At 28.2% G+C, this 144,179-nt stretch overlaps 4 protein-coding genes across 5 annotated transcripts in view; 3 read left to right on the forward strand and 1 right to left on the reverse strand.

The window, feature by feature from the left end:
• Positions 1-15,794, forward strand: part of LOC101235976 (uncharacterized) — a 65,263-nt gene extending 49,469 nt beyond the window's left edge. Inside the window, exons 12-20 of one of the 2 annotated variants that reach the window (XR_010638683.1) lie at positions 9,436-9,595; positions 9,679-9,857; positions 10,498-10,816; positions 11,002-11,171; positions 11,899-12,076; positions 12,472-12,655; positions 12,750-12,824; positions 14,624-14,844; positions 15,514-15,794. Coding sequence is in view for 1 of the 2 variants with exons in the window: in XM_065798168.1 (XP_065654240.1) it covers positions 9,436-9,595; positions 9,679-9,857; positions 10,498-10,816; positions 11,002-11,171; positions 11,899-12,076; positions 12,472-12,627; positions 12,750-12,824; positions 14,624-14,844; positions 15,514-15,708 (1,653 nt within the window). In the remaining variant the exon portion in view is untranslated. The remainder of the gene's footprint in view (positions 1-9,435; positions 9,596-9,678; positions 9,858-10,497; positions 10,817-11,001; positions 11,172-11,898; positions 12,077-12,471; positions 12,656-12,749; positions 12,825-14,623; positions 14,845-15,513) is intronic. The other variant, XM_065798168.1, reaches the window with a different exon arrangement.
• A 9,239-nt stretch (positions 15,795-25,033) lies between these two features.
• LOC101235879 (uncharacterized) lies at positions 25,034-102,099 on the forward strand. Its single transcript, XM_065798170.1, has 16 exons — positions 25,034-25,232; positions 30,289-30,486; positions 45,307-45,544; positions 50,538-50,680; positions 56,298-56,567; positions 56,711-56,848; positions 56,988-58,949; positions 59,161-59,247; positions 63,359-63,574; positions 74,252-74,566; positions 75,482-75,556; positions 82,240-82,491; positions 89,463-89,702; positions 91,176-91,299; positions 91,474-97,502; positions 98,603-102,099. The coding sequence occupies exons 2-16, from the start codon at positions 30,432-30,434 to the stop codon at positions 101,566-101,568; spliced, it is 13,110 nt and encodes a 4,369-aa protein (XP_065654242.1). The 5' UTR covers positions 25,034-25,232; positions 30,289-30,431; the 3' UTR covers positions 101,569-102,099.
• Positions 70,973-73,274, reverse strand: LOC136080049 (E3 SUMO-protein ligase ZBED1-like). The gene is made up of 2 exons (XM_065796676.1): positions 71,731-73,274; positions 70,973-71,416 (listed from the first exon to the last, which is right to left on the reverse strand). The coding sequence occupies exons 1-2, from the start codon at positions 72,646-72,648 to the stop codon at positions 71,099-71,101; spliced, it is 1,236 nt and encodes a 411-aa protein (XP_065652748.1). The 5' UTR covers positions 72,649-73,274; the 3' UTR covers positions 70,973-71,098.
• On the forward strand, positions 76,891-79,821 carry LOC136080853 (uncharacterized). The gene is made up of 4 exons (XM_065798169.1): positions 76,891-77,192; positions 77,812-77,935; positions 78,086-78,187; positions 78,272-79,821. The coding sequence occupies exons 1-4, from the start codon at positions 76,950-76,952 to the stop codon at positions 79,762-79,764; spliced, it is 1,962 nt and encodes a 653-aa protein (XP_065654241.1). The 5' UTR covers positions 76,891-76,949; the 3' UTR covers positions 79,765-79,821.
• Positions 102,100-144,179: the final 42,080 nt, after the last annotated feature.

Here is a 144,179-nt window from a genome sequence, read left to right on the forward strand (position 1 = left end):
CGCTTTTGTTGAGCCAAAGCCATGATTTGACTTCGAGCAGAATCCCGGTAGACTTTCAAGCCAAAATGTTTTGCCAAATTGCTAGTCAAAATCTTGATTCCTTCACTGCTGAATAGGTTAAAGGGAACACCGTTTTGAAGAATCATCATGTTCATGGCTTTCTGGAAGTCCTCTTTCGAAATTGTGGTGGTAACTCTGTTGAGAAAGCAATCGATGGGTGCTTGTACTTTTCTCGTCTCACTAGTCGAACCCTGATTTCCTCAAAAAACAGATGAGGTGCGTTTCTTTTCCTTTTCGGCCTTCTCTTTCTTCAGTTTCTACTCTCTTGCCTCAACAATTTTTGTCAAAATTGTCGAATGTTTATTGACAAAATGGCGTTTCATGTTGGCGGTGGGTTTTTTTTCCGTTTCTCTTTTCCCTCGTACTGCATTTTGCATGTTGCACCGCAAAGTTTGCCAACTTTCTCCCCTACTCTAATGTCAACTTGACAAAAAAACACGTCGTCCTCTTTGCGATAAGCAAACCATTTCAGTTCATCATATAACCTCTCATCTTCTACGTTATCACTCATGATTGCAATTTACAAATAATAGAAATTGCGGAAAAATTCAAATATATATTCAACCTTATCTAAATATTGCAGGAAAAGAAAAGAAAAATGCAAGATTATTTTTGGGTCATTGAATAATTTTGAAATGAAAAAAAAAAATGACAGAAGAATTAATATGGCACTTCATTCATTTCACAAGAATAAGAATTTAAAAATACAATATAAGCAAATATATGGTGGCGGACATTTTTTGAGATGGCGTCTTAGAATAAACTTGTGAGTCATTTTATTGTATATGAAATGATTTGTTAGAGACTTGAAGAATTTTGAGTTTTAAGTTTCTTGAATGAAGTGCAGAGGTCGCCAAAAAAATTAAAAAAATAAAAAAATTTGTTCAGTTCAAAAAAATTTTTTACATTTTTTTTTTTTTACTTATATTTTATTTTTATTTTTTTTCTATTTATGGTATTATAATTTGTATTATAATTTTTATTGATTTATAACAATTCTATTTGTCTGTTATTTCTCTGTAATGTCTTTAAATTTTGATTATATATGTATATCCAGAGTTTTTAATTTGTAATTTTATCTTTTGAAAATGTAGTATGGTAACCACAAAACATGTCAAGATTAAAAAATATTGTGTTTTTCTTTAAAATATGTTCACAATTATTGCTATTGCGTTGCTCAAGAAATATATATATATTATATAAAAATATAATGTATATATATATATATATATATATATATATATATATATATATATATATATATATATATATATATATATATATATATATATATATATATATATGCAAATTAAATATAAATGTACAATTAGAAACGAAAAAAGAAAAAATTTATATTAATAATTATGTAACTTTAAGTTTTATGTCTAATAGCAATCATCAGCCATAAATTTCGAAATTAAAAATTAAATGTTAATATTAAAATTAGAATTACTGCGGCATAAGTTCTATTATCAATTCTATCCATGAAAACAAAGCTTGACGTAAATGATTTACATTTAATCTCTGGTATCAAATGAGGAAAAAAGAAATTTGTTTTTGTGCCTACTCTTTGAAATTATTTTGCTCCTTGTATTTATTAGGTTTTGTCCTTTGTATAATAACATTTGGTACTTCTCATTCAAACAGAGATTGCAAGTTTTTGACACTGGATTGTATGGTTTACATTGTTTAATAATTTTACCTTTTATTGAAGGTATTGAGTTTTTCTCTTTTAATTGCAATACTTCCTTAGATTACTCTGTATCATTTGTATTAAAAGATTTCAAATGGTTTGCATACCGAAGTTTAAAAGGTGTTTCACTGACTCCAAAATATACTTTTTCTTGTATTCTGGGTTGTTTGATTTAATGACGGCTTGATAAACAATGTTGCTAAACAAGTAGTGATTGTTCATTGGACATTTAGATTTGTCATTGTAATTGCACATTTTTTCTTGAATACTAGCATCCTTATATAAAATATTTTTATTGTAAAAATTTATAATGAGTTTCATGTTCGGCATGCAGGAATAACTTATTTTGATTGTGTTTATTAAATAATTTATGAAGCCTGTCGTTAACTGGAAGGTGTGTGTCAATTAAATTCAAAAAATGCTAGCCTATTTTTGTTATAACATTTACACTGAAAGGAGGATTGGACCAAATTATTTTGCATTTATGATTAATATGTGATGGTTTTATATTTGGATGGTAGGAAAGTTCATAATTGTTTCCAGATTTTTCAAAGCTTCTTGGTAAGAAAGAAGACTTTTTTAAAAATAGCAATAAACATCATTTGAAATAGCAAAAAACATCATTTGAAGATGCGGTTGACAATCTTAGTTCAATAGATCTAGGAATGCAATTTAGTATACTCGGTGGGTGATTAGTATGTATGTGACTAAGTATATTATCCAGTTTGCAGAAGGTTGAAATGAACCGTCGTTAAGGTTTAGTGTTAGATCAAGATAGTTAACTATTTTCAAATTGCAGTTAATAAAGATAGGTAGATTGTTACTTTTAAAAATTTTTACCGAGTGATTTTTTTATTTCCATTTTCTGATCGCTTTTGTTCCTAAACATAGCTAAACCATCATCTCGATATATACCAAAATTGTTTTTCTTATGAAACTTCAATAACTGATAAATGTTCCTACAAGTTTGCAAATCTCCGTGCCATCAAATGCCCCCATGATGACATTGGGGTAATTCCACATCAAATCACCCAGTCCATTGAACCATGTGTCTTCTTTTTGTGTTATATTTTGACACATTATTCCTAACTATAAAAAAATATTGTATGCAAAATTTCAGCTAAAAATGTTGAGCGCTTGACAAGATACTGCAATTTTAATATTAACCTGGTTTCCAAAAATGACCCGGTTTTCATAATATTCTGAAAAAACATTTTTCTTAAAAAAATAGGAAATAAAAATGGGAAAATTATGTAAATAAACATATATAATGTTTTTTTTGCTGAATTCAATAAATGTACTTAAAATGCTGAAATATAAAAGAAACATGCTTAAAAGTTAATAAAACAACTAGTTTCTATAAACCAACTTTGGGGCCCAATATCTCAAAACACCCCCGTCAATTTTTTTTTTTGCTGTTATTATTTTCAGCTGCTTATAATCTTACTAGGCACAAAAAATCTGGAAAAACTACTGAAACATATGAAACTTTAATTTCAAAGATGTGTTACTTTTTTAAGAAATTCCTAAACAATATTTGTAAATAAAATAAAAATAAGTTAATCGTAATTTAAAAAGTTACTTAAATGTACAAGATTTTTAACAGTATCAAAGATGTAAGTTATTTTGAATGTATTTGTAATAGTTCACAATATTGTTCCCATTTTACTTGTACTTCTTCTATTTCAGCATTTTCAAACACATAGTTTCTACCGGAACTAGAGCAAGCTTGTGGAACAGATAGGTTTTTCAATATGTTGGTTTTGGGAATAAAACAGTAGTCGTCTCTTTCAGGTCAGTTAAAACAGATTGATGGACCTTTTGGGTGAAGAAACTTAACTTTAGCATCAACTTCTAGGTTGGTTTCAGTTACAATGCTGATCCACCACTTACCATCATAGACTACAGCTACATAACCTCCTACATAACCTCAGTGTATTTACAGTGGCAGTATCAATTTGAAATATATCTTGTTTCTTTTTAAGATTGTGGATTATTGTATAATTAGTGTCCGTACTACACCTCTTTGCCCCAACCCTGTTATCTCCAAGATGTATAAATTGATGAAAGCTACGAGTACCAGATAGAGTTGTTACACCAGTGTACCTTTCTTTTTGCTCTTCATGTTGCAATTGTAAGTCCAATCCCTTTATGTAAATGAAGTTAACAAACTTGATTTTCTCAATACAAAATTCATACATAGCTTCTGATGTGAGAATTTGGTTTCTGTATGGTCGTCTTAAACTTTCTTGCGCTGTTAATCTTTTTACAGTACCAACAATCCCATCACATTGTGACTTTCCGTGGGATGTGGCAAAAAAGTTCCATATTCTCCAAAAATCTCATACAAATATTTGGTAAGGGGTTCTTTACCAGGACAATTATCACACTGTGAAAGCATGCATTCTTTGTTTTCTACTGAGCAAACGGTGTTCAAAAGTAAATCCTTATACTTTAGTCCAATATTTAAGGCATCTACTAGCAATATAGTATTTTGGTGATAAGAACTACTTCTCATCATGACTTGTGATTCATTTATCGTAACTACTTTGATAAGAACTAACACAAACAGAATGTTTTTCCACTTGCATCTGGCAAAATGCACCACTTTGGTCTAAGTGAAGCAAATTTTGAGTAACTTATTTGTATTTCTGGATTGTTTTCTTTGTATAATACATATAGTTTCTTTAAATTACGCAAAAGCAGTTTTTTTTGTTTATGGACGTTCTTGTGAATGCTAACATAATCTTTTTTTCCAGGCATAGTTCGACATAAATCACTCAAGTCATAAAAAAATTTAACAGAATCTTCTATTTCTTTGTGTAAGACTTTACCTTTATACAACGGAGAGATAGCTAGCAATCCTTTTTTATTAAAAATTTGTCTAGGCATTTTTGCTTGGTATTCTGTAACTGCTATTACAAAATATTGTAAAAGTTATTTTGTACTTTTAATATTGACCAACTTGGGGGTGCCAGTGTTAGAAGTTGAACAATAGTCCTTTTGTCAGAACATAGAATTTTTTCTTTTATCAAGCTCATAATTCCATCAAAGTTTTCAGCCTTCTTTTTCATGTTGTTTCATAACACAGTTTTGAGGGAACATTGAACAATGAACGTTACTTACCATTTTGTTGATGCGCACAACTTTTTGCTTTCCTTCTGACAGTATATGTTTTGATGACTTTGAATGAGATTTTAGAGGAGATATATTAAAATTTTTGAGTTCTTCATTGATCTCCTGTCTTTTTGATTTGAATGATGATATTAGAAAATACTCATCTTGTTCACCCTGACTTTGTTTCTCTTCTTTAAGATCTGCTTTTCTGGCAATCTTTTGCTGACAAGGTTTGCAAAGTGTCTTCCCAGGAGCAATATTCAAACTACTTCTCATCATGACTTGTGACTCATTTATTGTAACTACTTTGAGATTTTCTAAAAGTAATTGAATTGTATGAAGCTTATCTGCACAATTGTTTAAAACATTGTTTATGTTTTGGAAAATACAAATTAAAGAAGTATATATATATTAAAATATTTAAATTCTACTTCTACTTACTTTGTATTTTCTTTGTTTATGGAATGAACCACAGCATGCTTTCTGCCATATAGGATACATTTTCAAATATTTTGTAGTATGTCTTTCACATAATATTGTTAAGTTTGATAGTTCAATGTTACAGAATAATGATATAGTTATTTTTTCTTCATTGCTAAAAGTTTCAATAACATATAGTTGGCCTTTGCATGCATCTGATGTCATTAAGCCAATAGAACTCATCTTAAGATAAATTACTTAGTATCAATGTATTTCCTAAAAAAAAGAGAATTCTTCTTTCCTACTTAATTTTAAGTTCAAAAGAAAAAAATTTTTAATATAGAAGTAATTTAAATCTTTCAGAATCCCTCTGTTGTATAATTTTTTACACTGATAGATATTGTTAATTTTCTTTATATATATATATATATATATATATATATATATATATATATATATATATATATATATATATATATATATATATATATATATATATATATATATATATATATTATATTTATATATATATATATATATATATATATATTTATATATATATATATATATATATATATATATATATATATATATATATATATATATATATATATATATATATATATATATATATATATATATACAATCTATATATATATCAAATTGTTAATTTGTTAAAATTTAAATAAAATTTTACCAATGTTGTTCTATAACTGAACTTTTTATAAACTAGTTATTATAAACTTATACAAAACATAGTTGTCAAAATTTTTTGCTGTTAAGATCAAATTACTAAGTTATCATATAATTAAGAATTCCTTAAATATAACAAAATTGTTTTGTTTTTTTAAGGAGTCTATAAACCAAATTTTATATTTTACAGAACTCTATTGCAAGTTTTTAAAAATAATTTATCGAAAATTTTATATATCTTTGAAATTAAAGTTCCATATGTTTCAGTTGTTTTTCCAGTTAGATTTTTTGTGCCTAGTTAGATTGTAAGCAGCTGAAAATAATAAAAGTAAAAAAAAAAAAAATTTGACGGGGGTGTTTTGAGATATTGGGCCCCAAAGTTGGTTTATAGAAACTAGTTGTTTTATTAACTTTTAAGCATGTTTTTTTTATATTTCAGCATTTTAAGTACATTTATTGAATTCAGCATCAAAAAAACATTATATATGTTTATTTTCATAATTTTCCCATTTTTATTTCCTATTTTTTTAAGAAAAATGTTTTTTCAGAATGTTATGAAAACCGGGTCATTTTTGGAAACCAGGTCAATATTAAAGTTGCAGTATTTTGTCAACCACTCAACATTTTTAGCTGAAATTTTATGTGTTAACTTTACTTTTTAAGATGCAACCGCCAAAGAAGTTTTTAAAAAATTTGAAGACCCATGGTTCAAAATTTCCTAAATTTTGGGTGATTTGATGCGGAATTACCCATTGAATAAACCTCCTTTTTTTTAATCCAAGCTGTTCCATTGCTAAATAATAATGATTTTCTTGCATATTGTAAGAAATTTGTTGTTCTGCAAAATTTATTGCATTGTTTAGTAGATTTTTGTTAATTGATGGATAAAAGTCATTAATATCAAAGACTAAAAAACTTTAAAAATTTCTTTTCTTTAATGGTTTGAAACCAATGTATAGCATTTTGAGTGTTTTGCCATTCATCAAAGATTGTTTTTCAGCTTAGAAATAATATTTGATAAAATATTTTTTGAAATTTTTCCAACCTCATTTTTGGCAGCATTTTTAAGTCAAACAGTAGGTTTGTTTATGAAGTTTTCTTTGTGATCTTTTAGAGTTATGAAACAATCAGAAATACTGTTAATTTTGATATTATTATAGACATCATGGTTAATTAATATTTTTTTACCTTGTTTATTTTTTTGATTTTTCAATTGGTTGTCAGCCTTTTTATACATATTCGAGGTTTTGTCGTTTTTTTTCAAGTTTGGTTTTAACAGTTTATTAAATTGTTTTTGATTGATGACATTCCTTCTATTTATGGAGGACATTTGAAGGAGTTAATACCACATTTTACATTATTAGGTGAATCGTTTTGATCAGATTGTTGATAAAAAGTAACACTTTCCACCTCATTTATTTTATAAGTGTTTTGGTCTTTACTAGTAATTGCAATACAAATTATTTCTCAGATGTTATAGAAATATTTTTAATTGAGTATTGTAAGTTTAATTTCTCCATCTTGTGGTCAACTTTTTAAGTTTAATTTCTCCATCTTGTCAACTTTTTAAGTTTAATTTCTCCATCTCGTGGTCAACCATTTATATCATTTAATATAGTTTTGTGTTAAAATAATGCAACAATATAAAACTCTTATTGAAAGAAAAATGCTCAATGTTAACAAAACTTATTATTGTTGTACATAACTTTCAAAACAGAGCAATATATAATTAAAAACAAAAAAAAGAAAAAGACTTATGTTATGGAACTTTAAGTTTCATGCCTAATTGCAATCATCAGCTATAAAATACAAAATTAAAAATTAAACATTAATATTACAACTAAAATTATGTTGGCGTAAGTTCTAATAAATCCATGGAAACAAAGTTTGACATAAATAATGTGTTTAATTTATCTGTTTAATGAGGAAAGGAGGAATTTGTTTTTGTGCCTACACTTTGAAATTATTCCGCTTCTTGTATTTAGTAGGTTTTCTCCTTATAATAAAATTTGGTACTTCTCATTCAAACAGAGATTGCAAGTTTCTGATGCTGGATTGTATGCTTTGCATTGTTTAATAATTTTACCTTTTATTGAAGGTATTGAGTTTTTCTCTTTTAATTGACATACTTCCTTAGATAACTCTATCATTCCTATACCTAATTGTATTTAAAGATTTCAAATGGTTTGAATAATGAAGTTTAAAAGTTGTTTCACTGACTCCAAAATATACTTTTTCTTTGTTTTCTGTGTTGTTTGATTTAATGAAGAGTTTTATATTGTTATATTATTTTAATACAACACTATATTAAATGATATATAATAATAATAATAATAGTAATAATAATAGTAATAATAATAACAATAATAATAATGATAATAATAATAAACATTTGCTTAGATGAAGTCCAACCAAGTTGTTCTAGCTACAACAGTTTACATAAATTCTTGTGGCTTGAACAAAATAAAAACCAAATACTAACTATACTTTTTGAAGCTAAGAATTTTTCCTTTTTTAATCATTTTGATATTTTTAAATATGGTTTATAAATAATCATTTTAAAATAATTGCAGTAATATACTTAGATGAAATCTAGTTCATTTGATTTAAAATTTTTTATTTATTTCATCTAAGCAAATAGGTTAGGTCATAGGATTGTTCATGAATCATTTCTTTATATTTGGTAATCTTATTTTATGATTTAAATCCCTGACTTAGTTCAATAATGAGTTGTATGGTCTACATTATAGAATAAAAAGTTTTAATAAATAATCATTACTATTCTTTCAGTATACATTTTTTTGCACTTGTATGGGTTGGGCCTTTCTCACAATGTGATTTCTCCAAAATTTTCTTAACTAAATCTTCTTTTTTTTTATTTTTATTTTTTTTTACTTTTAACTATATCTTTTTGTTTTTTCTGAAACTACAAAGTCTCCACATGTTGATAATGCTACTAATCATCTGCATCTTTATGATCTACATGCCCTAATATTTTGTGATGCGCCCTATTTATGTGATCACCATCTAATCTATTTTTTGCAGACTCAAGACATCATTAACCTTAATTGTCTGTTTTTCAATATATCATAACACTCTGGAGCATGTTGTTTATAATATTTCTTTAATCTTTAATGATGCACTTTTAATGATGCTGTAAGAAGTAGAGGTAATTCTCTGAACTTGAACCAGGTACATTTTGTTTTTGCCCATGATGCCACCACCACCAGCTGATCTAATTGTATCTCTAAGATAAAAAAGTTCATGAACAATTCAAAATTCATCATTTTTGTACTCAAAACCAACCAATCAAATATTAGATGCGTCTTATTAAGTAATAATGATTGTTTATATCCTTATAAAAATTTTTTATTAAAAATAACTTTTATAAATAAATAAATGGTCCAATATTTATTGGGCTTTCTAATGTCATATTGGATTTACCTTTTAAGCATGAAGAGATTGTTGCAATGTTTGATCACACAAAGGAGACATTAGAAGAAATGAAAAGAACTATTAATGATAAAGAAAGAGAACTTTTTTCAGACTCACATGATATTGTTGAAAGTCAAAAGCTTATAGCAACAAATTGCTTTCAAAAATGTCCTAAAGGTAGTAATTTTTATTTTTATTATTATTATTATAGATTTTTAATTTACTCATAGTTGTTTTTTATTGTAAAAAATTATTACCAGTTTGTCAAAGTGGTTTTACTTTCAAAAAGAAATGCACCAAAGTTTTGCACAGATGGATATCATGTAGAAATTTTGAAGAATGCTACAGAAAGCGACCACAAATTGATTGTATTCTTGAATGTGAACAAAAAAAGTTTTTACAAAAAGGTTTTAACTTTGTGACAAGGAAAAGAGCACTGGTAAGAAAAAAATTAAATTATTGAAAACTTCATGTAATCAGTTTTATTTTGAAAAAATTTTTAGTATTAAATATTTAGAATAAATTTCTTTATTACTATGTCATAATAATTATTAATTTGAAACTAATACATTAACTAAATATATTATTATAATTTAGTATATAATTTTTTTCTTCTACTAATTTGTATATAATAATATGTATGTAATAATAGTTATACTGTATTGTATATAATAATTTGTATGTAATAATAGTTATACTGTATGTTAATAATGATACTTATTATTTGTTTATTTCTAAGCATTGTTATTCTATAAATATTCTTTAAATATTCTATAAATATTTTAGGAAAATTTTTCTGATTTTATTTTTGTAAAACAAAATGTTTTTTTTTTTTTTTCTATTTTATAAGAATTTTTTTTTTTTTTTTTCTATTTTATAATTTTTTTTTCTATTTTATCTTATTATAAATGATAATTCTGTTATCATTTTTTTTTACTTAAGACTTTTGTTTTTAATTCTATTAAAATCATTTATTTTAATTTTCTAAAAGTAAAAAAAGAAAAATTATTTAAAATTATTTAAAAATTTTAAAAATTGAATCTTAAAAGTTGTTTATTGTGTTGATTTTTTCTTTCAAGAAAAATTTCCTGGCTTTGAAATCTCAATGGAAAAATTTATTCCTCTATGAAAGCTTATTGCAAAAAATCCCATTAAAAATGGCTGAAGAACTTGTGTCTAGTGTTAGTACAGAGATGCATGTAGCAGATAAAGTTGTTGACTTGCTTACATTAACACCTAAAAATGATGTCTTCAAGTTCCAACATTTTTGCATTTGGGGTAATTTAGCTGAACTTAATGACTTTTGTGTTGCTTTTAACATGAGCATAACACTTTTCAAACAAGATATGTCTACGTCTGATACTCTCTGCATCAATGAAAAAGTATTTATCACTTTGGGTATGTATGACCATTCATATTGTATTTTGATACATTTAAATAACTGATATTTTTAATAAATGTTATTTTTATACATTTAAATAAAATATCTTTTATGGATGCAAAAATCCTGGTAACTTAATCTCAGTTACATTTGCTAAAAAATATCTTTTCAGGTGCTGATATGTAAAAAAATATATTTTTAGGTGCTGATGTGGTCAATAAGCAATATCCAGAAATTGTTGAAATGGAAAAAGTATTAGTTTCAAAAGAAAAAGATTTTGAAAAACTTAAACACGAAAAGATAAAAATTGACAAACTTCTTACAAACCTGAGAAGAAACTTTAACAACCAAGAAGTTACAGCTGATTTTATGGTATACTATGTTATATATTTAAGACTGGAAAACAGAGGGACAGAGCTGTGCATTTTTCCTTAGAACAAGACCCAAGCTGATTTAACATAAGTTGAACAAATCATGAATTCCATTTTGAATGTTACCATGGAAATTTTAACAAAACCATTTTATGAAAACATTCAAACTATGGGTGGGGTTCATTATTTTATGTGACCATTCAAACTATGGGTGGGGGTCATTGTTTTTTAATTACTTAAAGACATTAACTGATTAAGCATTATTTATCCATTTATTACCAGTTACTTTGGTATTGCAGCTGGTATCCATTTATTGTTGGCTTTAATGCTACCATTTCTCTTATCATATTTAACTCTTAATAAGAATTTTTTTCTTTTATTTCAAGCTTTCATTCCTGAAATTTATTATTTCTTTCCTGAAATTATTATTTTATTACTTATCTTGACAATGATTTAAATAAATTAAATTTAAATGATTGTAAATAATTTTTTACTCCATTGAACTTTAATACCAATTCAAGTATTTCGAGTCTTTTATTTAAAGCTTGATTATTTAAGGTCATTAGAAAAAAATTGCATATTAAATAGTTACAAATGTTGCTTTGATGCAAACATGTTTTTTTTTTGTTTTTTACAGCCATAATGTAAAATTATTCTATGAAGTGTTATATTTTTTTTAATAGATGTATAGCATGCTTTTGCTACAATTGCCAGTTATATTTTTTTAGGAGCATTATTATATCCCTAATTCAAATGAAGAGTACTTTAATAGAATTATCCGCAGCTCAGTTCCTGGATATTTGTTTCATCCTGATATTATATTCAGTTTATATGGGCCCAGAAAAGAATTTTCCACAAGTTACACATCCAACAGTAGCTTACATAGAAAAACAGTCAAGAAAAACTGTAAGTTAATTGAGCACTATACATTCAACAAATCAAGAGATGTTTAAAAATTATCAAGTTACAACATCTCCATAACCTAGAGACTTCATAGTTTTGAGCAACTGTTGTCATTGACAACACTCTTTAAGTCATTATTAATGTGTGTTTAAAATTAATTGTGTTTCAGCAGTAACAATAAATAGTATTTTTAAATTTTATTAAAATTTTATTATTTAATAAAAAAGATTAGTAATATTAAATTAGGTAATAAATTAAATAAATATAAATAATATTAAATAGTTTATTTAGTAATAGTTTATTCAGTATAAACTTATTTAGTAGTAATTTATTTAGCTATAAATTTTTTAGTTATAGTTTGTTTAGTAATCAGTTATAAATAATTTACTTAAATTTAGGTGATGACTACTGTTCATGTCTTACTCGAACCATACACATTTACAATGAAATTGCAAATGGTTTAAATACTGTTCTATCATCTGTAAAGCAAGAAAAAGATTATCACATTAGAACAAGAGATAAACTAAAAAAGATTTTCCATTCAAATATTTCTTGTATGTGTTTGTTAACATTAATTATGAGGTTATTTGTGCTTTAGTCTTTTTATATATTTTTATGACAAACTAATTTTTTAATAGAAATGTAAAATTAAGAAATAAGTTTTCATAACAAATAGGTTGCCCAGAATTTGCTAAAAAATCAAGCTATGAAACACAGAAGTTTTTAGATTTACAATCATCTTTGGACAGAAGTAAGTCGGTTTTTAATTTTTATTTGTCGCCAAATTTTTTTTTTAATTGACAAAAAAACAATCCAACTTTTACATTAACTTATTCTACAAATTAGATTTGTAAGGATCTTTGTTAGCAAATTTGAGTCTTGTTTGCTCAGCTAACATAAATTAACAGTCTCTAACATTAATTAGCATTAATTAGCAGTTTTCAACAGTTTCTAAAATATTTTTTTATTATTTTGTTTTGTATATGTCATGTATTATAGGTTTGCAGGGGCTATTCTAGACTGTTTTCAACAGCACCGACTGTATTTGTGCACTGTTCAGAAATAATAACTTTTTTTTTCTTCTGGCAAATATCGTTTTTTTTCGCAAAAAAATGACTACCATATGACAAATTTCCTTACGAAAAGGCACTGGCACAAGGGGTACCACCGCCCAAATTTTTTTTCTTAGAGTAGCCCCTGGTTTGTTATAAATTTTAAAGAAATATTCTTTAAAGTCTATTAAAATCAGTTTTTTATTGAATTAGCAGGTAATGAATTTAATAAATTTTATAGATAATAGTATAGAATTATGTGGGTTGTAGTTAGTAGAATTATGTGAGGTGTAGTTAGTAGAATTATATGGGGTGTATTTAGTAGAATTACATGTAGTGTAGTTAGTACAAATAAGTTTAACCTAAGCATAACATTCTTTGGCTTCTAAAATGCTTACTCAAATTTTTAAAGATTAATTACATAAAGTGTGAGGACATTATGTTAGGTATGAATTTTGAGAAAGGTCAGGGTGACCTCAGAGTTTGACTAATGTATAATAAATTCTTATTTAAAATCAGTTAAATTTATCAAATAACATTTGTTAATAAGAATTTTTAAAATTGTAACCAATTTTTTTATTTTTTATTTACATAAAAATATGCTTAGGTCAGGGTAATATGGGTCTGAGTTGGGTACTACTTAGTGATTATTTGGGGACGCCGGTGTTTTGAGTTAAACTTTTTTTTTTTAGAAGGAAGGGGGGGGGGCAATTTTGGTCTTGCAAAAACAAAAAAAATACCTTGTATGATTTATGATCAACTGAATTTAACTGGATTGTAATTGTCGTTTGCATTTAATTGGTTGCTTATCTATCTAACACCTTTTTTAAAAGGAAAAATTTGTAAAAAAGGTGTTAGTTAGACAAACTTCTTTTTTAAACATTCTTTTTAAACAACAGCACGCTGGAGCTTGCGTAGATTAGTTTTGTCCAAACCAGTATAATTTTGTAATAGTAGTGATGTATTCAGAACAGGCCTGAATACATCACTACTATTTTTGAGGTGGAGTTTATTGTCTTTGAGGTGGTGGCTAGTATTAATGATATAGAGGTTAGTGTCTTTTAGGTGGAGCCAAGTATCATTGAGGTGAAGGTTTGTATTTTTGAGGTGGAGGCTAGTATCATTGAGGTGGAGGTTAGTGTCTTTTAGGTAGAGGCTAGTATCATTAAGATTAAGGTTAGTATTTTTGAGGTAGAGGCTAGTACCTTTGAGGTGGAGGCTAGTATTATTAAGGTGGAGGTTAGTATCTTTTAGGTGGAGGCTAGTATCATTGACATATTGTCATTTTTTAGACTTTGTTGTTGTTTACTATGTTAGTTTAAAATCTATTAACTGTAATTTTTATGCAATAATTATAAATTCCTAATTCCTATTTAATTAATCTTTCTAACTCCTTTTTAATTAACCTTCCTTTTTGATTTTCACAAATCTTTTTTTCAATATTATATTTTATTGCAATTTTTGTTTTGTATTATTTTTTGTTTTGTACTTATTTCAGGCTATCGACATTGGTTGAATGTAACTTTCAAACAGCTTGTCGATTATGAAAAAAATGTTGTTCCTGACTATATCAGCCAAGTTTCTGATATTTTTCCAGATAGTGATCTCCAGTCTTTTCTTAATAAACTAAATCAACAGGCTAAGAGTAGTGTTAAAAGATCGGAAATTTCTGGAAGAACAAAAGTTATGGAAATTGATAATATTGATGAAATTAAGCTGGTATTTTATTTTATAGTTTTATCGTAAATTTTACAGTAATTGTTAAGGGTAATTCCACATCAAGTTAACAACGTTAAATTGAAATGTTAAATTTAATTAAGAAAAACGTTTTTTTTTTTTAATGTCACAAAAACCATGTCACTTTAAGAAACAAGGTCAATATTAAAATTGTCGTATCTCGTCAACTGCTCAACATTTTTTAGCTAAGGTTTTGCATGCAATGTTTTTTTATAAATAGTAATCATGTGTTGAAACATAAAACAAAAAAGAAAACACATGGTTTAAAGGACTGGGTGATTTGATGTGGAATTATACTTACGTGTCAAGTGTTTTAGAATAATAAGAGTCGCTCTTGTTGTTACAAATTAGTTAATGAACCACATAAATTAAATATAGAAAAGATAAAAAATACTGACAAAAAAAAACAACAGAAAAATGAAAAATAATGATAACACTATGGTAACATACAAAAATAAAAAGTTTGTATTAAAATAATATAAAGTAAATAATAATAATAATAGCATCATCAACTTTTTCATTTATATATATTATATATACATATATATATATATATATATATATATATATATATATATATATATATATATATATATATATATATATATATATATATATATATATATATATATATATATATTGTATGTTCAGGGTTTGGAAAAGTTATTGTTTTTAAATATAAGCACAAGTATCGATGAGAAAATTGCATTAATTCGCGAATTAAAGAAAAAACTTTTATTAGCCCGTACACTTGGCAAGTTATGCAAGGTTAGTAGGTTAACTTCACCAGTAAAACATAGTTGGAGTAGTTACAGCGGTGATTACGAAGATCCAGAGGAAAGATAAACAATGATAACAAAGTTTTATATGTGTTGTATATATATATGTGTGTAAAAACTAAAATGTGCAAATAATGTATAACAATAGTTTTATATCTTTTGATTTTTTTGAACTTATACATATTTTTAGTTTACGTTGGTTTATTTTAGAAATCAACTGCAATCTAAAAACATTTTAAAAAATCAGGTTTGGAGGCCAAAACAAAAAAATTTTAGTTTTTTTTTTAAATGAAGTTGATTGAGTTTGAATAAAGTTTTTCAGATCTTCTTTTGTTTAATTTCAGCTGAGTTTTTAAGTAACATTGACTTTAACAAGTCGACATGTTCAAACTTTAAGAGCCTGCTCTCTGCTCCTTCCACCTAATATGTCACTGCTACTTGATATACCTGTATATTAAACAAACTTAAACAACAAACGTGTTTTAAAGTTATTTTTCAACTCCTTAAAGTAAAATGGATTTTTTTTTCACCAAAACGCAAAAATCAATAGCTGGTTTTGCGTTAAGTTTATTTTTGTATAGAATAAGATGATACATGATGCACCGTAAAACATTTTGATCCATCATGAAACACAATGATGCGCCATGAAACACCATGATGCACTATGAAACACCGCAATTGTAGAAGTACCATAGAATTAATGGAAATCGCTTTAAAGCGTTGAAAACAGTAATAAACATCGCTGTTATTTGATGTTCACGACATTTTATTTTTCTGTTTGATGAATTCTTAAAATTCATCTAGGATCCAACATTTTTGATGGTTCAAAATTTAAGGAAATTTTTTCTTCTAAACAATTTCAATCCGGCACTCAAAAAAAGCGGAAAAAAAGTTTTAAAATAACTAACATTTTGTTCCGCAAATTTTTTTTTTTAATTATATTGAATAATAATTTAAAAAAATGTTAAAAAACTGCTTTATTGCTAATATTTTTTAAAACAGGGGTTTTTAACGAAAACATTTGCTCTATTTATTATAAATTTTGAATAAAAATCAATATTATTTTTAACACTAGCTAATAATTCCGCTTCTTTTAAATACTCGATTGACATGAAGTTCTAAAAGAGGTTGTTTTTTTTCACTAATATAAGAACCGGTCAAAGTTGTTGGGTTCTAGAGAAACTTCTAGAAATTATCTAAATCCAGAAATATTTTATTGTTTTCCTGTTATAACTAATTGAACACTAATTGTGTCTCAGGTATATATTTCTTTCAAACTTTTTTTTTTGCGTTAAAAAATCGCTTCCCACTAATCAATAGGCCTGGGAGCAGTGGGTATTAGGGGGTGGTAATTTGTGGGTAATTTTTAATTTTTCAATGACAAAGTTAATTTTAAGTAATGCTATTCAATGTGTAAGTACCATTATTTTGTTCACTACATTCCATAAACTCTTTAGTCCGTTAAACAAAATTCTTAATAAAATTTTATGAACTTATGCGGTTACTTAATTATTATTTAATTTATGTTAATTTATGTTTATACGTGTTACTTAAGAGCCGTTTTTTCTAAGAATCAGGCAAATTCCTGAAACTGTGGAAGTGACCTCCTCCAAATTGCTTGAATTTTTTATATATTGATCAGAATATAGAAAAAACCTGTTGGGGAAAAAAAAAATTTTCAAAAATGTTTCGTTCACTCGGAATCTGGGCTTAAATTTTTGAGATTTTTTTAAAAATTTTTAGAAATTTAGTTTTTGCCACCTTTGAACCCATTTTTTTGGCAAGGCAAAAAGTTGCACATAGCTTTTGTAGTTAATATCAGACGTAACCCAAAAGCTCTCTCCAAAAAATATAAAAAAGTTGCGTGACACTGTGCGGTTGGCTAATTATCATAGTTCAAAAGTACAAAATCAATCAGTTTTGTCAATTTTTAATCGGAGTTAATTCTAGCGGCGAAGTGTTGCACACAATTTTTCTTTTAGGATTTGAAATTATCAAAGGTATTGAGTCTAAAAATGCAAAGAAAGTTATGTGATACCTAAGGCCTATTAATATATTAAGGCTTGAAATTGGAAAAAAATGTTTTAGTATACTTACAAAATGAACCATTACGGCAGAGGCGCTTAGTTTTGTAAAAATGTAAACATATCCAACTGTCAATACAAAAAGGTCCTAACATAATAATAAAAAAAATTCGTGTGATTTTGTCACACGCATGATATAACATGAATTAAAAACTGAACAAAAATCTAACATCAAGATAACTATATTGCTAATTAAATAAAACATAAATCAAACATTTAAATGTTTTTCCATTTAAAAATTAGTTTTTCATTTATTAATAGACTCATTTACACACATTATCCACCACATCACACATAATTTCTACTCTGCTGCAGTAAGTTTCTCTAAGAATAATGATATGACTGTATTATAGTCTTCTTCGGATAATGAATAATCGCCACAACCACTGATTAGAAAAGGAGCATTTACTAAACAGATAATTTTATCAGTTTGGTTATTTATCTCCTCGGTAGTAACTGGCCAGCGAAAAGTATTCTTCTCTTGCCCGTTAATCATACAATTAACTCTGATCCCAGTTATAGATACCTAAAAGTATTAGCGCAACATTTAAAATAATATAATAAAGAGTTTATGATTTGTTTAATTTTGCTTACATTCAATAAAACTTGTAAAGTCTTATATAATGTCATTCTGAAATTATTTTTACATTTTATTTATATTCCTTTTATTTTAGAGCACTGTTTTGTAAAACAAAATAAAAACTTGAAACTAATATATACTTTGAATAATATTACCTCCACAATATATCCAATATTCCATTGTTTTTCATATGCAACAGCAACCCAATCATTCACTTTCCATACAAATTTCTTTTGCAAGATTGGCGATGTCTTCCTCATATTTATTATCATCTTCATTGTCTCCTGCCAGATTAAAGTCATCATTTTCGCCATAAACTTCTTTGTTATCGTTAACCTGACTATTTTCATTATTTTCTGTTGTCGGTTCTACCAGCTTACCTTTTCTTTTCAGGTTACTAAATCTATAACAATATCAATTGTACATATTTTTAAACATATGTAAACAAACACACAAAATTATAACTTTCACCTAAATTTTAATTTCATATTTGTAAAAGAACTATTTAACAGTCAGAAACATAATCTAATTTGCAAAAGTTTTGATAGCAACAATGCCTAGCTTGAAAATAAAGATCTTATCTGTTGGCTAGTTACATATTGATCAGGCGGAAGTTCTCTCCTCAGCTGCATATGAACCTGCTCAGGGCTCATTTTATTACCTGATTCTTCTCCACGAATAAAGTATTTATACAACAGTTCTTTCTGCTGATTTGAAAATCTAAAAGAACTTCGAACTGGTAATGCCAAACCTTGCAATAGAAAAATGTTCATGCAATGTGGTTTGTCTTTTACGGAAGCACTGTTAGAGGATGAAGAAATTGGCATATTTAGTTCTGAAGTAATTTTCATCTTATGAACAAACGAGTTGCGAACTTTATCCAATGATGTTAATGATTTCGGAACTGTATGAAGACCGGATAGCATGTGTTCTTCTAACTCAGCATCGCTTTCAAATGATAAAGTACAATTCATTTCAGTGCAAAATCTTAATGAATATAATTGCCTGTCACTTCTTTTCTGTTTTTCCTTATGTGACTTGTTACGCTTAATTGAATTATCTGTTTTGCTATATGGCAACAACAACTTAATCGAGGGTTGAATTTTAAGATTTCCATACTCTTGTTCAATTCCCTCACCGATATTGAAATAACGCCACATCTTCATACTTTTCTCACCAAACTCAAATGAGTGATAGTTGCTAATGTTCTTAATCTTTGGTCCAGTAACTACAGTTTTATCATTGCTAATTTGAGCAACTGCAACTTTTGCATCTTTAGCGCCAAAACTATAATGCATAGCCTTGTGTATATCTTCAGCAGTCAAAAGATTATTACCAGAGTCAACGTAACTCCTTAAAATTGTCTTTACAACTGCACTCTCCCTGTCACATTGATCTTTTCCACAACAGGGTTCATTATAACCATATCTCAGCAACTTTATATCTCTCTCTTTGCATACATTGTAGATTGCTTCAGCTGAAAGATTTCCCAGATAGCAGCCGGCATTATCAGATTTGGTAAACATTTTCTTGATATGCGGTTGATCAATTCTGAATTGGTCTAAAACTGCAGTGGCTAACGAAACAACATCACCTATTCCCTGATCACACCTATACATTGAAGTAAAGTAAACACGTTGGAATAACTTTCCTGCTATTTTTATGAAGAATATATCCACATGTAAACTCATTCCTTTCTTGCCAAAATACTCTCTTTGGCCCTCTCTGTATCGAACCGGCAGAATTTTTTGACAAAAATCTTTAAGCCAGAAAGCAGTTTCATCGTTTAATTGCTTAAAAGCTTCGATTTTTGCCTTTTTCTGTTGAGAATCTTTCATCAGGTGTTTTATGTAGTTGAATACATCCTTTACAGCAATTTCCAAATCATAAATAGAATCAGCATCGTCAGAATTTTGAATTGTTAGTTCTTTGATCATCTCGATAGCTTTGCACAAATCATAGCAATCGGCACATACCACTTCTGATATCTCTGTGTTGGATTGAAGATTTTTTTCAGATGGATCTGATAAGGCATGTTTTGAGCTATGAGAAGAAATGTTTGAGTCATTGACACTACAATTGGTTTGATAACTTGTTTTCAAATACCTTTTTCCTTTTTCAAGGGCAGCTTCGAGAGATTTAGAACTAAATCTTTGTGCCAATTTTTGTAATGTTTGAAAACCATTCATGCCTGAAGCAGTAACATCATCTAATCCAGCTAAGCTTTTTCGACTTGAAGGTTTTATTGCATGCAATACTTTCCACAAACTTGAATCAGATAATGGTATATAATTGTTTTCACTACAACTTTTTCGATAGAACATGATAGCGTGGCTATATTTTGTCGTCAGTATTGCATGCACTATCTTTTGTTCTTCACCGCTGTCGTATTTTAATTTGGTTATTCCATAAGCAACATCATGCAAAATACCGCTTGTAAATATAAAGTCTAAGAAATGTTCACACTTTGTTTGATCAAGACTAGATCGGACGAATACTTTCTTCTCTGGAAATGCCAACCCTTTATGAGATGCACGCCATTTTCTTGCTGTTTCTCTACGATGTTTGGTACACTCAAATGTGTTCATTATAAACTTTTTGGTATACTTGGTATGGTCTAATAATGAGAGGATAACTAACTTTCCCATGGAATCACTTTGCTCATATACTTTCTGAGCACGAATAATTTCAATTGGGAGAGGGCTATTTATTTCATCAACATTTTTACTGTTAAGAAAATCTATAAGTATTTCCTCTTGTCCAGGAGCAACAGCTTCCGCAAATTTTTTCTTTAATAAGTTTTCTAGGCGAACATACTTGCGTTTTAACTTATCTTTAGTAGTATCTTCCAGATATTCGAACTTCCTTTTTAATCTAAATTTTATTGGACTTGCATTAAGAACCTCAGTTACACTCTCACGGCTTCTTAGAGATTCGTCCAAAATCTCCTGTGAAACATTAATTTCACCGGGATCAAATTCTTCATCTGGAGTAGCAGGTGTCATATATGTTTGTTCTTGTTGTGTTTGTGTTTCTGTACATAAATTGGTGTTTTCGTTGACTCTAGATAAAGCAGTTTCTTGCTTTAAATGGGTAAAACACAGCATTGCACCAACTGAAAATACTTCATTGTATCGCTTTGACATTGATATGACAACATGTATTGGTGACGCCCTTAAAGCGGGAGATTTTTTTCCTTTTATATTTAGATGGTGAGGATGAAAGCATGTTTTTGGAGGACTCCATGCAATACCAAACGTGTACCGGTGAAAAGCACATATTTGTTCATCCTTTTCAAGATTTCATTTAAGTCTATTTGCAATAAGTCCATTTTCTTCCCAAATGTTATTATCGTTTAATCGCATGACCTAAAAACAATTTTTTAAACAATTATTAAGTGTGTCATTTAAAGCATTGTTTATAATCTGACTCTTCACGAAAAATGTTTACAAGTTTGAAATACATTGTTGTTATTATTAAAATACAATATTGCAAGAGTGTGATTAATTTAGTGATTATTTATTAAAAGAGTGAGGAATTAATTAAAAGAGCTATTTTTTTTTGTTTAAAGAACTTTGTCTCAAAATCTTATTGCAGAGAAGTTATAAAGTATGTAATTATAAAAGTTATATTACAGTCTGCGTAAATTTAAAATACATAATTACCTTTAAGTTGATGAGGTGTTTCTTAACATCAACATCTCCCAGCTGATGAATGTAGAACATTTTGTTTATAATTTTATGTTTTTTGAATGATCCACAATTTCCTTTTGAAAAGCAACAACAGTTTTCATAAAATTATTTGTTTTGTTTCATACTCAACTAAAAACAAGTTCTATTTATGCAGTACCTATTTCTCAATAGCAATGATAAAATATCTACTCTATTTATGCAAATTTTAAAGATCGTTAAAATAAAGTTAAGACATTTTTATGGTAAAGTAAACAACCGCCCACTAACTTGTTTCTCCACAATCGTGATATCAGCGATTCTTCTTCCATTCGATCACCACAAGTTATTTGGTTATGACGTAAATTTAAATAATTCACTTCTGATCATGTATTGTTTTTTATTATTATTTATTTCAATTGTTATGATTTCTATATCATAGTCAGAAACGCTTAAATTTTTTCTTAACATTACGTGCAATGTTTTGTGTAATGCTAAATGCTAATTTTGGATGATAGAAATTTTATTGTGAGCGAAAACCTCATCTGTGTGTCCAAAAAAATATCTCTTCGTACTTAATCATTTTTAACAATTTGTACCTTTATTTTTAACTTAATATCTAAAGATCACACGAATTCTTTTTATTATTATGTTAGGACCTTTTTGTATTGACAGTTGGATATGTTTACATTTTTACAAAACTAAGCGCCTCTGCCGTAATGGTTCATTTTGTAAGTATACTAAAACATTTTTTTCCAATTTCAAGCCTTAATATATTAATAGGCCTTAGGTATCACATAACTTTCTTTGCATTTTTAGACTCAATACCTTTGATAATTTCAAATCCTAAAAAAAAAATTGTGTGCAACACTTCGCTGCTAGAATTAACTCCGATTAAAAATTGACAAAACTGATTGATTTTGTACTTTTGAACTATGATAATTAGCCAACCGCACAGTGTCACGCAACTTTTTTATATTTTTTGGAGAGAGCTTTTGGGTTACGTCTGATATTAACTACAAAAGCTATGTGCAACTTTTTGCCTTGCCAAAAAAATGGGTTCAAAGGTGGCAAAAACTAAATTTCTAAAAATTTTTAAAAAAATCTCAAAAATTTAAGCCCAGATTCCGAGTGAACGAAACATTTTTGAAAATTTTTTTTTTCCCCAACAGGTTTTTTCTATATTCTGATCAATATATAAAAAATTCAAGCAATTTGGAGGAGGTCACTTCCATTGACTGCCTGATTCTTACAAAAAATGACTCTTAATAAAATATTTGTTTAGTTTTATTCTAGTGTATCGTAAAACATTATTTCCAGCAACTTCTTTTTAATATTTATATTAAAAATTGTTATAATAATTATATTAAAATAGTATAACAAAGTTAGTGATAATTTTGTAATAGTATTACAAAATTTATTATAATTAGTGAAACTAATTATAATAAATTTTGTATTATTTTTTATTTCCATTGTTTATTGGTGCTTAAAAATGAATTTGAAATAAAATATCGCCAGCTTTTTTGAAATTAGGTTGGAATCGTTGGGTAGATCATTTGAGGAATCGTTAACTTGTATATCTTTTAATTAAAATACTGCGTTTTTCTAAATTTTGTGTCATTTTGACATTTTTACGATGCTCATAATTTTATCTCAGTAACCGTGGAAGAGCATTTAACTAGGAAACTTACACCTCCTTTTTTACCATTGTCTCTTATCTGGCCAAAGTTGACCTTGCACCACTTTTTTCTAAGCTAGAACTTTGTCCACTGTGCCACGTTACTATTAATACCGTTCCATATGTTCTCGATTCAATTCAGTTATTGGGACTACGGGGTAACTATTCTAAAACTTTATTTTAATTTTCTCAAGCCAAGATTTTAAAAACCACGCAGTATGCTTCATGTTGTTGTTCTGTATTATAATCCAAGTAACAGATAAATTATCACCAATGTACGGCCAATATACACCAATATACACCAATGTACCAAATGTAAATTTCCATCAATTTTGATCGGCGCACCAATATAGCCGGGACAAAACTTGTCTAACCTTAATAAAACCCCCTTCACCATTTTTAGAGTATAGAAAGAGTTGTTTTCTTGCTTTAAAAGACGCCTTACATATACTTTCCTATCAGACTCGAAAGAATTAAGCTTAGATTCATCGTCCATAAAACGATGAATCTAAGTTTAATTCCTTTGAGTCTGATAGGAAAGTATATGTTAGGCGTCTTTTAAAGCCAGAAAATAAAAGTTGCTTCTTGAAAGCAATCTTTATTTCGCCTCCATAATACTGCTAGAAAAAATGCCAATAAAAGTTTATTATTGTTTTATTATCGTATTTATCCCCAAATAATAGTGCAAGTTCTAATTATTAAGTTATAAAAAAGCTATTAAAATTAAATACGTAGGAATTCACTTTAAAACATAATTAAAGAAAAATGTTATTATTACTACGATAACCTGTTTAATTAAAAATTTCAATGACCGATGACAAAAAGCATTGACTTTTAAACAAATTTCTAAATCTACACTGTCCTTAATATCGTAGAAAAAAAACAGACTTTTCAAATAATTCCATCGCGAAAAAGCGCAAATGGGGTGCTGCAACGAATTTACAATCAAATACAGTCAACTGAAAAGAATTATAAACAGATTATTAATGTTTTACATGTCCCAAATAAAAAATTTTTTTTGAAGAATTGCATCCCTCAACGTTAATCCCCTAAAAACCTATTCATTTTGTGAACAGCAAAATATATATATATATGTATATTAAAAACAAATTTATATAACTTTCAAATGAGGAAAAGTTTAATTATATATAAATAAATAATAAATAAAATGAAAATTTGCTATAATATGTTTACTTAATTAATTTAAAGAATTATTTATATAACCAACCATTATAAACAGTTATACATGACATCTAGATATGCTTGGATAGATCGATAATTTTATACCGAAATAAGCCTATTGCGCATGCCGCATGATTAATTAAAACAAAATGAAGGATGTCATTTTGACTTTGATTTTAATTGATTTAATTTAATAAATTATATAATAAATTTTTGAAAATAAATTTAATTTTTGAAACCATTTCATTAGTTACTTTTTAATTGTTTATTTTTTGTAGACTTTCATTAACAATATTCAGTGAGCATATTTAATATAATTAAACATATATGAGTTTAGTAAGTAACGCTGATCTTCTGAAAGCAATCATCCTCTAGTAATTGTTATTTAATTTAAAAAAGGTAAGCTATTATATCTCTTGTTGTAACTTTTACCTAATTAATGTATTAAATCAAAACTATTATATATATATATATATATATATATATATATATATATATATATATATATATATATATATATATATATATATATATATATATATATATATATATATATGTATATATATATATATATATATATATATATGAAAAAATATATTCGTTTATTGCACAGGCTAAATGTTAAAACATCTACATGACCCTCACAATTGAGCTGAAGATTAAAAATTTAATGCGGTAAAGATATAAATGCGTTACTGTAGATAAAGATCTGCACAAAAAAAAAAAAAAAAGCAGCGGCTAGGTGACCTTGATATTTTTTTTACATAATTTACAACTTAGAGATCGCACACTATTTTTGTTCATTCTAAGCATACACAATTCTCATTAAGCGGAACTCATATATATATATATATATATAATTAAACTTATATATATATATATATATATAAATATATATATATATATATATATATATATATATATATATTTTTATATATATATATATATATATATATATATATATATATATATATATATATATATATATATATACATTTATATATTGACCATGCTCATTAAGGATTACTATACTAACAAAGTCCTAAAGTTGCAAAGGTTTTAATTGCTTTTAGAATAAAAATAAGACATAGTAAAGAATTTTAATATTTTAGCAATTCTTTCCGTTATTTAAGTTCAAAAAAGTTGTAATTTTGTCGTTTAAAGGTTTGAGTTCATAAAATTGAAAAAATAACAAACAACTTTTTGTTGTTGCGTAAAACAAAGTAGTATTGTTTCAATAAAAAGTGATAACGAATCATTATATTCCAAAAATTATTTATTATTGTTAGGTTGGTATTTTTTTACTTAAATAATGGTATTCTTTTGAGCTAATTCAAAGTGCTCATATACAAAGTGGTCTGGGTAATATAAGTACTTTTGCTACTTTTTTAAAACTTCTGTGTTTTTAAGAAAAAATTTCGGCTGCCCAAATATCTAAGTGGTCACGAGTAGCGATTTCTATTTGCAAAAATTTTGGATCGAGCATAGATTTTTCGGAAAACATTTAATTTTTCGCTTAAGGTCCTCATAATACCCTAATCTACCGTGTATGTATATAACATTTTTACATTTACACACACATGCATATATATATATATATATATATATATATATATATATATATATATATATATATATATATATATATATATATATATATATATATATATATATATATATATATATATATATATAGTTCTATAGTTTGTTGGCTTTAGGAAGAGCGGAAGGAAAAAAGTGATTCTTACGCCAACACATACGTCACTTTTAATTACTTTTGACTTTCGTCCAACATTTCCGTGTTGGACGAAAGTAAAAACCATTAATTTAATTACAAATTAATCGTTTTTTAAAAAAACCACAAAAACGCAAATTTAATTGACCAGAATGTTTTTAAAAACATTCTGAATGTTTTTATAACATTTTGAATGTTTTTAACAATATAAACAATGTTTTTATTTTTATTTTTTTTAATAAAATGTTTTTATTTTTATTTTTTTTAATAAAATGTTTTTATTTTTATTTTTTTTAATAAAATGTTTTTATTTTTATTTTTATTACTGTAAATCATGCGCGGAGTGTTGCTACATCGACTATCTTATAGCCTGATTCGCAAGGGAGTGCTGCTACATCGACTGACAAATAGCCTGACTCGCAAGGGAGTGCTGCTACATCGACTGACAAATAGCCTGACTCGCAAGGGAGTGCTGCTACATCGACTGACAAATAGCCTGACCCGCAAGGGAGTGCTGCTACATCGACTGAGGGTTTGGTTGGGGCAGGCAGTCTATCATTATTAAAAAAAAAAAATTCCGGTCTTGCATTTTAATTTTTACTTTTTGTCAACAAAATATCGAAAAAACTTTCGGACAACATCTAAGGGTTCTATATATATATATATATGCATTAAAAAAGTATATATATATATATGCATTAAAAAAGTATATATATATATATATATATATATATATATATATATATATATATATATATATATATATATATATATATATATATATATATATATATATATATATATATATATATATATATATATAACGAAAATATCTTTTTACTTTAATACTTTTATTTCGATACGTCAATCACAAAAAAATTCACGCTTATGGTACTGTTTTAAATTTTATATTAAAAACAAAACAAAAATATAAAAAAAGGTTGCAGTCATTTAAATAGCAGTGAAATACCAGAAAATCGACAATAATAGTAACTTTATCTTGTGTTAACATCAAAAAGATTTAAAATAAGTATAATAGAATAATATCCACGATTAGCATTTTGTTACAAAATGGACAAAACAAAAGTTTGTAACAAAATCAACAGCATTGATTTCTTTCTTAGCGTATTGCGTGCCACTCTTGTTGAATAGCTTCCCATAATTGCATTTGTTGAATAGAGAATATATGGGTACTTTAGTACATATTAGATTCTATATAAAATGAGAATACAAAAGGCTGATAATAACCAGAAATAATTTATAATAGTATAAAATAGTTTAGGTTGTAGGTACATAAAACTGTATACACATGTAGTACTATAGTTCAAAATCAAAATAAAGACATTAAAATCCGAATAAATTTGTTCTATAAGGATGATCCATACAGAATTCTGATATCACTTTTTCTGGATCAAGTTGGTTTGCACAGTTTGAATAGATGTGTAACGTTGTCAAATTATTCAGCCTCTACTGTTTCATTGTCGTTCTCAGAAAAGTTTTGAGTCTTCTCATTGTTGAAAATGCTCGTTCACAAACAGCATTTGTTGCTGGAGTAAATAGAATCAGCTTGAGCGATTTGACAACTTCAGAAATAGAAGATAATTGAGAAAAGGAAAACTGTGTAAGATCTGAGACAACATCACTGACATACCTTGGAATTTCATCAAAGATTGTTCTGTATAGCCCAAGTTGCACATCTAGTAAGTCCGTGTCAATATCTGAGTATGTCTTCTTTATCCATGCTATGGTATCTGTGCCATCTTCAGAAAGCAAAAGTTTCTCCAGCTTTTCAAGTTGTTTCTGTCTTGCTTAATCAAAACGATATTTGATAGTGTCAACAGAAGAATCATTTACATTGTAGTATGTGGCACGATAGTACTGAATGGCTGTCTCAACATAATGATATGTGGTACTACAACCCTCCTCATACCGTGCTGGCATCTTCCTTTTTCTCGCAAGCTTAGGTTCCTCGAGGTCCGGGAAATCATTGGCATGCTTCTGAATTTTTTGCCACCACAAATTGAACCACTCTTGATTTCGCGTATCCATAAATGTTTTGACAGTCAACATTGCAATGTCCTTTCCTTCAGAAGCAGACATACGTGTTTGTTAAAGGGTTTTAGATAAGTTATCAGTAATCATAAAAATACGTAATCATAAAAACGTATCAGTAATCATAAAAAAATAAATCATATAAATAATATTTAATATTTTTATTATATAAATAGATATATAAATAATCTATCAAAATATATGTTTTTTTAATATAGATAGCTTGGCCTTTGGCTACCATTATATAGTCTAAATGCTAGGCATGATAGCATATAGTAGTTACCTTTTTTTTAATAGTGACATTTAAAAAATAAAAGTTAGTCAATATATAATATAATAGATACTTCAATTATATAATTATAATATATATAAAGAATAAAATCATTATTAGAAATTTTTTGCTTTAATATTTATATATATATAGGAATTTTATATTACCTAAGAACAATTAAATAAAATTTGATTATTCAATTCAACAAAACAATCTTGATTTATAAATAATAATTTCCATCATTAAGAAATTTATTATTTTTAGCTAATTTTGGAAGGACGCTGATAAAAAAATAGAACAACATAATCTTTTGAAATATAAATACTTCCGGACATATTAACAAATGTATTTTGGAATATATTCTTATAGTTATGTTGCCAAAACAAGAGACCGAATGGAATGGAAATTAACCTCGTCTAATATATCAATTATAATCTCTAAAATAATAATGTAAAGCGTTTCAAAAATTTAAGTTTAAAAACTTCTCGTTTTTGTTCAAATTTGAAACAGCGCAATTTTTAAGTAGATTATTTCCGTATTCGAAAATAAACGTATTTCGAATCGAATAATTTTTACCTTAGTGTGCATGTTAGGTTTTTTTTAGATAATCGGCTATTTGGCGCTATCAAAACAATGTTACTTATCGGTAAATATCTTGTTAATCAATTGTTAAAAAATTTAACCAAGACAAAAAGACCAAAAAAAAAGTTAATACAAATATATATATATATATATATATATATATATATATATATATATATATATATATATATATATATATATATATATATATATATATATTTAAATAGATATATTTTAAACAATTTTTTTTTAACAATTTAAAAAAAAAAATTTTTTTTCAGGGGCAATAATTTTTTAAAGGCACAACTAAAAAGGGCGCCATCATTTTTTTCTCGGGGGGCTCTGGCCCATCCGGGGCCAGATATAAAAAAATAATATTTAAAAAATGCCTTCACACACTTTATATTGCTTTATATAGTAAAATAATATTAAGTTAAAGAAGGTAGTTATAAAAAACAGTTTCACGGCTCTAGAATATTCAAATTTCAAAAATAACTATTGTTTTATAAAAGACATTGTTGTTGAAAGGAATTTTGCCGTACTCAAAAAAATATTTTTCGATATTAATAGGGAAGGTTTTTACTTAAAATAAACAGCAATAATAAATACTATTCTAAAGAATTTAATAAAAATTTAATCTTCAGATAAATTATGAGGGCCATTTTATTCAGTTTTAATGTCTCACTATGCAGTTTACTCTTTTATATTTATATCTCCTATTTATGTTTATATTTATATCTCCTATATATGTTCAGCAGTATATATAGATATAATATAGGTAAACATTTTTTATCATTAAGATTTATTTGTTTTAGAAACTCTAATAAAATATACCTTGGATGCAAAGAATTTTCAACAATAACCTTTAATCACTACATAAGCAAAAGTTTGCTTGTAGTTATAATTACCGCTCAGTATATTGGTTTACCGACTTTAGGTTGATCATGCTTATCAACAAATGATGACTGTTACTTCATTTATTTGTTTTATTGCCGTTTTTTCACCACTTCATGGTAAGCTTTTATGAAGCATGCTTTTCTTCTCAAAAATTTATATTCCAAACCTACCATATGAATAGTATACCAATAAATAATATTAGCTAAGTAGTTATAATTTTAAAAAGAAAAAGTGTATTTAAAAAGAAGTTGTTGTAGCAACAAAAAATTTTAATAGTTTAATAAACACTTCTTATCATGTGTTTTCCCTGCATGCAATCACTTCCAACCTGCATGCAACCACTTCCAACCTGCATGCAACCACTTCCAACCTGCATGCAACCACTTCCAACCTGCATGCAACCACTTCCAACTAGAAAATAATATAATTTAGTATCATTTTAAAGAGTTTTTTGTGTTTTTAAACTAAAAAGTTAAAAACAAAACAAACTTTACCTAAAGACTCAAATTAGCCACTAATATACATATATATATTAGGGTGGTAAAAACAACCTATTTTTAAAATATCTGCTGGCACCCCCTGAATGTGTTCTATATAATAAAATAATACTGGATTTAAAATTTTTTTAGGGTTTGCTACCAACCTTCGAACATTAAATAAGTCCCTAAAATTATAAAAAAAGAAAGTTTTTAATAATATATCGTGTTGGGTCTCAAACGAAGCGAAATTATATAAATTTCAAAAATAACCATCATTTTATAAAAAACATTGATAAAAAAAATTATTATCAAAAAATCTTTTAAATTCCCTATTTTTCTTTTTAGTTAAAAAACATAGGGGAAAGGGGGCTAAATAGTACCCCCTATGGAAAAAAATTAATAAAAATAAAACTAAATGTAAAAAAAAGTTTATTTTTAGATAGAAACAAACAATCATGATTTCAAGATTTAAATAATAAAATAAAGAGCACACTAATAAAAACTAAAAGTAAACAAGGTGGTACTAATTACCCACAAGAAGGTTTAAATAGTACCACTTGTGAGGCTAAAAAGTATCAAAGGGTATGAAGAAAAAAAAAGCTCAGCATTAATAATAAATAATAAATAAAACAATAACTGGTTCATTCTGCACTTGTAAAATATATTTATTGACATAATTCACATATATAATTATCATGTGACCCATTTTGAGACTCAGATGATGAGCATGCAACATGTACCCATGCTCCACAAATTAAACACTGGATCATATCCTCCTCAATGTCCTCATCACACATGAAGCAGTACCAACGCTGCCTATTGTTATCTTTAGAGGTTGGGGTAATTAGTACCACGATTTACCCCACCATCACAGAAACAATTTACCCGACTATGACTAAACATAGTTTTCTACTTCAGTGTTTTAATGGGCAAAGTGAATCGAAAAAAAACGTATTTAGTAATGAAGGAGAATGGATGGGCTAACACCATAAAAAAAATATAAATAAGTTACGTATATCCACGCCTGCAAGGTACGACTAGTAGGACAGTGTAATTATTACATCAAATAGTGTAAAAAAAGGGAAACAGACTTACCTCCTTTCTTTAACGTTCGATTCCGCCATTTTTTGGTCAGTACACATATTTCATCTGCTGGCTTGATTTTATCGTGTTTCCGCCAATTTCAACGAATCAGAAAAAGAACAATGACGCTAGTACGAATTGCACACTGGTACTAATTACCCCCCTTTCTCCTAATTTAATTATAAAATGATTCATATTGTTATATAAATTTGTATATAATTTCATTTGAGATCCAACAGGACATACTTTTGAAAAACTTTTTTTTTGATAATATTAGGGACCGATTTAATGTTCGAGGGTCCGTAACAACCCTTCAAAATATTTTTTATTGAAAATTTTTTTAATCCTGTATTATATTGCTATATAGAACCATTCAAGAGGTGCCTGCAGACATTTTTAACAAAAGTTGTTTTTAGAAGCACCCTAATAAATATGTATATATACATATATATATATATATATATATATATATATATATATATATATATATATATATATATATATATATATATATATATATATATATATATGTATATATATATATATATATGTATATATATATATATATATGTATATATATATATATATATATATACATACATATATACATATATATTACCAGTCTCAATTTATGTACGTGCAGTGTCAAAAAAAGGATTATTTGTAATGTTTTTTTAAGATTTATTATTTATTTTATTTAAATTTTAAGTCAATTAACAGTTAAGTCAGGAATAATGAACATAGATATCGTGAGTAATCAATTTTTGTAGGAGAGATTTCAAAGCATAGCCTGTTTTTTTTCAAAATAAAGAATTGCGCTCGTGAATAACTTTTGGATATATTTATTCTCTTCGTGAATCACCTTTGGATATATTTATTTTTTTCGTTTTGATAGGTTTTTTTTCAAATTATTTTTGATATAGTTTTTTTTTTTCTTAGAAGATTTAATAAGTCCTTTTGTAATCCGTAAACTTTGTAGACTTCATCGAAAACGCTTTGTCGTAGGCATTAAAGAACTCTTAGTAAAAAAAATTCATAGACTTTATTAGTATTTTTGCAATTATGGAGTTGTTTCCAGTTTACTGTGAGTAAATAATTTCAAAATCCCTTAATATTAAATTCAGTCATCTGCCTTTTTATTTAATTATTTTTTTATTTTTATTTACTTTGCTTTTTTTTCTTTTTTCCAAAAGTCAGATATAAAAAAAATTGAAAAGTGGTCGCCTATATCGCTTTTTATATTTCCGCTTTGAATTTGTTGCATGTTGTAAAAATGTTATTAACAATATTATCAATGAGCAATTCGATTTGAAGAGTTATACGAGTACGCTTGTTTTTTAAGGGAGAATGTTGTATTGAAAGAGAAAGAGTTAAAGAAACATTTTATATCGTCATCAGTTTTAACATTAAGAAGATTTAGGTTAAAGTCCCCCGTGATGTCGATTTGTTCATTTTTCACTTTTTTCGTTTATCGTTTTAAGTGTTTTTGAAAAGATATTTTATTTCTACATGGTGGTCTATACATAACAGTTATTAAAACGTTTTTTTTATTATGGTTTATTAATTCCATAAACAATGATTGATAATCCGCGTTTTGAATGCTGAGAATTTCTTTTTTTCTGAAAATGAATTGTTTCGTGAATAAAAATGCATACACCGCCACCAATGCCACCACCTTGAGATTGGTGGATTGCTTAATAACCTAGAATTTGAAAACTACTTTTTTTTATTTTTGCACCATGTTTCGATAAAGCATATTACCATAAACTCAGAATTTATATTATTTAGCATTGATTTAAAATTTTCAAAGTTTTTGAAAAGATTTTGACTTCATTTTAAAAATACGTAAGTCTAAATTTGTCATATGTGCCTTAAAGTATTCAACACCAACAGAAATTACGCACTTGGGTATATATACGAAAGTGCGTAATTTCTGTACATTTTACCATATATGGTAAAATTACTACCAACAGCAACATTTGTTAACGTATATTTTCATATATCGATGTTTAGAATAAAAGTTATTTTTAAAAATGTACTTTATGTAAGTTCTAATGTATAAAGTAATAAGTGTCGCATTATCTTTAACTAGGTTTGTCCTCAAATAACGGGAATTTATAAAGTTATACCAGTTCACATTGTATAGCATGTAAAAAAATAATAGTTCAATTAGTTTAATTTAATCTGCAGTAGCGTAGCTACTGTATAGCAAAAGTAGGCAAGGCATAAGGGCCCTTAGTGCTAGAGGCTTTTGTTGACAGCAGCCGATACGGGTCTATTTTTTAGGCAACTTGGCTGTATGAAGTTAGGTAGTTCCTGCCTAACTTAATAAATACATATAAAATTATTTATATAAATAAATATTATATATAATATATAATCATTTCATATATATATATGTACAGTCGAGCAATGTCTAGCATAGTAATAGATTCAACATTTCGTTATAATAACTTTTTCATTGTAATAACAAGTTAATAACTTATTACTTAAACTATGATGGACATTCATTGGAAAGAAAATAAAGTTATCAGTCTGTTGTAGGGGTTTTAAATAAATATCATTGTTTAGAAATTGAACTTTCAAAAGTATATGTTCTGTTAATGTTGCTTTTTATCAGAAAACAACTTTTATTTTTGTTATACAATCATAACTCAAAAATTGAAAGAAAAGAAAAGTTTTTTAAATTTGTATTTATATTTTTTGTCGTTCGGGGTCGATGTTATAAAAACTTTTTACCTGCGTAAAACGTAAAGTTTTTTCGCATCAAATTTTGTAGATATCTGTTAGCCAATCCCATAATTTTTTTTCAACAACCAATTTTTATGCGGAGTGGCTAATGAGTGGCGTAGAGGTCATATTTATATTTAAAAAAATTTTAATTTTTGTTTTTTCTTGATAGAAGTATTCGCGAAGTTACGTTTTTTGTGATTATCGACTAAATTTAGAGCAATTTCCAAGCATTGGCACGAATAGATTCTAATGTCAAATCCAGTTAATTTGTTTAACGATATTTTCTTTATGTGTTCCTGTACCAAAAAAAAAAATACTGTGCTTATTAATTTAAGAAATATGTTGTGCCTATATTTCACTGATTAAAATAGATAAATTAACACTTTGGCTCCTGTAAAGTGATTTTTTGTTGATCTTTGAGCTTTTTCCAGTCATACGACAAACCTTATAATTTTTTTACCTTAATTTGGTATTAAATGATATATTGTTTATAAATACTGCTACTGGAGTCTTGGATCTAGCAAATCCAAATCCAAAATGGTTTCTTTAAAAGATTGGGTAAAGAACTTTTGATCTTTTGTTGTAAACTAAGCTAGATCATAACGTATCAATGTGATTTAAAAATAAATATACATATTTTTTTCTGTAGTTATTTTAGGTGCTCCAAGAAGATCTAATAGTCGCACACATAGCACCGCAGAAGAGCATTTAACTTGAAGTTTATGCTTGCTTCATGTCGAAAAAAAGCCTAGAGTAGGCATCGAACCATAGATCAGAGAAGGATCCAGGATTTTTTAGTGTTTAAGATAGTTAACAAACATAGCACAAACTCCAAACATTTGTATGTTTATACTTATGTCAAATAATGATGCTTTGGAAGATATTGCAATGATTGGAAGCTGGGAACTAAAAAGCCATAAAATTTCAACACCCCTTCCCCAAACGTAAGAGCAGCACGTTGGTAAAGTAATTTTATTGTTATTTTTAACTAAGTTTATATTCATCGATAAATTTTAAGTTTCATAGTATTATCTCTTAGCGTTTATAAATTATGATCATAAAGTTTAAACACCCCTCAATTTCAGGGGTTAGAAATTTTATATGGTCATAATTTTTGAACGCTTAAAGATTGTAAAACAATACTTAAAATTTATCGATGAATATAAACTTAGTTAAGAATAACAAAAAGAATTTCATCAACTTGTTCCTCTCACGTTTGGGGCAGGGAGGATGAAAGTTTAGAGCTCTTTTGTTCCCAGCCTCCAATTATTGCAACTTTTTAAAAAGCATCATTATTTGACATAAGTATAAATATACAAATGTTTGGATTTTGTTCCATGTTAGCTATCTCAAACACCAAAAAATCCTGGATCCATCACTGCCACAGGTATCTTGTTTCTGAAGCAAATTTGCTTCAGAATTCAGCGTTTAAACGCTGCAAATGTGCAGTAAATATTTATATACAAATAAATTTTGAGCTTAAGACAAATACCTCAAAAAAAAAATGTAAAAAAAGAATTTTTAAATGTACTATTAAGCTCCTGAGTTTGCAGTATCGGATCAAAATTCAATTTAGTAGAATTATTCAATAACGAGAAATCGAGAAAGCAGTCGCCGTTGCTAGCTCCTTGAATCCACTCTTCTTCTTTTTAAATGGTTTTTTACAAGAATTCTTTATTTGAAGTAGCTTCTGAAGCTTCTCGCTCTAAATTATCTTGAATAAATTTTACTGTAAGCAAAGCAAAATTGACTTTTTTATTGCAAAATATATTTCTTAAAACAAGAAATACGTTTCTTGTTTTAAGAAATAAATATCGTAGCCTGCAATTTATTTTTAAAAACCAAAAAATATATTTTTTGTTTTAAGAAATAAATTTCTTAAACTATGCTCAATAGATTTACGATTTTGCTCAGAGTTGTAATTAGTTGTTAGCAACTTTAAAAGATTTTAAAAGTTTTGAAACTCATTGTATCCAAAAGGTCTGAGTCTCATCCATAGACATTTTTTCAAACTATAACCTAGAATATCAAAAATTAACTAGTAGTCTAGTGAAATATACAACTCAAGACCTAGTGGTTGGTCTTTGTTAACAAAAACTGTTTTCAGAAGGATTTCAGATTTGATTCTATCCGTTTATACATCTTTTCGGACAGTTAGCATATTTTGACCGAGACCACAAGATCGCGGTCAAAAGATGCTAACTCCAGCACAAAACACCTCTAAGATTTTACCATGATTTGAATTTCACCTCTGCAGCAGGCTCAATATACATCTGCCAATAGTCTTGTTGATCTTAAAAGTGTAAATTAAAAATAATGCAATGTAGATAAAATAAGGTTTAAAATGACACTACTAAGAAGTTATTACATGTATTTTTGACAGGATAAAATATAAGTTCTATTGATTTCATTTTTATTACATTTTTACTGATTTTAAGTTTGTCATCGAAAAAAAAAATTGGTTTTGCAAAACATGGTGTATAAGCAATTTGTTACTTCATGACACAAATTATTCTTAAATAATAAGCTAAAATATCAAAACTTATGAAATAAGGTTTTACTTTAAAATACTTAAAAGAAATACTTAAAAATGCAGAATCAGAAAAGTCGTTGTTTGAAAACCGCAATGCCCTGGAGAGAGAAATTTAGTCAGCCATTCTATTGATCACTTTTAGTATTTTATTACTTAGAATAAAAACCTGCCTGATTTTAAAGAAATACCACTTGAATTTCATGAAATTCAAGGGGCGTGAAACAGCTCCATTTTGTTAATTTTCACCTGAGGATCTAATTTTTTTTCGCAAGTTAAAATAATCTTCTTAAAAGTCTAAATGTAAATAATTTTAAAATTAGAAACTTATACATTTTGTTTTAGCAAAAAAGTATTTTAAAGTGAAGTAGTCTTATCTTTACTTTATTTTTAAACTTTTATGGTAACAAATAAATAAATACAAATAAATAATATAAATAGTTTATTCTCCAGCTTAACAGTTTTATTTACGGCTACGGCTATATGAAGCTCTCCGACATGATGGTAGCAGGTTAACAAGAATAATGGTCGGCCAGGAAACTTAGCTAATATTGTACAAACCCTTTTTAAAAAACTAGGGCTTGAAGTGGGTCAACTGCATGAGATAAATAGTATTTAACAAAATTGCTGTATGAGATAAAAAGCATTAAATTCTAATTGCTGTGTATTGGATCAACGCTATCGTGTTTAAAAACCACGTTTTTTTAATTTCATAACGAATTAATGCGTTTTCGGAATATTTTTCGACGGTAAACGTTTCGGATATGGGCCTGTAATTTTTTGAAAATATTTTATAACATTGACAAACATTGTTTAAGCCGGTAAATTTTGCCGCCGGTAGCATTTTAAGCCGATTTTAAAACATCGACCCCTGGAGTTACGGAGACCGTGCTAAACCCTATAAAAAATTTCTCAAACTAAGAATTATTTTCTCAGAATAAGTAAGTAAAATAAATCTTTCAAAAATATAAGAGAATTTGTTTTTAAGAACCTAAACCATTTTTGTTTTGAACCTAATTAAAAACAATAAAACTGGTTTTAAGAACCCGATAAGTTGCCGTTGAATTCCGTCTGAATTAAAAATAAATTTCGCATACTACCACGTGCTTTTTTGATGTTGTTGTGATTCTGTATAAGTATAACTATAATAAAAATAAATAATATAACTATAATATAATTTCCAATAACAGTTTGTTGAAGGTGTTAATAAATAACTCTAGAAAATGTGAAATATGTTTGCAAATACATTTAAAAAGGTAATTGTTTGAATGATATATATATATACATATATATATATATATATATATATATATATATATATATATATATATATATATATATATATATATATATATATATATATATATATATATATATATATATATATATACATATACATATATATATATATATATATATATATATATATATATATATATATATATATATATATATATATATATATATATATATATAAATCAGATTAAGTCAAATCAAATTTATTCTGCATAAAAGATCTTACATATATATACATACACACATACATACACACACATACATATACATATGTATACATATACACATATCCATATATACGCATATACATACATACATATACACATACACATATACATATACATATAAACACGTATACATACAACATACATACCCATATACACATACATAAATACATACACATACACACATATATACATACATACATATACACACATACACACGCACTCACATACACATATACATATGTACACACCTGTACACATATGTACACGCACTCACATACCTACATACATAAGTACACACACATATGCACGCGCATATACATACATACACATATACATCCTCACATATAGAATAATGTTATAATAATATTTATATCACATATAACAATACAAAAGCAATAATAATAATGACCCACAATAATTCCAACATTTTACAAACAGTATCTCTCCAAAAAAAAAGCATGAAGACGGGTTTTAAATTGTGTAATAGAGTTAAGTGATTTAAGGTGAAGAGGTAATTTATTCCAAGATTTTACGCATTGGTTTGTGATTGATTTATGACTGCACTTAACCGAAGAATGATTTGGGATAGATAATTTAAGGTTACTAGAAGGTCGAAGATAATAACAAGAACATTTTATAGTGGTAAGGAAGTTACAAAATGACGGAGGGGGGTTTACTTGCTTGCTATTCCAGATAAATAGACAATTTAATAAATGAACAAGATAACACAATTTCAAAATTTTGGGTAGAAAGTATAGGATATTAGAATCAAAACGATATTGTTGAAAGTATATTATTTTTAATGCCTTGTTTTTCCGAGTAGATATTCTTAAAAAAGATATTGTCTGGCTTATATATATATATATATATATATATATATATATATATATATATATATATATATATATATATATATATATATATATATATATATATATATATATATATATATATATATATATATATATATATATATATATATATATATATATATATATATATATATATATATATATATATATATATATATATATATATTAGGGCTGTTCATGTGAACACAGGAAAAAAAATTTTTCTCGGATTTGAATGCATATTTGTTTATTTTGTGCCATTTGACATAGTAATTGACTGTGGAAAAAATCTTTCCAATCAGATAATGTTTAGGGGGTGCTCAATGACCATAAAGTTTTACGAAAAACGTCAAAAACGTGTAAAAAGTTCCAAAGTTCCAAAAATTTCTAGAACCTGGTTAGTTAGATTTTTTCCACTGAAATATTGTCTGATTGCGTGCTCTATAGATTAATTAAAGTGCAGCAGATTAACTGTCATCAGGGCACCAGACTAAAAAATGTCTGCTAGTGTTTAAAACAACTGTGTTTATATCATTTTGTTAAAATTTGTATTCATAATTTTAATACTATTATTTAACTCAATTTAGAATTTGTTCAAACAGAATAAAAAGGTTTACAAGTATAAATATTATTTTCATTTGGAATTTCAGTTTGACAACAAATGTATTAATATTTTGATAGTACCTAACCTTAGTAACCTATTACAGAAAACTAGCATGGTAGTCTGATAGTCTGGTAGTGTATTGTTTGTTATTAAGTGCAGATAATAATAATTTCTAATTTGAAAATATTTATTTAATTTCTTTAGTAATAATTATTATAATATATTGCTGCAGCTGCATAAACCAACAACTGAATGATAAGTTTGTATAATATGGTATTGAGTTTTGATTTTCTCATAATATTTCAGTTATCATTGAAATGGCAGCATCATCTCGTGTTGCTATCTCTACACGACTTCAAACCAAAATCTTTTTAATTGGACAACCAGAGCCAAATCTTCCAGATAAAGTTCTTCCCTTAACATCTGATGTTTTAAAAACATTTTTTTATCATCTTAATTCAACCAAAAAGTCAGTGCCTGAAAGTCTTAAAACAACTGTTGATGAACTGATTATTATTTGGAATAAAGCCCGTATTCCGACAGCATTTCATCCGAATGTAGTCTTAAAGTTGAAAACTTTAGTCCAGGAATTTAAATTAATAAAAAAAAAAAAATCCAGGTTGTCAGATTCTCAGAAATCGAGAGAGAAATCATTTACAGACACCATTGGCCTACTTTTTGACATTGCCCACAAGGATGCTGAAACCATGATCAGAATTGAAGAAGATAAAGAATTTTTATTGGATCAGAGATGTCAGAGAAAAATGGTGATGTTTGGAGAGGACAAAGAACTTTCAAAATTAGAAGAAAGAAATGAAGCAAGGAAACAAGCAGAGAGAGAACGAAAGCTAAAAGAAGAGCAAAAACAATCTGGTGCGAGTGCAATAGTTCCTGTTATTGAACCTTTACATGACGAAAGTTATAGTGATGACAACGATAACGATGCTGTTGATAATGACAAAATGGTTGATAGAGATTTTGAGATAGAAATCCCTGTTTATTACAGACAACAAGTCAGTAAAGCAAGTTCTTCAGGGTCAGCTGAATCAAGTTTAGCAAGTACTCCAAAACGACAATGTATCTTAGATACAATTCTTGACTCGCCTGATGTTTCATCAACATTAGACAGAATTAATCTATCTGACACAAAATTTACTATACTAGCAGCAGCAATTGCAAGGGCTGGTGGACAGAACCTCGATGATGGATCATTGTCACGTTCTACAGTCCGTAGAAAACGAACCTATCATCGATCAAATATTGAAGCCACTGTTCGAACTGAATTCTGCGATTTGGACAAACCACCATTAATCGTCCACTGGGATGGCAAACTGATGATAGATCGTACAAATTCTGCAGCCCCTAAAGCAAATGTTGACCGGCTATCTGTAGGTGTGACAGGTGTCACAATGTTGACAAAATACTTGGAATAGCAAAACTATCAGCTGGAACTGGAGAAGCCCAAGCAAAAGCAGTTATTCATCTGCTTAATTTCTGGGACATAATTGGTGATGTTATTGGAATGAGTTTTGATACTACAGCCTCTAACACTGGCTCCAAAAATGGTGCATGTGTAGTTCTAGAGAAACATATAGGTAGAAATTTGTTATATTTCGCTTGCAGACACCATGTTCATGAGATCATAGTAGCAGGAGTGTTTGGATCACTATTTGGACCATCATCTGGTCCCAACATACCTCTTTTCCAGAGAAAAATTATCATTTCAAGATCCCTGGTGCTTATCACATGGCTCGCTGGATGGCCAAGGTTATTTATTGTTTTAAGATTTATTTATTTCGTGAAGAGTTCAAGTTGACCACAAAAGAGGAAAAAAATCTCTGTGAATTTTGCTTATTTGCTAGTCTGGTTTATGTAAAATCTTGGATATCATGCACAAATGCCAGCGATGCTCCAGTTAATGACTTGTTTCTGTTTCAGCAACTTAAGCAGTTTGCAGTTGTCAATAAAACGATTTCCGAAGCAGCAGTCAAGAACTTTCAAAACCATTTGTGGTACCTTTCACCAGAATTGGTCCCACTAGCTTTGTTTTCAAACAAACTTCAAACGGAAGAGAAGCGAATAATGATTTCCAACATGAAATTTCACAGTGAGAACTGGTCTGAAAGGTTGATCAAATTAAAGAACATTGAAAGTCTAGAGAAGAAATCTCTGGACATGCTGGTGACATCAGTTTCAGCAAGTGCGTTGCGGTCAATGAAGGTTGATATTGATTTTCTGTTCAACAACGATCCAGCTACCTGGAATGATTCCCCAGAATACCAAGAAGGAAAAAATTTAGTATATTCATTGAAAGTAGTAAATGATGCTGCCGAACGATCTGTGGCTTTAATGTCGATGTTTAATGAATCGATTACAAGGAATGAATCTGAAATGCAGAGGTTAATTCAGGTGGTTGAGGATCACAGAAAGCGAGTGCCAGATGCCAGAAAGTGTACTCTGAAGAGTTATAGTCCTCGCTAGCATTAACATTGCACGAACTATAACATTACGATAATTAAATGTTAATTGCTCATATGTTTTTTTGTTTATAATTCGTATTTTAATCAATGACAAAGAGTCAAAAATCCTAGTGTTTTATTTTGGAAAAATTCTGATATAACAAAAACCGCAGAACTTTAGTCGTATTGCAGTATTTTATTTCATTAATTTCTTTGCTAATAAACCAGTCTAAAGTGGATGTGGATTGTAATTTGTATTCAGAATTTAATATTTAGAGATAATTAAAACTGATCAAATCTGAAAAATCTAATTAACCGGGTTTTAAAAATTTGTGGAACTTTGTTACTTTTTCCATGTTTTTCACATTTTTCGTAAAACTTTATGGTCATTGAGCACCCCCTAAACATTATCTGATTGGAAAGATTTTTTGCACAGTTAATTACTATGTCAAATGGCACAAAATAAACAACTATGCAATCAAATCTGAAAAAAAAATTTTTTTTGGACAGCCCTAATATATATATATATATATATATATATATATATATATATATATATATATATATATATATATATATATATATATATATATATATATATATATATATAAAGCTAGGAATCCAAAGGAGTATGTATATTTATGGTTTTTGGAGAAATCCATTGCTAGACGAGGTTTTTTTGATAGGTTTGTAATAAAGCATCGGGCTTTCCAGGGGCTTTGTTACAAACCTATCAAAAAAAGATTTGAATAACATCATTTAAGAACCGAGTAATTTCACTATTAATAAAGTCCGCATTCAGATTGTGTTGTCGTAAAGATAACACAATCTGAATGCGAAGTTTATTAATAGTGAATCTACAAAATAAGTGAAAAATAGTGAAAAAACACAATCTGAAGATTGGAGTGAGTTGAGATGTGTTGATTCCAGGAATAAGTTCACATAGTTTACATTTCATGGAAGATAAGGCAAGTCAGAATTGGACTGGTTCACGTTTTCCTCCAAAATGAAGTGTCAGAGTTGAGTGTTTATTTGATAATCTTTACACAAATAATAAGAGGTGATACTAGATGTTTTACTACATTAAGTTTAGTTGAATAGAAGTGGTTTCCTATTATTAAGGTACTGTCATATTGGCCGATAATTTGTGTGGGTGAATTTTTCTGCAATAAAAAAAGGAATTATCTGCAAGAGAGATAGATTTCCTGATATTTGTGTTAAAGTTTAGGTTTTTCTCAGACATAAAATTTAGAGAAATGAATAATAGGTCAGAGCTTATGTTGATTAGGGTTTTAACTGGTACTCCATTAATTATTGCATTTATAAGGCCTGATTTTTGATTTATAGAGGCTAAGATTGTGGCTGTATGTGGGGCGTTATCTTGGTTGATGTCATTTATTGCACTCATAGTTTGTTGCTACACCCTTAATAGTTATTTTATATGGATGTTTTGGTTTTATGCTGTTGTTTTAATTTAGTTTGTTACTTAAGCAGACAGCTGCCCAGTGTCCTTTTTTTCCACAGGTATCGCACGTTGAGTTTCAAGCATTGCATTGAGACCTGTCATGTTGTTGACCCCCACACCAAATACAAGATAGGGAAAAAATTTTAGTGTGTTCAATTGCTAGTTCAATAGTTGTTGCTATAAGTAAAAGTTTTTCTAGTGAGTCATTTCATGATTCTAAAGGCGTTGATCAATAATCGGAGATGAAAGGCCAGCTGCAAATGCATCGCTTATTAACATTTCTTTATTTTCATTTGGGGTAATTAACATACTAATTAACATTTTTTATGTTCATCGTCAAAGTTTATTTGATTCTTGATAAGTTGGAAATATTTAGCACTACAGAACAAATAAGACATCTAATTTATCTGCAGCTATTGCTTTAGCTTTTAAGATATACATTTGTAGCATTTTTTTCCAATATAGATATTCTTTATCTGACGGTTCATCTTGAAGAGTTTTTTGGAATATTTTATGATCCATTGCGCTAATAAGATAATATAATAAAATTGTTGTATGCTTGATCAAGACTAATACAAGTAAGTTAGTAGTAAGGTTTTATATATTATCTAAAATATAAAGGAATACAATATACATAATATAAATATAATAACACAATGTTCAATAGCACAATATCACATATATATATATATATATATATATATATATATATATATATATATATATATATATATATATATATATATATATATATATATATATATATCAATTATGTTAGTGTATTCTACAAAAAGAGTGCTCAATCTTCTTAAAGAATATAGCAATAATAAATTAGTATAAACACTTATTTAATTTTCTTTAACAAGTTGTTTCACCATCAGTAGGTTCATCAGGAAGCTTCCTGAGAACCTACTGATGGTGAATCAATCTTTTTGAAAAAAATTAAAAAAGTAGTTTTACTAATTTATATATATATATATATATATATATATATATATATATATATATATATATATATATATATATATATATATATATATATGTATATATATATATGTATATATATACTAATTTATTTATATATATATTTATACTAATTTATATATATATATATATATATATATATATACATATATATATATATATATATATATATATATTTTTATATACTAAAATAAAAATGTATAATGTTACATATTTTTATTTTAGCTTCAAGTAATAGCAATAATAAGTCAATAAAGAAATTTGAAGAAAATTTTGACAACAATAAAATATCAAATGATGGTTTATTGCATGATATAAATATCAAATCAGTAGACTCTCCATACACCTCAGAGAGTAGTATATTAAAAAACTTTTTTACTCACAAAAATGCAGCTAAAATTACCACTAAAGGGTTTCAAAATTTACAAAACTTACAAGAGAAGTCACAGATATTAACACCAAGGTATGTACTTTTTACATGGTACAATTAATTTACAATATTTTATTATACATCTATAATAAATGATTAAAACTTTTATTATACATTAAACTTTATTATTTATATTTATTAATATTCTTCTTATTTTAATAATAAGTACTACCTTTACTGTTAATATAATAAATAATACCTTATATTAATATAGTTTATTATAATCAAGTTAAGAAGTAAGCAGATTAATTCTGGCCCTGCACCCCTTTTTCATCTATTAGGTTGGCATAGATGTAAACCTGTTGTACATTGTTTCCTGCCTAGGACGATGAATGCTGGATTTTCTTGACTCTGCTTATTGGTTTTTGCTTTTGCCTCATTAATACTTGCTACTTACTTCCTGTTATCTCCTAATGAGGGATGACTAAAATTATTGAGCTAATTGAGCTCTAATACTCATTTAAATGGTTCTGAAACCAGCTGGTAATAAGGTTTCCGAAACTCTGTGGTAGCTCTCAGAGCGGTTGATTCAATCATCAGTTGTAAAATGTTAGAGTGTTAACAGTGACTTTGAGTTAATGAGGCAGGACTTAGGTAACTGCATCGCTCTTTGACTTATTTACTCTAAGTAACAAAAAATATTAAACAGAAAATCACCACCACTTAATTGTTTAAATCCATTTTTTAAAAATATTCTTTGTCTTCGAAGTAACATCAGAATCTTATCTTTTGCAAAATTCACCAGATTCAATCTTTATGAAATTAATTTAAGTTTATCTTCAAAGTGTTGATAGTTATTATTCTTCGATTTGCAAAGATTCTAAATTTTCACATGCACATTAGTCACATGCTTGGCTTAAGCATATACTTTAGCATCAATTATCTGCCATGAAGTCAAGTTTAAATTTTCTGACTATTTTTTTAATGTGCTTCTGTTTAGTTCCTCTTCATTCAATCACCTTTTACTTAGTTCTTTATTGTTTTTTTCTTCTCAAGACTGCACTCTTTTTAGATATTATTTCTAATCTAATTTCTTGGCAAACCCTTTTTTTTTGTATCCCTTGGCCAATATTGTTGTTATTGGTTCTCTCAGCTAACATTGTTGTTAATCAACAAATTTCTAACATCTCATAACTTACTCGCTGAGAATCAATATGAATTTTGTTCTTTTTATTCTACAGCTGGCTTGCTAACTGTTGTAGCAAGAGGGTTCTATTGTGTATTAGATAAAGGCAAGGCTAGAACTATTGCTTTTGACATATCTAAAGCATTTGATTATGTTTGGCATGCTGGTCTTCGCCATAAGTTTGTTTCATATGGTGTATCTGGAGTAGTTTTTGAATTTGTTTTTTTCTTTTTAACTGCAGTATTAAAGTCATCCTTAAAAGCCAACATTCTTCACATTCTTCTTTATTTCCAGTAAAATTCAGATTTTAATTGTAATCTCGCTTATTTGTATACACTTGAGGCTTGCAGTGGCTTGTAAATTTATTTCCTACGAAACTCATTTATTCATTACAAATAACTACTGCAATATTGTTGACATTCACTACTGACCTCTCATGAAAACCACATACACAATCTATTGTAAATTTAGCATCTGCTAAGGTTGCTTCTCTTTAGGGTTGCAGAAAGAAAAGAATCGGAAGCAAAAATATGAAGTTTTCTTCTCATGTATTCGAATGCAATATCTGTTAAATGCATTTGATATCTGTTGACTACTTTTTTAATATTTAAACTTTCTTGAGCATTCAAATTTTAAATTTCTAATCCAATATTCATTAATTTGTTATAAGAATGTCATATCTAACTACTCATAATGACTTTCAATAGGAATAAAGTTTAACTACTTATAAGACTTTCTATGAAACAACATTTACATATTATAGATATTCAATAAACTTTTTTTGGAATTGGTTGCCAATGAAATATTAATCAAGAGTATTGCTTGTTAAAGTTTTTTATTTTATTTCTTGAATAATTTTTTGAAATTGATTGTTGAAGTGAATTGTGTTCAATAGTTTGTTTAAATAAACCTTGAAAATTTATTTGTATCAACAAAACATAAAGCTAAATAATTCTTTCGGTTAGTTTTAATTTTCCATTCAAAATTAAAGTCTCTTATTTTAACCCAACTAGATAAATTCTAAAAAAACATCAAAAATATGGGAACATTTTTACTATTTTCTAGCGGAAAATGTTAAGTAAGCAAATAAAAATTTGAAACAGCAATAGATCGATTGGTGCAATGATAAATCATATAAAAATGATTTATGGAATTATGCTAAGTAAGTCAAGTCATGAAAATGGTGAAATGGTGAGCCAGTGATGAAAAAACAAAAAAAATGTTTGGTTTCATGACTTATATAAATGTACCAAACATCTGCCAAAATATAAATCTTAGTCATTAAAGTTTACTCATAATACTTATTCATAAAGGTTATGAGAAAAAAAAAAGGCTTAACTAAGTACAACATTAGTTGAGAAGCTAAAGAGTAATGTTAATGTCAATATATATGCTAAAGAAAAAGAACCATGTAATCTTGGATTGATGAGAAATTTTTGGATCTTGTTCTACATTTGACTTTTCTTTTGAGAAAGATTTTGTTGCGCCAACTTGTGATGGTGCACCTATGATGATTAAGTATGGCAGAGAGCCCAGCAGTTAACCAGTTATGTTTCAACCATGGCATAGATTTATCTATTTGTGATACACTTTGAAAAAAAAAACAAATACTTAAATTGGAACATATATAAAATTATTTATACTGTGACAATAATAATCTAATATCCATTTACCCATTAGTAACATTTTTTTGGCGCATTTATTATTAGCTTAATTATTTTGTAATAAGCACAGTAAGTGAATATATATTGACTTATTTGATAAGCTATAAGTGAATCTATACAGACTAAGATGTTTAGCCATAGAGGCAGCACATACATCAACTGATTTATTTAGCCATTGGCGCAGTGATCATATATCCATCACCTTTTAAAACAATTAAATTAATTAAATTAAATTAATTTAAAAAAGTTTTTTAAAACAAAATTTTAACTACTTTAATAAGTTTAGTCAACTTTAACATTTTTTTATAATTATAATTTATTACTTTATGTTTCCAATAGCGTTGGCTATGGCTTTAATTAAATAAAATTATTTAATTGATAAAAATAAAATATTTTGCGCGCTTTTATTAATTAATCAACTAGTCTAGGTAGCATCTTCCGGTGAAACATTTTAATATCAATTTAATTTCAGAAAGGAAGTAAATAATTATTTTCTTCCCTTTAAAATCAATTTAAATAGCTCAATCAATATTTGAGATTCAGATTCTCTCAGTGGCGTGAGTAGCAAAGTCAAAAACCACTTGCAAAAATTCTTCCATTAAATATAAAATATTAAATACGGATTTAAAGTAGTACTGTTTAATATGGATGAAGATCCGTTATGACAAAAATATCACTTGGCAAATAAAAGAAAAAAAAAGTGGTGTTCATCAGTTGGTTTGCCTGCGCCACGAGGAAATGTACCTGAGGAAGAGAGCTACTATCAAGATAAGGAGTTTAGACAAGGAACAAAACAATTTGACTTGCTCAATCCAGCACAAATGATGGCATTTACAATTATCATGCTTGCAACTGAAATTTCTAATGGAGTTTCAAAACTTTTCTATCTTGATGGTCCAGGTGGATTAGGAAAAACATTTCTCTATATAATATTAATAGCATATTTCAGAGGCAGGGGAAAAAAAAATTGTTCTACATTTAACTACCACTGGAACCGCTGTGACATTAAAAAATATGATCATTATGATCTTCTTACAGAAGTTTATTTGTTTTTGTAAAATAATTGTAAAATAAATGTAAATAAGCAAAAAAATAATAATAATGATAATAATAAAAATGATAAGCTGCAGCAAACAATAAAATATCATTTGAAAGGGGTTGCAACCCTTTAGCTCTTTGCCAGTAGGCAATGAACTGTAGCAGCAATTCGGTACATTAACTGTAATACTAGTGCTGGCTACAGTGTTTGTCTAAATGATTTTTAAATTCCTTAAGATGGCAAGAGTCAATCACAGTTTGTGGGAGTGATTCCATCGGTTTACTACTCTGTTAGGGTAGAAATTGAGTCTAGTAGAAATAGCACACATGTTGTTATTGAGGTCAGAAGCATTAAAGAACTCTTTGTTTTGATGATGAGAGTGTCCTCTAGTTATTTGCACAGATGGATAGCCGATTTGTGGGTTAATCCAATAAATATTTTCTAAATTATTTATAAATTTGAAGTTGTAGATTAAATCACTTCGATTGCATCTTTCATGTAGTGAGGTAAGATGAAGGTGTGCTAATCTGGCTTCACTGGATAACGCTTTGAGAGCTATATATATATTTTAGAGTTCAACATTATTTCAAATAAATTTTACAAATGTTCAACAAGATGTAAAAATCATGCAGAGGAATAATTGTTAATAACAACTTTTGGAATAAAAATGATGTTTTAAAATTCCTCTGTGGTTCACAAGGCGATTTAGTTGCATAAAAGGATTGTTTTCAATGTTGAAAAAAGGAATAAATTATTTTTTATTCTTAAAAACCCAAATGCAAAATATACAATTAACATTTCAACATTGTTTTAATTTTGTTTTTGATTGAAAAGGTTTTGTGGTAGTTTAGTAAATTGCGATTGTTTAAAAAAGTTATTGTTTATAAATATGAAAAGAGTAGAAAATAAAAAAAAATTAGTTTAAAGATTTCAAAAATCACAAGATTTATGCATTTAGTAGTAATTAGTTTACGATATCTAACAATGGCAGGTTTTCAAAAAACTAAAAATTTGAAGACCAGAAGCATTTCCAGATATTATTTGATAAGAATTATAATACAGAATATATAAATACCATTCCAATCTTAATACACAATAAAAGATATATTCACATATACATTATTTATACATAGATTTATATGTATTCATGTGCTATTGTGCATTGTATATATGTACTATAAATTTACTTTAATTTAGATCTTGGAAACACGCTGGTAGATCAGTAAATCTCATTACTCGAGATGGAATTGATGGTCCTGATGGTAAGGAATCTGAAAGTCTTTTTCAAATTCCTGGAACTGCTGAAATTGTGCCTTTGCCACCAGCACCTCTGCCAATTGGTAATCATATGTATATATATATATATATATATATATATATATATATATATATATATATATATATATATATATATATATATATATATATATATATATATATAAATTATTGTTATTTTTGTTGTTTTTATCATTATTATAATATTATAATATTATTATCATGATTTTAATACTAAATTCTTTTTATTTTAACGATGATGATAATATTTTTAAATGATAAAAAAACAAAATGATATAAATATAATTTTGTTTTTTTGGCTTTTTTTAAAAGCCAAAAAAACAAAATTATATTTATATAAATATTAGTGCTGCTAGTTTAAATAAATATTTTTCTTTAAAAACTAAATTATTTAAACACTATTAAACACTATTACTATTTTTAAGCATCTATTTAAGGAAAATCATAATACAAAATGTTTTTTAGTATTTGGTTGGGCCGCCTTTTGCATCAATTAATGCTTGTATCCTTCTTGGCAGACTTTGAATGCAATTCTTTACATTTGTTTTTAATTCCTGATCATAATACCAGGCATTATCTAGTGCCTCAATGAGATTTTTTTTGTTGGTTATAGTTTCATGACCAATCATCCGCATTGAAAGTTCCAAGGCGTTCTCTTTTGGATTTAAGTTGGGAGAATTGCCAGGCAATGGTAAAAAAGTAACATCTTTTGATTTTAAATATCTTGTCACTGATTTAGCTTTATGGCATTGGGCAGAATCATGCATAAAGATGCATTTAGATGGATCAGAAAACCAATTATATAACTGAGAAATTAATTTGGTAGCTAATACTTTTTTATATTTATCCAGGTTCATCATCCCTTTAACTATATAAAGAAGACCACTGCCATTACCACTTATAACTGACCACACAATCACTTATAGAGGGTGTTTTACTGTCTCCATAACACAGTCCGGGTTATATTTATCGTCTTTCCTTCGTCTAACAAAAGAAGACTTATCCATTAATATTTAAAATTGGGACTCATCTGAGAAACACACCTGAAAACAAATAAAAATAATAAAATAAATACTCATAAAAATGTTTTAATCAGTGATGCTGTTGCAATTAACAACTAAATAAGTATTTCTTTACATTTTCCCAATCTTCAGCAGACATATGTAGGTGTTGTTTTGCCCAAGTGAGACATTTTAACTTCATAGCTGGTGTAGGTTTAGGTTTCCTCGCAGGTCTGTAGCATTTAAACCCAGTTCTGCTATTCGACGTCTTGTAGTTCTGTAAGAAATCTTGATACCGGCTTCTTTTAGTAACTGCTTTTATACTTTTTCTTCGGCTTTTAACACAAATGTTACGAATTGCCTGTTCATCTCTTGGGGTAGTGATGCGTGGTCTACCACATTTTCCATTTCTGGCACTATTGTGCAAATATCAATTTTGCCACAAATATGTAAAAAAGCACATTTCGCATGTTTTTGCATATTCTAGCTTATCAATTCTAAAAATTGCCACAATTATTTATAAATGTTACAGCTTCATAAAAAAACATAGAAAACTATTATTGATACTAAAATCTCAAAGAACGTAAGAGTAGAAGCAAATTTATTCATTTAAAATTCATATTTAATTGCATTTTTTGTGAAAAGACAAACTGTAACTAATAATTTGGCCGCCACTGTATATTGTAAATGTTTAACTTGGTTCGAAATCTAACTAATGTATATATATATATATATAATATGTATATATATATATATATATATATATATATATATATATATATATATATATATATATATATATTATATATATATATATATATATATATATATATATATATATATATATATATATATATACATATTACATATATATATATATATATTTATATGCAAATTAGTAGAAAAACAATTATGAAATTATTGAGTCTTATTAATTAAATAATATTTAATTAATAAGACTCATTGTTTCTGATAAGTCCTTATTGATGAAACACTGTGTAAAATGTAAAAAACTTTGATAACTTTCTACTCATTTCAAAATACTAATAATCGCTCCACCCTTAGTATGCATATTTAAAATTTGTAATGTATTGAGAAAAATTAATTTTCCTTGAACAAAACATGTTTTGAACATATTTGGTTAGGAAATAACTTTTTAAAATTATGTGGCAGTCTAAAGATAAGTCACTAAGTGATGATCTTCGTTTTGAACAAAAATTAGGCAACAATGAAAATACTCTCTCGCTTTCTATTGAGGTTGGTTGTATGCAAGTTAAAGCATCAAGCAGCTTTTTTAAATTATTTGTAATATTTCCAGTATTCTCATACAATTGAAATTCTCTTTTGAGGTCTTTGTTAGAATCTTTAGTTATAAACTTTGATAGTTACTCTTTAACTAGGTCAATTGTTACTTCAGCTGTACTTCAATGAATTTTAACCAGCCCTAGATTCATAAATAACTTATTAAAATGAATATTGATATTCAAATATCACCGATTGTGTAGACTTGTCCATTTATCAAATGTTAGACTAAATTTTCCACTTTTTTCTTTATGTGATTTTATTTTAACAATAAATTCCTTTTTTGCTATAACACAATATTCATGAATTAGTTTCATCACATTGTTTTTATCTTTTGGAGGATGATATTGTTTTTCACTTAATGCTTGACGAATGAACTCACTTTTGCATATTATGTGAATTGAAAATACATCAACGGTTGCAAATCTGGCTACTATCTCTGCTAAGGACTGTTTCTTAGTAAAAATTGTGAGAGACTTACTTGTTTTTTGATTTAGGGATTGTCTCACAGTTACTTGAACCAGCCTTTTTTTTTTAATATATTCTGAATCACTCCCAACAAGACTGCAAGCAACCACTATTAAGTTGTGAATTACTAGAAAAAAAGAATAGAGTTATAGAGCAAGAAAACGGTTGACAGAAGACTTAAAAAGTTGAGGATTATATGAATGACGAAAACATGAAGATAGGAGAGAGTTCCAATGGGTTGAAGTGCGGGGAAAAAAACTAGATGAATAAAATGTTTTTAGCGCATGCAGGGGCAGATACAGTAAAAGTATGAGACTTTGCTGAATGACAAGTGATAAAGCGAGAAAATGAATTTTAGTTGTGAAAATTAGAAATAATAGCTCCTTTGAGCAGTGACCATGATAGTATTTGTAGAAAAGAGAAAGAGAAGAAACTTTACGACAATGGGAAAGAGGCTCAAGCTTAGCAGATAGAGTAGGTCCAACTAAGTTTACAATTTATTTTTGGACTTTGTCTAGAAAAAAAGAGCATAATTAGAAGAACCAGTCAGAATATGACAACAGTATTCAGAGGCGAATAAGAGATTTGTAGAGGTAAAGAATGGAATAGAGAGAAAATGGCGAGCATCATAAAGAGAAGCAATCTTAGCAGATGCTAATTTACCAATCAATTGAATATATGGTTTCCATGAAAGGTCAGTAGTAAATGATAATCCAAAAAGATGTTATAAAGAGGACTCAGTGAGAGGGTTGCCATTCATTAATATGAGAATGTCAATAGTGCTGCTATAGTTGCTTGCAGTAAAAACTGAGTTTTGTTGAAGTTAAAATTCACAAACCACTGTGAGCCCCAGTCTGTTACAGAAGTGATGGGCTGCCTGTTCTAAGTGATCAAAAAAAGAAGACTTTTTGTCAAGATAGGAGTATAAAGTTGATTCATCAGCAAAAAGAGCTTCTTTAGATGTAAGGGTGTCAGGAAGATCATAAATGTAGATAGTAAATAAAACAGGACCAAGGATAGAACCTTGAGGTACTCCAGAAATTACAGGAAATAAAGAAGAGTGTTGGGTTTTGAGGATGACTTTAGCGGTTAGAAAGAAATGATTTGACAATCTCAAAAACTTTTCCAAATTCCATATGAAACAAGCTTATGACGAAGACCAGCATGCCAAACTTTGCAGAGCGCCTTAGATATATCAATATATGTATATATATATATATATATATATATATATATATATATATATATATATATATATATATATATATATATATATATATATATATATATATATATATATATATATATATATATATATATATATATATAATATATATATATATATATATATATATATATATATATATATATATATATATATATATATATAGGATTAACTCTTACTTCCAATCTTTCTTGGAAACCATATATCAAATCGGTTGCAAAATTTTCTTGGAAACCATATATCAAATCGGTTGAGGATGACTTTAGCGGTTAGAAAGAAATGATTTGACAATCTCAAAAACTTTTCCAAATTCCATATGAAACAAGCTTATGACGAAGACCAGCATGCCAAACTTTGCAGAGCGCCTTAGATATATCAATATATATATATATATATATATATATATATATATATATATATATATATATATATATATATATATATATATATATATATATATATATATATATATATATATATATATATATATATATATATATATATATATATATATATATATATATATATAGGATTAACTCTTACTTCCAATCTTTCTTGGAAACCATATATCAAATCGGTTGCAAAATTTTCTTGGAAACCATATATCAAATCGGTTGAGGATGACTTTAGCGGTTAGAAAGAAATGATTTGACAATCTCAAAAACTTTTCCAAATTCCATATGAAACAAGCTTATGACGAAGACCAGCATGCCAAACTTTGCAGAGCGCCTTAGATATATCAATATATGTATATATATATATATATATATATATATATATATATATATATATATATATATATATATATATATATATATATATATATATATATATATATATATATATATATATATATATATATATAGGATTAACTCTTACTTCCAATCTTTCTTGGAAACCATATATCAAATCGGTTGCAAAATTAGCATCTGCTAAGGTTGCATCTCTTTATCGAGCTCGCCACTTTCTTACTCTGGATTCTATTCTCTACCTCTATAAATCTCAAATCCGGCCTTGTATGGAATACTGTTGCCATATCTGGGGCGGATCTTCTAATGATGCCCTTTCTCTTTTAGACAAGGTGCAAAAACGCATTGTAAACATAGTTGGACCTGCTCTTGCAGCCAACCTTCAACCATTATTACATCGTCGTAATGTTGCTTCTCTTTCTCTTTTCTACAAATACTATAATGGGCACTGCTCGAAAGAGCTAACGTCTCTTGTGCCATCTACTAAAATTCATTCTCGTGTTACTCGTCATTCAATTAAGTGTCATCCTTTTTCTGTGGCTGTTCCTAAGTGCTCCAAAAACGCTTATTCGTCTAGTTTTTTTCCTCGAACATCAGCTCTTTGGAATTCGCTTCCTTCATCTTGCTTTCCTGATTCATATAATTTGCAATCTTTTAAATCGTCCGTCAATCGTTATCTTGCTCTACAATCTTCATCTTTTCTCTTACAGTAACTTCCAACTTTAATTAGTGGCTGCTTGCAGCCTTGTTGGAAGCGAAGATGTTTAAAAAAAAAAAAAAAAAAAATATATATATATATAATATAAATTCATATAAAATCATATTATATAAGTATATATTCTAAACATTTTGGTGAAATTAAGTTTGAAATGTCTGTATATACAAATTTTTAATTATAAGTTATAAAAAATTTTAGTTATACGACCAGCACCTCTTATACAACCCTCTGGAATATTAAACTATCCTGATATCATTGTAAGTAATAATCTTGTCAAAACTGAAACTTTACCTGCAAATAATGTCAGACTAAAATCACTTGAAGATAGTGTTCAATCATTAATCAATAAAGTTGATAGTGGCGTGCTTGACCACTCTGGAATTGATGAAATAAATATATTGATTGATGTAATGAATACATTGAAGTCTAAAATAGACCTTTTGGATCAAAGTTTTGAACAAAATGGAGGTTTTTTTTTTATACTATACTTTTTGCATTTTTTAATTTATATTATGACTTTGTAAATGATTCTGTAGTTATTTTTTCTTGTTTTGTTAACTTCACTTATATTGATTTTATAAAAACATTCATTTGCTTTATAATTTTTTTAGGTGGTATTTTAGATGGTTCAATTAATGAAGCAAAGCAGCAACAAACCAATGAATATGCAGACTACACAAACAGTTTACTTATTTCAGAAATGAACAGATTTGAAACAGTTATTAGGATTCTTTCTAAAAAAATTGATGGTGAATAATTTATAGTTCTAAGTTTTAAAAAATTCTAAAATTTATATACCTATTTATTTAATTTACTTTTTTATGTTTATATTTATTTTTTCATAACTTGAAAGAAACTACTTTTTTTCAAATTTTTATTTGTTTATAGACTTACAGTTAGAAATTGAAAACAGACCAAATGAAAATGACACATCCACTTTGGTGAGAAAAATAACGTCATCCATTGCAAGTCTTCAAAATATGATTGTGAATATCTCTTCAAAGATTGATGGCAAAACAAATATAACAAAGGTTTTAAAGTTAGAAAAGTTCCAGGATACTGGGGGTCTTGTTTTACCTGTTAAAAATCTCAATGATTCAGTCTCATTTTTTGGTGTTAAACAAAATTCTTCAAACATTCAAAAAGTTAATTCCAAATTTGATACTCAAATTGGAAATGTGACAAAACAATTAAAAGATATCCGTTTGGAAGATTCATTTAGATTATTGGCAGCAAAAGTTCAAAGTCTAGAGGCAAACTTTTCTATTTTTCAAAAACAAGGAAAATCAAAAAATGTAAATCAAACTGAAAAAATAATTTTGGCTGACAAGCAAAAAAATCTAACAGAAAAAGCAACAGCCTTAAACAAAAACATTTCATTGCTTACAGATACTGCTAAAAAACTACATGAAATACCTCTTTTTATGTCTACTTCACCAAATTTAATTAGTTCCTCATTGGTTGTGCCTCAACAAACCAGGCAAACTGTTAATTCAAAATATTATCAACCTAATTTTGTTCGTAATCTTTTTGATGTTAAGTTGTTAAAATTATTAAAGAAGTTATTAAAAAGTCAAGCAGATTCTTTAAACAAAGTTAAAGTCATTACTACACCAAAGTTAAACAGTGCAAGCGCATCACAGCTAAACACTACTCCAGTATCACAGCTTGACACTCAAAGTAATTTAATAAAAAACACATCTTTAATGGAAGCAGATAAAAGTGAACTTCCATCAAGTTCATATTTATTTAATCAAGTTTATCCATTTGTGTCATCAAGCTTATATAATGATACTTTAAACCAGTTGATCTCTAGTCTTGCTCAACTAAAAACTGATCCAGTAATTAACATTTCTTCTACAAAGGTTTCAAATACTTTAGTAGGCCTAAAATTAGGGTTAAACATTTTAAAAACACTTTCTATGGCTGCACCGTCATGTTTAAATGTCTTATTACCAAGTTTAGCCACAGCTTCACCAGTAAAAATTAAGCAGCTAGTCAAGCAGTGGTCTCTATGTAGTAATGGTATTAGTGAAGTAAATACAAGATTGGATCCATTGGATTGTAAAGATTTGGTTCCTTCTTGTATTCATAGCTTTTTGAATAATTCAATAAAAATGGCTAACAAAGAAAGTCTTCAATTGCAAAACAAGTTTGAACATGATTGTAAAGATTTAAAAGAATGTAGTGACTATCATTTAACTTTGTTGAAGGTTATAAAACGAAATGTTGATCAATTTACAGAAACAGCTAATGAAAAGGGACAAGGAAGCATTCTAAATGCCTCAAACAGTTCAATAGATGGAGCTGAAAACAGTTCAATAGATGGATTAAAACCAATATCATTAGATCAAAATCATTCTGATAAATCCAAAAATGAGAGTATTGATTCACGATTTTTGGAAATAAATAATAAAAATGATTATTCTGTTTTCGGCAGTTCACTAACTCGTCAAAATTCTACAGAGAGTTTAATAGAAAGAATCAGTCGTATAAAGGAGGAATTAAAAAAACAGTTTACATCTCCTGAATCGTCCGGAGATGGAGAGCATTCTCAAAGTGGGAAAGAGAAAAGTTTTGTTATACGTCCAATAAGTTTATTTAAACAAGCAAATAGAACATTAGACATCTCATCTTTAAACTCATTAGGTATTGAAAGTCCATCAACAACAATACCTATAGCTTCAATTGGGCCTCTGAATTCTTTAAAATCTAGTGACACTTCCATTGATCAAAGTTCTTATGTAGATAGTTTGATTCGTGCTATTCCAAATCACAAAAATGAGACACTTTACTCTAAGGTTGTTTCAGAATCTCAAGATGTTCATGGACAAAAGTCAAAGTTACCAGGTTTGTATCTATATAAATGTTGTGTTATATATGTATATGTATACACACATAGTGTATACATATACATAAACAAGTATGTTACACAATAACTTATATTATGTAGTAACATATGCTTTACAATAATTGTGTGGATATAATAAAAATATATATATTGTATATGTAACTAATAGTTTTCCAGTTTTACATATTAAAAGATATTCTTTTATTTTAGATTTGCAATCACCTGATTTACATAATCTTTTAGTAGATGTATTAAACTCTAAGATTGGTATCAATACTATTTCTCCAAAAGTTGATGGTAATTGCTTTGTATTATAATACATATTGCTTTGTATGAATTAGTTTACAAAAAATAAATTAAATTAATTTATCAATGGCCACACTGACATCAAATGATACCTACTACACTGACATGTCAAGTAAACATGAAAAAATAAAAAATTTTGATTCCAATATCACTCATTTTTTACTAAAAATAAAAAAAATCATTTTCACAAGTTTTTTCACATATGTTTTTTATAAAACATATATGATTTTTAAAACTTTTATCTAATTTTGCTTTTATTGAGTACCAGGTTGACCTATTTTTGAAGAACTTTCTTTTATATATATATTAGAGACCCTTTAAATGTTCTCTAAAAATATTTTTTATTCAAAAAATTTTAAATCTAGTGTTATTTTATTATAAATAACACATTTATAACTCAGACAAGGCAATTATTAAAAAATTATTTTTAAGTTTATAAACTTCATTTTTATGCTGTTAGATGTAACATATTTATTTTTATATAATATAGTTAACATTTTATAAACTTTCATATAATTTTGCTACATTTGAGACCCAGCATGGAACACTTATGAAGAACTTTTTTTTTTAATAATATTAGGACCTTGTTATTATAATATTATAATATTAGGACCTTGTTCAAGGGTCTTGGGGAACCTCAACCATATTTTTTTCAAAAAATTTTTAAAACCAGTGTTTTTTATCATATAGAACACATTAAGGAAGTGGCGACATATATTTTTCTAAAATGTTGTTTTTTAAGACACCTTAATATATATAAATATATATATGTATATATATATATATATATATATATATATATATATATATATATATATATATATATATATATATATATATATATATATATATGTATATATATATATATATATATATATATATGTATATATATATATATATTAGGATGTGACAGCTACTCCAACTGTGTCGTATGATGCTGTTCATAATTTTGGTATTGTATTTAGGCATAAAAATAACATATAAATAGTTTTTTTTGAAAATTCATTCACAATTGAATAAGCACTGGCAAGTTTAAAATACTAAATTTAGCCAAAAAATCTTTTTTTCTCTTTGTGTTACAATCTAATACTATGGTGAGGCTCAAAAAAAGTGGGTTTCTTTTATTAAATTTGCTTTTACTAAATACAGCCATATAGAGTGCAAGATGATAGGAAAAAGTTTCTTTACTGGGTGTAACAAGGTAAAATATTCCCAAATAAAATCGTTTTCCAGGACTAGAAACCATAATTTCTCTTTTTGTGCACAAAATGGCTTTTGCTGGTTTGAAATCTGTTGTCTATGAGATTCTACTATTTAGATAACATTTTAACAGTGCTTTTCATTCTTAGCTTACACCTAGAAAGGCAAGTGCACACCTTCACACCATGCCCTGCTGTCTCATTTACCACCTTAAGTTTGTCGACAACCAATTTCATGTTTTAATAATCTTTCTTGTTAACCCAATCATGTGCTAGAATATGGAGGAATTTATAGGGCATACTAAAAATGCTTAAAAATTTAAATGAATCTAGGCCAATTAGGTCAACTAGAGAACCATATTCCATTGTATTATATTCATTTTCTAATCCTTTTATAATCATATTCTATTGTAGGAGAACAATAAAAATTCACATTACACATAAACTAGTAAACTTTAAAGAAGACTTAGTGCAACAAAAAATTTTTTTTTTTAAATAAGTTTTATAATAGCAATAAAATGGTTTCACCCACAATCCCAACATATTGGATAAAAATGATTTAAAAAAAATGAAAACTTTGCAAGGTCAGAGCTGCCACAAATTTTGCACAATCTTCATGAAACTTCACAGGGATGCTTCTTATATGCAACATTAAAATTATGAACAGCCATCTACGATAAAAATCAAATTTTCTTGGGGGCAGCCGTTACACCGTAATATATATATATTTTTTTAATTATATTATATTATATAATATATATATATATATATATATATATATATATATATATATATATATATATATATATATATATATATATATATATATATATATATATATATATATATATATATGTATATATATATATATATATACATATATATATATATATATATATATATATATATATATATATATATATATATATATACATATATATATATAATATATATATATATATACATATATATATATATATATATACATATATATATATATATATATACATATATATATATATATATATATATATATATATATATATATATATATATATATATATATATATATATATATATATAATTTTTAATTAAAAAAAAAAAAAAGAAAAAACCTTTTCAGATTATCTATTTGACATTTATCTTTTTAGTTTATTTTTAAAGGTTTAAATTGTACCACATTATTCATATAAATTAATGATTATTTAGTAAAAAATTTTATTATATATAACTCAAAATAAATTCTATTATAATAGTATATAAATATATATAATATATAGTATAATAATAACAACAAACAAAAACAATAATAATGTATATAAATAATATATAATATAATCATAACAAGATAGATATATAAATTAAGACAATTTTTAATCAATTATAATTAATTTAAGTTAAATACAAATTCAAAATAAAAAAAGTCAAGATATTAAATATAAAGAAATTATATAAAACTTAAAAAACAAAACACTGAAGGTATAACACCATTGAAAAATAGTGCAAAACCTGATAATTTTGTGATTTAGCTTTTGAATTTAAATTTTGTCAATGTATATATATATTATATAATATAATATAATATAATATAATATTATATATATATATATATATATATATATATATATATATATATATATATATATATATATATATATATATATATATATATATATATATATATGATTTCAGTATTAATAAGAAAACATCAAACAATATGAATTCTCTTAATACAAATAATAATTTATTTTGAGAAATTTTCACTGGGTTATGGATACCAGCATCATCAGCTCGTAAAATATTACAACATTTTTGAACGTTAAAAAACAGTTTAATAAAAAAAAAGTTTTTAATGAAAATGGGTACACCGAAAACCAACTAAAAAGTATTGCAAATCAAATTAGGAAAAAACGCTACGTAAAGAACAATAGAATTCAATCCGAAAACAATGCTTTCCCAACAGTATCATTATCGTGGATACCTTCACTATCACCAAAGTTAAGGAAAATATTTAGAAAAGTTGGCTATAGAGTAGTTTTTAAATCAAATCCTAATTTAAGAACAATATTAACATGTAAAAACAAATCTAGATTGCCCCTAAATAGCCAGCCTGGTACATACTTAGTTGAATGCAATTGCTCGAAAAAATATGTAGGAGAAACAAAATTACAAATTAAAACAAGAATTCAACAACACCAAAAAATTTAAATGATGGCAAACATCATCAGTCAGCAATTGCAACACATAGCAAGTTTTGCTCTGAAAAAATAAATTGGGAGAAAATTAAAACTCTTAAAGTTGAAACAAAAAAATTCGACCGTAAAGTACAAGAAGCACTCGAAATACAGAGGCACCAATGTTTCCCATCGAATGGCGGAATAAATCTTGATAATGGGCAATTTGTTAAAACTAAATTTTGGACTCCATTTTTTATATTCTTGCGTAACGAAAAAAGAAGCCATTCAACTGCTGACGTCAGTTAAAATTTTTTTTTATTAAACTGTTTTTTAACGTTCAAAAATGTTGTAATATTTTACGAGCTGATGATGCTGGTATCCATAACCCAGTGAAAATTTCTCAAAATAAATTATTATTTGTATTAAGAGAATTCATATTGTTTGATGTTTTCTTATTAATATATATATATATATATATATATATATATATATATATATATATATATATATATATATATATATATATATATATATTTATATATATATATATATATATATATATATATATATATATATATATATATATATATATATATATATATATATATATTTATATATACTTAACAATATCTGTTATGTTCACATTGATATATGTTAGTGCATTGGTGTGTTGCTACATATAACACATTTGTAATTTTGTTACAATTGTTTTATAAATCTTTTTAGATATTGCAAAACTTCCTGATATAAAATCGACTGCTGAAGATGCGCTTGCTAAATTCAAAGAAAATAAATACAAAAATCAGATAGAAGAGTTACAAAGGTACCTCAGTATTATTACTAAGCAAGATCTTAATGTGGTTCCAAAGCTAGATCTTTCCAAAAACATTGTTGCACCTGAAATGCATTTGCAAAATGTGGGTGAAAGAGTGCCTGGGCTTAGTAAGTCTTTTTTATTTTAATACAAAAAGTTTAAAGTTTGTTTTTCTTTAATAACTTAAAAAAATAAATTTCAATAATAAATATTTCTTTATAAATTATTATTTTTATTTCAAAAATATAAACAAGTTAATAATAACTTTTTCAGATAGTTTGATATTTATGTAATCAAGTTTAATTAGAAGAATTTTTGTTTCCATGGTTCCACATTTGTGTGGTTTGAAAGAATTTCCATAATGTCATATTCTTATTTAAGTATATATTATGAAAGAAATTTTTTACAATCTGATGCCCTTCCTGGCATCAACATGTTTTGCAGATGAGGAGTATTAATATTGTGATACTGCGGGAACTAAGAACTGTGATACTGTGTATACTAGGAAGATTTATGTTCTTCTCTGGTTTCCCTTACCATCTGGTTTTATATATGTTTTAAATATTATTATTTTAATTTTATATATATACATTAAGGTGTTTCAAAAAAAAGTCATGTCTGAAAAAAAAAAGAGCCCTAGTTTATCATCTGCCCAGACCATGATTTAGTACTTAGGATTTTTTTATTTTTTATTTTTGAAAATCCTAAGGGTCTCTCCATGGGGTAAAAGGGGTAATTTTTTAGCGTTTTATATCATTTTTAAAACAGTTTGGAGGAAGTCTTAACATTAAAATTTTTAATTTTTTTGTTTGTTTGTTTGTAAAGACCTATTTAATATAAATAAAATGGCCTCAATTCTCTAACAAAAAAAAAACTTCTAAAAACTGTTTTTAAAAATCCTTAGTTTAGGGTTTTTTGGATTTTATAAAACCCATAAATATTAAACTATATTTTTTGGAAATTCATATTAGTAGGTTTATTTTCGATTAAGTTTTCGATGCAGTACTATATTAAACTCACTTGTATTCAGCTACAGGGTTTATTCTAGGAAATAATAAAAAGAGAGGGCCTGGGAATGAATAATAAGGGAATGATTAAATATTTTTTGTAATGAAATATTCAAAACCAAGTGGTTTTTTCTGAAACTGAAAAAAAAAAAATTTTTAAAACTACAAAAAACTTCAAATCCAAAGTAAAATTTGTTTTAAATTGAAATACAGTAATCCTAGTAAATTTATGATCATCTTTATGACAGCTATCTATTAAAAACAGAGCAATTTTTCAAATTAAAAACAGATTAAAAGTTTGTTTAACAAAAAAATATAAAATAAAAAAGTAGATTTCTGCTAGCAGCATTTTCATAATCGATTTTTTTCTCGGCTTTTTCTGTTTTTCTTGTAATCATTTGTAAAGAGAAGGGTGTCCTGACTTTTCTCCTCAGAATATGCTCTGTTTATTAGGTCTTGAACTTATTATACAGCCCTCTCAGAGCAGTCATTAACAACATTAAGTCCAAAAATATGTTGCTCTAAATTCTAAAAAGATAAAAGATAAAAATCATTGAATTTTTAAAATTCTGATGGTGTTTTCATCCATTGAGCTTCTGCTTTTTCATGTCTAAGCATATCAAAAACTAGCCACAACTTGTCTGTTATTAATGGAGCAAAACTAGGAAGCTCATCTTTACTGAATTAGGACTTTTTAATATAGCTCGGTCCATTATTTTGTGTCCTAAAGGGAAATTTTCATTTGGACATCTTTGTAAACTATACAGTTTCTTGGCCATATCACCGCATTCCCTACATTCTTCATCTGTTAGGGCAAAAACTACCAAAATGGGATCCAAATACCAAGTATGTCTGAGAATAGAGCTCGCAACAGCTTGGGAGCCAAGTAAATTCCATTCCTCAAACCTTTTCATTTGCCAGTAAGCTTTCATATCCTAATAAATAGTATTAATAAACATTTTGAATCGTTTTAATCAATAACAAGCTTTCTAACCTCTCAATAAGATATTAAAAGACCATATACCTGTGCTGGTGCTAAAGAACTTAACTCTGCTTTTAGAAACCACTCTGTATAGAAAAGAGAAATGAACAAAACCTATTTTCTTCTTTCATTATTTCTTCTTTTTCTTTGTTAGTTAGGTTTGGGATTTCATTCATTAAAAGATACAATTTTAAATAGTATAAATCTTTTCCCATGAATCTTGAATGGTGAACTGGTCCCGGTAAATGAAGTTTAAACCTATTTGATGATAGAACCATTAAAGTAAGTTCAGTTAGCTCATGGTATTCTTTTCTAACATTTCCATCCTAATAAATTTTTAATATATTTTTAATTTATTACAATTGTTTCTTTTAGATATTTAGAATAAATAGACATAAACGATATCAAAATTATAATAGCACCTTTTGAAAGATCTTTAAATTGATCACATTAGTACAAAATTGAATAGCAGCTAATTTTTGAATATACATCCATGTTCCAGGTGGTATTATTATTCTTTTCAGCTCCTTAGTTTCAGTATCTATATACATTTCCAATTTTTTTTAGAAATTCAAATAGTTTGTTTTCTGGACCAGAAGTCTCGCTGCTAGGGTAAATCTTCCAAAAATGAGTTATGTTATATTATATTTTCCCATCAATCTTTACCAAAACTGCAATTCTATCTTTTTTTAATTGCTTTCCTTCCGTCAATTTTTTTACTATTTTTCCATCAAAGTGTATGGTCATTAGTGAGTCTGATGATACTACACTGTTTTTAATATATTCCCTTATTTCTGTTGCTCCGGCAGATATTATGTTCTCTGCAGCTCTATAAGATGTGGATTTAGAGCACTTGAAGTTTGCTACAGAACCACCAGCCATGACAATAACACTTCTAATCAAAGCTGTATGTTGGTGGGGTGTTATACCCTCTTCCACTGCTGTATGAGAGGTAGAGTGAAGTATATTTTTAGGAAGAAGAACAGAATTTTGAGTATTAGGAATCTCGTTAAAATCAATATCTGTTTCCTGGCCTAAATTGTTGCTAGTGTAACTAGAAGAACTTAGATAATCATTTTTATCTAACTCTGCAGATAGCTCTTTTTCTAAATTTATTTGCTTCTTTTATTTCTTCCTACTGAATACTCATATCTTTTATCTTTTCCTCCAAGACTTTCTTTCCTTTCCCTAAAGCTGGTCTTTTAAGAATATCTTCTACCTTGTCTTTCACTTTTCTCATTTTATCTTTTAATATTTCTTCAAATATAACATGAGGATGTTCTCCAATCCAAAATACTTTATTCATTTATTCTTCAAATAAATGTCTTTTTTTTACTTCAGCAAGATCTGTTCTTTTTCTTTTATCTTTTAATTTCACCCACTCCTTTAACAATTTCTCAACTTTATTCCTTTAAAAAATAATATTTGCTTGTATAAAGGAGTATGGATTAAACTGATTTAGAGTTCAATGATAAAACTTACCTTAACTTTTGTATTGTAAGCACTTTAAATCCACCATGTATCCAAGGATCCATTAGTTTAGATAGTATGCAGCAGTCAGACTTATCAACTGGGCAGTTAGGTATGAAAGAGAAACTTTTGTTTGGACAACCTACTAAGCACTTTACTTTTGCTTTACATTTTGATTTTCGTAAAAAAAGATAATATTGAATTACCTCTTTAGCAGTTGCAAATTTCTTTGCTGGAAGTTTTATGATAAATTTTTTAACTAAAAATATTTCATCCAATATATTACTTTTAACTTTTTTTTTCAGTACCATTTAAATAATTTTTTTATTTTTAATCTGAAAAACGAAGTTTTATATAACATATATTTCAATGAAACATATTATTTACTGAAAGGATTTAAAATTTTTTTAAAAAAAATATATAAATAAGTACAGCGTAAAAATATTTGTTTTTGTTATATATTTATGGATTTTGGTGTTTTTTAAAACAGTTTTTAAAATTTTTTTTTTTTTTTGAGAATAGAGCTTGTTTTATTTAGATTAACTAGGTCTTTACAAACAGAAATATGAAGAAAAAAATTGAAAATTTTAATGTTAAGACTTCCTCCAATCTCTTTTAAAAATGGTTCAAAACGCTATAAAAATTGCCCCTTTTACCCCCTGGAAGGACCCTTAGGATTTTCAAAAATAAAAAATAAAAAAAATCTCAAGTACTAAATCATGGTCTGGGCAGATGATAAGCTAGGGCTCTTTTTTTTTTTCAAACATGACTTTTTTTTGAAACACCCTAATATACATATATTTAATTTTTTTGATTTTTGATGCTTTTTACCTCCCCAAGGCCAAGAGGACTACACTTAAGTTAAGGAGGTTACTATATTGTGGTTACAATCCTCTCTCAACTCTTTAACTCCAAATCACAATGATATAAGTTTAAATATATATAAAGATTAGATTTGAACACTTTTAAGGAATTCTTTTTATAATAGTGTAAGCATTAGGATGTCCCAAAAATACATCTTTTTTTTGGTTACAAAAGGTTCAAAACATATCCTGGTAACCTTGATATAAATATCCTGGTAACCTGGTTATATAACTTAAGTAATGAAAACGCTTAATTTTAGATTCCCATTGATGGTAGATTTCCATTTTTCATTGATAATAGATTTCCATTTTTCATAGATGTAGATTTCCATTTTTCTTCAAAATGTCTGATTTTTAAATTATTAAACATAATCTGAAGGAAATTTTTTTTTTCAAAATGTCTTTCACTTGATTTAAATTTTAAAAAATGTTTACAATTTATCTAAATTATTTTCTAGTCTACACTTTTTCTATTATCTTTAACAACCATTTTGTTGCTGCATTGTCAATTGTCAGGAAATCTTGAACTACATAAGAACTTTCAAAACATTTATGAACTAAATATTTGAAAAAATTTTTTTGAAAAACTTGAAGCTGGGATAAGGATCTACAAATCTTCACTCCAAAACAATTTATCTTATATATTAGGATCGATTGTGAAAAAGTCTATACTAGCTGTTTTTCCCAACAATCTCATATAAATGAGTGTTCTTGTCACTTCTCTTATCAGTTAGTTGAAGCACCAATAAATAAATCTCATCTGTCATAAATCTAGTTTCATGACAATCAGGGGATTGATGGAGGAAGAAATTTGGTACTTAATTACCTAGATAGAAAAAACTGAGTTCACAAAATCTTATGTAGTCTGTTCTTACCATGGTAAAATTTTTTTGATCAATGGCTTTTCTTAGTCTTTTTTACAACTTCCTTAGCAATTCGAAGTTTGAAAGAATTGTTTTCTAAAATGTTGCAATTAAATCTGTCTAATAAGTTAATAACTTCATAACATACTTGAAAATTTTCAAGACAATATTTTAATATTTCCAATCAGTCGTTTTTTAGTTTTAGCTTTTCCTGTAAGTACAAAATGTCTCACATATATGTGCTGACAATATAAAAGCTATATAATAACCCAACAACATACAAGTTGAATTCCTCCATGTTTTTGTTCACCAGAATCCAACTTATTACTCTAATGCTCACCAGAATTCAACTTTGTTTAACCATTACTTTATGTTCACCAGAATTCAACTTATTACTCTAAACACTGGTGCAATTCATTGCGCCAGTGTTTGCACCAGTGTTTGGAGCAGTTGTATTAGTTGTATGCAAACAGGAATATTATTATTTTCAATTTCAAAATCTCTCAGTACCTTTTTTTATTTGTTTTTCCCATCTTTGACTTTTGATAAATTTTTGTGGAACACTCAAAATATCATTTTAATCATCATCAGGACATCATGACATAGATGTGTCATGATGTCCATCATTGTCATGACATCATTTTCGGAGCACTCTTAGCAGAGAAATCTTTTTCGTTTTAACAAGATCCCATTCATTACATTCATTCATTACACATCTTGCTATCAAAGTAAAAAACGAGTTTCTTACATATTAAAACATTTTCGTGGCTTTTTCTAATTTCTTTACCTTTGTTTTGTTAAGAAATGTCTTTCTGTGGGTTTTTCTCTTTTCCTCATTTTGACAAAAAATGTTTTCTGAATTATACTCATAAGAATAACTGAAAAACACCTTCAGACACCTTCAGCTGCATGACCCTTGACACTAAGAAGAAATCTTGTAGTCACTTCACTTGCCACTTTTATTAGTTTGCAGCTCAACATATTTTTTTTTAATGGTAATGGTACAAATGGTTTTTTATTTTCATCAGTGGATACATTAAAAAGCAATCATTAGATGAATTTGAATGAAAAAATTTTTTGTCCATTTCAGATCAGAAAAATAATGATTTTTAAATAAATTTTGAACCTCTGTTTCAAGTTTTTTGTGTCAGACTCGTTCCTACATTCAATTTTCTTTTGGTAAATCAACATATTCTGTTATAGCCATTTTTGACTTAAGTGTATTAAGAAATCTTGCAGTTCTGTTGTGTCTGTTTTGATTTTCATTACAACATTTTTGCAATCTATATCAAAAAGTTCATTTGAAGTTTTTAGTCATTTTCAAGAATTCTTCTCATTAAAAGAAAGATTTTTGTTTAGATCATTAAAAGAAAGATTTTTATTTAATTCAATAAAAGAAAGATTTTCGTTTAATTCATTAAAAGAAAGATTTTTGTTTAATTAATTAAAAGAAAGATTTTTGTTTAATTCATATTTAATGATTTGTTTATTGTTTATTTCCATATTGCTATTTATTTAATTATCTAGTCAGGGCTCAACATCAAACATCTAAAATCTAAACTTTAAAAAGCCATAGTTTTTATTGTTATATTACTTTAACATTTAGAAATTAAAATTAAAATTTTTAATTTAAAATTGTTTTAATAGTATTAAATTAAAAATGTTTTACATATTAAACAAATGTATTAGGGTGTTCAAAAAATCACTCAAGGTGGTATTCTCTGTTATATTTTATATATTCTCTGTAATAGTATTAAAAAATCATACTTGTATATTATAAATTCAAAAGAAATAAGTAAGAGGGAGGTGAAAATCTTCAATTTATGTAAAAGACCAAACTTTAAAATCCATAAATGTCTGTTTTTACATTTAACACTTCTAAGGTTCTTTAAACCCTTTTATTTGGTAAATTGCTAATTTTTATATAACTTATAATTTTTATAAACCGGTGTTTATTTCTAACCCAAGTGATTTTTCAAGACAAATCTGTGTAATATTGCAGTAGTGAAGACATGCATTCATTTTTTAGAGTTATTATTGATAAAACATTGTGTAAAATAAAAAAATTATTTCAAAAAGTGATTACTATTAACTTATAAATGTAGATAAATTTATATATATATATATATATATAAATATATGTAAATATATATATATATAAATATATATATATATATATATATATATATATATATATATATATATATATTATGGCTTGCATGCGATTAAAATTTTTAATCGCAATAAATCGCGCGATTAAATTTTTTAATCATAATTAATCGCACGAATAATCGAACACTATAATTTAAATAGATAAAAGAAACAAACAGGAAAAGTTTTTAAAATCATTTGATCTATTTACATGCAAATGATAAAACATCATAAAAAAGTTCTAATTATAGTTTATACTGTTTCTAATACAACAAATAAAAATAAAATATTTGAAAAACTTGAAATAAAAAATTTCTTAAAGCCAGTCTTTTAAACATAATAACATGTTCAATGAATCTGGCAGCAGAGATGATCTGTGCTTGTCTGCAATAAATCCAGCAGTTGAAAACAGTCTTTCGCATGGAACTGTAGTCGCTGGAACTGACAAATATTTCTTCGCAATTGTTGCTAATCGAGGATATGAACCTTGATGTAGCTTCCACCACTGAAGAGGATCTGAATCCATTTTGGCGCAGGGTTCTTTTCGATACCGACTCACTTCATCTTCACTTGGGAAATCAACTTCATCCAGATCTGGTAGATTGAATACCATTTTAAGATTTTTTGCTGATGCCTGTTGCAAAATAATTATTCAAATATTACCATATAGATAATATTTAACTATTTCAATTAATACTATAGTACTCATAGAATTTATCTATAAAAAAGGTTATTTTGATAAATGCAATTTTGAATCCATTATTATGCCATTAGATTTATTCAATTAAAAAAACCCATCAAATTTATTACTACAAAATGCTCACCTCTTTTGGTTCTTGTTCTATTGATACTGGTCTGAGGTCTGGAAAAAACCCATCAAATTTATTACTACAAAAATGTCTGAGGTCTGGAAAAAACCCATCAAATTTATTACTACAAAATGCTCACCTCTTTTGGTTCTTGTTCTATTGATACTGGTCTGAGGTCTGGAACAGATTCAAGAAGCTTCGATAATCTCTGCCAGACATTTGATCTTTCATTTGAAGCTATAAACGATAAATTTTTAAATCTTGAATCTAATGCTGACGAGATTTGCAACCAACTATCATTCGAAAAATCATTAAATCTGCGCTCCATTTCATTTACAAATTTTTCTTTAAATAGCGCGATGTAACGAGGATCATCATCTTGAATAATCATTTCACATGATAAGTGGCATATAATTGGTAAAACCACTGAACTAGATACGTATTTATTACCACCTAACAATTCAGAAGCCACTTTGCATGGTTGCAAAACATCAGCAATTTTTTCCATTTTTTCCCACTCTCTTTCTGTCAAAGTCTGAAAGTGATGGTTTTGCTCATCAAGTGTTACTGTGATGGCTTTTTTATGTTTCAACATACGTCTCAGCATATCATACATGCTATTCCACCTTGTAACAACATCCTGAATTAGATTTTCTTGTGGCAGGTCGAGGTCAATCTGACTTTCATGTAATTCCATATTATTTGCTGGACTATGTTTAAAATGTCCAACAATTCTGTGACATTTAGCTAGTGTTATGTCAAATGCAGTCTCCTCAATGGCAGATTTTATAATTAGCTGAACGGTATGTGCGAAACATGGAAGATGTTTGAAGGGAAAACTTGATACAGCCTTTACAATGTTTCTACCGTTATCAGTACCAATAGAAAATATTTTTTCAAATAATCCCCATTCATCTGCAATATTTCTGATGTGGGTTGAAACATTGTCACTTGTGTGTCGGTCCAATGTTTGATGAACACCTAAGGCAAATGAGTTCAACATCCAGTTGTTATCTATTAAATGACATGTTAAACCAAGATAACTGACATTACCCATTGAAGACTAATGATCACAGGTAATTGCTATACTAGTAACCATGTTTATAAGGTCTATTTTTTTTTTCTTCTCATCTTCATAGAGTGTTTGCATTTTTATTTTAATTGTGTTTTGACAGGGAAGATTGTAACTGTAGTCGGACGTTGCTGTTCGAATGACATTCGTCAAACCTGGATCTGTAACAATGTTGAGTGGTCGACAGCTACTTGCAACCCAGCAAACAATGGCTTCTGTAATTTCCTTTGATTTATTTGCAGAAATTTGTTTATTTACGCCCTTTTGTGATTTAATACTGTCCTCAATTGTAAGTTGTTTTGACGAACTCGCGATTTTGCTTTGATTTTTACTAGTAGTTGCGAAGAACACGTGTTTACTGTTCAAATGATACTGAAGCGTTGTAAGACTTCGGTGATATGCAAATTCTTTGGAACAATATTTACAGATAACCAATTTTTTTGACTTGTCTTTAAAAATAAAGGCTCCGTTGAGGATAGATTGATTGCCGTTTGAACCCATAATTTAAATTATTAACAAATAAAGTTCATCAGGATAAGATATTAAAAATTTGGAAATTTAATAAATTTATTGACAAAACAACAACGCGATCAAAACAATTTTGAAAACAAAAAGTATAAGGTAAGAGAGACATAATTGAGACAAATAAAACAAAATGGCATCATCACAGGAGTAAACATTGATTAGAAATAAGAAAGTGGTATAGAAATTTCTTTATTGCTCAATAATTATTTTTTGATGCTAACCAAAATTAGCATTGCCAAAAAAATTTATGATCTAATCTAATTGCCAAAAAAATTTATGAGTTAGAAAATTTGATCTGCGTTAATTTTTTTAACTTGCGTTAAATTATTAGCGCTTTAATGCGTTTTTAACGCGTTAACTTTGCAAGCCCTAATATATATATATATATATATATATATATATATATATATATATATATATATATACAAACATCTTTGTGTATTTAGTATTACATAAGATGTCATTGATGATATCATTCGAAATTGGGCAGTTCACTAGTGGGTCGAAGGTTCCCTCTTAAAACTGGTAATACAGAGAAAAAAAACTTCTAAAACTTGTGAAAAGGCCCCTAAATTTGCTGGACTCCCTCCTTATTGTGAGTGTGGAGTAGCCTAGTCATGGCACTGTTCCTGGGGCATAAAAGCGTATATCAACTGAGTGTTAGTGTAGGTATTATCTGATCTATTAAGTTCATTGATCTAAATATGCAAAGATAACAATGTACATAATACGTATATCCTTATCCTTATTTAGATCAGTATGGTATTTAGGTATGCAAAGATAATTAAAAAGAAGTTTTTTTTGCCAAATGTTCTTCATATTTAGATAATACCAACCTAAACCCCTGATATATCTATGTATGTGTGTATGTATACATATATATATATATATAAACATATGATAAATATATATATATATATATATATATATATTTATATTTATATTTATATCTAGTATCAATTATTACTTTAAGAAATTATTTCTAAATTGAAGTATACAATTATACTAATTAAAATGTTTTAAATCTAATTTATGTTTTAAACTTTTTTATTTTTTATATTAGGCCATATTGAATCTGAAAATCGTGCTAGTTATAGCCGACATAATGGAGAGCTAGAAGATTCCAAAGAATATAGACATCATCACAAATGGGAAGTTGATCCATCACTTTTGTATGAAAAATATGGTCAGTTCCACAATCATCAAAAAAATCGCTATCGTCATCATCATGAACATTCGGATTATAACTATGATGAAGGAGCTGGTAATGATGATGGTAGTGATGATGATGAAACTGAAACTGAAGTTAGTCAGAGTAACTTAGATGATGTTGAGTCTAATCATGGTATTGAGGCAGAAAATCATCGTCATAAAAATTGTAAATTTTTTTTTAATTTTTTTAATTTTTTTACAGTTTTTAAAATAATTAAATAAATAATTAATTAATGAATAAAGACATTATTTATATACATTAAAGCTTATTATTTTCTTATAGATTAAGTATAAGTTATAAATCTTTAAGTTCAAGGGGCTATTACAGCTAAAGACAATTTTTATTTTTTTAATACAAAGAGTTGATACGCTAAGTTTTTTAACACAAAGAGTTGTTGCCCTAAGTTGTTAATAAAAAGAGTTGTTGCCCTAAGTTGCTATAATAATATTTAACATTCAACTAAAAAAAATTCTTGATTGGCGGGGCAAAAGTAACACAGCTGCATTTTTTGTCGCGACCCTCTTTTGTTTCTATTCCTAACTATAAATTACAAACCAAACTTTTTCCAAAACACAGCAATTGTACTTGTTATTTCATAAGCAATGTTCCAGGTTTGATCCTTACTAGATCTCATGTAGTACCTCGCAAACTTGCTTCTCCAAGCAGTGGTCTTGTTTTTCCAAGCAGTAGTCTTGCTTCTCCACACTGTGGTCTTCTTTGTCAAGGCTTTTGCTACAGAGTTAGATGGTTAAGAGATAGCTGCAGCAACAATTTAATAAAAAAAAAAAAAAAAAAAAGTTAATAATAAAAATATTAAGCAATAAATGACTTTAAACACAATTAAATGTTTAAATCTACTAAATTTGAAAAAATTAAAAAAAATATTTTATTTTTACTTTTTACACGCTCGATATTGTTTATGATATTCATACATATATTGATTGCTCGATATTGTTTATGATATTCATACATATATTGATTGCTCGATATTGTTTATGATATTCATACATATATTGATTGCTCGATATTGCTTTAGATATTCATACATATATTGATTGTTATTGGTTTTTGTTTTTTTAGATCATGATCACAACAATCACAATAAAAATCATTTTTTTGAAGCTGAACGAAGGAAAATCAATCATCATGTTTATGGTATATTTCAGATTAGAGTTTATTGTTAAATAATAAAAAGTTACATGTAAAAGAAATTTTTTAATATTATTTTTTGATTTCTTAGATAACCATTAAACTAATAAATATAAAATAAACAATATAAAATTTAGTTTCCTATTTATAAAAAGTTACAAATAAGTCTAAAACAATAAATTGATGAAAAAGATTTATTTTAACTTATGTATTGACTTTTTTTTTTTATAAACAAATATATATATATATTTTTCACAAGCAGAAATTTATGTTTAAAACATCATAAATTTTGAGATAATTATGTAGTTTGTTTTGAAATTTTTGAAATTACTTGTTCCTTCACCTAAAATCTTTTTTTTAGGTGCACAAGACTAGACTAGGTTTAAAGACTAGATTTAGGTGCACACTAGGATTTAGGTGCACATTTAAAATATTTATTCATGTAGAACAAAGTATTATATTCCTAAATGTGCAATAGTATATGATACAAAAAGTAGTATAATTATATTAGTTAGCAATTATAAATAAATAATAATATGCATACATTACTATTATTATGAATACAAATAAAAAATGAAGAATATTCTAAGATAAAATCATTTGGATTTTCTTGTTGTCAAGTGAGATAAAATTCTTTGGATTTTGTTGTTGTCAAGAGAGAGAACATTCGACGGAATTTCTTGCAGCATAAAATATAAAGTTTTATAATATTTTATAATAAAATATTTTATAATGAAATTTGGTCTTTAATTACTAATTCTATAATATTATTAAATATTATAGAATATGTAATTCTATAAAATAATATTTTACATTATTATTTAACACATTACTGTTATTATATTATTTATTTTTATTACTGCTACAGTGGTATTCATAAATTTAGATGCACTCATTTTTTTGCATATATGTAACTTAAAATAAAAATAAAATAAAAGTGCTACCGCTATGTTTGATATATAATTTAATAGAGGAAGTGAAACTCTATTATAGAGGAAGAAACTCTATTATAGAGTACCTTAATTTTTTTTACAGGATGTTTATTACTCATTCTATACCAATTAACACAAAAAAGTTAATTGATAAGCTTGATTTTATTTTATTCATAAATTTAGATGCACAATCAAAAAAGTCTTATATCTTGTTAATTGATAGTTAATTAGTAGTTCACTGTGGACCAGAGTGACCGCCAGGTTAAGTTGTTCCCCAGGTCTGATTTTTCTTTTTCAATAGTTGGGTATACATTAGTAGACACCATTTATGACATTAAAAACTTCTGAGTGATTAGACAAAGTCAAAAAAAATTTGCTCAAAAATATTTATTTTTAGCCATAAAAATCTTAATAAATTAGGTGAAAACTCGGTTGAAAGTCCGCGCAATTATTAAATTGTATATACAATGGCGGACTGTTTACATAAAACGTGTGCTGTTTGTCTTACACAGTTCGGGAAAAAGTCATCTAAAATTCAAAAGATCACTCCAGCAATTGAAACAAAGATAAAAACTTTCGTCTGGAGTCAGTATAGTTTAGATGTAACCAACTATCCCAAGGTTATTTGTAACAATTGCCACAGAAACCTCTATGATCTCGACAAGAACAAGGTGGAGTACCTAGGGAACTGGATAGTGAAGATATCCAAGGTAAAATTCATGTTAATCTGTTTTTTTATGTATAATAATTATTATTAATTTCTAGTTAATACTTTGTTATATTTACAATCACACAGTTTCTTAACTAAAAATATAGAACAGATTTTTTTTTTAATACATGTTATTACAACATTTACTTAGTACATGTTATTAATACATATACATGTATTAAAAAATAATACATGTGTTATTAAAAAAACTTTCAGTTTTTCTATTGTATGCGTAGACTTAAAATGTATATAACTTTATATATTATATATACAGCACGATAAGTATATGTATATACATATACTTAGTTTAAGTATGACATGCATGGAAGTATTTGAGTATAATATGTATGTATGTAGACTACATACATACTACATACATACTACATATATACTACATTGTAGTATATAAATATTAGTTATACAAAACATGTATATAAGGTTGTATAAGATAAACAACTAATTACTATTTATTTATTAACTATTTATTTACTGTTTACAGTGTAAGCTTAAAATTTAATTATATAGTATATATAGTTAAACTTACATAGTGTATAGTAAAATACCATTTAGTATGCTAAAATAATATCACTTACTGATCAATATTTTTTCCATTATTTTAGATTGATAGATTGCATCTTAGAAGATCATCAAATATCAAAGACATTGTTGATGAAATCAGTGCTTCTAATGATTCTGAACATGCAAAGTCTTCCAGACTATGTTCAACATGCTTTGGCTTTGTAGGTTAGAATTTTATTATTATTGTTGTTTTATTTTTTCATATATATAATGCTTCATATATATAATGCTTCACATAACAAAATTTATTGTACTTAATAAAATATTTAGTTAATTAAAAATTTTGTTCATTTGTTTTCAAACAAAAATATTTAGTGCAAGGAGTGGCTCATATCTGTACAGAGAGCAGAGCTGTGAACAATCTCATTGAAGCGGCAGAACAGCTTGGACCTAAATATTTAGAACGGGTAGCCTCAGGCAAGTATATTAAGCTGTTCTTTAATATAAATACATATTTAAAATTCCAAATAATAAACATATTTTATTTATATATGTTGCCAGGTATACTTAAGCACAAGATGGAAGCTGAAAATATTTGTAGAGGACAGAAGTTTCAGTTGGCTACTCAAGGGTCTCCTTTGAACATTGTGGTTGGAACTCCTGACAAAAAAACTGACCGAATTGAGCTGAAACAGGTGTCCTTTGGTACTGTTATGGAGTTGGTTAAATCTCTTGAGCTTTCAAAAAATCAAACAAAGAATTTTTGTTCCAAATATAGATCTAGTATGGGAACTCAAACCTGTATTGAAGCGAACATCTTTGAAAAAATTGAAGCTCTCCATAACCGTATAGATGAATTTTACACTTCTAAAGAAGTAGGTTTTATGGATGGAGAAGAAGCCATTACTAGAACATTGGTTCATGTAAAAGATACATCTACATTTATACAGCACATCATTACAGAAAGAGGAATAGATCCACATGACTCCATATTGAGAATAGCTATGGATTCAGGTCAGGGATTCCTTAAAGTTACTGTAAATGTGTTTAATCCCCTGGAAAAAACTTCTTCAGATTCAGAGCTAGATGATGCTGGAGTAAAAAGATCCTTTCTTATAGCAATTGTTGAGGGGGTTTCTGAAGCTAACGATAATCTTTGGAAGCTTATTGAGCCCCTGAATTTAAACGATGTAAAGTTTTACGTTGCATTTGATCTAAAATGTGCAAATTCAGTGTTTGGAATTAGTAGTCATGCTGGGAAATACAGTTGTTTATATTGTGAGGGATCCTGCACTCTTGAGCCTGGAATTAAACGAACACTTAGGTCATTGGATGATCATTATAACAACTTTACCCTTGACGGAAAGAAGAAGTCAAAAATGTCATACTTTAAAAATGTTACAAATCCAAGACTTTTGTACAAAGAGGAAGATCCTGAAACTCTTCTCGAAGAGTTGGTTCCTGTTCCTGAGCTCCATGTTCTAATGGGAATAGTAAATAAACTTGCAGTACTTCTAGTTAGTGTATGGCCTTTGTTTGAGAAGTGGTTACAATCAAACTACATCATGTTTCGAGGATACCAAGGCATAGGGCTTGACGGAAACAATGCAAGCAAGTTCCTGAAGTTGGTGGATATACTTGAAAGAGATATTATAAACAATGGAAAATATGACTTACTACCAATAGTAAACTGTGTTAGAAAGTTTAAATGCCTTCAAGCAGAAGCATTTGGTATGGTAGCAGGGGATAACATCAGCACTGCTGTTCTGGAGTTTAAAAAGTCCTATGCAGATTTGATTGAATACGTGCATGCCACATTTGAGGGTATCAAGCTCAGTGTTACATGGAAAGTTCACATAGCAGTATGTCATATACTTCCTTTTCTTCATTCTACTGACTGCGGCCTAGGAGTTTACTGTGAGCAAACAGGAGAAGCTATTCATCATGAATTCAAAAAAACATGGAATAGATACAAACGAAGAGTTAACCATATAGATTATGCAAAACGACTAAAATCCAGTGTTGTCGAGTTTGCATCAAAAAACATTAAATAAACTGAATAATTATATAATTTAATTTAATGTTTATAATTTCAAGTATATATTGTAAAGTATATTATATATAGATTTAGACTTATATTATAACTAGTTAACATAAAGCTTTTTTACTTTGTGCTTTTATTTGTATAGGATAAGTTACACCTATTTTTTATTTTTTTTTTTCAATTTTTTTTAACACCCTAGAAGTTTTAAATGTTATAAATAGTGTCTTCCCAAAATGTTATAAATAGTGTCTTCCCAAAATGTTAGAAATAGTGTATACCCAACTATTGAAAAAGAAAAATCAGACCTAGGGAACATTTTAATCTGGTGGTCACTCAGGTCCACAGTGATAAGTATAGCTATTTTTTGATTTTTTTGTCTCTTTTTTTTTTTGAAAATTCCAACACCCCAGAAGTTCTAAATGTTATAAATGGTGTCTACTAATGTATATCTAGCTATTGCAAAAAAAAAATTAGACCTGGGGAACAACTCAACCTGGCGGTCACTCTGGTCCACAGTGAGTTTTTTTCCCATATTTCTCATTAATAGGCCCAAATTAATTGATTTTGTCAAAAAATCTTATATAAATATGACTTACCTGGAATTAGTTAATCATTATTTAATAAATAAACAAAAGTTTATTTATTAAAAAATGGAGATATTAAAAAATTGGAGTTTCTAAGAAATGCGTTCGGACAATGAAGCAAAACTTTCTTCACACTGGTGATACCAGTGAGAAAACAAGGCCAGTTAGTCCCTTGCCAACCACCAAGGATGATAGTGCTCTTTTTAGAGCTGTCAGAGCTAATCAAAGAATTAGTTACAAAGAATTGACCACAAAATTCAATACAATGTGAAATACATCTATTTCTCAAAGCACAGTCCGCCGAATACTAATCAAATACAAGATTGGAGTCTACTCTGCTTTGAAGAAACCGCTCTTGCATCCATATGATAAACAAAGGAAACTAAAATGGTGTCGTGAAAGAAGGTATTGGACAATAGAACAAAGGAAAAAGATTATGTGGAGTGATGAGAGTAACTTTGAGCTTATCAATCGCAAATCTAACATAATAGTCAAAAAAATGGCTCATGAAAAGTATTATGCCAGGTACATTAGACCGACTGTACAAAGTGGAGCAGGCTCGATAGGAATCTGGCCATGCTTCAATTACAAAGGTGTTGGTATGCGCCAAACATACACTGGAAGAATCAACTCCAGAATATACATAGAAGTACTGGAAAACAACCTAATCCAATCAATTGACCTGCTTATGCTCAATGATAATCGATGGAAACTTCAACAAGATGGCGCTACTGCACATACTGCATACTATACAAAGGAGTGGTTCAATGATAATAATATCAAGACAATACCGTGGCCTCCATACTCACCTGATTTGAACCCGATTGAAAACATTTGGGCTTGGATTGACCGTGAATTGGTAAAGGTTCAAATTTCCACACTTGGCCAGCTGAAGGACTTCCTTAAGGAGACCTGGTATAGGGTCCCAGAAGCAATGTGCAAAAATCTTGTTGAGTCTATGGCTAGAAGAGTTTTTAGTTGTATTAAAGCAAAAGGCGGATACAAAAAATATTGATTGGTTCATAAATTACGCCTCCTAATGTATCGTGCGTCTAAATTTATGAATAATTTTTTTTGTCTTATTTTTTTAATACCATGTAGTTGTAGCTAATTATTACTTAGTATTTGTATTTTTTATGTAAATTTTTTAAAAATTTTGTATTCTGTATGTATTTATCTAATAAATAGAAAAAAAACTAAACCAAAATGTTTTTTCCTTAAAATACTAAATATTTCTATTCTCAAATATGAGTGCGTCTAAATTTATGAAAACCACCTTATAATTTTTTTTGATGTAATAATTGTTGTTCTCTAATTCTTTGTAAGAAATTGTTGTTCTGCTAATTGTTCGCAAGAATTTGTTGTTCTGCTAAATTTTTGCAAGAATATTGTTGTTCTGCTAATTCTTCACAAGAATATTATTGATTTGTTTTTCTTGATAAACTTTTTTTTTAAAAACCATTTAAAATTATTTTTAATAAATTTTTTCTGTTAAATATCATTGATACATATAAATATTGTAGTTTCATTGAATTTTAAGTTCATTAAAGTATATTTTTTATGCTACTAAGAAAAACTAAGAGTTATACAATGCTTTGTTAATCAATTTTAAATCATACTAGACTATACCGTGATGATAAAATACATTTAGTTTTCTGTGGTATATTTCTGTGACAAAAAAAATTTAATTTTTAAAAAACTTTAACTTCACTTAGTTAAATGTTCGTTAATTTTTACTGATTGTTTGATTTATATTTTATTTCTTTTGATTTACTTTTTGGATTTTATTTTCTTTTTCATATTTTTATTTAATAGTAAAAGTTTTTTTTTTAATTGTTACTGAATATACTTATTAAATATATTAAAAATAATTGTTTTAACATATTTTATTTTATTTTAAGAACCAAGTGACTCATTGAAATATCATGGCAACAAGAAGAGTGTTTTTCAAGAAAGATTTCATGAAAATCTACGACCAATGTCAGAGTTCAGAAAACATGGCAATAAATGGCAATTTGGTCCTGGACCTAATCACATAGCTTTTCCATCAAGAATGAATGATGATTTACATGGCAAAGGCAGTAGTTTGCGACCTTTGTATGGAATGACTGCACATGAGGGTGAAGATGATGAAGATTTTAACAGTCCTGAAGGTGATTTTATTCATTTAATTAATGTTGTCACAAAAACTAAATAAATAATGTTTTCACAAAAGCTAATATAGATAAAAATAGTTTAATAGATTGGTGTAATAAAAAAGAATTTAAAAAGTTTTAAAAATGTTAGAAAAAAGATTCAAAATAATTATTTAAAAAAAAAACTATCAATTTGTTTATACTTGTACATATATATTTATTTAATCTATAATGTAAATTTATAAGTTTATATAAAAGGTATAGGTATGCAATATATAGTATTTATAATAATAATAATTATTATTATTATTAACCTAACACAGTGGGTCAAAATACCAATTTTTGAGACAAAAATTGATAACTTTTATGTATTAGTCATATGTTTACCAAATTTGGCTTAAAACACAGACCTTATATATGTTTAATTATATAAGGTCTGTGTTTTTATGAAGGTAATATTTTTATTGTTTGGTTGCTATGGATACCTCATTTGCATAGTAACCGTTGGTTTATAATAAAGTCAATTTGAGACAAAATTATTATTTTTTTAAACTATTGACAGTATTGTAACAAATGTTGGTATACATATTAAATTGGTGGTATGATTTGTAAAGGAATTGTTTTTATGAATTGTTTTGTTGCTTTAGACACCAAATTTGCTTAACAACAATAACATTTGTTTTTTTATAATAGTTATTGTAAATATACAAGTTTAGTCCTAGCCCTACACTACATATTGAAATAGTTTATTCATTGATATCAACCATGAACATTTGTTTATATGCTAAAAGAGTTTTTTTATTTAATCTATACAGAATAGGCATAGTCAATACAAAAGAAATGTGCATGCAAGTACCACAATATAAAAATAAAACGAAGTTAGCAAAATTACAGATCTACAAATGATGGATCATTTGGTGCCTTCAACAAGTCAATCACACCAGGAGGAAATGCAGACTTTTTTGTTTGATCATTGTAGGAGCTACGTCTCATACTGGATATGAGAGGATTAGAAGAACACATCAGAAAATCTTCATTTGTTGCTGTTCAGGACATCTTTCTTGCAAAGCTCGAAAACTTTTTGATCTCCTCAGATAGCATTCCGATTGACAGAGCCATGCATCTGACAACATCATGTTCATGAATGAGTATTGGATGAAGACTTTGTGACATGTAGTACCATGGATAAAGTTTGTTTAATTGTCACACTTGATAACAAAATAACTGTAGCTTGTCAGGACCAATATTAAATCCAGAGAGTGTTGCCAGAATGAAATGGGTATTCTTGGCAAAGTTAGTATCCAAATCAGTTATTGGACAGACTTCTCCAGCTCTCTGAAAATATCGTCTTCTAGTGTTTCCATCATTTCTTGTTTTGGACGCACCGGACTTTGGCAATCAACAACAAGACCAACTTCATTTCTCAGTCTTGCGTGATTTACTTTTTTCTTTTCAGCTACAGAAGCCTTATCTACATCATTTCAAGATGCCATTTTTTTATTTCAAGCTTGTGACTATTATGTAAGCAATATTTCATGCACCTGATATAAATCATTTTATGAGTATTAGATAAGCTAACAGCTAATATAAATTATTTATTAGATTGAATGTTTAAAAAAACTATATCCAGGCACAAAGTCCATATTGGAAACCAGAAGATACAGCCATATTTTTTAACACTTCATCAACTTTGTTCGTTTTAGTGGGTTTTGCACCACAAATTCGGCAACATTGAACAGATGATGTCATATCTGAAAGTGAGGTAGCAACTTTTCCATCCACCATTGTAATTTCAAGAACATGATATATTTCTATAGACCTATTTTAGCCATCATCATCATGGAGTTGTATAATTGTAGGCTGCAACTGATCTTGCTTGATAAACTGCACTTTTTCTTGAATCAACAGTCTCTTTAATAAATTGAAAGGGGACTGGTGGCAGTAATGAGTTGATGATGGCTTGTCATTCAACCAAATCACATGTTTCACATTACTGTAATTTTGTGGATCTTCATTGAACAAAGCTTTATAGACAGTATCACAATTTTTGCCAGGTTCTTGAAAAGAAAGTTCCCTCATATAATGAAAAATATTTTTCTACTTCATGATGACTGGAAACTAATTCTGAAGATGTAATGACATGTAAAGCACATAAATATTGTCTATCGATTATTTGTAATCATATTAACACATGCTGCTATATATTAAAAGATTTAAAATATTATAAAATATTTAAAATATTATTTTACTAAATATTTTGCTTTAGTCTGCGTTAAAGCACAATTTTGTCAAACATGATTATTATAATGCTTAATATTAGTCAGAGATGAAGTTCAGACAAACTTTATTTACAACTAATATACGTTTAAGTTTTTAAAAATGTATTAAAATATAAATATAAAAGTAAAGACTTAAGTTATTAATAGTTTTTCTATATAAATATTTATTTATTTTATATATATAATTAGTCAAATATTTCTATATAAATATATTATTTTATATATTATTTACTTTATATATATTTATTTATATTTATAACTTTATATATATAACTATTTTATATCTATAATTAGATTTCTTAAAAAAAAATTTAATAAACTTTATTAGGATAAATTTAATAAAATTTATCCTAATAAAAAATCTATGTAGTATTTTCGCAGTAAAAATATTTTATTTAAATATTTCTTACTTTGTGTAGAATTCAAGATTTATTTTTTATAAAGAAAATTCCATTCATGAAAATTCACCAAATAAGAATCACTTATAAATTTAATGTGAACTAAAATAAAAGTGAACTAAAGTACGAACAAAGTGTGAACATAAAAAGTGAAATAAAATGTGAATAAAATAAAAGTTTAAATGATTATAGTTTAACATTGAGAAAATGAGATCTTTATATATTTTATTTATTTGTCCCTGTATTTTGCTTAACTTAGCAAAGCAAAACTAAAATGTGCAAAGTTGAGTATAAGCTGTTTTGCTAATTAAAAAAATTATATCCACTTAATAATTCTATTTCCATACAATATATTTTATAGTCAAAAAATGCTTTAAAATTATTATAGTAATAACTTAAATTAAAATCACCATGGAAATAAGTTTTTAATCTTTTAAAAAAAGTTGAATTTAAAAAAGTGAAGAAATAACACCAAAGTAAGTTTTTAGATTTAAAATATAAAAGCATTAAATAAAAATATCTTTCGAGATATTTGTCAGGTGTTTATTGTTTTATTTAATTGTTGACACTTTACACTTCCTAAACTTTAAAAAAAAAAAACATATTTAATTTAAAATATTGTATATTTAATCTAAAATATTGTTTTGCTAAATGTGAGTAAAAATCATAAACAAGATCCCTTTAAGGTTTGAAGAACTTAAAATCGTTTTGTTCATACTTGTACTTTTTTTTTTAAGTCTTTTTTTAAATATTTTTTATTTAACGTCGTTTTTATTATTTTAAAAGAATTTATTTATTTTTTGCAATTTATTTTTTATTAATTGTTTCTTTGTAGATAAACAGAACACATACTGATAACAAGACACATATTAATAACCGGACGCGTGCCGATAACAGTACATTTCTGCTTTTTTTATCCTAAATAAATATTTGTGAATAAATATACAATCACTTAATTGTTAAAATGAAGAAATAATTGAAAAAGAGAAGTAATAAAAGAAAATTGAAGCTAGAAGAAATTTTTTTTCGAAAATTGAAGTTGAAAAAAATACTCTAATGTTTGACTATAATATTTTGCTGTTGCTCGCGCAATGGTACCGTCGCTTTAATTTTTTTTCCTAAAGTCACGGTAGTGGTTTCTGATTGGTTAATTTTTTTTTTCTTTTATTTAAAGAATGCACGCCCAAACCAAAATATGATGTATGTAATGGATGTATGTGCGCTCCATGCGTCTATCCCTAAATCATTCGATGTATGTGTGCTCCGCTTCGTTTATCCCTAAATCAGTGGATGTATGTACACTCACTGCGCTTATCTCTAAATCAATGGATGTATGTACACTCACTGGGCCTATCCCTAAATCAGTGGATGTATGTACACTCACTGCGCCTATCCCTATTCAGTGGATGTATGTACACTCACTGCGTCTATCCCTAAATCAGTCGATGTATGTGTGCTCCACTTCGCCTATCCCTAAATTAGTGGATGTACGTACACTTACTGCGTCTATCTCTAAATCAGTGGATATATGTACACTCACTGCGCCTATCCCTAAATCAGTAGATGTATGTACACTCACTGCGCCTATCCCTAAATCAGTGGATGTATGTACTCTCACTGCGCCTATCCCTATATCAGTCGATGTATGTAAATAATAAAAATCAATGTAACTTTCAATAGACAACAATAATAATAAATTTCAATAAAAAATAGTTAAAAAATATTTTAAAATGTTTTTCTAAGTGAAGGACTCAATCCCGGATCACCGTGGAAGATTAATTAATGAGATACCACAATGCTAAACGTACAATGTAGAATTGCAATTTTTTTAAATTTGTGCAAACAAAACTTTTAAAATCAACTAATAATATTCGTAGCCGTGACTTAAAATAAACCAATCAAACTTTACTACAGTGACTTTAAGATAAAAATTTAAAGCAACAGTACCGTTGCGCTAGCCACAACGTAATATTTATTGAAAATCAAAAACATTACTGAAAAAAAAGTTACTGTAAAAATGTTTTGAACATTGTTTAAGACTTGACATCGTTTGTGTTTTCCTAAAATAAAAACTTCTTTAAAACCTTTCGTTTTCATGCATACAAAAACTTTGTATCGGTATGTATTAAAAGCGATTTTAATTTGGAAAATTTTTATAAACAAAATTTACTTTTTTAACTATTAACTGACAGGAGATTTCGGTTGAATTTAATATTGTTTTATAAATATGAGTTAATAGCAGTAGTGTGATATTATCACTAGTATTAATCACTAGTAGTTGCAAAATTATATACCATATATACGATGTATAAAATTATATATTTCATGAATTAAAACATTATATGTTGGGTTTAAACAGTTCACAACACTAGAAAGATAGCTATTAAAGTTTTCTTCTTATAATAAGTTGCGACGCTTGTTGCATTGCTTGTTGCAATGCTTGCATTTATTGACAATTTTGAATATAATAGTGAAATTAATTTTTTTTAGTTTAGTTTAAATTTCTACTTAATTCTTAGGAAATAAAAGTAATTTTAATTTAAAATTTTACAATTGTTCAGCTTCTGATGATTAGATTCAATTAGCCATATATAGCAGTCACGATCAAGACAGATATAGCTATCATCACGAAGTCAAAACGAGTCATCAGAAGCTATAGCTTCTAATGACTCGTCTGAATTTAACCATAGTTTCTGATGACTCATCTAAGTTTAGCCATAGGTTACTACTTTTTCATTTACGGAAAAAAATCTGATAAATGTTTTTTGTTGTTGTTGTTGTTGTTTAAATCGGTAGTTACTTTTAAAATAAGTCAGAAGGAAACTGTAAACTTGTCTAAAAATCTTACAAACCAATAAAATCTTTTTATTCCGTCTTCGTCGGTTTTTAATAAACTTTTTCAAGATTTTTAAAACTTTAATGTGTCATCAACATATTTGTTTTTATCAAATGTACTAAAATCAAATGATTTTAGTACATCTTGACTTGATTTGATCAAGTCAAGATCATCAAGATTATCATCATCAAGATCATCATCTTCATAATCATCGTCATCAAAATCATCACATCAAAATCATCATCATCAAGATCATCATCATCATGATCATTGTCATCAAGATCATCATCATCAAGATCATGATCATCAAGATCATCACTCAAGATCATCATCATCAAGATCATCATCATCATGATCATCATCATCATGATTATTGTCATCCAGATCATCATCATCAAGGTTATTATCATCATCAAGATCATCATCATTATCAAGATCATTATCATCAAGATCATCATCATCAAGATCATCATCATCAAGATCATTAAGATCATCATCAAGATCATCATCATCAAAATCATCACATCAAGATCATGATCATTAAGATCATGATCAGCAAGATCATCACATCAAGATCATTATCATTAAGATCATCATCATCATGATTATTGTCATCAAGATCATCATCATCAAGGTTATTATCATCATCAAGATCATCATCATTATCAAGATCATTATCATCAAGATCATCATCATCAAGATCATCATCATCAAGATCATCATCATCAAGATCATCATAATCAAGATCATCAAGATCATCATCATCAAGATCATCACATCAAGATCATCATTATCAAGATCATCATCATCAAGATCTTCATCATTAAGATCATCATTTAGATTTTGATTTTTTTCTTTTTTTATAAATTTTCAAAATTTCACTGCGAAAATGTATTTAAAAATTCACTATTGAAATGCCCTAGTATCTTAATTAAAGTTTTTTTCCATAAGATTTATGAAATCTGTTTTAAATTTCAGACGAATAAATCTTTTTTTCTTAAATTAATTTACAGGTTCGATGATTCGCAAGAAATTTGATCACGCTTTGGATTCTATTAAATCTATTCACAGCTGCAAATTAAGTCAAAAGTTTTCCTAATAATATTTTTTCATCATTGATTTCTGACTGTTTTTTAATCAGTGAATATTATTTGTGAAATATAAATGAAAAATGAAAATATTGTATATGACATAAATGTCCTGCAAAGTAAATCTAGATTAGACTCTCAACACTAGAAAATAAATTATTGTTTGTTAAAATATGCACTTTCTTAATTCAGTATGTAAGTATAACTTTAAAAAAATGATCTGGTGAACTGTTTATTAAAGTTTTTTTTTTCTTTTTTTAAATTTTGCTCAGTAAAATAAAAGGTGTGTCAGGTGTTAACTCATGCATTTTTTCAACTCCATACTTATACGTTTTAAGTTTTTTGCAATAAATTTATATTTTTAAAACGAAGTTTTTTCATATTTTAGAGAAATATGCTAATGATGAGTATGAACGACCAGATGTTCATCCTCGAGATTTACCAGACCAAAAAAACTCACGCCGTGGTGTTAGACCATGGTTTGTTCCATCAAGTAAATATTTAACAAATGAATATCATCATATACGAAAATCACCTCTTCAGTTTTTCCACACACACGCTGATTCAACAGAAGGCGAAGGACATCATTATGAGTTTAACCAAGACAATCAGGATGAATATAACCATGGTATATATCTGCTGTTTTTATTACAATTTAATTGCAATTTTTATTATAACAAATAAAATGTAAATGTATTTACATAATAGTTTATATTGTATTTATTATATTGTGTTATATTTATTTATATTGTATTATGTTATATTTTCTTATATAATGTTGGCTGAAAAGTAACATTTTTTCAAAAGATTTAGTTACACTTTTTTTTTAACTTTATAACTAATCAGAACAACCAAGGCTTTGAATTTTTTTTCTTTTTATTGTTATTCACCTCCTCGAGGCCGGAAGGGCCACTACAGTCAAGAAGGCTACTTTACTGTGGTTACAACCCTCTCTCTGCTCTTTAACTCCGAAACAAGAACTTTGATGAACAAGGCCGCGGAGAAATAAGTTGAGCGCGCTACTACTTTAGGGACGTGGTGAGGACCGATCTCGGAACTTCTCGCTTATGAAGTGAGTGCTCTACCACAACACCATTTCCACAATCAAAAGTGGTTGAAGTGCAATGTGAGGATAGGCATTGTCATGAAGGAAAGAAGCTTTGCGCCTCTGACATTTTTGAAGATTTTTGATTTTTTTCAGGCTGAAATTGTAGGTTGTCGTAACAGTGGTGTTGGGCGAAAGCAGTTTCCAGTACACTAAGCCGTGCATGTTTCACCAAACGAAAATCAACTTTTTGTGGTTTAGGTTGACTTTAGAAGTTGGTTTTGGCTGTTGTTTCAGCCCTATCCACTGTTTCTGCCTAGTGTGGGTTACGTAGAGTAACCATTTTTTATCTTCAGTGATGAAATGGGCAACACAGTTTCATTAGCAGTGCAAAAACAAGAGCTTTGTGCAGGTGTCTGTTTGCTAATCTAGCTGACTAGCATTCAAATGATGTGGTATGCAAGAATATTAATTAGCCTAATAGGCCATTTCACGTTCTTTATATACTCAAATCATGAAAACTTCTTTAAGCTTCCTGAACTTTCTTGGTATTTTAAGAAAAGTTGCTTATTGCTTTTTAGCTAACATAATATTTGTATTTATTAATTATGTAAACTTTTTTTTTAAATTACATTTTTTTTTTTAAACTTTTATTATATTTAAATGTTAAAGCTAATGTTTTCTCAATGTTTAATGAGTATTCGAGCACCACTTATAATAGAATAGAAGTATAAGTGGGTTGGATGCACCTACCAGACTAGTTAACAAGGTCACCTTATGAGGTCACTTTCTTGAGGCTCTTAAAAGAGCAAGTTAAGACAAAAAAATAAATTTGATTTTTTTTTTTAAAGAAATTATATCCTACAAGTAATATCCTACAAGTAAAATTATTAAATAAATAAAAATTCAAACAAATATTTTCTACAATTATTTAAAGAGGATAATTCAGTTATGTAATTATGCTAATATGAAGTTATAGTTATTCTATGATTTCATTATACAACTTGTAGTTTTATATGTCTGTCTAGAATTAGTAAAGTCTTTTCGCTTAATTAGGGACTATACGTGGATTTAATCATCATTATCGTTTGGATCACCTTCTTGATACTGACCATTCTCATCACGAAGCGTTTCTTCATCATGATGACGAAGATCTTGAAATTCATCACACTGATAGCGGGTAATTAAATTTTACTCACTCTCATTATAGTTCTTTCATTATATTTTTGTATTTGTAGTGTTAAGTATCTAAACCATGCAGTTGTTATCCATTCACTAAAATAAGCAATATCTAGGTAAAATTGTTCAAAATTTTAGCGCAATTTTTGCATTTATTTATATTATTTACGTTTAGAGCGGTTGGTGATGACAATACTGAAGGAGAGCAAAGATCTTTTCGTGGGCATAACAAAAATCATCGTTTAAACCATCCTTTTGAAAAAGTTTATTCTAAAAGTACAATAGACAACAAACGTTGGGGAGGTAACCGTCGCCATTTCACTAAATATGATTGCAGAGGAATAAGAAACTGTCAAATGAACGAAGACGAAAATAAAGTTTTAAACAGTTTGTTTTCGTCTCCTTATTTTTCTATGAACGATGATCATCATGATGAATATAAAGATGAACAAGTCTCTTCTTTGGTGGGTCCTTATGGACGTAGAAAGTTTCTAAATGACCAGCAGGATATAACAGATAAAGAAGAAAGAAGTTTATTGGCTTCAAGCGTTAATTTAGTGCCCATTAAAGAATACACTTCAAAAAAATTTAACAACATGGATATGTTTGGAAGATATCGGTTTATTGAAAAGCGTAGTAACACAAAGTTTACTAATCCTAGAATTAATAAAAATTTATTTGCAAAGAATCTAGAACAGCCCCAATTAAGTGCCAATGCTAGTTCAAATGGTAATCTTTTGGGTAACACAGTTAAAATGTTTAAAACAAATTTAAATAATAAACTCTATAAAAAAATTAAACTAATAAAAGTTAACAGAACAATTGCCTATTTAAAAAAAAAAACTACAAGAGAAAAAAACTCCATTAAAGGTAAAAAAAGTAGTCATAAATTTTATTTCTACAAATCAAACAGTACAAGTCTAACAAATTTAGAAAAAAGAAATAAGGAGAAAGAGAAGATCTCGCATCGTTTAAAACAAAGTAGCATGAACAATGGTGTTGGTAAAATCGTAAAGGCTTTGGTTCACTCAAATCAAAGTAAAATTACTATTGGCTACAACAATAAGACACATAACTCACTTCTTGCACACAAAAAACATATGAGTTTTGGTACCATTAAAAGTTCTTTATGTTGCCAAAAATACAAAGATTATAATAACGAAGAAGATAAAAACGAGGATTTTGATAGTCATCGCATTGAAAGCCACGATGAAAATGAAAAAAGCTCTGATTGGAACCATAATGAAGATATCTTGCCAGCAGGTTATTTAAATGCTGAGCATCATGGTTTATATAAAAAGCTTGACCATGAAAAAGGTGAGTTGCTGAATCTTTTTGACGATGTATCTGAAAAAAACTACGGTAGCGAGAAAATGGAAGAAAGATTTTTAGAAAAAGCCATTGGTTTAACGAACACATTGTGGGGTTTAAACAAGCGAACTAACTTAAGTAGTCATAAAGAAGCTGTTGAGTTGAAAAAGCGAAATGATGTGGATATAAAATCACAAATTAAAGTGAAAGAAAATCATGTGGCTGTACCTAAGCGGACTAACTTTAAATCGTTTAAACCTGAAAACGCTTTTTTACCGAATGCAGATGACGTTTTACCGATTCAGTATCTTAGTTACGAGAAAAACTTTATTAATCAACGAATTGGAGATGAGAACAAAGCCGTCAAGTTATTGTTTGAACGAATTTCACGAGCTAGTAATGGAAATTCCGAACCTGAGAAAATATTTTTGAAGAAAATGATTCGCCTAAGTGGTGCTGATTGGAAAACAGGGGATATAGGTAGAAAATACCAATTGAACTTTAAGCGATCAAATCCTGGTCATCTTCGCCGAGTTAAAAATTTATCTTTAACAAAGCGATTTTTGAAAAAAACTTTTCGCGCACCTTTGAAATCAAAGCACGATAAAAAAAGCAATATTTCCAAAAATATTCAAAAAGTTAAATTAGATCAATCTATGCAACATAATTCTTCTCGTAATGTGACAGTAAAAAGTATTGTAAAAAGGCATCAAAGTCGTTTAGGATATAAAAAAACGGACATAATGGATGAAGCTAATTGGTTGATGAATAAATTTCAACCTACTAATAAAAACGAAAATATGTACCTGTCGATTGTTAACGATTTTAATCACATGCCTTCAATCATTGATAAAATCGAAGGTAAAACAAATCCTTCAGAAGATATACATGAAATAAGTGAAGGTCAGGGAATGCAGCAACACCAACACCATCTCACTTATGCAAAAGACTCGACGAATACTATACACTCTCTAAATATTCAACCGCATCACGATGATAGTTTAAAATCACGTGGTAGTCAAAAATTGGCTCAGAATTTTGTTACAGAAATTGGGGATGACAATCAGGTTACCCTCTCCAGTAAAGGAAAAGACACAAATTTATTTACATTAGACAGAAATTATCCACAAAAATCTTGCAATCAGTTGACTGATGATCCAAGTAACCAATATATCGATGAAAATTTAGATCAAAGCAAAATAACATACTCTAACACTGTAAACAACCAGTATGGTGAAAAAATGCAATTGTCTCAGTATCAAAACGAAGCAAGTATTCACAAGCTAGATCCGCTCAATCATAAAGAACACCCAATTCATATTTCATTGAATCCTGGTATTTCAAAGAAAGATTACGATTATCTTACCAAAAATACTCCATATTTAGCTTTCAATTATCCACTTTCAAAAACTTATAATAATGAAAAGCAATTGGTTTACGGAGATAAGGAAACTATGGCTCCTAATTCTCTAATGACTAATCAACTCAACGAAATCAGTTTATCTGAAGTTCCTGCTACTGAAACAAATTTTGTCCCAACTCCTGCTAGTGAATTGAGTTTGTCTCCAGTTCTATCTAACTCTTTTACAGAATATAATTCATTTCAAGCTCCTTCTTTTGAGAGAAACTTGCTTCCAAGCTCTACTAGTGAGGTGAGTTCATCTAATTCCCATTACTCTGATCCAACTTTGTTTAATTTTCCCAGTGAAGTCAAATCGTTTCAAGTTCCTGTTAGGAAGGTTAACTCACTTCCAGTTCTTTCTAATTCTATCAGTGAAGTTAACTCATTTCAAGTTCGAGCTAACAAAGCAAATCTGCCTCCGGCTTCTCTCACAGAAGGGGTTTCGTCTTTAGTTTTATCTAATTTAAAAAGCGAAAGAAATATCAACTCGCAATTTTTCAAACGTGCATATAATAATAAGTATAACACAGTCGCTTTAAATAAAAATCAAAATGAAGATTTTTTAGAAAAGGTTCACGAAGGTGAACATAGTTGGCTGGTGAAAAGAAAAATGAAAGAAAAATATTTAACTAAAAACCAAGTTAGTGAAGCAAAACAAAATACACTCAAAAAAAATAAACATGCAAAAAAAAAGAAAAACTACAAAGAAAAAACTGGTTTGTACAAGCCAATCAGTATAGCTTCTGTGCTGGACCAAGATAACAGTCCGAGTCCAAAACTATTACATCGAACTAATGATTGGCATTCTGGCCATGAAAAAGGAACTCATACTTTAGGTGGTGACGGGCATGGTGGCGTATTAAAGAAGTTAGGTGAGGACAGGACCTTTGATCGAGGCAAAACTAAGGAAAAAGAAGAAGACGACGAAGATGAAGATGAAGAAGATTTTGAAAATGAAAACGAGTTTAAGGAAGAAACAAAAAAAGAAGAAACCTATGAACATGATCACGATGATCATGAAAATCATTCATTTAAACATCAGACTTATCATGAGCATCATCACGATGAAGATACCGGTGAAGGTAACGAACGTAGTCATCGTCATCATCAGCATGATCATCACCATCGTCACGATTATGATGATGATAAAAATGAAGACATGATGTTGCAAGATCGCATGGGGTTAGATGACAGGTCCACATTGCAAAAAGATCAAAATAAAGATCTTTTAGCAGAAGTAATTGATAAATTATCTTATCGTGATTCATTGATAGGCTCGAATTTAGGAATTCTCACTGTTCCTGCGATTTGTAAGGATGAACGATGCATAATAAGAGACAATTTTCCTATTTATAATTCTAAAACTCATGAACCTTTAAAAGATCAAAACGCATATGAAACAGGCGGTTTGAAAAAAAAAGTTCGAAATGATAATAAACGTAAATTCGGTTTAGAAGAATTTAATAATTTATACAAACATAAAGAGTATGATTCTTTTTACATTTCCAATGATGAAAAGTTTATTTCTCCCCAAAAAGATTTGAAAAGTTTTGATATTACTGAAAATATTTATCCCACTACGAAGCGCACAGATAAAAGAGTGGGAAAACGTAGGAGAAAAATGCGTTCGGTTGAAGTTGAAAGTTTTTCACGTGATAACACATCGTCAAATTTCACACTTAACTATACCTCTACTGAAAAAATAGACACAGTTAACGTTACGAATGTTTCCAATAACCAAACTCTCTATGAACTCAATAATAGTAATACTTCGGAAAGTATAAATATCAATATAAAACCTGACTATGAAACAATTACTGCTCTAAAAAGCAAACATATAAAAAACCGACCAAAGCGGACGCGCAAACGACGCAAAAAGAAAAGAGTTTACAAACACAAGCATAAACATCACCACAAAAAAGATCTGGACTGGAGTTTTTCTGGAGATCGGGATAATTCTGAAGATAGCGTGCAGAGTTTTGACAACGACCTGCGTAAAAAAAATCGACCAAAGAGTTACGGTAAAAGAACTTCTCGCCGGAAGGTACAAAGAAAGCATTTCCACAAAAAACATCAGGAACTAAATGCAGAAGAAAAAAATTATCATTTTGATAAGATGAAATCACAAAGAGGCTCTGATAACTTGTACAATGAACGTGCTGATCCTGAATTTGATTCAAGCTATATCTCTGAGAACACACAGAAAATCGGTAACAATTCTTATGATATTTCGCCTCAAAGCTATTATAGTGTTGAAGATACATCTGATAAATACGCCGAAAATCCAACAGATGAAAGTTTATTAAATGATGGATATTACCCAGGTATAAGAAATCAAGAATCATTTCGTAAGGAATATAGTAACATGCCATCCGAATATCTAACTGAAGTTAATTCCTCTCTTTTGCAATCTAATCTAAGTGGAGACAAATCTGGAGTTCCAGAAAAAATGCATGTTTTTAAATCGCAGAAACAAAAGATTTATAATAATGATCAATACAGGTTGTTAGAAAACCAGCCAACAAGATTGCTAGACAGGTTAAATGAAATAAGTAATGAAGTATTGCAAAAACCACAGGCTCGATTTTCCTCACCTCAAGTAATTGAATCCGGTGACGAGCAGCAGTTGTTATATTTTCCCAATGATTTAAGTACTAACTCTGTAAATACACCTTTTGACGGATCAGCATCTATTGAAACTGGTACAAATGAGTATATACAAATCAAGCCAAATACAGTTGATTTTTCCAAGTCCCAAGGCACAGGATACACTAGAGATACTTTAAATAGAAATGATAAATCGGAGTTTTCTAATTTTATATACAATAACGAACCAATGAATGTTCCCAAGGTTACAGATAATGAAGATATGACAACAAAATACTTACACAAAGTACAAACAAATGACGATACAAATCAGCATGATTACTCGAATATTCCAGAGTTTGATAGTAAGTCGTTAGATTCCGATTATTTATCGAGATTATATCCTGAAAGAATTCGTAAAATAGAGCAACAGCGATTTGCAGAAAAGGTGACAAAAGAAACCAAAGAATTGTCACATTTGTTCGATGACATAAAGCTTCACGACGATAAACAACCTGAAGAAAAATTTGTGGGTGAAGTTACTCATTTAGTCGGTACAAAATGGGGTTTGGAAGGTAACATGGGGTATAAAGTTCATTATCCGCACATTAGACGAAATAAAAATAAAGAATATCGCAAGTTGATTGTGAACCTCAATGAACCAGGTGTGCCCATGGATGCTCCTTACTCTCCTCCAAATAACTTTCAAAGTCTAAATGATGGGCATCGAAGAAAATCTACTGATCGTGACGATGAAAACAGTCACCGTCGAAGCATTGAATGGTATTTAAAAAAAACTCGTGGTAAACTATCAAATTTTCACAGAAAATCTCATCCTATAATAAATCTCAATAAAAATATAACGAAACACAAAAAAAGTTTTTATCACAAAAAGCCCATAATAGGTAAATAAAAATGGCTGTTTCGTTTGGTTTGTGTAGAGAAAGGTTTGTGAAAGAGGTTGTTGATTTAATGTGGTCGTATTAGTGTAACTTTTTCCACACAAAAAAATCATTTCTCAAAAATTTGAGTAAATTTTCCAAACCACATTTGCATGTGTTGTTTGTTAGTTTAAGTTCATTTAAACTTTATTTTCAAAAGAAGTGAGTGAGAGGTTATGACATTTTATTTTCATTTTCAACTTTTTAATTGAGAAAACTCATAAAGGTTTTGGAATCGACCTTTTAATTGAAAATAACCAAATATTGTTGTTTCTTTGAGAATTTTTGTTTACTTCATCACAATTACCTACGCATTTTACAATCACACCTGATAATTTATTTGACACTGGCACTGTCTTAGTAATTAAAAAAATTTATATTCTTAATTAAGAAGTGAAAATTTTCTGAGAAGAATATTTTTAAAAATATTCTTTATATTTTTTATTAATTTTGTATCTTTGTATTGTTTACTGTTTATTTTGTGAGTATTGTAGTATAATATGCATTGTTTTTTTTAGAAGCAACGAAAAATTTTTCCTTATAAATATATATATATATATATATATATATATATATATATATATATATATATATATATATATATATATATATATATATATATATATATATATATATATATATATATATATATATACATATATATATATACATATATATAAACATATATATATAAATATATATATGTATATATATATATATATATATATGTATATATATATGTATATATATATATATATATATATATATATATATATATATATACATATATATATATATAAACATATATATATAAATATATATATGTATATATATATATATATGTATATATATATATATATATATATATATATATACACATAATATGCATGCAGTGCAGTGAGTTGGTGGCATTTTTAACATGTGTGCTTATTTGCGTAGTTTATTTAAATAAGAGTTACAAACAGTTTAACAAATTTAATTGTAAAAACTTAAATAGTTGTTACCATTAATTAACGATATTTTTTATTTCTATATCATAATTCATATACATAATATAATTTTAGGCAATCGAAACACTTCTTTCACCGACCAAGATATAAAGGTCAAAGATGATTTTAAACGCAAGCAGATAAAGCTTGGTATTCATAAAAAAAATGTTAATATTAAAAAATTAGTTTTGAAAGATAGAATAAAGAGCTTTAATTCTGGTAAAACAACCAAAAAATTTCAACAAGAAAATAATTTTTCGCAAAGCGCTTTCAAAAAATCATTAGATGATGCAGTTTTGCAAACAGACGAAGATAACAAACCAATTCTGACTGGATTATTTAGTTTTAATCCTCCTACTCTCCGCGGAAATGTTGGGAAATTTAAAAATAGTTTTAAAAATGAATCTCTCAAAAAATACAACACACCTTATGTGCATGAGGATGAAGATGAAGATGTAGATGAAACTTTGTTTAAAACAGGTTTTAAAAAAAATCAAGACTTTAGAGACGAAAAAGATTACAATGCAATTTATATGCAAGAAAATAAGAACACGGAAAATGAGAACGAAGTTCCGTTTAGAGCAGGTAAGGATATAAAAGATGAGCAATACAAAGAGAAAAGCTATATACATGATGGAAATTACACACATGATCGAGATGAAGACGATGAAGAAAACTCTAAAAATGATGTTCTGTATAAGCCAGTTATAGATCATTTTAAAAAACACGAGCGTTTCAATGATAACAAGAAAGATACACCTAACATACACGAAGCAAAAAATGACATCGATGAAACTATGTATAAAACAGATAAATATAGATTTCTAAATAAAATGAAAAACCACAATTTGCAACCCAGACATGAAAAAGAGGACTCAATTGATTTTGATGAAGCTCTGCATAAATCAGGTAAAAGCTTTAATAAAAATAAACGTCTAAAAGATATAAAGGTGGATTACAATATGCCTTACAAACATGAAAGACATACTTTGAAAGATGCGAATGGAACTCCCTATAAAACACATAAAAATGAACGTCTCAATGATGAAACAAAAGGTTATAATAAACTGTACAAACTAGAAAAAGAAAACACTAAAAGTATTGATGAAACAAAACACGCGTACAATGAGGGAAAACTGAGAAATAAAGATCAACAGTATTCGTATTTTCCGCTCGACGACCATCCTGCTCATTATCTTTTTCGACATATCGCGCGTGGAGGGTCAGTTCAAAATTATGATCCACAAAAAAGTATTAACGAGTATTTAAAAAACCACGATCCTAATCACGTGCGTCATCAATTTCATTACGGATTACAAAAGCATCATCATCTGCATAAAAATCATCCAAACCCATTTATAAAAGAGGATCCCCTTGAATCTAGTTTTTTTAATTCTGCTCTGAACGCTTTTGATTCATTTCGCAAAAATAATGTTAATCTCGAAACAGTAAAACGATATAAACTAACGAAATATATTGACGTCAACAAAAGTAAGATTAATTTGCGAAAACCCGCGTCACAAAAAACAAAATTTGGCTCGAGCAAAGCTTTTTCGTCAAATTTATCGCTTGAAAATAAAAATAAAAAAGATAAACGTTTAAATGCGGTCAGGAATAAAACTCAAAACTCAAGTGATTACAAAAAACAACATGCTCCGACAAGTGATGACAATAAACAAAAAGGACATACTAAAACTAGAGAGTTAGCAAAAATGTCAAATTTATTTAAAAAGAACACAATATTTCGAGTTAAAAGATCAAAGAATAACATTGTGAAACCTCAAAACAATGAAACTGATAATGATCACTTATTTTTTCAAACCATTGGAAATGAATCCCAAGATACTCCAAATATCAGGGAAACGGCAGTTTCTTCAAAGTTGTCATCGTCAACGAAGTTATCGGATAACTATGCAAGTTTTCACCAGGTTACATTTGAAGGCTCCTCTGATACCCCTCTGGAAAAGTCATCAAGTGCACCTAAAAAGATGTGTAAATACGTTAAAGAATCTCAACTGTTGACTTCTGAAGCAAAAGTTCCACTGAAAGAAGAAAATGTACCACCATTTCTAACAACACCCAAACCTTTGAAAGACCTGAAACTTTATCAAATGTTAACTTCAGAACAGTTTGAGGAGAAACAAGACTATTACAAAAAAAAACCTCCAAAAAAAATGTGTAAGTATATTGAAGAATCTCAACTTTTGACTTCTGAAGCTAAAATCCCACTAAAAGAAGAAAATGTGCCACTATTTCTAACAACACCCAAACCTTTGAAAGACTTTAAACTTTATCAAATGTTAACTTCGGAAGAACTTAATGAAAAACCAGATAACTACAAAAAAAAAGTGAAAGACTTTAGTGATAATGACGACTCAGAGCTTTTAACATCCGAAGGAAATCCTTGTCACCATTATGATCAAGGGGATGACGAAGAGCTTGCACATCCGGATAAGCATCCGTTTTCGGAGGCAAAGAATAATACATCTGCATTTTTTGAATCTCTGAAATTAAAAAAAATTTTTGACTTAAAAGCTTCAACAGATTCTTCATTATTTAAGAATTCTAAAAGCTTCCAATCTTTAAATGACAACAAAGGTTACGTATCTAAATATCGATTACTCAAGAAACTTTTAAATGAGTCAATGATTCAAGATAATGATCAAGATTTATTGGTTAAAAAGCCAACGTTAGCACCACTAAACATTCTTCATTCTAGTTTTAAAAGCCATTTTTTAGAAGAATCTCAAAAACTCAAACTACTCCCAATGGTTTCTCAAGACTCTTTTGACGAAAACCAATTTTCTTCTAGCAATAAGTCTGTTGCTCTGGGTTTAAAGGAGAATACAGGAATACAAGATGAGCAAGTAGTAAAAAATCAATCTAATTTTACAAACGTCAAAAATAAAATGGATACAGATTATAAACTAAGTTCTTTTAAGACAAATACAATAGACAATGGAAAAAACCCGAAAACAGAAAAATATTACGAAACGGCTCTTAAGGCTTTAAAAAATATTAAACTTCCTTCCAATCAATAATTTCTTTGGCTAAAAAGAAACAAACTTAGCCAATCAATAGTCCTTTCGGACGATAAAACGTAGCCAGACGAATTCTACAATTCGTTTGATTTTTCTCCGAATTAAAATATAAATTATATAAAAATATTACTTTCGTTATGATAAATTTGAAAGAAACTGACACCTAATGGATTACTTATTATGAACACTAATTTTGTTTTATTTCTAAAAACTGAATAGTTGATTACAGTAACATTGAGCAGTAAAATGTTGAGCTAAAATATTGATGAAGATATTTATTGAGATGAAAAATAGTAGAAAAACCTTTGTTTAATTCTTCAAAATAATGCACAATTTGTAATACATGCAGTCAACCATTTACTATGCACAATGTGAATTCTGTGACACTCAATGTGAATTTTATGTAACGTCCAATGTTAACTCTATGTAACGCCCAATGTCAAATGTATGTAACGCACTCTAGTAAATGTTTGTAATGCTCACTGTGGACTTTTTGTAATAATTTGTAAATATATTATTAGCTTAAACTTCCATGCGTTTATACTGTGCTATTATCGTTGCTATGTATACTGTACTATGATCGGCAGACTAAAGCATATAAATCTTAATTTTGTTGTTTTGACTTGAGTGCTTTAGTTTGCCTGCTTGAAAACAACAATATTAAAATATGAAACAAAGTAAAATGAAATTAAAGTTTTAAGAAGCATAAAACAAATAAAAAGCACAGTAAAGTTATAGAAAAATAAATTTAATATAAAAAAAATAATAATGTAAAATTACTAGAAAAAATAAGTTTTTAAAATATATAGAGGTATAAACAAAAAAAAAAAGAAGTGATATATAATTATGCGAAATGTTGTATAATTATGTTTACATATTTCCTATAAGTATGAACACATATTTATACATATTTCTTATATTGAAAGAATGTACATCTCTAATAAAATATAACAACATATTACGCAACATTTCAAAAAACTTAAATTCATATTCAAATTTTTTTTTCAAATTTCTGAACATTATGTGCAAAACATATTGTTCAGAGATATTTGAGAAGAAAAAAACGAAAAATAAGCTTATTGTTGGCTACACTATTAAAAAATGAAGTCCGTGGCGCAGTGGTTAGAGTTACTTCTCCGCGGTCCTCTGTGATAAGACTGGTAGGTTTTCTTGGAGCACCTTAATAACATAAAAAAAAGAAAGATAAAAAAAGTATAACCAAATTAGAAAAAAGACGCATAAACAAATTAAAGACAAAAAGCACAAGTAAATTAAAAACCACCACGATTGTATTATGGTTACTTATTATGGTTTTTCTACATAAGCTTTTTTGATGGCTCATTTTTTAAATTCTGTTTTATAGTCCAATTTAAAAGTTCTTCTTGCATAAATATACTTAGTTCAGCATCTCCAGCACACAAACTTTTTGAACCGTGCTGTGAATTCATCACTAAGTGATATAATAGCTGAGTTCATACTAATCCCAAGATTTTTTTTTTTTTTTTTTTTTTTGCGAATAAAAAAATCTTTAGATATCTTTTTTATATTGGGCTATTTAGACTTTCATTGTTTGTTCATTGACTTTCAAGCCTTCAAGAAGAGCAGACGCGTTTTTATGTTTAAAAATATATATATATTTTACGTAAAAAACTTATTGTACGTTTAAACATTAGAAAAAATCATCAATGAGCGGCTTGATAAAGTCGAATTGAAAATTTTAAAGAAAATGCTAACCAAATCAAAATTTTGGTAAAAGATATTAGGCATAAAATTATCTTTATATTTTCAAGAACAACGATAAAAAAAGTGCTAGAGTCTACGAACAAAACAACAAATGCTTTGAAAAGGAAAACATTCTAGCGGAAAAAAGAAACGAAAAATACAGAAAAATCGAAGATAGATCTCGAAATTATCTCGTAATTATTAGAAAGAGATTGCTGACTGAAGTCAAAAAAGACGTCAAAACGGTGTGAATGATGCCGTCAGGTATGACAAAATTATTATTCTAAAATATGCTTTCATTAAAAATGACGAAAAACTTAATAGTAAAACTAATAAAAAATAAAATATGATCAACCAAATAAATAGCTGTAAGAAAATAATTTTTAACATTTAAAATGGCGGAAACCAATATATCAAACATTTTAAAAATGTCTTACAGAGATAATATACTTTTAAGAGAATGACATTGATCCTGACGAAAACATTTTTGACAAACTTTCAATCGAAACTAATTATTTTAATGTCAGTGAGGCTTCTAGCTTTCTTAATTCTTCATCATCTTCTTTTTCGCTGTTAAACCATATAAAATAACCAAATAAACCTTAATATCTAGAGTATGAATAAAAACTTTGAAAACTTGAAAATAATGTTAGAAAATCTAAACTACAAATTTAGTGTAATATGCCTAACAGAGACCTGGTTTCAAAATGGAGATGATTCAAACTCAAATTTTTATTTATCGGGTTATAAATCAATCCATCAAGCAAGAAAAAAGGGTATCGGTGGAGGAGTGTGTATTTTTGTTATAAATTCATTTATTTTCAAAAAGATAGAAAACCTTAGCATAAATGAATCGATGAATCTTAAAAGGGCGGAAGTCCAACCATGAAAACTTTTGGGAAACTAAAAAAAACTGCATTTTCCCCCGTAGTAAATTTTTGTTAATGGCTATGGAATTCGATCCTTAAAGAGGAAATAAAAAATATGAAGTCATCAAATCTCTTTAAAGCAGCAGTCAAACAGCACCTATTTAACTTAAGTGACGTCAACATAATCTCCTATTTTTAAAGATCAAATTAATGATAACTAACTAAAACAAATTTATTCCTTTTGGATGATCACAAACGATGATTATATCACAATACAAATAGATTTTTTTCTTTTCTATACTCATCTACCAGATCGTTACGTACAAGGCTTTGTTTTTTAATTTTTATTTTTTGCTTTATTTCTACTTATGAATTTTTAATGTCACGTTAATCTCACAAGAAACTTATTGCAAAGTTGCAAATGGGGGCTTGATGATAAGACTGCAGTCTTCTACTTGCTCCTGTTATCATTTTAATTTTTATCTTATTTATAAATGTATACATATAAATATACTTGCATTTATAAATGTATTAAAGTTAATAATTGTATGTAAAATAAATAGTGACGAATTAAATTACAAAAAAAAATGTTATTTTGAGTCCTTCCATGTAAAGTAAGATTTTATGTTGTCATGTTTTCATGTTGACGGTAAGTTTTGTTGTTAAGAAACATTCTTGCGTATGTTGCACAGCTTAACGTCCCACAGTGCCTCAAAGAGGTATAAACTATTTATCTATAAAAAAAGCAACATGATATACATGTTTTTAGGGGTTTTCTGGGTCAGGGAGTTCATTTTTAAGGTTAAAATTAAATTTGACCATTCTGACAGGCAAGATATTAGCTGTGTAATATATATTTGGATACGATGTGTTAATTTTTAAAAAAGAGAAGGAAGTTAATTTTAATGAAAAATTATATGGGATACCGAATTGACATAAAAAAAAAATTTTATGTCTCTTGTGGGTGGACTACTTATTATAAACGGGAAATTAAATAAAATATGACAATTTAAAGAAGAAAAATTATAGCTAAAAAAAACATTTTCATTGTAATTTATTTGAAAAGCTTACTGTTAATTAGGTCGAATTAAAAAAAACAACATATTAAGTGGAAAAAGTTATAAAAATGACCACATAAACTGAGTTTTTGTGATTGATGTTTTTAGAAGAATCAGACAAATTTTTTATTGTTTAGTTTGACCGTAGGTGTTACAGGGTTTTACCTGTTTTACAATAAAGAGAGTTCAATTTTCCGAAGAACTTAATGATAGTTGAGAATATGCAAAAATAAAAAATCCAAAAATGTCTTGCTTCGATGATACACCTTTTTAAGTAAAAATAATCAAAATACGACTCACTAAGAAGAACAATTATAATTTAAAATAATATTTGATTAATTAAATTTATCTACATGCTAAATATATGCTAAATTTTAAGACAGAAATTTCTATTTAGTATGTTGAATTTAACATGTCAGGTCAGGTTATCCTGCTACTGGTAAAATCTAACCCAGTACAATCTGCTTCGTGTCCTGCTGCCTTGTAGGATACGCCTTTTTAGGCAAAGGCTAGGAGATGCCAACTTCAACTTAAAATACCCCCAGCCTTAGGGCTCTTGGTTGAGTAAAGACTAGAGATGGTGTCTCGGTAAAAATACTCATCCTGGGCTGAGGTTAAACGCATCCGGCAACCGTCTTGTAGAAGGTTTCCTAGGCAAAGACTTAAGGGGTAAACAGGTTCTATCTGTTGACCAGCCTCGCACCCCTTCTTCATCTATTAGGCTGGCGCAGATATATTTTTCATACATTGTTTCCAGTTTAGGATGTTGAATGTTGGATCTTCTTGGCTCAATGCATTGGTTTTGCTTGTGTCTCTGTTTTTACGACTATGCAACTCATTTTATTATCTCCTAATGAGGGTACAGCTCTAAAACTCAGTTTTATGGTTCTGAGGCCGGCTGGTAGTCAGGTTTCCCGAACTCTGTGGTAGCTCTCAGAGAGGCTGATTCCATCAACAGCTGAAAAATATCAAAGTATTAACAGTGCCACGTTGCACATGGATGGTGTCCCTGTTCTTACTTTTGGTGTGCATTGTCAAGGCCACATTTGGAGCCCTTTGTTACGGCTTAGGGTTTATTAATAGTAATGAGGCAATTGCTTGGGCTATTAAACAGTGTACTGAGTACTATCTATGCTTTGAGTCAAGTTCCTTAACAAATTTAGAAATGAATAAAGTCCCAAAAACTATAAAACACAAAAAACCATCGTCATCACCAAGTTCTCTAAACCATTCACTAATACTCATGATCTTCGAAGTAACTTTTTTTCTATTGAGTCTAATCTCTTGCAAAGTTCACCGGACCTACTCGCTCTATGTGAGACTAATTTGAGTTCAGCTGTCTTATCTTGTGATCTTAGTGTTGATGGGTATTTTCCTTTGATTCGTAAAGACTACAATAGTCACATGTTTGGCCTGGGCATTTACATTCGTACGAATTTACCCATTTGTCGGGAAACTAGATTTGAATCCACAGACTATACTTTTATGTGCTTTCGTTTAGCACCACTTCACTCTATTGCCTTTTTCTTTGTTCTATATCGTTTTCCTTCACCTCAAGACTGCACTCTTTTTGATATTATTTCTGATCATATTGACCTAGCGCTCTCTCTTTATCCATCAGCCAATATTGTTTTTGTCGGTGACTTTAATCAATTTCTCAATCCACAACTCAAATAGTCAACTTTCCAACTTATTTTCAGACAAGCCGAATCATTTACCTTCTCTACTCGACTTATGTCTTGTTTCTGATCCTAGTCGGTGCTCAGTTTCTCCACATTCACTCTTAGGTGCTTCTGATCACGGTTTGATCTCTCTAAAACTATTATCTCATTCTTCTTCATCATCTGAATTCCCCTATCATTGTACCCCTTACAACTACCTTAAAGCTGACTGGGACTCTTTCCGTGATTTTTTTCGTGATGGCCCTTGGATAGAAATCTTTCTTCTTCCTGATGACAAATGTGCTTCTAACATAACTTCGTGGATTCAGGCTATCATGGAACCTTTTATTCCCTCTCGACGATTCTATGTCAAGCCTCACTCTTCTCCATGGTTTTCCTCATATTGTGCTGCTGCAATTACCAATCGAAACCGTTAGTTCCATATCTATCAGCAAAATAATTCTCCAGAAAACAGACGTCTGTCTATTACTGCTAGAAACCATTGTAAAAAGGTTTTGTCTTACTCCAAAGCCCACTATTCTCAGGTCATGAAATCTCGTATTTCATCACAAAAAGTAGGCTCTCGTGACCTCTGGAGAATCTTTAATAGTATCAATAATAAGAGCAAATCTGTAAGTCCACCTCTCTTGTATGGTTCAGACTTTGTCACCTCACCTAAAGACAAAGTTGAATTGTTTGCTAAGAACTTTTCATCAATATCATCTCTTGATTCCACTAATTGCGTTCTACCTAATATAGTTGTCAAACAGGTCGATCCATTGTTTGATATTCGTACCACTCCAGTTTCTGTATCTAAAGTGATTTTCTGCTTAAACTCTTCTACAGCTTGTGGCCCGGACAATATACCTGTTATAGTCTTATAGAAGTGTTCTCCGGAGCTGTCATCTATACTTTCAAAACCATTCAACAAGTGCTTATCATAGTCTTGTTTTCTAAACTGCCGGAAAGCAGCATCTGTTATACCTATTTTCAAAAATACTGGAGAGCGATCTGATTTGTCTAACTATCATTCTATTAGTCTACTTCCTATCATAAGCAAGGTTTTTGAATCTTTAATTAACAAACACTTAATCTCTTTTCTTGAATCTAATAACTTACTTTCTGATCATCAATTTAAATGATTAGAAAGTAAGTTTGGATTTCGATCTTCTCGTTCTACAGCTGATTTGCTTACAGTAATAACCGATAGATTTTATCGTGCGTTAGATAAAGGTGGAGAGGTTATGGCCATTGCTCTTGACATTTCAAAAGCTTATGATAACGTTTGGCATGCTGGTCTTCTCCATAACTTTCCTCTTACGGTGTATCTGGTAACATCTTCAAGATTATTGAATCCTTCCTTTCCAATCTTAGTATAAAAGTTGTCCTCGATGGACAGCACTTTTCTTCTTATTCTGTCACTTCAGGGGTTCCTCAAGGTTCTATTCTTGGCCCTATACTCTTTTTAATTTACATTAATGATCTTCCAGATATTTTCACATCTAAGGTGGCATTATTTGCTGATTATACTACCATTTATTCTTGTCATGATAAGATGCCAATACTCTCTGATTGCTTAAAGGGGGCATTTGAGCTTGAAAAGGATCTCACTTCTGCTACAGCATGGGGCTCACAGTGGCTGGTGAACTTTAATTCAGATAAAACCCAGTTTTTTTCAGATTAACTCTTACTTCCGATCTTTCTTGGAAACCATATATCAAATCAGTTGCAAAATTAGCATCTGCTAAGGTTGTATCTCTTTATCAAGTTCGAAACTTTCTTACTCCGGATTCTATTCTCTATCTCTATAAATCTCAAATCCGGTCTTTTATGGAATACTGTTGCCATATCTGGGGCGGATCTTTTAATGATGCCCTTTTTCTTTTAGACAAGGTGCGAAAATGCATTTTAAACATAGTTGGATCTGCTCTTGCAGCCAACCTCCAACCATTATCACATCGTCGTAATGTTGCTTCTATTTCTCTTTTCTACAAATGCTATAATGGGCACTGCTCTAAAGAGCTAGCGTCTCTTGTGCCATCAATTAAAATTTATTCTCGTGTCACTCGTTATTCAATTAAGTCTCATCTTTTTTCTGTGACTGTTCCTCAGAAGTCCTCCAAAAAACTCTTATAAGTCTAGTTTTTTTCCTCGTACACCGGTTCTTTGAAATTCGCTTCCTTCATCTTGCTTTCCTGATTCATACAGTTTGCAATCCTTTAAGTCGTCTGTTAATCGTTATATTGCTCTTCAATCTTCATCTTTTCTCTTCTAGTAACTTCCAACTCTAATTAGTGGTTGCTTGCAGCCTTGTTGAAAGGGAAGATATAAAAAAAAAAAAAAAATAAGTAAAAATAAAACTTAGTTTAAAAAATTATCCAACGAAATATCAACTAAACGGACTAGTGGTTAAAAAGATTTTATAAAACATCCAAATAAAGATGAGAGGGTTTAAGAAAAATTAAATATTAATAATAATCATAAATATTACTAATAATAACACAAAATATTTGGTGAAATACTAACCTTTATAAGAGCCTTTCTAATATTATTTAGAAAAGCTATTTTTACTTCATCAAACATTTGTGAACGCAGACTTATTATCAAAGTGAACAAGACATTAGTTAAAAGGCGAAAAATATGTATTTTTCAATTTATCAATAGCTGAAGCTCGTAGATGATACTATAGGGTCCGACCTAGTTTGAAGGTGGTTGAACTTATTTTCATCACATTAACTCTTGAAATTTTTGCACTGCGCTTTTATCGAGTTTTGCGAATTTCTTTGTTTAAAAAATAAACAAAGAAATTCGTTTGACTCTTCTGAATAAAATCCGATAGGAGATTTGGTTGCAATGACGACGGTTCCAATGTTTGAAATCTGAGTGTCATGTTCCAGGAGTTTGTGTACAGTTGGTGGAATTATATAACAGGAATATTTCTCTATTATTAAATTTGCAGAGTCATTGCAAAACAACTTTTTTTATGCTACTTCTGTTTAAATTACATTTCTATGAGATGTTGATACAAAATGTTTAAATTACACTATTAATGAGATGTTGATACAAGATTTAAGGTGGAACTAGGTGGAACATTTTTTGAAGGCAACTTTTTGGAAGTATAAATATAAATTTTTTTTTTAAACCCACTAAAAAAGTTATTTTCTAATTTTAAAACTTTTTTTTTAACAACATTTCTGTTTTAAAAGTATTTTCCATGTTTTGAGAGAAATTATATAAATAATTCTTTTTTTAAAGCTTTTGGTTGGTCTAAAGGTTTCTCTGAAAAACATGCCAAGTTGTCCGCAAACTCGTTTCTAATTTAAAAAGTGTGTTTATTGCCGGAAAAAAAGTTATTTTATAAGCAAATTGCATAATTTTGAAAATAAATTCTTTATCAAATTAATTGTTAATTGTAGTTTATTGTTAATTGTCTTTTAGATAAATTGTATTTTAGGCCACTTTTTTAGGTTTCTGGGGCACTGTGCGTCGGTTGTACAACAAAATTAACGTTTTAAAACAAAGGTTAGAATCAAATAATCAATCGAATCATAGAATCAAATCAATTTTGGAAACAGTTGTTATATAACATATTGGAAACCAAACGTTACCTTACTGTTTTGAAATAAAACTGCCGAGGCAAATTTTTTCATTGTGTTTAAGTAATTTACATTTTGTCTAATAACTATACCTAAATAATTTTGAAACTATGGCTTTATCAGTAAAACAATCTTTCCCAGCTATTTTTATTTTGGTCGGAAAGAAACTGATCTTTAAGTGTTAATCTAAGGCTATGCCCACAATTTTCAAGTCTCTTTTGGAAATATCCAACACATTGAACCTTGTTTTTTTTAAACCTGGATATTAGGGCCGGATTAAGGGCCGAGTGGGCCTGAGGCTGGAGATTTGAAGTGGGCCTACAGCGTATTATTAAAAAAACTACAATTTGTAAATTCGACAAAAAAGATAGGAAATGTTTTTTTATATATATATATCATAATTCAATGCAGTTAACATCGTTTTCAAAATATTTACTGTAAAGAGTATTTTTTAATGTAATAAAAAATTGTTAAAAATAAAACAAACTAATAAATCTATGCAATAAATTGCAAATAGTTCTTCAAGGATATTGCATTTTATGTGAGTTTAAAGGTTTGTTTATTTATTAAAATCTTAGACTATTAGACACTAAAATTTCAAGATTTTTTATTAGCGAATTCTTTAATTACAGAATCTAAATCAAACTGTTGAAGTAGTCTATTTTCTATGCATAACAGCGACAGGGCGTTTAAACGTTCTTGGCCCATGGTTGATCTTAAATCGTTTTTAATGAGCTTAAGTTGAGAGAATGAACGTTCTCCGTTGCAACTGCTAACCATTATAAAAAGATACATGCGTAGTTCAATTGAAACATTTGGAAAAGAAGACACGAGTCTTGGCTTACCAATAAATATGAACATCTGCAATTCTCTACTTTTGCTTAAACAAATTTTGTTTTCAGCTGTCGTGGCTTCTTTATTAAATTGTTTGAACAAGGCAATAAATTGAACAATTTTATCGGATAAGTAATATTTTAAATTACTTGAGACAAAAAACCAAATCTATCATCAGTAACACTGTGTGCAGAGGTTCTCTGATTCAATAATTGGAAGAAATGTGTGTATTTTAAACTTTCCCGAAGGCGTCAATCCAGCGTCAGCATCATCTGTTTCTGCATCAAGATAGTCCCATCTCCTGTTTTGTCTAATTTTTTTTATGTTCTTGTTGATACGCATCGTTTTGATACAGAATTTTACATTTCTGTTCTATTTCACTGAATTGCGAACGAAGTTTTTGAACAAACAAAAGATTGCAACATCTCTGTAGCCGTATTCAAATCTAGTTTTTGCTTCCAATCGCGTATCAGCTTTTTCAGTTGTTGATTCAGACATACTGAAAAGAATCTATTGAATTGTTTTATATCCTTTCTGCAGTGCATCAACTGCATAATGGTAAGCAGACCAACGTGTATCCGAAAGTTGTTTCAATGTTGAAATTCGTAAAGGAGTACTGTAGAATTTGTCCCAAAATTAGTGAAACCTAGAAAAAACTTTTATAGAGACATATTATATATCATTACAAAGATAATTTTATCAACTGTCTAATGGTGTATCGTGTCACTTTTTTGGAGTTGAGCAAAAAAAATGGCGGATGTGAATGTAGGTTTTTTCATTTTATTTAAAAAATTAAATAAATATAAAACAGCTTTGATATCATAGCTTCATTATTAAAAAAAAAAGTGCAGTTTAATTGCCATAATGTTATTGAATGACCGAACAAAAGTAAATAAATATTTCTGAAAGCTTAAGTATTCATTTAGTAGCTATTAGGAAAACAATTTAAAAAATACTTATTTTTATCAATGTGTTTGAAACAGCTGTGAATATTGAATTAGATATTAAAAAAACTATATATTTAGTTGACTGTCTTTTTATTTAAAGAAAAGATAATAATGGAAGGTAAAATTGAAACTGACATATCAAATGGAATAACGTTATGTGTTAAATGAGGAATTGTGTAAGAATACATGAATTGTGTAAGAATACATGAATCATGTAGGTTTGAAGTATTCTGATTATAGCAAGAAAAAACATTCTCTGACTGCTATTACATGCTGTGAAGCTTAATTTAGATAAGCTCAAACTGAACAAAAGAACAAAAGCAAACACTTATATCTATTTATCCTGCAGAAATTTTTTTTTAAATTGCTCTCGAAAAAGATCAATGAAAATCGAGACAGAGTGTATTACTGCCAAAATGAGCCAAAATGGAACTATTAGAGCCAAAATGGAACTCTTTGATTTCAAAACACAGTGTTCCAAATCGCAACAAATTTGAAGAAGTACATACTAAAAAAATCAGCCGTACATTCTTCCACCATCGAAATATGCTGCAATAGAGACCAACTTGCTAAAACTATAGAAGCACGTTTAATCAGTGTGAATGATCTAGTAGCAGCAGAAGGCAAGTATCACGTATCATGTAGAGCCAGCTTCGAGAACCCTTTACAAAATTATTCAACATATGAACGTCCTACTTGCAGTAACAAAATGACATCATTCAATACTATATGTGAATTGTTAGATGGAGACATAGAGTTGTCAGAATTTCATTCGAAAATAATGTCAACCAATGATAACGTTTGTTCTATAAAAAGGACGAAAATCAAATTAAAGGAAATGTACCGTGAGTCTTAACGCTTTGTCAAAAAAGAAGGCAGAAGCAATATAATGCTATTGGACAGTGTTAGAGACATTTTATGGGAAAAATGATACCAAGATAAAGACACAAATGTAAACGAGGAGAGAGAGCGTTTTGTTTTAACAGCTGCAAAACTTTTAAAAATGTCATTAAGAATCATGACCACGATTCCATCGCATATCTTTACAAAGAGGACATCCTAAACATTGAAGGAACCCATGTACCTCAGTTATTCATGTACCTCGATTATTAAAAACATTTATTAATGAACTAGTTCACGTACCTTTAAAACAGGTTTCAATATCACAAGCTTTATTTTCTGGAACACGTCTCAGGTCTATTATGCCATTGCAATTTGGACTAAGCGTTGCTGTCGATAACTTTCTTTCATCAAAATGGTTGAACATACTGCTATCAAAATGGCTGAACATACTGCTATCAAAATGGCTGAACATACTGCTATCAAAATTGGGATTTGGTGTTAGTTATGACGAGGTAAGTTATATTTTATTAAAGTGCTGATATGTATAGTATTTGCTTGTATAACAATAAACATGCGTATTATTTATTTTTATCAGAATCCCCAGAATCCGAACAGTACCGGTGTTTATGTATTTTTTTTAAGGTTATCCGTTACAAACAGAATGATGTAAAGCATGATACTATCGACGAGGTCATCTCTGTAGAAGGAACCTCCTTTCTTCAATTTGTAACTGAAAACACAGACCATGATATTGCTAATGTTGATGGAAAAAATACGCACCATGGACTTGGGTCAATTGCCATTGCAAATGGAAAATTCACAGAAGTTTTGTTCAAAAGAAATAAAAGGCCAAGAGATAACAAGGAACTATGGTCAAATATCAAGTCAAACGATGTGATAATGATTAGGCAGTATTACATACCTGACTTAACAAAAACAATACTTCATCAACAAAAACAATATTCAAACCAGTCATTCAGGTTTGTTATGCATATTTAAAAAATTTAAAAAAATGCATATTAGAATTTAAAAAAATATTTCAACAAAGTTTGAAAGCTAATTGTCTTATTTAATTTTAGGAAAAAATTCTCGTTTTATTGATCTTCTTATGGAACATTGGTTACCTTTTCAAAAATCCATGCTCAAGTTGGTCTGGCTACATGAGTTTTGCAACAAATAATATAGTACCTGTGATTGATTTACACGCTACTGAAATGACAGCCCTATACTCACAACTTTGCTTCCTCATTGATTACTCCAAAGAAATGAATGTTACAATACCATCTATAACATTTGATCAGCTGCTTTACATAAAAGCATACGAAATAGTGTCTACAAAAAACTTAGATATACTTGTTTATCTAGGAGGTTTCCATCAATTTATGAGTTTTCTAGGCTCATTTGGATGTATGATAAAAGGATGTGGTTTGAGAAGCGCTCTCGAAACAGTCTATGACCCTTTAACAGCATTTTTATGCAATAAATTCATTGATACTAAAGTATTTTTGGGATGATTTGAATGATAGTTAGCAGAAAAATATTTTAATAGTATATGATTCAGAAGACCCTTGTGTTCAAGAAAGTAATGATCTGGTGGTTAGATTGCTAAACTGGCTTACAGAGAAAAAAGATTATCTTTCAATAAATTCTCGAACATCATTTTAATGATTACATTATGTACAATATGTAACTGTGGTCCAAGAGTTATTTGAGCAGAGAGAACAAGTAACTGGTCATTAAAAATTTCTTTAACAAAGTGCGTGCTAAATCTTTTTGCTGCAACAGGGCACAATAACTCTGCAAAATTGAGCAGCTTTTACCTTCAGACTGTTGATGTCTTACAAACAGAACACCCTCTAATTTACGCACAATACATGACAGTAATCACACTACTAGAAGAACCGGAAAAAAATGGTCATGGATATGGACTGATCTAGCAATTGAACAGACTCTGATGAAGTCATTGAAAGGTAGAGGTAGAGTTATAGGTAAGAGCTTGACTGATAATGTGTTGAGGGTATGAACAAAAACATTGCATCGATGCGCAGAAGTAAAAGATGCAATGAGCACTCTAACATCTCCGCATAAATCTGTTGACAAACAAAATGAAATGTATCCTGGAAGAATGAAACATGATAGTGAAGATTTTAAATAAATACAATCTTGGTTTTTTGCTCATAACCTATTCATGGTCGGAGATCAACTTGTTAGTTTCGACTCAGGTTTGGATAATAATCAGAAAAATATCAATTCACAAAGAGCTGAATGGAAAAATCTACACAAATTACTCTTCCAAACAAAAAAAATCAAATAACAACTCTCCAGCGCTTATAGTCCTGCGTATCTATTCAAGACAAAATTGTTACAATCGACCCATTAACACTTTTTATGATATTGGTTGTTGTTGTTGTAGGAAAGCCAGATAATGAAGTGGAGAGTTACTTTCAATATGAGTTATCACCATATTCAACATCCTTATTTAAAGGAGGTCGTGAGATTAGCACAAAAGTCAACATTGAAAACATTCATACTCAATAATGTATTGCCAGTAAAAGAACCTGTATCAATCAAGATTGCTGATGGGGGCGCATTATTGTGGTGTTGCAATTGGAAAAAAAAAAAGTTATTTTGTGAAATTTTTCAAAAATATATTGGTTTTTCTCAGCACTTACAAACTGACACAATCATTTTTAATTATTATCAGTTGTCCACTAAAGACAGTATCCACCAAAAGCGATCTGTTAAGATATCACAAACAGTTGACACCAATGATCTCAATCCATGCCAAGTAGAAAGATTTCTTAATAACTACAAAAACAAAAATGATTTTGTTTGTTTTGAAAAATTGCTCTTAGCATTGAAGTTACAAAGCAATGGTTTTAAAGTTATTTGTTGTCCCAGTGATGCAGACACAAGTATTTTTAAGCTAGCGCTTGAGATTGACAACGTTGAGTCAATCACAATTTATTCGGATGACACTAATATTTTATATCTATTGATACATCATGTACATACTGGAGCACAACCTCAAGACATCTTTTTAAAAAAGTTGACACGAAATAAGGTTAGAGATTAGAGAGTATGTTATAAAATTCAGCATGTTGTAAATACAAGTGATGATACTATTTTAAATTATATTTTATTTGCATACCCATTCACTGGGTGTGACACAACATCGGAAATCCATAACTTTGACAAAACCACAATTTCTACAAAGTTGAAATATTCAAATGAATTGAAATCTACTGTAGATTTATTCTATTAGGAAAACATTTCTACTGATATATTGGCAAGGGTACTATTCGTTGTTTTTTTTGAGCTGCTTCATTCACCTTGTTTCAATCTACCCTGTAGTACCAATTGAAGTGCGAAGTTTGTTTAAACTTGTCATGTTAACAGGCATGTGCTTTTTATATAGTTTTTTTTTTTTTTTTTTTTTTTTTAGTATTGTATTTGCCGATTGAAAATAATTTACACTCGTAATTTATAAAAACAAATATTTACATGACTGGGGCTTGAAGAAGACAAAATTCATCTTATCATTAAGCCCCCCCTAAAAAAATGCATATTCATCAAATAAAATGTTTTAACAAAATGCAAAAAATAAAATATATAACGTTTAAAATATTTAGTAATTCAAAGAGTATTTATATTTAAGAACTGATTAGTAAAATAAGATGATATATAAGTATTAATATTACAAAAAGAATTTACAATAACTTTTTTTAATAAAAATTGAAATTATAAAATTTTACAATATTTTTAGTAATTAGTATTTCAAATAATAAAACTTAAAAAAATCGTTTGTAAATTCAAAACTTATAAGATAAGAAATACATTTACATTAGCAGACTATTGTTTAGAATATTAAATATAATATTAAAGAGTAATTAGTAGGTTAATTTTTGTTTTTGTTTGCTAGTTTAAAAAGCTTTTTAGAAGAACTTTAATTCATTTTCATGTATCATCAGTAATTGCTTAAGTTTTGTTTTAAACTGGTTTAAAGAATAATTAGATTTCAGCTCATTATTTAATATTGTATTCCACAGCTTAGGACCTCGGTTAGCAATTGAGAATTTGGTTGCTGAATAATGTGTTTTGGATTGAATGTAATTGTTTTTTGAAAATCTGGTAGGGTATATGTGGTTTATTTTTTCAAAAAGTGAATTAAATAACATTGGTGATATTTTTTTATCAAGTTTAAACATGAAGATAAGAATATGGTAAAGGTTTAGTTTATATACATTTAGAATATTAAGTTTATTAAATAATGTTTGAGTGTGAGAGAAACGGTCTACGTTTGTAATTATCCTTATAGCCTGTTTTTGTTTACTAAACAGTTTTTTTACTTTTGTTGCGTTTGTGCTGCACCAAGCAACGTTTGCATAATTTAAGTAGCAATGAATTAAAGAAAAATATAAGTTTTTTAAACAAGATAGATTTAAAAACTGCTTGGCTTTATACAAAACACCTATATTTTTTGATATTTTATTTTCAATTAGACCTATGTGGTCCCTCCAGGTTAAATTTTCATCCAGAACCACACCTAAAAATTTTATTGATTGCTCTCTTTTTAATAATGCGTTATCAATAAAAAGATCGGGAAGTTTTAATGGAATATCTTGTTTTTTATGAAGACGATGGAACAAAGTGTATTTGGATTTATTGATGTTCAAAGATAGTTTGTTTGATTTGAACCATTGGGTTAATTTTTCAAGTTCTTTGTTTACTGTTTAAAATAATTTACTGATATCTTTACTAGAATAAAACAAGTTTGTATCATCTGCAAACAAAATTAAGTTTAAAATGTTAGAAAATTTATATAAGTCGTTAATATAAACGAGAAATAAAAGTGGTCCTAAAATTGATCCTTGAGGAACACCACAGGTGAATGACTTATATTCCGTTTTTCCGCTATCATATGAAATAAACTGCTTTCTATTAGACAAGTAACTATCAAACCAGGACAAATTAGTATTTATTATACCATAACTTTTCAGTTTGGATAGAAGGATTTGATGATTGACAGTGTCAAAAGCTTTACTTAAATCGATAAATACACCTAGGGTATACTTGTCTTCATCAAACCCTTTAAATATATCATGAACAAGGTGAGTGATTGCATGATCAGTTGAATGACCAGATTTAAATCCAAACTGTTTATGAAAAAGAATATTATTAACATTTAAAAAGGAATATAGTCTATTATACATAACCCGCTCTAATATTTTAGAAAAACAAGAAAGAATTGAGATTGGTCTATAATTCGTAACATCGGAAGGATCACCTGATTTTAACACTGGAATGACTTTTGCAATTTTTAGGTTATCTGGAAAAACGCCTTGTTTTAGAGATAAATTAAAAATATGTAGTAATGGAATTGTAATTTGTTTTATTGATTTGATAATGACATTACTACTTATATCATCAAATCCTAAACTTTTATTGGGTTTTAATAAAGAGACTGCGTCTAGTAATTCTTTTTCTGTAAGTTTATAATTAGACATAACATTAAGGTTGGTTGAGGTTAAGTACGAACTAAAGTGTGATTGAGTAGTTGCTATATTAGATGATAAAGTAGGACCTATATTTACAAAAAACTGGTTAAGTGTTTCAGCGACTAAGGATTTATTTACAATTTGTTTGTTATTAAATTTAAGATTTAGAGGAAGTAAATTTCTGTATAAGCTTTTTTTTCCAATTACCTCCTTAATAATATGCCAAGTTTTTTTAGAATCATTTTTGTGCTTTATTAATTGTTCAGAATAGTAACGTTTCTTTGAGCGTTTTAAAATTGACTCAAATAGCCGTTTATAGTTTTTATAGGTAGTTTCATTTTTAAGAGTTCTTTTTTTAAGAAACTTGTTATATAAGCGTTGTTTTTTTTTTGAAGATTTAAGAATGCCCTTCGTGATCCAAGGGTTTAAAAGTGTTTTTGTTTTGATTACTTTAGTAACTTCTGGGAATGCCTTGTTATAAAGATTAAGAAACTCTGTTAGAAAAATATCATACGCTTTATTGGCGTTTAGATTTAGTTTTAGGGTGTCCCAGTTAACACAGGATAGAAGCTTGTAAAAATGACTAATAGAAGTGTCGGTTATTAAACGTGTTTTAATTATTTTTTCCCGTTCATTTTGGGCATTATATATGCATTTTTGCGATAGGATAAAAATCGGAAAGTGATCAGACACGTCAGTTGTAAATATTCCTGTTCTTATATTTTCATTTATAAATTCATTTGTTATAATTTGATCTAGGGATGTTGAACTTTCCTTAGTTATTCGCGTTGGTTTATTGATTAGTGGAATATAGCTATTTTGAAAAATGGTGTTAAAAAAGTTTTTAATATATATATTATTTTCATAATCTAATATATTGAGATTGATATCACCAATAAAATATACAGCTTTATTCATAGACGATTTATTTTTAATTATTTTTTTAATGTGGTTTTCAAATACCTTAATGCTTCCCGCATTAATAGTTCCCGCATTTTTTTGTATTGTTTGAATAGATTCTAGATGACTCGTTGTTCAATGGGGAACAATGGTCATTCCAACAAGACAGTGCCCCTTCGCACAAAGCGAAGACAACACAGAGGTGGTTGACAGCCAATGTGCCCGATTTTATCTCTACGGATGCCTGGCCGTCAGCATCACCAGATCTTAATCCATTGGATTATGCAATCTTGTCTAAACTGGAGGCGAAGGTGTGCTGCAAACCTCACACTTCCGTTGATGCCCTCAAGCGATCACTTCTCAGAGAATGGAATGCTTTATCCATGGATACCGTGCGTAAATCAATCGAGGAATGGCGTCCAAGACTGGAGGCGTGCATACGGGCAAAAGGGGGTTATTTCGAGGACTCTCTTTATTAATGTGTACTTTAGCATTTTAACTAAAACATAACATGCATATAATATGTATATATTATATTTGTTCTTGCATTAAAAACATGTTCTCTTAAATTTTTTTACTGAATTAAAATTTCGCACTTCAATTGGTACTACTTGGTACAGCAGATCAGAAAACATAAATATGATAAAATCGTGGCATCTGATCGTGCAATTATTGATCCTGCTTTATTACCACCATCACCAAGAGCTGCATATTACTATGGACTCAGAATTTATCACCAAATGAAAGTATGGAGAAATTTGAGTGACGTTGAAATAAATGCGCTTGTCGAAAAGCTGGAATAAATTGTACATCATGTTGTAAAGAGTGCTATGGCGTAGCATGGACTTTTAGTAATATTAATATTCCAGAAGAAGACATTGAAGAAGAAGAAAGATATTTTGTTGATGCTTTTGAGATATGAAAGATTATTTTTATATTAAAAATATATTTATATATAATTTAAAAAATATATATGGTGTCGGATTTTTTGGCATTTTCTTATAAATATTGGGTTACTTGAACGCGGATCGCTGTAAATGGGAGGGGAAGGGGGGGAGAGCGTTCTAGGAAGCATTTTTTCTAAATCTTAAAAATTAGGTGTAAAATGTAATATAAATTATAAATATATATAAAATAAATATTTTTTTTCCTTCCCCAGGTAAATACCGGCGTCGCAATCCGTGTTTTTTTTTTTTTTATTGCTCAGGTTAGCAGAATTCCTCTACTCACCTTTTCATCTGCCATTTTTTTTGCTCAACTCAAAAAACGTGACAAGATACACTACTAAAAAGCTGATAAAATGATCTTTCCATTGATATATAATATGTCTTTATGTAATGTCTTGATAAAATTTTTTTCCATGTTAAACATAAATTTTACAGTACTATAAAGCCAGTTAAAAGTAGATTCCATCGGTGTTTTGAAGCAGAGAAAAACACAAACAGTGTTTTTTTTGATTTGAACGAAACCAAAAAAATAAACTGCAACAGACCAGCTGTTGACAGCATTTTGACCAACAAGATTTAGAGAATGTCCACAACATGAAATATATTCAGCTAAACTGTTTTCTTTGCGAATCCAGGCTTGCATAGAATTGTATTTTCAACTCTCACTTGATGTATTGTCATACAATTGGCCTCTGAAGTTTTTAATGCTTATGCTATTCTCTTCTAAAAATGCAAGTGGTACTTTTGCCAAGTTCTCACCAGTATGCTTATATATTGGAATAAATTTTACAAACGTTTAAATGGTCTGCTTGCTATTACATATCGAATTATCAATGTTAACTGGTCTGAATGCGAAACATCCGGGGTTTAGTCAACTGAGACAGAATTGTATTTTGCATCTTTTATTTCTTGTATGACTTGCCTCATTGACTGATCGCTTATAATTAAAATAAATTCATCACAAACTGTTGAAGACAAATATGTTTGTGGCCTACCTTTATCAGCGCATTGTTGAATGTGTTCTGAAATTAATGGATCATCCTAGATAAAAACATCCTAAATAATTTCTATTGTTCACGGATCCAATACCTCATCATTTCCACAAAAACCAAGACCTCTCGTCGACAATAATTTGATTACACTTAAAACCGTTTTAGTGTTGACGCCAATATTCCTTGCAAACATGCACTGTTTTACAAGTACTTTATCTATTCGCTTCGCTTAGTTTTTATATAAATAACTTTTTCAATACTGTTTCTGTACAAGGTACTGACTTCATGAAGAAACGTTATTGTTAGCAACTACTAGTTGCTAACAATAACGTTTCTTCAACTTTACAATTAGCACAGAATATCTTACTAGTTTTTGGAGAATAACAATGCCGATAACGCTGAACTTTCTCACCGTTAAATCGCTCTCGAAAAAGAAAGATTTTAAACAACGTTGTTCAAACTTATGACCTGGAAATATGACAAAAGCAATTTTACCACCTACGTGCTAAAATCATTTTCCATGTGAGTTTATCACATTGCATTTCAACTTTAATCTCTTCTGCTAGACTTTCTACAAGTACTGGTTCATCTTGAAGTACTTGTTTTTTAATTTATATTTTTTGTTGAGTTATCTAATACCTCCATACCTATTGCTTGGTCATGATCACCAGTTTGACAAGTTTCAGTTGCGATTACGCTACTTGTACCAGATTCAATATTCGATTTAGGATTGGTAATGTTGCGGGGTTGATAGAGTTCAGTAATCTTTTTAGTTACTGCCAGAACTTTTCTCTTCTTCTTTCTTAAATTTTGCTTTCTTCCATCCGCTTTTATATTTTTTCATGATTATTAATTTTTCTTTTAACAAAAAGAAAACATTTTACAAATAATATAAAGAGCGAACAGTCTGCACTAATTGTTATTATTTTTTTTTATTGAATCGGATTTTTACAAAATGATAACGGAAAAAGACAATTTGCGCAATGAAGTAAAAGTTATTGTTGCAGTGTCTGGGTTTCCGATAGTTAAACGTCCCGTAGATAAATATTTTTTTACAATGGTAGATGTTCGAAAATTAAACATTTAATATGTGGGGCCGCAAGTTTAAATATCCGATTGTTGAAAACTTGGTGTTTTTGCCTTTTTGACGTTTTTCAAGACGGGCTTTTTGGACCAAACTTTTGAGTTGACCGACGGAAAAAACAGTACCGAGGTTTCTAATGATTCTTCGTGGTTAACACACAATCATGATACTTTTTCTATTTTTGATTTCTTGGTGTTGACCTTTTTTTTGCTTTAATGATTACAATATTTGCAGGATTTGTACAATCAAATCAAATCCATTCTCTCTTGACACTGCATTGATAATTCCGTTTATAGACTAATGGCCACTCTTGCTCCAGGTTTAATCAATAATGATATTTAATCAATAATGATATTCAGTCGGAAAGAAACTGATCTTTAAGTGTTACTCTAAAGCTATGCGCACAACTTTCAAGTCTCTTTTGGAAATATCCAACACATTGAAGCTTGTTTTTTTTAATCTGGATGTGTATTACTTGCAAAAAGTTGTATGCTGAACTGCCACTGAAATCTCCAATGGTGGCATTTCAGCATATAATTTTTGCAGCATATCCTTTATATTTCAAACCAAACTTTTGAGTTGACCGATGGAAAAAACGGTACCACGGATACTAATGATTTTTCATGATTAACACACAGTCATGATACTTTTTCTAATTTTGATATCTTGATGTTGACATTTATTTTTGCTCCAATGATTACATTATTTGCAGGATTTGCATAATCAAATCAAGTTATTTTCCATTCCCTATTGACGCAACGTTGATAGTTCCATTTAAGGACTGATAGCCACTTTTGTTCCAGATTTATTAAAAAAAAAAACTTGACAAAATAACTACCATTAATGTTGCTTGGTTTAGAAAAATTTCTTTGGTTTTATTTGCTGCAATAGACATACCTGCAGAAGCAACTTTATTATAAATACTTAACAAATAACTATTTATAGAACTGCGGTTTATAAAATAAATAAAATATAACATACTCATAACTGCATCAAAGTTACATATAAATTGATTTCTTTTACAAATTTATCTAGTTTGAATATTGTTTGGTGCAGTATGAACACCTGGGATTGATGTTATAAAACTTTTTATCGGCGTAAAATGCTACCGACGGAAATTTTATTCTGGTAATTTTTACTCCCGTAAATTTAGAGTTTTAAAATGCTTTTCAATTCAATGTTATAAAATTTTTCCGCATCAAATTTTGTCGATATCTATACTCTGAATTTATTTTTAGAAATCTATTGTCTGGATCAATAACATTCTCAAGGTATAAAAGGTTGTCAAAAACAAGGTTTTTTTGAGTTGAAGATTCAAAAAACGTTCTGAACAACAGATTTCTACAACTAAATATTCATATCTTCAACAAAAATTTCCGTTGGTTCTTTCCCCGGAACATTTTTCGACGGTAAACGTTTCGGCAGTAGAAAGTTTATCCCCGGTAATTTTTGAAAACATTTTACAACTTTGACAAAATTTACGTCAGTAAAAAGTTTTATAACATCGACCCCTGGAGTACTTTTAGATTGTATATAAAAACTTTTAGATTTTTTTTTTTTTAATGTTTTGTTTACATTTGATGTAATATATATAGATTACATTTTTTCAATAACAAACAAGGCTTCTAAAAGAAGATCACAATGATCTTATCGTCAGAAGCCTTTTACAAAAAAGAGTACGTAAAATATATATACAGGATAAGTTAGAGTAAGTCGAAGTTAGGCATAATAATTTTGTTCCAGAGATGAGCTGCACGATAAGTGATACAAAATTGATTAAATTTTGTTCGACAGAGTGGTTCATTTAAATAATAATTATTCTTCATGTTAAACTTGCTAAATGGTTTCAAAATAAAAAGGTCTTTAAAAATTAAAGGAGATAAATTATACTTCCACATAAAAACAAAAGAAAAATTTTTTGTATACGTTTAGTTTATATATATCGAGGATTTGATTAAAAAGTATTGAGGAATGTGCGAACCGATCCGCAGAATTAATTAAACGGATCGCATGTTTCTGACATGCTCTTTATAGCTGAGTTGTGCATCTCCATAATGTTTAAAATAATTTCTCCATAATAAGTAACTCAGGCATTATAATATAAAATAAAAATAAAAACATTTCTTGTTTTTTTTTTTGTATTTAACATTATAATGTTAAATAATGAAAAAATAAAAAATTGTTTGGATTACCAACTTTTTTCAGTTTTCATTCTGTTCAAACTAAAAAAAAGGATAACTTTTTACAGTTTTATCTTTTTTTTATTTTGTTTTCTGTTTTATTTTGATTTTTACTTTTTCAACTGATAGTGTACGTAGTAGCTGAAAAAAATCTTCATATTTTGACTTAAAGTTATAGATCATCGAAGATGTGTATTCCGTCGGAATATTTTATTTTTATACTTTATTTTTTATTCTACGTTAGAACATATGTTCTTTCTCTGTCAAATTCTAGCTTAAATTAGATAATTTAAGTTCTTAACTTTAGATAAAATCAAAATCTTTGATATGATTTTATTTCTAAGTATTTATTCAAGTATTTTCATTTTATTTAAATTCTAAACACACATTTTCATTTAATTTTTTTTTAAAATAATTTGTTAACAATCGTAATAAAATTATAACTGCAATAGAAAAAAGTTTCTTAACGTTTGTTGACTTTTGTTGACATTTCGCGAGGTTAGAATTATTTTGTTCTAACTCCATGTTTTTCCGAACTGAGAAAATCAAATTCAGAGTTTTAAAAGGACCTGTAGACCACTTAAACATAAAAGACGTAAACAAATTAGATTCATATTAATTTCCCATACTTGCTACCACAGTTTAAAAGTAAATACTTCAAAAGATATAATGTGCAGGTATCTGAATTACCAGACCCTGGTTTGGAGATAGAACAATATAATACACACTTATTTTATAAAATACAATATTATTTTGTTCTAGCTCCATTTTTTATATAAAAATATAATACAAATTAGTATTTTGTATATATATTGTATATATTGTAGCAAGGTAAAGAACTGTTTGGCATATCTCTGTTTTATTGGAATAAAATCTTACTTTAACTAGTAAAAAAACTTTATAAATGCAATATTTATAAAGTTTAATTATCTAAAGTATGTACCAAGATTTTTACAAAAAAATAAAACTTTGGTTGAAATAAGCTCCAACAACATATTATCCAAAATACATTTCACAGTAAAATGAATTTCAAAGATTAAATTCAGCAAGGTAAGCACATCTGGTTAATTCATTTAAAACAACAATTTCAATAAGAAGCTCATTTAACACCATAACATAAACATAAAACATAAATATTTTGACATTAAAATAAATTATTTTAAAATACTATTATAAAATGTTATGTCTACAGCAGGCATATACTTGAACATACTTTGAAGGTCCTTAGCTTTATCATTAGAAATTTGAGCACACTGGTTTAAGACAGAAGCCATTGGTACAACTGCCAGAGGTCTTGCCACAGCTAATGAAGATCGTGGATTGTTAGGAAGACGCTTAATTCGTACTTCTGAACAAACATCAGTAAATGACTTTCTGTAGTATATATGATCTGAAAACTCTGCCCTGTAAACCAGATGCTTTATTTGGGTATAGGGAACAAGGTTATAATTAAAATAGCCTGCAATAGCTGAAAAATGCTTAAAATCCAATCTTTTCATTTGGTAGACAGAAAAAGGATTTCTCTTTTAAATATTAGCAATTGCTCTGATTAAACCAAGTGGACTAAATATTTCAAGAGGAGCTAGTGCTCTATCAATTTGACTATGTATATTGTCAACCTCTTGTATACTAGAATGTCCTGATTCACATAACTTTTTCTCTATTACCCTGATTTTTGGGTAACGTATCAAAAACTCACGTAAGGCAATGGACATGTGACTATTTCTATTTTGAGGCACGCAGGAATCAAACCATAGTATGAGTTTATTAACATCTGGGTGGTCAGCAATTATCTTCTCTAGCAAGCATGTTACACTACTTGCAAGGTCATTTCCTGCACGACCTGAAATGCCTTCATGCCAAAGCATACAATAACCTTTTTTATTTAGGGAGCAATGCCCAGTTATATTATAAGCTGAGAGTTTACGTTTGTAAAAAAATGCTCCTATGTTTGATTTTGGTAAACTTATTACATTTTCAAGGTCAATGCATACTACAGCTACATTTTTATCCTTAAGTTTGCGGTCTTTTTCATGTTTGGAAAATTTTTGGGTTTGCTCCTCAGTTGGATTTACTACATTATGGTATTCATAACATGTATCACATAAATCAGTTTTTGGCTTTTGAAATTCGATGTTAAAGTCATGCTCAAATATGAATCTATACATATGCTTCTTAACAGGGGCAATATTCTTTTCTTTGCAATAGGTAGAGTAAAGTTCATACATTTTATTAAGATTTAAAAAAGCTTCAAAATATTATTTTTTTGTTCTTTTACGACAGTAGTGTGATGGTACACGTGGAAATTCATTGATATGATCTTTAACACTTTGTTTTGATCTTTGATCAACAACCTTTTTGGTGTGTTTCCCCCATTTTGAAAAAGCTGGGCTTCCAGTAGCATCATTCTTGTTTTCATGATGATAATAAACTCTTCTACTACTTATATTTAAAGTAGTGAGGTAAAATTCTTTACAAACTCGAGTTTGCAAATCACAAACAAAAAAGCTGTAATAAAATGAATATGTTTTTCGCGAATTTTCATTGATGGTTCGATGACGTTTCTTCTGGAGTCGTTCAGTAGTTCTACTGTAGAAATGCTTTTTTTGGGTATCATCCGTAGACCAAAAATCAGAAAATATATGTGCTCGTTCTTCATCACTGATATGTTGTCTACATTTAAATTTACAAGAATTTAAACAGTCTTTTCTTGTGGTTACAGACTTGCATGGAACATTTTCTCCTTTTCTATTTTTATAAGCTTGACCAGATTGTCTCAACTGCTTTCTCACATTCTGTATCCAAGTTTTAGGTGCTGACATTCGTTTCCTAGTTTGGCCTCCATGTGGGGGCAGACGACTAGCTCATGCTATTACAAGTGCACCATTAGGATATCCAAGAACAGTCAGATCAGTTTCTAAAAAATATATATATATACATAATAATAAACAAATAACAATAATACCCAAACCATGAACAATATATATATAAGAAAGTTCAAATGTAATAACTATGATCTATGAAAAAAAACATTATATATATATATACATATTTTACCTTCAACGTTTTGTTGTAATTTTTCAACAAAAAAATTTACCGCGGCTGCCATTTTGATTTTAATGCAATGGCAGGTATATTAAGAAATAATTTATTTTTTACTGATTTGGTAGTAAAAAATAAATATTTTAACTATAAAAAGAAAAAAAATTTATCTAACTCAAATTTTTTGATTTGTGGAGATAAAACAAAATAATTCTAACCTCGCGATTTGTTGACGTTTTCGTCATTTCAATGAAATGAAATCATCATTGAAATGACGTTTTCATCATTTCAAATTTAAACTTCATTTCACTATTTAAACATGGAATGGTTAGGAATAGTTTGTGAAAAAATTTCCCAAGTAAACGTGTTTGTTTTTTAGTTTCAAATTAGATTTTAAATCAAATGCTAAAACGATAGATTTACTCTTAACGCTTTTCGCAATATTTTTAACTTAATCCATCAGTCAGGGGTTGTCCATAAATTATGTCACGCTATAAGGGGGGAGGAGGGTTGGTGATTTTGAGACGACTCATTCAAAACTTGCTACTTAAGTGTTACAATTTTTATGACAAGTATTGGTGGGGGGGGGGGGGGGGGTAGTTTAAAAACGGTCGAAAAATGTGTGACATAATTTATGAACGACCCCTTAACAAATTTAAGTTGTTAGTTAAGTCTAATAAGAACGTGTGTAAATTGCGGAACAAATTGCAAAATATTTTGAAAATCAGGAATTATAGTTTTACTTCAACCACAGATCGCCGTGTAGGAGATTAAGTATCACAAAGATAACTTTGAGTATTAAAATTATTATATGTTATAGATTACATCTTTTTGATATAATCTATTAGACCAAGTATTAAAATAATTATATCTCATATCTTTGAGATATAATATTTAAGATTAAGCATTAAAGCCGCAAAGATATCTTGTTATAATGCAATATCCGGTTATGATGTGTCACAACTCAAATTTTTTGAATAAAATATCAAATCTGTTTACATAAAAAGCAAATATCATTAAAAACTAAAAACAAAACTGTAAATACCAAATAAAGTTGAAATGCAAAGCTTTTAAAGAAAATAAATTCTATTTACATAATAAGCAAATATCATTAAAACCATTCCTTGTTCTTTTTTTAATATTTTTTTCAAATAAACAAGATGTAAAAAGTGACTCTCTGAATATGTTTAATTCATTTTAAAATATATTAAAAACGTTAAAGAGCTTTTATTTCTTTTTAATATATTTTTCATTTCACTTAAAAGCGAAAAGATAATATATTTGGATTTTAAAGTATATTTTGTATGGAGAAAGAGCTATAATTTTAGATTTTTGAGCAAAGTTTCATTTTGGAAGTTAAGATTTTGGTTTTTAAAGTGGTTTTAAAGTATATCTTTAAGGTGGTAGACCGCTTAAAAATGTTAGAAAACTGATTTTTTAAAAGTCGCATTGTTTTAAACAGTAATTGTTGTAGAGTCTAAAAATATAGAGATCTTCGTATGAGAAAAAAAAATTTAGAACTAATAAAGGTGATTTATTTTAGCAGGGTAATTTTGTTTCCCCTAGCAACGCTCATAGCAACGGCAAGTTAAGACTAGGAAAATAAAAAAAAGCAAAACAAAGAAAAAGAGATTTTGTACATCACAATAAGCTTTATGTCCTGAGCAGGGACGTGGTGGCCCAGTACGAGGGTACAAGGACTTGTACTGGGCCCTTAATCTGGCTCAGGAAACTGGGCCCCCAATCCTCAAACAGAAAAAATTTATTTCAGTTCTATAAGTTTCTATCAGGGCATTTTTTACAACATTTAATTTAACTTGCTTTCATGTCGGTTTGTTTGTTTGTTTGTTTGGTGTCCGCTCAAAACAAATACTAGGTCAGTGGTAATAATAAAAGAAATACGCTAAAGTTTAGTTGAGCGTAAATAAAAGAAATCGTTAAGAAAAGTAACTAAAAGAAACAAAAAACAACAAACTTTGTTTAGCGTGAATAAAATAAACTCACGATGAATAATAATAACAAAAAACGTTGTTGACCTGAAATTGATAGATTTTATACTGTAAAAAAGTAAGTAACGTTATAATACTTTACTTATAAATAGTAATTAAAAATAATAGTTAATGTTTCTAAAGTAAATAAATAAAAAAAATATCTTATAAACGTAGAAATATAAAGAAGAAAGCTAAATATAAAAAAGAATCTGGAAACTGAATATGATCGATTGTCTTGCTCGAGAAAGAGAACGGAAATTTCGAGCTAGAGCAAATGAATCAGCTGAACAACGAACATCTAGGCTAAAAAAAAGAAGAGAACGATATGTTAAGGCAATGGCGGCTGAAACAAAAGAAGGTAGAGGCAGATGTATTGTTAAACTAAAAGAATACCGAAAACAACCATTTTAGTGAGGAACAATGAAACAATGTCTCCTCTTTATCTGAAATTAACCATCCCATCAAAAAAAAAAGAGAAAATTGTTATTGAAAAGTTTAAGACAATAAATATATAAAATCCATGAATTCATTTGCTTTACATTGATAAATATGGTTAATTTATGTTTGATAAATAATATTGTGTGTTTAATGAGTTTTTGTTATTACTTTCATTCACTACTACTCAATTTGCTCCAGTCGACTCCCTATTGGTCCATGGAATTTATAAATAGTACAACTATGTATAAATTCCATAGACCAATAGTAGTTATAACTCAAACGAAAGAAACCAATGCTGTGGTGTCTATCAACGGACTAGTTTTAATTTTATATTTATTTATATTTCAGGTGAAATGTAGGGGGAAAAAAAAAGAAAGAATCAACATTGAAGTACACATCTGGTGCTGAAAAAAATGCTCAAAAACGACAATATGAATTGAAAGCAGCTAGTAATGATCCAAAACAGTTAAAGTTAACGGCAGGTCTCGCGTCAGTGCAGATGCCACAAATACAGAGAAAAGCTGGGACATCATTTACAGCAACAGAGAATATAGAACTAACATTAACATCCATGGTGAATATCACAAGTAAGCATTATTGAAACAGAGCCAATAACAGAGATTAGTGACCAACCATTTGTACAAGAAACAGACAATAATCAAGATGTCATAATTGCAGCAGATAAAGGAGCAGAACTAGAATATTCAGACACATTCTGAAACCAAAAAATTACTGAAACTGAGAGAGTGCCTCTAGAAATGGATTACTATGAAACGCCTGTAACTGCAGCGGCGGACCAATAAAGATTATTTAGCGGCTCAACAACGGCTTAAAGATTAAATAGCGGCTCAAGTGCCTGTAACTGCAGCGGCGGACCAATAAAGATTATTTAGCGGCGGACCAATAAAGATTATCCAGCGGCTCTACCAATAAAGATTATTTAGAAGTAACCAGACAACGTTGTAAATGTCACTGAAAATGATCCAGCAAAATTTCTAGAGCTGAAAAATGCAAAGACGATTGATAAAAAGCAATTTAATGTATTAGGGCCAAATCAGCCAGCAAAACATTCAAAGTTATCTAAGTATCACACTGAATCAGTTAAAATTAATGACATTTAAGTGTGCAGAAAAAGTCATGGCTAACTTACTCTCTACTATTGCTTGTTTATGCTTTGGATCAAGAGAGGACAGAAATTTTTTACGTGATGGGCTTGATAATTGGTCAAACTTACGTCACATCATAAAAAAGTATTGCACCCAGAAAAACCATCGAAATGCTGCTGAAGCTATGGTCTAGGCATTATCAGACTCCACAATTGATAAAATATTAAATATTAAAACCACGAGACATCTGAACAAGAAATGTAAAGAAGCGGAGTAACTTCATCAATACCTAATACGAGTTATTGATGCTATTCGGTATTTGATCGCAGAGAGTATTTCTTTACGTGAAAATGAGGAAGCCAACTTTTACAATGACTCTGAAAAAAGTGAAATCTTTCAATGTGGCGCGGTTAAATTTCTAAAGTTGTTAAATTTACTCAGTCAGTATGATGAGGTGCTGAATGAAAAACTTTCAAATGTTCACAGTACTCAAAAACAATCAGCTGGAAGGGGTGCTAGAATTACGCCTCTTTCTAATATACACAAAGCAAGCTAATCATGGGCCTCGGAACCGGGGGGCCCGGGTGGGCCAGAGCCCCCGAGAAAAAAATGATGGCGCTTTTTTTAGTTGTGCCTGTAAAAAATTATTGCCCCTGAAAAAATTTTTTTTTTTTTAAATTGTTAAAAAAAAAATGTTTAAAATATATCTATTTAAAAAAATATATATGTTTTTGTATATACTTTTTTTTTGGTCTTCTTGTCTTGGTTAAATTTTTTAACAATTGATTAACAAGATATTTACCGATAAGTAACATTGTTTTGATAGCGCCAAAAAGCCGATTATCTGAAAAAACCACACACACACACAAAAGTAAAAATTATTCGATTCGAAATACGTTTATTTTCGAATACGAAAATAATCTATTTAAAAATTGCGCTGTTTCGAATTTGAACTAAAACGAGAAGTTTTTAAACGTAAGTTTTTGAAACGCTTTACATTATTATTTTAGAGATTATAATCGATATATTGGACAAGGTTAATTTCCATTCCATTCGGTCTCTTGTTTTGGCAACATAACTATAAGGATATATTCCAAAATTGGTACATATGTTAATATGCCCGGAAGTAATTTATATTTCAAAAGATTATGTTGTTCTATTTTTTTATCAGAGTCCTTCCAAAATTAGCTAAAAATAATAAATTTCTTAATGATGGAAATTACTATTTATAAAGATTGTTTTGTTGAATTGAATAATCAAATTTTAATTAATTGTTCTTAGGTAATATAAAATTCCTATATATATATAAATATTAAAGCAAAAAATTTCTAATAATGATTTTATTCTTTATATATATTATGATTATATAATAGAAGTATTTATTATATTATATATTGACTAAGTTTTATTTTTTAAATGTCACTATTTAAAGAAAGGTAACAACTATATGCTATCATGTCTAGCATTTAGACTATATAATGGTAGCCAAAGGCCAAGCTATCTATATTAAAAATATATATATTTTGATAGATTATGTATATATCTATTTATATAATCAAAATATTAAATATTATTTATATGATTTATTTTTTTATGATTACTGATACGTTTTTATGATTACGTATTTTTATGATTACTGATAACTTATCTAAAACCCTTTAACAGACACGTATGTCTGCTTCTGAAGGAAAGGACATTGCAATGTTGACTGTCAAAACATTTATAGATACGCGAAATGAAGAGTGGTTCAATTTGTGGTGGCAAAAAATTCAGAAGCATGCTTATGATTTCCCGGACCTCGAGGAACCCAAGCTTCCGAGAAAAAGGAAGATGCCAGCACGGTATGAGGAGGGTTGTAGTACCACATATCATTATGTTGAGACAGCCATTCAGTACTATCGTGCCACATACTACAATGTAATTGATTCTTCTGTTGATACTATCAAATATCGTTTTGATCAAGCAGGACAGAAACAACTTGAAAAGCTGAAGAAACTTTTGCTTTCTGAAGATGTCACAGATACCATAGCATGGATAAAGAAGACATACTCAGATATTGACACGGACTTACTAGATGTGCAACTGGGGCTATACAGAACAATGTTTGATGAAATTCCAAGGTATGTCAGTGATGTTGTCTCACATCTCACACAGTTTTCCTTTTCTCAATTATCTTCTATTTCTGAAGTTGTCAAATTGCTCAAGCTGATTCTAGTTACTCCAGCAACAAATGATGTTAGTGAACAAGCATTTTCAACAATGAGAAGACTCAAAACTTTTCTGAGAACGACGATGAAACAGCAGAGGCTGAATAATTTGGCAATGTTTCACAACTATTCAAACTGTGCAAACCAACATAATCCAGAAAAAGTGATATCAGAATTCTGTATGGATCATCCTTATAGAACAAATTTATTCGGATTTTAGTGTCTTTATTTTGAACTTGAACTATAGTACTACATGTGTATACAGTTTTATGTACCTACAACCTAAACTATTTTATACTATTATAAATTATTTCTGGTTATTATCAGCTTTTTGTATTCTCATTATATAAAGAATCTAATATGTACTATAGTACCCATATCTTCTCTATTCAACAAATACAAAATAATAATATGTAATTTTAATATGTATAACTCCAAAGAAACATATAAAACAACATTTATTTTTGGGGGTGCACCAAAGGAATGCGCCCTTTTTAGTGTAGCCCTCCCCCCCCCCCAGTTTATAAAAGCTTCCCAGGTCCCTGTAATTCATACTATGACACAGATAGTCAAGAACGGTATTTCAGAAAATGTAAATAACTCAGTATTCTTTTCACCATCAGCTGATGGCAACAATGATATTACACTCTACGAGCAAACTTCTATTGTATTACGTTATGTTACGCTTGCTGCAGAAGAGGCCGTTTTAAAGGAGCATCTGATATCAACTGGAACAACTACTGGTGAAGGAAAAAGTGAAAAAATCAAAGATGAAATCAAATCAGTTAACGTAGATATTTAAAAGTGTATATGTCTTTTGATGGTGCAAACAATAAGCAAGGAATAAACAAAGGAGTTTGAAGCAGTGTTCTTCCATGGCAACAAATATTTATTGTGGATCTCATGGAACAAATCTGGTTATGAAAGTTTGTGAAAAATCTTCTGTTGTTTCTGTTCACTTTTTTGGAACAGAAAACAAGCCTGGTAATGTGCAGAAACTAAAGACTTTTCTATACGGAATCTCAAGAAAACTAAATAATATTTTTGAGAAGAGCAAATCTCTTCTTAAGGATGTGAATCAATCTATTGAACTGGTTGCTACCCAAAGCGTTCGTTTCAGTGCCTTAAAAAATGCAACCGACCAACAGCTGACACTATACCAGGCAGTAATCGATTGCCTTGAACAAATTTCAAATGACATGGAACTTAAAATGTATATTCGAAGTGAAGCACAAGGTCTTTTATCCCAATTTCAGTCATATGAAACAATTGTGACTTTATGTCTCTTCAAAAAAATTTTTACTATCTTGGGTCCCCTAAATAAAATTCTTCAAGGAGAAACACTTGATTTTTTGTTTGTTATAATGTCTGTTGATGTATCACTGGAAAAGCTTCAATTATCAAGGGACAGTGCTGACCAAAATGCTATTTTATCTGCTGTTAAAGTTGCAACTGAAGCTCAGCTTGAACAGTAAATATTTGTTGAGAATAGGACTCGCAGAAAGAAACGACCGGACTCTGATGAAACAGAAGTTGAGCGACTTACTCAGGCTAAAGATCGGTGTCTGGCAGAAGTGTTTTATATTCTAGTGGATTCAGCAACTGCAATTCTTGTTGACAAATTTTCTTTACAGCGAAAATTCTTTGAAAGCATAGACATCTTTTATTGAAGAATATGAGTGAAGATATTAGTCATAATTTTCATAACTCAAATTCACAAGAAAAAATTCAATTAGTGCTTGAAAAATTCAAAATTGGTATCAGTTTAAATGAATTCACTACTGAAATGGTTGATTTTGTGGAGATCTACAGAAAGGCTGCCGAGAAGGATAACATAACTTTGCCTTCTTTCCTCACCACTTACAATTTTATGCTGTACACTATGTTAGATGCTGTATTCCATTCTGTTGCAGTTCTATAAAAGATATTTAGTTCAATTCCATCAAATTTAGCATGAGAGAGTTTTCAGCAAACTGAAACTTGTCAAAACTCGTCTAGCAAATCGGTTGACATCATAGCATGTTGGGGATCGTGTTTTCTTGTCAGTGGAACATAAGAAAATGTGGAAATTGACCCAATTTCCACATTTTCTTTCTTTATTTATTTATTACAATTTTTTTTAGTATAAATATAATTTTCCTTGATCAGTTATTTTTCTCATGTTAAAAGTACTTCACCGGGCCCCTCTTCTGGAAATTCGTACCTGCTTTTTAGGTGCCATCACGTCTTTGGTCCTGAGTTAAAACTAATTTAGAATATAAATTTTTAAAAAAACAAACTTTTGGTTCTTAATATCTGAAATTTGATTATTAATTGGACGCATTGAAAAGTCTAACAATGCTTTAAAATAAAGAAATTTTCAACAAAAATTTTTATCTCAGGACATTTATCTACATAAAAAGAACAAAAATGCAAAAATTAGAACTTAATAAACTATTCTTTTTGAGATTTTGCCAAGATTTTGGCCTGAAATCACCTGCTTTTGCTCAAAATATATATGAAAAAATAAAAAAGAAATTAAAAATAACAATTTTTCAAATGTTTGAAGTAAAACAAATCAATTGAAGTATTGTAAAATACAGAAATAATTTTTTTTTTTGTAGTCTACCACCTTAAAAGAATTTGTAGTCTACCGCCTTAAAAGAATTTGTAGTCTACCACCTTAAAAGAATTTGTAGTCTACCACCTTAAAAGAATTTGTAGTCTACCACCTTAAAAGAATTTGTAGTCTACCACCTTAAAAGAATTTCATGCAGTAACAGTGGTTTTGAAAAGCTTAGAATAGCCTTTAATTTATTATAATTCTTTTATCTACATGTAATAAACTCTGGCTAATATAATGTTTCACTTGGGAATATCATAAGGGTTAGATTTGTTTTATTACTCATAAAATAACATTACATTAAAATGTTGTTGGCCATTCATTTTCGCAAACAAATTGACTAAATTGTCCATTTCTTATGGCATAAAAATTTGGAAATACATTTTATATATTAGCATCTCTGAAATATGCTTCATTAAAAAGTGCTCCTAAACTTTCTGTTTGTATTTGTCTTTCTGGATAGTTTTGCATTTATCTAATTCATGCTTGATTTCCGCATTCTGCATTTTATCCGCGTCCAAAATTTAATGATTATAAAAGATATTCACTTAGTTTCGATTTTTTATGAATTTTCCAAATGCAAAAACATGTATTTACGCTTGATATTATAATTATTATAATTGATATAATTGATAATATTATATATAATTGATAATATTATATATATATGATTTTTGATATTATAATTAGTAAAATGATATAAAATAAAATAACAAATAAGTTATTATAACATTTAATCTATTTGTTTTCATACCTTGTGTTTACTACATGAAGAAAAGAGTTTGTAAACAAGTATTATATTTAAACTGCAATAATTCGAGATTAATCAAAATTAATCGAATTAATTTGGCGTCCAAACTAGTATATCCATGGCCTACTATATAACACGGCCGGATTTGTTGCCTTGAACGCAAAAAATTAGTGGGCCGACTTTAGGTTTTTAGCTTTTGAATCAAAACCTGAAGGTAATTCTATAAAGACATTAATAATATTTAAATAATTTGCTCTTAGCTATAATTATTACTATTACCAAAATTCTTAACCTTCAAACACTAAAACAGTTAGCTAATAATAAATCATGATTGCATTAAGCCGAATGAACTATCTATTTTAGCCATCAATTTTAATCTACAAAATCTTAGTCTTAAAATTATTGGTTCAAACAACTAAAATTAACAAAAATGTTAGTAAAACTAGCATAATTTTTAAATGTACACATTTACTGAAAGCATTTACATATATTACAAAAAGATTAATCAAGTCAAGTTTCTTTTGTTTCTCAAAAAAACAATATACATATACTATGTTGTTATGGGTTTATTCATTTGTCTTTTTTGGTTTGTCGAACTTTAAAGGCAGCAACTTCATTTTTTCTAATGTTTCCATTTTTAATTTGTTGCTCATTGTTAAAATATATGTTGGTAATAATTGTGTTTACCAAATGCCTTCCCCATTCCTCATGTTCTATACACATAAAATCACTATCACTTGGTTGATATTTTTCTAGCGCTAGCAAGGATGCATTTTTTATATCATGGGAATACTTTAATAACATTTTCTTTACAGTGTCCAGAATTATAAACCCATTACAAACATAGTTAGCTAATTCTTTGGAAGGTTTTGTTAAACCACCACGTGAAAGAATTTCCAGATATTCTGTTGAGACTTTATTGAAACTTAATGATTTCAGACAGTTAGAACAGTTATATTTATCCCCAATCTTTTTCGTGATGTAACCAGATATATTGATTGCAACTTCGTAAGAGTCATGACAAAGCTCATTCTCTTGAATTTCATTGCTATATTTTTCCAATTTTATTAAAAGTTCATTTTTGTCAATTTTTGTATCAAGTTTAAGATTGCTCGTCCAACAATTGATATTGGCTTTAATTAAGGATTTCATGCATAATATCTTTTCAGAGCTTTGAACTTCACGTAACTGACTAAAAATCTTCCACCGCTCATTTGTCGATATTTACTGAAATGTCTTTCTAATGGATCAGTTTGAAACCTGCTAGTTAAAACATATTTATATCCTTCTGAAAATAAATCTTCAATCAGACTTGCAGTACCCTTCAGTGTTGTAATTAATGCATTAGTTGTTTGAGCAGATAAAGTATACTTATTACATCTTTGAAACTGCAAGTTTTTCCATTCATTAATCCATGTTGCAAAAACTCGAAAAAATTGTGACTTTTTGTCACCTGGAATAGCTGCATTACCAATCCTATTGTTTGTATTAAACATTACCTTTGAATTAGAAATAGTCCACCAAATATTAATAAGCCTTAGAAATCCAGCAGCTGCAGTTTCGTTTGGAAAATAGCTGATGATTGCAGCAGAGGTGGTTTCATCAAAAATATTTAAAGCTAAAGGAACACTTTGTTTGTTGTTTCCTGGATGTAAAGTTTGGGCAGACAATTTGAAAGCTTTTTTTAAGTTAGCAGGTAACAATTCATCTTTCTCATAAACATTATGCAATAAACTCCAAGAAATTTCTCCAGCTTCAACATGAATAATATCATCAAACTCAATAAAATCAAAAGGTGGAAATACAAACCGTTTTGAATTTAATAAATTATTTCTAATGTTTTTCAGTAAACGAACACTGTCATATAAATTGTAAACCCGGTGTCCCATAAAAGTAAAATATATTTCATTATCTTGTTCACCAAACTTTAAACGTAGAATTCAGTCAGTTATTATAGCTCGTACATTAAAAGATGCTTTATATAAAGTATCTAACGTTTTTTCTATATGTGAACTAATCATAGAACCAGAAATTTGAAATTCTGGACAGGCCTTAATTACAAAGGGGATAGATTCTTTCAAGCTAACCACCATGAACACAACTATACCAGAATAGAAATTACCATCATCATCAGCACCAATTAAACTTCCTCCATGATATTAGACACCTTTTTGTAAATACATCTCATCAATTAAAACAACACAGTCAGCACTAATACTACCATTTTCCAAAAGTAATAATAATCCTGATAATGGATCAATGCCACCCTTTGAAAGTGATTTTAAATAAGACAACGAAGGAAGTGGAAACTCTTCTAATAGCAAAGTATAAGCCTGTTTTGATGTATATCTGTGCATTAGAGAAAATCTAATGATTTCATTTGTGTAGATTGGACGTCCTTGTGGTTTATAAAGAGATAATTTATATAAATCTGATAATACACTTTTTGATACGTTCTTTGCAACTTCATGCATATAAGAAACAAAATTAACAAGCATACTGGCACTGGTCAATTTACAAACACTGTCTTCTCTAAACCATTTAGGCAATGGAACTGGGATACCTTTCATATGTAGCTTTACATGTAAGTCTTTATCAATAGTAATACTCTCAATGTTAGGAGTAACATCCCCGTCGTCGAAATAAATTCGAAGAAATAACACACGGTTATCAACTAGTTTATCAACTAGTTTATCAACTAGACAAAAACTTTCATTAAGATCTATAATGCTTTTAATTGTATCATGTTTTCTAAAATCGTATGTTTCATCGAGAAAAGGATGAGAATATATACGAACTGCAGGGGGCTTACGTAAAGCTGAGGTTGATTGAATTAAAGATGGCTTTGATAGGATGTTTTGGTTGGTAATAATTGTTGGTATAGGATTTTCGCAATAATTCAATGTTATACGTTTACCTCTTTTCAAATATTTATCTTCAAAATGATCGATACATAAACTGAGTTTTCTGTGGGGCTCCAATCAGCTCGGTTGACAAACTTAATCCAACAATTTCGAAGATCTAACTGATTGCTATCAGGAAAACTAAACACAGTTTTGTATGTTACGTGGTTGCTGTTACTGGAACATTCTTCAATCTTTCGCTTATAATTACTTCTACAACCAACAACACAACACTTTTTTGGCATTGCAAAATAAAGTATTACTTGAATTAAAAAAAGTTTAATTTAAGATTGTTAAATCGGTTCATTGTAAACTTCAAACTCGTGTTTATTCGGCCCACTAATTTTTTGCGTTCAAGGCAACAAATCCGGCCGTGTTATATAATAGGTATATCATGGTATATCGGTATATATATAGATATATATATATATATATATATATATATATATATATATATATATATATATATATATATATATATATATATATATATATATATATATATATATATATATATATATATATATATATATATATATATATATATATATATATATATATATATATATATATATATATATATATATATATATATATATATATATATATATATATATATATATATATATATATATATATATATATATATATATATATATATATATATATATATATGAAGACCACATGGGTAAAACCACAGATGTCCACTTTTTGAAAATTTCAAGTTTTATACATTTTTATGATATTTTAGTACTAAGCTATTTTAGTTTGAAAATTCATAACAAAAAAACTATGTTTTAAGGTTCTACGGTCATTTAAAAAAAAGGGCAACTTTGAAACAACCACTGATGTCCAATGTTATCCGCGTAAAAAACACAGCTGTCCAAATTATTTATAACTAAACCAATAATAATAAAAGCGTAAGTCACATGACTAACTTTTATCCTTAAGAAAATTACGTCAGATAAAGTAAACAACATTACGTTCACAGAAAAACATTTAAAAAAAAACTATATATATATGTTTATATATATATATATATATATATATATATATATATATATATATATATATATATATATATATATATATATATATATATATATATATAGACATATATATATATATATATATATATATATATATATATATATATATATGTATATATATATATATATATATGTATATATATATATATATATATATATATATATATATATATATATATATATATATATATATATATATATATATATATATATATATATATATATATATATATATATAATAAGTTTTTTTTTATAATGACAAAAATTTTCTCTTGAATTATTTCAACTTTTGTTTTTATTCATAAAGTGTACCTTTTCTATCCTAACAAAATAAAAAATCGACTCAATATACTGATTTTGACTATTGGACTATTGGTCTGATGATGCATGTTCTATGCAGCATGATTTTAAATTATTAATTATCTCAAATATAAAAGATATCAAGCTAATTTGCAATTTATATGCTAGGCAAAGTATAAAATGAAAATTTTTAGATCGATTTTATTATCTAGTTCATAAAACTGAATAACTTGACAGCATTACTATTTCACTACTAATTAGAACTCTGTTACATTCTGTTTAGGCATGACACCTACAGAATGTGATAGAAACATGGCCATTGCAAATCAAAAGTGTCTGTCAGAAACACTATACGATCTCACAAAAAACTATAATAATTCAATATTATATACAAACATGATACAAGAAAAATTTCTGAAATTTGCAGAGTTTCAAAGCCAAACTTCTTGGTTGTTTGTTCATTTAAGACATGTTCACTTAAAGAAATTAAAAGATTAAAGGCTAGTTAAAATTGAATTATATGGAAAATTGGAAATATTTAATTTTATGTGTGTTATGATCCTTATGTTTAGATCAAAGATCAAATTGCCTGATAAACTGAAACAAGCATACATAGCTCTGTTGTTTCTTTTTTGTTAAAAATTTCAAAACTCATTAAACATTTTCCAACTGGGCAAAATAAGACATTTGATATTCTTTTTTTTTATTTTTGAAAAATTTATTTTATTTGTCTTTGAAATTAAAAAAACACATTTTTATTAACGGTGTGTTCACAATTGGTTTTTTGTATGGCTTATACAAACTTGATACAATTTGATGGTACAAAGACATCATGAAATCATTTATGATAAATAGGTGAGGTTGGGGAAGAGAAAAGGTTGCAATGATATTTTGTATAAAGTTAAAAGAAAAACTTTCATATATTTTCTTATTTGAATTTTTTTAATGTAAATAAGGGGGGGGGGGCAGCTTTATTACCCCATCACACACTTAGTACGTTGTGGTTGTATATTACAATGTGTTACCATCAAACTTTAAAAAATAAGTGCTCTAAAAGGTTACAGCTAACGTGGTTTATGAGTTGATGAATTTACAACGGTAAAACCACAGATGTCCAAAATGAGTGTCTTGTTTTCAAAAGAACACTGTGAATAAATAATTTTTGTATTCAGCACAAAAATTGCATTTATATATTGTGTTAGGACTAAATAGTCATAAAAATATATTTTTAATTAAATATATTATTAATAAGCAGATATCTAATGTCACTAAACACTAAATTTCATTTTTCTCAAAATGAGAAAAATGTGACATCTGTGGTTTTACCCGTGTGGTCTTCATATATATATATATATATATATATATATATATATATATATATATATATATATATATATATATATATATATATATATATATATATATATATATATATATATATATATATATATATATATATATATATATATATATATATATATATATATATATATATATGTTGATATATGTAAATATATATATATATATATTTACATATATCAACCCTCGGAATTAGGCATTCGGCTATATGGACCTAACTGCCGATCTAGAAGTGTTTGAGGCCGGAAATAAAGTGCCGACCCCGTATCTATGTTTTATGGTAAAACTTTTGTGTTAATTTTTTTTGCCGACCTGATGCCGACCTCTTACAGGTTAAGGTCGGCAAATATTACCAACCTTCCAAATTCTGAAGGCTGATATATATATATATATATATATATACATACATACATACATACATACATACATACATACATACATACATACATACATACATACATACATACATACATACATACATACATACATACATACATACATACATACATACATACATACATACATACATACATACATGCATGCATACATACTATAATATATATGTATATAATATACATATTATATACATATAAGACGCAGCTTTTAAATTTTCAACCTGCATTCAAATTTTAATTTAAAAATAAGTACTTTAAAACATGAAAAAAAAAAAAAAAAAAAAAAAAACCGTTAATATGTACTTAAAAAAAACTCAGCTCGTTGCTAATAACGCTCGATGTCAGACTTGACCCAGTTCGTCCTACTTATGAAATACTAGTGCTACTTTTACACTAAAGGAAATTTTATATTTTTTTTTGTTACTATTATTTTTTTATTATTATTACATATAATAATTAAAATATGTTCATAAAAAGCAAACGATAAACTAAGTTAATGGAGACAAAATGAGAACTCGAATAATAAAATAATAAAATGTTTACGGAAAGAAAAAAATTTGGCTCACTTTTTTGTTTTTGTTTTGCTTTGTTTTGTTTTCAGTAGTGGGTGAGAGCAACTTAAAAACGTTTTTGTGTATAAGCTTGGTTTAATGAAATTTTTTTTTGAGTAATAATGTATTTTTCAAATCTATTGTCGAATAAAACAGTTGAGAAAATTAATTAAAGATATACAAGGATATATTTATTAAAAAAAAAGTTTTCTTTTTTTTGTAGAGGTTTACAAGTTTATATAATTTACATTGGTATTAGTTTTCGGATTTAGAAATCGTTGGTTCGAAATTGTTCAAAGTAATATTTTAGTATATATAATAATTTTTAGTAATAAGTATGGGATCGTTCATAAATTACGTAACTCAACTTTTCAATAGTAAAAAAAACACAACCTATCTTTTGGTTGGCATTTGGATAGCGTTTTGGTTATGATTTTTCATTCTGCAAAATGTAGCGTCGACATATAAAACATTTTTTTTTTTCTTTTTTTTTTCTTTTTTCGCCGTATAATAATAATTACAATGAGATAGTAAATATGAAATAAATAGCCGGGGCAATAAGAACATATATACTGTCTTAAGCCGAGCTCCGTTTACATTATTCCGTTCGGTAATATTGCTATTTAAAATTTAACAATCAAACAAAAAGCTTAAAAAAAAAAGAAATCAAGTTAATACAATACAAATTCCACACACACGAGTGCTTTTTTCACGCAAAAGGAAATTTTATATTATTTTTTGTTATTATCATTTCTTTTATAACACCTATTATAAGTGAAATATGTT

This window comes from Hydra vulgaris, chromosome 05, assembly GCF_038396675.1.
Source record: "Hydra vulgaris chromosome 05, alternate assembly HydraT2T_AEP".
In the NCBI taxonomy this organism is placed as follows: Eukaryota; Metazoa; Cnidaria; class Hydrozoa; order Anthoathecata; family Hydridae; genus Hydra; species Hydra vulgaris.

Coding starts and splice junctions, on each gene's coding strand:
- LOC101235879 (XM_065798170.1), top strand. CDS start 30,432: ATGATGACTGTTACTTCATTTATTTGTTTTATTGCCGTTTTTTCACCA. Junction 75,557..82,239: donor AATCAATCATCATGTTTATG/GTATATTTCAGA, acceptor TTTTATTTTAAG/AACCAAGTGACTCATTGAAA. Junction 82,492..89,462: donor AGATTTTAACAGTCCTGAAG/GTGATTTTATTC, acceptor TTCATATTTTAG/AGAAATATGCTAATGATGAG.
- LOC136080853 (XM_065798169.1), top strand. CDS start 76,950: ATGGCGGACTGTTTACATAAAACGTGTGCTGTTTGTCTTACACAGTTC. Junction 77,193..77,811: donor GGATAGTGAAGATATCCAAG/GTAAAATTCATG, acceptor CCATTATTTTAG/ATTGATAGATTGCATCTTAG. Junction 77,936..78,085: donor AACATGCTTTGGCTTTGTAG/GTTAGAATTTTA, acceptor AAAAATATTTAG/TGCAAGGAGTGGCTCATATC.
- LOC136080049 (XM_065796676.1), bottom strand. CDS start 72,648: ATGGGTAATGTCAGTTATCTTGGTTTAACATGTCATTTAATAGATAAC. Junction 71,417..71,730: donor TAGAACAAGAACCAAAAGAG/GTGAGCATTTTG, acceptor ATTTTGCAACAG/GCATCAGCAAAAAATCTTAA.